The sequence below is a fragment of the Haemaphysalis longicornis genome, unplaced genomic scaffold (genome assembly GCF_048455015.1).
Source record: "Haemaphysalis longicornis isolate Haplotype H1 unplaced genomic scaffold, Haemaphysalis longicornis Haplotype H1 scaffold_9, whole genome shotgun sequence".
In the NCBI taxonomy this organism is placed as follows: Eukaryota; Metazoa; Arthropoda; class Arachnida; order Ixodida; family Ixodidae; genus Haemaphysalis; species Haemaphysalis longicornis.
Genome location: NW_027526460.1, coordinates 22,887,227 through 23,031,405, shown reverse-complemented (window position 1 = coordinate 23,031,405; position 144,179 = coordinate 22,887,227). Strand labels below are relative to the sequence as shown.

At 46.7% G+C, this 144,179-nt stretch overlaps 1 protein-coding gene and 1 long non-coding RNA gene across 3 annotated transcripts in view; both read left to right on the top strand.

Annotated features, from left to right (window-relative positions):
- Positions 1–70, top strand: part of LOC144152472 (solute carrier family 2, facilitated glucose transporter member 8-like) — a 285,436-nt gene extending 285,366 nt beyond the window's left edge. For both annotated transcript variants that reach the window (XM_077683742.1, XM_077683743.1), the window contains exon 6: positions 1–70. This exon is cut by the window's left edge and continues 383 nt beyond it. The gene's annotated coding sequence lies outside the window, so the exon portion shown is untranslated.
- Positions 71–43,709: 43,639 nt separating this feature from the next.
- LOC144152978 (uncharacterized) lies at positions 43,710–93,185 on the top strand. The gene is made up of 3 exons (XR_013319259.1): positions 43,710–44,035; positions 92,782–92,953; positions 93,118–93,185. It is a non-coding gene; the product is annotated as an uncharacterized LOC144152978 (long non-coding RNA).
- The last annotated feature ends 50,994 nt before the right edge of the window (positions 93,186–144,179 follow it).

Here is a 144,179-nt window from a genome sequence, read left to right as displayed (position 1 = left end):
ACGCACCTGAACTAATTCATTAGAGATTGAACAGTTTCACGCATTGACACATGCTAATAGAATGGGGATTTTCATCGGACTACTTATATTAAAACGTCATGTACGTGATAACTCTTCTCGACTTGCGGGTTAGTTTGTTACTGCACTACTACTGCATTCTGATTACTATTTTGGAATGAAACATAACCTCACAAAGGATGCCTAGTCAGGTATTGTGGGCTCCCCATCTCTCTCTCTCTCTCTCTCTCTCTCTCTCTCTCTCTCTCTCTCTCTCTCTCTCTCTCTCTCTCTCTCTCACTTTCTGCACGAAACTCTCGGAGGTCAAGTAACTTTCTACACGGTAAAACTTCACATTTCGAAACAATTTTTTTCAGCAATCGTGACAATGGAAGCATTTAAGAGTGCATGAAACCAGTACCCGTGACATGGCAACAATTATGATCCACCAAAATACACGACCTCACTAACATTTAATTTACGGAAGGTTTTATGGTGTAGTGTGTATACACCTTTCAGGCGGGCGGGCAACAAATCGGGCGCATGATTGAGAGCCGGAAATGGAGCTCCACATGTCTTTCCCTTTAACGTGGTACCCTCTATTGCAGATACGTGCTTCGACCACCGTGTTCGGAGTTTAGCCGCAGAGCGAATTTAAATCTAGCGATCGATGAGGTGGCTCCGGAGGCGACGGAAAGATTTTGCGAATGGTCTTCCAGTCCGTATACCGCAGCGTCGCGTCGAACTTTTTCGATGTTCTTTTATTTAATCTTCGTTGCCGTCCCAGCAGGTAAAAAATAAATGTGAGTACCGTGGGTGGTTTCCAATGGGATTTCGTCCCATTGTCGCCGCCGAGAACTCATCTGCAGCAAAGCAACAGACAGAATGCAACGGCACGATCTCACGACCGGGGATGTTCGCTTTGCCGTCGTTTTGCTTGATTGCGGGACCATCCAACCGCATTCCGAAATTTAGCAGCGCCGGAAGCGTCTCACTCTGATTTAGGGTGGTCGTTTGGATTGCTTCAAACTAATGGACGATGTGTTTTCACTGGAAGAGGATAGCAGTGTCGGCAGTTTCTTCTTGTGATTCTTCTAGTTTCTTTCAGTCATTGCAACAGTCATCTAGTTTCTTCTAGCCCTTGCAATTTCTCCTAGTCATATCTCGGAAACTGGACGCACAAAATGTTTGCATACCGATGCACAAAAATATTGCAAGCAGTGCCGGATAAGGAAACTTTGGGGCCCGGGGCTACTGCGTCGTTGGGGCCCTAATGATGATGATGATGATGACCATGACGTGATGCTCTCTGATCAGGGATAAATTATACATAATTTTACGCTTTTCGGAAAAAATAAAAAAGTTAGTATGGTTTGATTGCCGGTTCATCACAGATTCACAATTAATCGAAGCGCCCTGTCGGCCTGCACACGCCATGGTGCACAAGAGTATTTTCGTAAAAGAAGCATATTTTATTAAGCCTGTAAGGTTTTAGTTTTATTGTAAAGTTCTCGACTTGCACATATGGGAGGGGGGCTCAAAGTCCGCGCAGGCAGCTGTTACTCACAGACATCTGCCAAACAGTTAGCCGCCACGGCTTACGGGCAAAAATCCTGTAGGTTACCCGCGCAGACGAGAAAGCACGCGGCGGTTTGAACACGCGCCGCTCAGACGTGTCGCGCAATGCAACCTTCCTATCGCAGCACGATCAGCACAAAGAAGATAAGCAGAAAAATGTAGCTTTTTGGGCTGGGAAGCGGTCCGCTTTATGTGTGGGTGGTCTTGCTAGTCGGCAAGCCGTTACACATTAACGGGTCCCCTTTGGGTTGGAGAGCGACAGGTTAGCACGAGAGATGGCATCAGACAACAGTTTAATAAGGATAGAATGTCTCTGCTCACCCCCGCGTTGCTGCTCCCGTCGGTGCCGCGCAACAGTTCCAGCAGTCAGTAGTTCGTTGTCGATCGGTCTGGTCGTTGTTCGGTCTAACTGGCAGTAAAAACACGCTGAAGCTTCTCGTCTAGATACGGGGTCTACGACGGAAGGGAGTTTTGGTGGACTTTCTCGTTTTTGAGTCCTCAACACGTCTGCCGCCTCCACTGCTTTCCCGCGCTCCTTCGGGGGTTCCTCTCCTCCTGCCACCGCGCACAAGCTGGACCAGTTCTGCGGGCCGGCCTTTGGGCCGTGCCGTCCACCGGCTCATTCCAAAGCGAAAAGCACCCACGGGGACAAACAGCTTACCGTGCCTGAGTAGCGGCGGAGGTCCGTTTTCAAGACGACATCGAAGGGGCCGCACGCAGAATGCGTTTTTAAGTGGACACACCTTTCGTCATCCCGAAAGGAAACAGACGTTGTTGTTGCTTCGTTTGGCATCCACGCCTGAGCACTTCACACCACCTAGGCCTGCTGGTTCCCCAGCTCGAAGGGTGCCGCTAGGGTCGGGCTGGCCCGGCGGCCATTGCATCCACACGGAGTGGCGCCTAGAGAATTACGCTACGAATGGAGTCCCACAGACATGTAGCTTCCGCAACGCTTGTTGCTCAGGCAGCCTGCAGAGGCTACAGCACAAAGGCGCGGGCTGAAGCCGAACGACCCCGCGAGTGGCCTATACAACCTTTCAACATTTAAATGACCATATATACGCTGACCGTTCAGCGAGAAATATCGAGTTGATATCAATCACGCTTTTACGATTCAACTAATCCACTAGCTTTTTTGAACGGGTCGTCATCGCAATGAACTTTGATCCTTGTAAAGCGCTATACATTGAAATTTCTGGCAAGAACTGTATCAGCTCGTGGGCAGTGCTTAAGTTGTCATAATTACATATGACGTCCCTCAGGCTTAAACAATCTACAGTATATTTCGGAAATTATTTTATTATTCGCATGCCTGACCCTTTCTTATACCGAAACGTGCGTGCGCCGAAACGTCCGCCTACTTAGGTGTCCGTGTACCGAAAAAGACTATCGAAACGACATGTGCCGAAAAAGACCGCAGCCGAGCTCGGGCCTTTTTTATGTGGCTTATTAGGCCCGGTCAAGCTGTGTACCCACGACTTTTGGTCCAAGACGTATTCTCATAAACCTCGGGAAAACAAGGAGGAGGAGTAGGAATAACTAAATTAAATTGAAATGGACTCGAAGGTTGTCAACCATAACGTGAGGGGCCCCCCACCCCTCCCCACTAGTCACGAGTTAGTCAGCATTGGTGCGAAGGTGAGTTTGAAGTTCCTACCTTCAACTTTCAATGCGGGCATACAGCACACTCAAGATATTTTTTTAAATGCGAATGCATTTCTTAGTCGGGGGTTGTCGTGCGTTGGCCGGCGTGCGCCTAGCAACAGCTGTGGCGCGCCTAGCAACCGGAGCACCTGGTAGCTCGGGCGGGAGTAGCGGAGGGCAAGGGGGAGAGGAGGAGCGCGCTCGGCGTGTCAGGGCGCTCGCATCGCGGAGCTCGGGCGGAGTAGCGGAGAGTGAGTGGAGAGGAGGAGCGCGCTCGGGCGTGTGAGGGCGCTCGCATCGCGGAGCTCGGCGGAGAGAGCTCGCGCGCGGGGCGGGCGTGTTGCGCGATGCCGGCTCCGACACGTGCCCCACTACCATTCACGGGAGTTGCATTGATCTGGTCTTTACGCGAAACTGTGCCGCGCGTATGCTTCTCAAAGACCCTTTGACCGTGCACTTCAGCGACCACAAGGCGGTGATTGTGGCCGTCAGGTACAACGATAACACAAACAGGTGCTGATGAATGAATAAATGGTTACGTTCACACTCTCGTCTCTCTTCATTAAGTACGCCATTAATAATAATTACTCGCAGCGCACTCATCGGTGCACCCAATGCATTCGCATTTCCGCACTATCCCCTTCGGGGAGGTGGGGGGATTTTTTTAAGTGCGAATGCACTTTATAAGCGACCCTGAATTCCGGTGACCGCCGTCCGTCCACATAGCAACAGCTGCGGGTGCGCGCGCTCCTCGTCTTCCTTGGCAACGGGGGGAGATGGGCGCGCGCTGCCTGGCCGCTGACATGGCACATACCCACGTGGGGGATTGGCCAGGAATCGGGCGTGAGAAGGGCTAATGCACCCGCTTAAAGGAGTACTGGCAAGAAATTTCAAAGCTGAGATGCGCTCTAGCAATCAAGTACAACGACAACACAAATAGGTGTATGTGCATGGCACATACCCACGTGGGGGATTGGCCAGGAATCGGGCGTGAGAAGGGCTAATGCACCCGCTTAAAGGAGTACTGACACGAAATTTCAAAGCTGAGATCCGCTCTAGCAATCAAGTACAACGACAACACAAATAGGTGTCTGTGAATAAATGTTCTTTCTTTCTTTGTAGTTGTGTGTGTGTGTGTGTGTGTGTGTGTGTGTGTGTGTGTGTGTGTGTGTGTGTTCTCTCTTTCGCGAACAATACCGAACCGCGCAAATTAAACTCCTGCATTCGCACTTTCACATTCTTCCCCTCGGGGAAATGCGGGGAAATTTTTGTCTTTTTCTTATGATCGAGCGGGGCCCCTGACAGCTGGGGGCCCGAGGCTGCAGCCCCCATAGACCCCACCTTAATCCGGCACTGATTGCAAGCATAATTCAGCTACGATAATTCAGTGCTCCCTCCCTCCCTCCCTCCCTCCCTCCCTCCCTCCCTCCCTCCCTCTTTCTCTCTTTCTCTCTTTCTCTTTCTTTCTCTCTTTCTCCTTTTTTACGCCTTGTATCAGCAATCGGGCGGTGGTGTGGATATTGCTCACGCAGCTTCAACGCTGACGATTCCGGGTCGTCTTGAGCAAGTACAGGCGTCGTTTGCCTCATTTGTTTATGGGGGAGGGTTTTTTACATTGCATTCATTTGAATAATTACTGTTCTGGGCATTATTGTTTAGAATGTGGGTTGACTCGTTTCTTTTCATGTCATTTATTTCCTTTATTTCACTCTCAGGGCCGTTCAGGCGTTACCAAGGAGTGGCGTAGAAAACAAAGAAAAGTACATAGGAAACAATGGAGGGGTCAATAAAAATGATTGGCGAGTGCAGACCTAAACTGTTCAAGTTCAACTGTAAAAACGATGGCGACAGGGGAGCTGTTTCAGTCCACACTGGTTTTCGGACCCAATGAGACAAAATTAGGGTTGGGGTTGCTACTTGGCACTCCTACTGTAAGCGGTAGTCAAGACCAGGGGAAACGTATGCAGGGGGGAGGGGGCGGGCTGGAATGAGATTGTTTTAGAATATTGTTGCTGTAAAAAAAAATTGTGAGAGGGTCACAAGCCTGAAATGCGGCATCGAATAGTCAGAAATTGAAGAGTTAGATTTTTTTTTTTTTCATCAGTGATGCGCTAACCGTTCCAGCGTAACTGGACAAAATGAAACGTACAGAGCGATTGCATACAGCTTCGATGATTTACATTAATGAGGCAGTTTCTGGAACCCACCCGGAGCAGGCGTACCCTAATTTAGACCGAAACCGTTCTCTGTAAAGGAGCAGTTTTGGTGAGATGGGTGCAAGTAAAAAGGTCAGTTAAAGCAGCACGTGTCGTAAGTCGCCGTGTGTAAAGTGGTTTTTCCTTTGACAAAATTGAAATATATGCTCTGTATTACATTTCCACGATTGGCCCTCCATCTGGGCAAGAAAGTGGCGAACCTGGCTTTTTTAATTATGCTGCTTCCAGGTTTTTGTCCAGCTCACAGTTACCGGGTAATACTGACGCTCTTACATTTGTTGGGAAAACTTGATTGAAGCTCAGGGACAAATTAAGCAGCCGATCTAGAGACTAATAAGATACCTGGCTTCCCGTGACCTTGAAAGCCTTGTCAAGATAAATGATTTCACTCAATACGCCTCAATAAGCATCTGCTAAAACTGTGTCTTCAGTAGGAAATGTCTGCTCTTATGTTTCCCAAGCTTCTATCCTGGGTACAAACACGAGCCGTAAGATTTCTCGCCCACTATTGCGTAAATTACGAAGCCATATCGTCAACCTCTGCCACCGGCGAACGCCCTTCTGATCTCAATAACTGCCACTTGGAGATGAGCCATCGTAGCCACTAGTGCAAAATAGTGATGAAAATTTCTGCTCATCTGACAAACTTATCACGTGGTGATTTCTGCAGTGAAAAAGCCATTATATTACAAAAACTTAGGAATCCTTAACAACAAATTGCTCTCGGCAAATATGCGAATGTTGCGCTACCATAAACGCCCCATCGGCACGCTTGGCTGCATACATTCCCACTTTGTTTACTTGCCCTAATCTACATATGCTTCTATACAATACACCACTACGTTTTAGATTTTCGTGTTTTTTCCAGGACCCCATAAGAAAAGATCTCTGGAATGGAATACAATGTAGCATGGTGATTCTTTATTTCGACTATTCTCCAAATTGAAGGGTATCATTATTCAAGGTTACTCTGAACTCTGTAACATTCAATTGTGTAGAGAATTAGTCCTGTTGTGTCATTCCTACATAAAATTCATGACTGTTATCAAAAAACTAAGATGCGAATAAAGCATATATAAAGGCTAGTCTGGGGTGCATACAAAGCGTGCATGAGCCTTTACACTTTACGAGCGGATGTAAGACGTTAGCTGTCTTCATGTGTTCACCTTGACGTAAAGTTTATGCTCATATGCACCGTTGCTAAAAAGGAGAATTTTTCCACTAACCCTAACAGGTGTTTATAATTTATCTTGGGGCAATCATCGACGTAGACGCGGGGTCGCAGATTGGGGGTTGTACGAGTTCATTGTTTCACCCCCCGAAAGTATGGCCGGTGGGCATATAATATTGTTTTGGAATCAGCAGTGTTAAAAAATTCCCCGCATTTCCCCGAGGGGAAGAATGTGAAAGTGCGAATGCACGAGTTGAATTTGCGCGGTTCGGTAATGTTCGCGAAAGAGAGATCACACACACACACACACACAACTACAAAGAAAGAAAGATGCATTTATTCACAGACACCTATTTGTGTTGTCGTTGTACTTGATTGCTAGAGCGGATCTCAGCTTTGAAATTTTGTGTCAGTACTCCTTTAAGCGGGTGCATTAGCCCTTCTCACGCCCGATTCCTGGCCAATCCCCCACGTGGGTATGTGCCATGTCAGCGGCCAGGCAGCGCGCGCCCATCTCCCCCCGTTGCCAAGGAAGACGAGGAGATTCCTAGCCAATCCCCCACGTGGGTATGTGTCATGTCAGCGGCCAGGCAGCGCGCGCCCATCTCCCCCCGTTGCCAAGGAAGACGAGGAGCGCGCGCACCCGCAGCTGTTGCTATGCGGACGGCGGCGGACGATTCAGGCTCGCTTAAGAAGTGCATTCGCACTTAAAAACAAAATGAACAAGACAGCAAGGCCAGAACGTGTTTCGTTTTCTTTTGTCGTTCATCTTGATTGTTTAGGAGGTTTAACGCGCCGACGCAACTCAGGCGATGAGGCATGCCGTAGTGGGTGGCCTAGGATTAATTTTGACCACCTGGGGATCTTTAACGTGCGCCGAAATCTCGAACACACGGGCATTCTCGCTTTTCGCCTCCATCAGAAAAGCGGCCGCCGCTGCCCGGAATCGAACCCGCGTCCTCGGGCTCAGAGGTACAACGCCATAGCCACTGAGCCACCGTGGCGGGTTCAACCAATCAATCAATCGCTTTATTGCATTTTTTTACAGGAAAAAAAAAACAACTGAGGATGGCAAGAAAAACGTCATTAACGACTTAGCTTAGCTTAGCTTAGCTTGCTAATTCCAAATAAATATTATTTTTGGGGTAACTTTGTGTGCTAAGCAGCAAATTACTTGAAAGTGGCGTAGCCAGAAATATTTTTCGGTTGGCGTTATACGCTTTCGGTAAAAAATAAAAAAGAGAGAGGTCCTGCGCCCAAACAAAATTTTAGTCGTGTTTTGGCTTCAATAAACCGACACCGTTATTTTCTTTGCTTTTACCTTATAGCCCATACATTTACTGGGTGAATAGCATAGGCGAAACAAAGGGCGAAAGGGACTGGGAAAGAAGGATGCGGTGCTCAGAAAATTTCCAGGTTGTTTTGACACCGAAACACTCCAATCCTGGCTACGCCCCTTCACGCTGGTCTCAGTCATTGCTAAACCGATACACCTACCCATACGACTGCTACAGAGCAATATTTTGCCAATAGCCCGAATTTAAATTGTGCATTTATTATTGTCCTTGATTTGTATCTTTATATCTTAGCTTCTACTCCCCACAGGGCAAATTGAATCTCGAAAAATAAAATGAAGTCACGACATTTAACTGAGAGCTTAATGTGTGCCTTACGTTTTGCGTTATATTTAGCTGAGAGTGCGGGAATTAGTGCATATACCATGCTGTTGCCGGCGCTACTATAGCTCCTGGGGGCATTTACGAAATCTAACGGCAACAACAACAAAAGGTTCCAATAGATAGGCTTTCCGTTCCAATTGGTAGCGAAAAAAAAAAAAAAAAACACGCGTGTGTACGAGATTTCAGCGCACGTTAAAGATCCCCAGGTGGTTAAATTTAATCCGGAGCCCTCCACTACGGCGCGCCTCATTGCGTGCGTTGCGTCGGCGCGTTAAAGCCTACGATCCTGTTCCGCTTGGTACGCTTGTGGATAGGTCAACGTGGTTCTCTAAACGTTGTAGTAGGGCGCCTAGATTCAGGCGCGTCTCCGGCGTACAGCAGCACTGGCATCGAGGCACTCGACATGGAGCACTGGAACGCGGTAAATTTAAATCGACTTGAGCAAAACTCTTGCGTGTTATGCAGGGAGGAACACGACGAGAGAGGAGCAGCGCGAGAGGTGAGCGGTAAAGAGAAGGGAGGCATTCGTTTGGCAGGGGCGCCAGTCGACTATCGTCTTTCATCGACATTTGCAACGGAAGGAGCAGGTACGCGGCCGTTTTTTTTTTTTTTTTTTGCGAAATATTTTTTTCAGTATGTTTAAATGACGTAGTACGCAAGCTGGATGACATATATTCGTTTTCACTAAATGTTTGTTGTAATTTCCACCAGTGCAAGCCATGCATACGGGAGGCCAAAATTTATGCTGGGCATGGTTGTTACACAGCCGGAAAAGCAGTAGTCAGTGGTCCGCTGCTAACGATTTCTCCTAGCACGGCAATCAATACTCCAAGGCTTCCACACCGTCCTTGCGATGCAAGCATGGGCTGCGACGTGACGAGCGCTCTTAGTGGAGCCTTACTATGGGAATGAAACGGGGGTAAGACACAGCGGACACCTCGGATGAATATTTACTGCGTGTTTTGTATCATTTTACGGGCTAATATCACGTGACTTGGGCCGACCCGGAAGGAGGCGGAGAAGCGAGCGTCATTAACCGCTACGCTTCTCTTTGCTGCGTCTCCTCAACGGGCGAGCGACCCGTGCACGCCACGCTGCGAAGAAAGATGCAGTATAAAACTACAGCCGAAGGCATGAAACGGGCAAAGATGAATCAATCAGAGCGTGTCAAGCTTAATCTTTTCGTTTGTCCTCTTTGTACTCAGAGTTCTTGCAAACAGCGCAGGCAGAACTTATATAAAAAGTGGCGTCGGCAGCACAGCGCCGAGAAATGTCTTTCATGAGAAGAAGAATGTTGGACAAAAGCCAACCCCGTCCCTTGGAATTTCTCCTTCCGTCTGCGTACAACACTGCCTTGCCGATGCGGTTTTTTGAAAAGCGAGGCACACTCGGCAGAAGAGGAACAATGACACTACTGAGCCCGGACAGAAGATGAAAAGGAAGAGGAAGAGGTTCAGAATGCGAGCACTGTGCGGAAACAAGCGGGCTTGTTTTTTGGCTATTCTGCTGACTTGCTGGGTGTGAACTTGTCATAAATGAGCTTTCCTTTTCTCTACACTATGTGCGTGGGCAGGGGAACGATAGAAATTGTTCGCCAACTCGGCTTTTTGCACTGTGCATTGAGCGATATTCCACTCGAGCTCGCTTACAGTGAAAGTTTGAAAGGACCGAGGACAGAAATAAGAATCAGCTACGAAGGGTGAATTTACAAATGTTTGTGTTCATATACATATGTTGAAATAGAGGAGCCGCACTTTTTGGGAGATTAATCAAACCTCCCTCGACTCCCCTCATATTTGTGTGAATTGGGCGTAAAAAGGAAATTACACTCGGGGGACCCCCCTCCGTGCGCTTTGCAAGGGTGAAGTCTGATTAAAATCGTGCCCCTTACTTTTCTGTTGTGGGATATAGGGGTGTGAATCACGTAGTTTTTGTCGAGAACATCCGCCTTGGAAAATTTAACAGGCGATCTGGATGAATCAGAGCTTAGTTTTCTTTTTTGGTCATTCTCTTTATTATCAACTTTGTAAAATTGCGCTCACTTCTTAGTTATGTTGTTTTCTTTGGTGCGTGCCTTACTAGCTACGTTTTTTTTTGTTATCCTTCATCATGTACAGCGCAAGAAAGACGGAACACCATACCATATTTTACGCTGTGCAAGATGAACGTGTTCCGGCTAGCCCACATTTCCGCATTGGTTCTGTCTATCGTCTGCTTTCCAGTGAGCACCAACCTTACGCAATACCATTCTGATCGGCCTCTCTGTGTTACATCTTTTTGAGAATCACACTCACTCACTCACTCACTCACTCACTCACTCACTCACTCACTCACTCACTCACTCACTCACTCACTCACTCACTCACTCACTCACTCACTCACTCACTCAAATCAATCAATCAATCAATCAATCAATCAATCAATCAATCAATCAATCAATCAATCAATCAATCAATCAATCAATCAATCAATCAATCAATCCATTCCTTTTGATAGGATCCAGACACTTGAGGTCGCGAAACAAATCTGGCAAAGTGTCATTGCCCCAACACCACCTACAGTCCTAAATTCTCACTTACGTCAGACCCCAAAAACTCCGCCATATTTTGCCCATGGATGTTTGTGCGAACTAGAAATGTAACACTGACAACAGAGACGCGCCCACCGAAAGTGACACGTTCGTTGAAAGTAGCGTGGGCGGATGAAAGGGGGGAAGTACGAGGCCGTCTGCAGGAAAAGCACGTTATCCCATCCCACCCTGGCATTCCCCCCTGTCGGTTTCGTTCAATATTCATATGCCCCCAGGACGCGAATTAGGGAGCTCCATATATAGTGCTTGTCGCGCCGAACGTCGGCAATTCGGACGAATGCTTCTCCAGGGAAGTGAAGTGAAGTGAAAGAGACTTTAATGATCGCCGGCAACAGGCGTAATGTCTCCACTACGCCCGGACGTAGCCACTCGTCGATCCTGGTGGCATTCTGCTGAGCCACACTTTCGTTACTCACTGCGGGGGTGGACACCCTTGTCCCCGAAGGGAGGGCGTCGGCCCGTAGCTTTCTCTCCGGTGCTGCCGTTCGAGAGCCTTTAGGACCTGCTGGACGGCTGAGAGTTGAATGTCCTTGTCGTAACTGCGTATGAAGAAATATTGGGTTTAGGTGCTCCCATCTATACCAGCCATAGCCACCGGTCACGTCCGGTAATCGGTTGGAAAGCCTCACTAGACAGGCATGCGCCTTGTTTAGTATACAGCACAGGCGTGATTAAAACATGACTGCCTCACTCTGGCATGCCTGTAATATTATTGCGTAGCATTCTTTTCCGAGCACCCCCACAGCCAGGACCGTACAACGACTTGCATTTCCACAAAAATGCAGATTTCGCGGAAGTAACTACCTTCAATCGTTTATTAGCGTAAATGGAGATAACTTGTCAAAATTAACGAAGCTTAGGCAGCCCTCACGACATCGCAAAGGTTTAGGTCCGCAATTGCCGCCGATTCCCATTTTCTTCGCTGCCGCAACGACCTATACTCCATCGTCATTGCTATAAGTGTCAGCTTTTTTATTTTTCTGCAAGTGATAATCAATGGACATCACCTTGGAGGGGCGTACGCTATGACGTGTCTTTGCCGCTCCGAGGAAGTGTTACCACGATTACGGCGAATGCTGGAGTTTTTTTTTAAAATGCCAATCTTGGCCAATCTCCTTAAGTGGGTATGCTGGCTGACAAACTTGCACAGGGGACACTGGGTGTCGGAAAACGGCGACCCGTGTAAAGCCCTGCATTTCCATAATAAAGCAGATTTCATGGCGGTTCCATTTGTAATCGTAATAATAGCGTAGATGGAGACGATTGGTCGAACAAAATTTTTGAAAACTAAAAAAAAAAAGAAAAATAAGAAGCATACAAAGAAATAGCGAGAATGGCAAACTGCGTGACGCCCCGCGTTTCCCCAAAAATGCAGATTTGGAGGAAGTAAAACCTGCAATCGTTATAATAGCGTAAACGAAGACAATTGGTAAAACAGAATTTAGAAAAACCGCAAAAATTGGCTGTAAAGAATTCACACTTTAGACAAGCGGCATAACAATGCTACGCAATTTTTTTTATTAATGCGAAGCCTAAAGTGAAGTTTTCTGTGTTTCACATTGCCTCAAGGCACTGCAGGAAAGCGAACTTTCTCTGACAATGATGATGATCGTGGGTGAAGTGACAGATGTTTGAAACGCGAAGCTTTCTCTGGCCGAAAGCGAATGCCTTTATATTCCAAAGTCCAAATGGTTACGCCCAAAACGCACTGCAGGAAAACCAACGTGCACAATGGGTTTCCAGAAAGGCACATCAAGCGCAACAAGATAAAAAAAAAAAAACGGTTCCGTGGTCTGAATCGAGCCTGGGTCCCTCACGTTATAAGGCCAACGTCCATTCGATTGCGCCATTCCGACATTGTCGAAGCAGTTTCTGTTTTGTGCATTAAAGGAGCCATGAAGACGAAATACAAATTTGTTTTATTCGAAAGATTTCGTGTTTTATAGTGTCCCCAGCGCTTGTCTGGATGCAAACGGTGTTTTATTCCCTCAGAAATTATTCTATTTACGTTAAAATTTTGATTTCCCCGCTAAAACGTGTGTTTTTGAGGTCTGCAATGACATCACAGGAATCGACCACTCTGCATCCGAGTAGAAAGCCTTGTTTACAGTTAGTGAACCTAGATGGCGCCACCATACCGTGGTAAGCCGTTTTCTGCCTCTGGTTTGTTTTTGACCGTATTTGAACCTGGCTCGTTTTTGTTCAGGGAGAAAATAATCGTTTCGTGAAACAGAGTGCTCGCTCGACAATATGGTCACGTAAGACACTGTTGCTTGCGTCAATCGGCCAGTGTCGTCTAAAACTACCCCAAAGCCCCGCAGTCCCGTGCAACTAAACCAAGCATAGTTCGCGCAGTACCAATAGGAGTACGCATCGGTACGTCTATGTTTACGTGTGCTTTTGAAACTTCCAATGTCGGTCCTACCATTCTTACTGCTTTAAAAAGAATGTTGCCTAAAATTAAGCGCAAATAGCTCGTTCGGCAAGCTTATAAGCTCTGCCTAATTTGCGTTTGCTTTTGCCGGACTCTGCCAATCGCAGAGCTGGCTGGTATGACATCATAGGTTCTGTTGCTGGAAATGAGCAAGTGGGTCGCATGGCCTTTCCCCTTTTTTTCCTAATTATACAGCTTATTTGAGCGAAGTTTACGGTAAAAGTGGTGTCAATATGATTCTAACGAGGCAATATTTTGAATGAACCAAACTTGCATTTTGTCTTCATGGCTCCCTTTAAGTTCGGCTCGGGTTGCATAGAAGTTGCGCACGTGTTAAAGGTATCCGATTACGGCATGGCACAGTCCGTGTATGGCGCTGTGCCGTGCGGTTCGCCAAATGCGAACAAATAGATAAGCTTTATAGCCGCGACATAAAATCTCTCATGTCATGGAAATCATATTTTTTGCATCCTGGCAACGACATAAATTCGTTGCAGATGTAGTGGCTCCTCGCCAGTTTAGACTAGACTCTAGTGATGGTGCCACCCTTGTCTAATGTTCACCGAGCTAGCTGCGCCAGCACGCCTACGAAACCGTGTGCACACATAACCAACCAAGGCTTGCTATAACTAGGTGTAGAATCCCGTTTCACGAAAAACCGGTAGGTCACGTACACATGCAGCATTCGGTATAGTTATGGTCGTAGCCCCAGTCAACATGATTGATTGAGCCAGAGGATGTATATATATATATATATATATATATATATATATATATATATATATATATAGATTGCGAGAAGGGCTGTCATAGGTTGCCATAACAAATAGTACAAAATGGGTATAGCTTCTAACAAAACTGTTTATTGGTCGGCATCCGACCGAAACGTCGACCAATAAACAGTTTTGTTAGAAGCTACACCCATTTTTTTACTATATATGTATATATATATATATATATATATATATATATATATGTTTAAGATCCTAAATTGACTGAAAGCGAAACCAAAACAGTCTCTCAAAGCTGGAGTAGAGACTGGTGGTACAATGTGTCGGTGTTTCATGCAACTGTAGGTGCGAGACTGCGCTCATACTAATAAACAAAAATGGGGTTTTTCGTTCCGGAGATTTTCTATCGACGCCGCCGAAGTACATGCTTTTCATGTGTTTTAAAATGCTGTGATACCTTTGATTTTCGCTTTCCGAGCTCATGAAAGGCTACGGTATCATTCGCCACCGCTATGTTTGCCTTGACTGTTGTGTTTTCTTCATGATTTCACTCATTAATTCGATGTGCAACAGGTTGCACGTCAGGACAATATTGAACTCTTGTGACTACATTTGGCAGAACCCATTATTTTATTTTGCTCTTCCTTTCTATTGAACTTAGGGGTCTATAGGGGCGAAGCCACTTAGGGGCTGAGGCTGTAGGCGTCTCCTGTCATCGTTCATCGTTTCAATCGTCGTCTCATGTAGTCACCGTAATAAAACACCGGAAAACCCGTTGACGCCTCGCGCTAGCACCTAACGCGTACTAAAAAAAAAAAAACACCGGTGCACTCGTTTACGCCTCGCGCTGATGCGCTTCGTAACGTGTACTAAAAACCATCGGTACACGCGTTTTCGCCTCACGCTAGAGAGCTTCGTGCTTCAAACAGAATAGACTTTCACTGCAAAGCTGTATACCTCTACCTCCCAACAGTTTTACCTCCGTTGGCAAAAACGCCAAGGCGCCAAGAATACACGTATACACTGCATGCTTCACCCCTCCCCAGGTTTCACGTTAGTGGAGATAATCCGTGATTATTTATTGCAAATAAATAATAAACAATCTCTTGAGATGAGGCCAGTGCTTCTTCCCTCAAAATTATTTAGAGGATTGCGGTAAATAGGGAGAAGCAGCACCGATCACACGTTGTGTTTCTTTTGTGGGAGGCTTCCTTTCCCCTGAGAAATTTCAAAATCTAAGACAAGGCCTTAAGGGCTCACCAAAATAAAGTTCTTCAGGCCTGTCCGGTTGTATTTCCCAGAAACGAACAGCTTAACTGGACACTTACTGGTGAAGGGCATAATTCGCTCGTCAACGCAGATGTTTGGTGAGCACGGCAGAGTGAGGCAAGCGTTTCTAATAATCTCAAGAAGAGGGCGGAATTTCCATAACCGATCGGCTTCTTTATCTGCATCGGGAACAGCGAGGCATGCACACACATATGCACACGCACATGCAACACAACACACACAACACAACAAACACGACACAATACAAACGCACACAACAACACAACACAACACAACACAACAGAACACAACACAACACGTACAACAAACACACGACACACACGAAAGACATGCACAAAACACACACACAAACCAACGCACACACACAACGCGCAACACACACAACACAGACACACACACACATAGACACACACACATAGACACACACACACAACACATGCACACACACTATGACATCATGTTCCATGGTTATTTGACAACTTAGTCCCAGTGTGCAATATATTGCACATCGGATTACTTTTCAACAAGACGTCATAGCAAATAAAGAATGACATCTGTATAATAATCTCTCTACTCTAATAAATTCAACTATTTAGAAAAATGAACTGGTCTTTACTACGTCATGTCTCGGGTCTCAGGAGGATATATATATATATATATATATATATATATATATATATATATATATATATATATATATATATATATATATATATATATATATATATATATATATATATATATATATAGAAAGAGAGAGAGAAGGAGAGAGGGAAGCGTTTATTCGCTGGAGCTGCTGTACGTCCAGATGGTCGCTGGTCACCAGGTTCTCCCACAGCTCAGGGGTGGGTGGAGGGGATAGGAGGGGTCGAAGTTTGGGTTTGTGCCCACACTGTGTTATAATGTGAGGTAGAGTTCCGGGTTCTGAACAAAACTGGCATTCAGCAGAGTATTGAGTTAAGCCGTCGTCACTGCAGTCCTTTTCTAAAGAGGGATACCTTCCTTCTCTCTCTCTCTCTCTCTCTCTCTCTCTCTCTCTCTCTCTCTCTCTCTCTCTCTCTCTCTCTCGCTCTCTCTGTCTCGGTCTCTCCCTCTTTCTCTCTCTCTGTCGCGCTCTCATCTGAAAAGACGTAGGTGGAGCCGGAAGCTTTATGTGGTGGCCCCAGGTGCGGAGTCAAAATTACAAACCAGCTCCATTATGGTGCCAGGATCAGAGAAGGAAATTTTTAGAAGAATTGACGTCGTTGTTGTTCGTGAACCGAATGCCCTGTTAGCAAGCAATTGGTCAAAATGCTGAGTGCACACCAAATGCACTTTATATAAAAATATTTAAACAGAAATACCCTTTTCTAGGGAAAAGATTATGAAAAGCTGTCACTTTTTCTATTGTTTTGGAATCGTAGTACTTGTAAAAACACATCTCCTGAACATCTTCCGCATACACACACACTTATAACGTCGCAATAAACATGTCCCTATAACTACGTACACCTAGAAAAAAAAAAACACCGAAGCAACTTGCAAAAAGCAAATTTCGTAATGCTATACACTTAAAGCGCCTGCCTTGGCAACGCGCTAGTGTCTGCGGTCAATCGTCGCACGCTTTAACTGATCGTCACCCTAAATCTGTTTATAAAAAAACTTACGTGAAGTTTAGGAAAAAAAATATCCTCCTTAGCCAGGAAGAGCACCGAACGTTTTTTCATTTATACTTTTGGTGTCCATTAGGAGAAGCTGAAGGCCACGTTTTAGGCGGGTAAAAGCAAAATAGGAAGGGAACGGTGGTTGGAAGATGAAGAAGTTAGTGGAGCTCAATTTTACCTGTCGAGTGCAGCTCGAGGAAGTCGCGAGAACGGCAAGAGTGCCTCGGGTGCTACGTCTTCGGAAGGTGGATGGCTCCAAACAGCGCCAGTCAGACGACCAAGTCTCAGAGATAGGACAGAGGAAATAATGAATCCCGCCCACTAGTACAGCCCAACCCAGGCAGGAGAAGATAAAGGACAAGATGCGCTGGTTTAATGTTTTTAGAACAAAGTCTACAGGGGAATGTAGTGCCCAGTGACAAATTACTCTTTCCCGTTCCGGGCCGCTTCGCTCTGCCTCCGTGTCATCCAATTCTGCCGTGCCCTTCTGTTTTTTTTTGTTCGTGTAAGACAGGTAGATATATGCGGTTCGGATGCATTTACTTTCTCAAGCTGTTTCAGAAGAGGTTCTTCTGATGGAAGCTGCTTTCAAATACCAGAAAGGCTCGTCGAGACCTACCGACGTTACTGCATCATGTCTTTCTCTAATTTGTTTTTGGGGATGCAGTAATTCTGAATTTGGTTATGCAGGAAGCTACCTGCTGTCTTTTTTATGTGGGGTTTACTTATAACGATTTACAACGCCTACCCATTATTAGGAGCAGGAAATTCTTCTTCGAGCTGACTATAGAAGTTTGTATGAGTAAGACTTGTAATGCGGAGCATCCTTAAAGGAGCCATGAAGAGAAAACACAAGTTTGGTTCATTCAAAAGATTGTATCGTTAGAATCATACTGACACCACTTTTAACGTAAACTTCCTCAAATAAGCTACATAATTAGGAAAAACGGGAATGGTCATGCGACCCACCAGCTCATTTCCCGCAACAGAACCTATGATGTCACATGAGCTAAGCTCTGCGATTGGCGGAGGCTGGCAGAAGCAGACGCAAATTAGGTAGAGCTTACAAACTAGACGAACGAGCGATTTGCGCTTAAATTTAGGGCACATTTATTACAAAGCAATAAGAATGATGGGACAAACAGTGGAAGTTACGAAAGCACATGTAAACATAGAAGTACTGATGCGTTCTGCTGTTCGTACTGCGCACAGCATGCTTGGTTTAGCTGCACAGCACTACAGGGCTTGGGGTTGTCTCAGACGACACTGGCCGATTGACGCAAGCAACGGTGTCTTACGTGACCCCATTTGTCGAGCGAGCACTGTTTCAGGGAACGAATATATTTTCCCAGAACAAAAACAAGCCAGGTTTAAATGCGGGAAAAAACAAACCAAACGCTTGCCACGGTATGGTGGCGCCATCTAGGTTACGGAACGTAAAGAAACGCGGGAACAAACCAACACCGCTGTACAGGGTGGAGACAACCTTTGAACGGTCCCGTGCCGCCGCAATTGGGCCAACGGGCTCAACGCGTTATTCTCTTCGTTTCCCACGAGACCTAGAAACGCGAAACAGACAATATGATTCAAGCTTCTTCAGTAAACCGCGTTGCGGCGATAATTTTAGCGCGGTTTTGACACAATGACTTGCTTCGGCGGCGAGCGAGCAACCGAAAATGGCGGCGCCAGCGTATACGTGTCTCTACCCTATACGGCGGATGCGTGAATGAAGGTATTCTAGGCTGCAGAGCGGTCGGTTCCTGTGATGTCATTTGGGACCACGAAAACGCATGATTGAGCGGGAAAATCAAAATTTTAACCTAAATTGTTTAATTTCTCAGTGAATAAAGCACCGTTTGTATCCGGACAAGCGCTGGGGGCACTATAAAACACGAAATCTTTCGAATAAAACCAACTTGCATTTTCTCTTCATGGCTCCTTTAAGCGTCATCTATAGCGATACACCCTCTGGCGTAACGAAAGAAGAGAGAGAGAGAGAGAGAGAGAGAGAGAGAGAGAGAGAGAGAGAGAGAGAGAGAGAGAGAGAGAGAGAGATGAGGTTAGTAGCGAGTCCCAACGACATTACGTCCAAACCAGCAATATCCTGGTTCACAAAAACACCTTCATGACCAGGAGGATCGCCGCCGTCTTAGAATAGAAGCGCGCGACGGAAAACAGACCGATTATATCGCCACACAGTACCGCGATGACAAGGCAATTGTCGTCAGCCACTAATGAAGGCAAGATTAGCCGCACACACGCTTGCTTCGTTGGAAATGACGTCGACAGACGACAGCGTTCCTGCTTTTGCCAGATAACACCTCTAATCCTTAATTCGAGCGAAAAATAGCGGAAGGAAGGAGGGGAGCAGGAATAAAAGTAGGAAAGGGAGGTAGCGGGAAAAATAAAAACAAGTTTAGGAAGGTAGAAAGGAAGAACGTAAGATACGAATAAAAATAGAAATGAAAGATAGAAAGAAATAAATGAGCAAAAATTAAAACAAGATAGACGGGAAGGGAAAAAAAGACAGGAGTAAGAAACAAAACGCTCTGGTGATGAAAATATACAAAAACCAAACGCGAAAACATTTATCGATCCCATCCCCTTCGCCCTCCTCTCTCACATGTGAGCCAGCCAGCGGCGAGCTCTCATTCATCCCATCAATTTCCCTCTTTCCCAGGCTTTACTTTTTTGGGCTAAAAAAAGAACTAGGTTTTCACTTTCGGGATGAGAAAATCCTGAACAGCTGACCTATGAAAGTTTCACGTCGAGACAATGCTCCAGGCAGAAAACGCCGAAGCTGTGATAGACTACATGTATACAATGCGATCGGAGAGAATATATACCTCACCTCAAGACTGGCATCGAAGCGAATAAGTTCCTTGTTACGACTAGATGTAACAAATACTCGTGAATAGCTGCCATTTATTCAATCGCGAGCAACATCCCCTTCATCTCCCGAACTGTGTGCGCTCCTAATGTTTATGCAATTGTTTGTATCCTGGGTTACATGCCGCGCACGTCCAGCATATCCCCTGTACGTAAAGTCGTTGTGCAAGTGTGGCATAGGAGTGCCGGGTTTCCCCCTCCCGGACACCACCACCACATTGCAACCTGTAACATCTACTTCACCTTTTAACCTGCTTTGTTGGGCACAGTATAATATGCCGATAAATATCTGGGCATTCCGTTGTCACAGGGAACGTAAAAGCCGACCGTTAAGGCTTTCGTCAAAAAAACACCGACAGGAATTCTTCACAGAAAAGGATACTTCATCAATGGGGCACTGCTCCGACTAAATCAAAGGAAAGTATTTATGGAGTAACCAAAATTGTAACCGCAGTTTCTCGCATTGAATTTACGTAAAGTTTATCGAGACTTCAAAGACAGCTTCCTCATCACTTGGAAATTCAGGGTCACCCCCACAGGTCTGAACAAAGCTTAAGCAACCAGTTACTTCTTTCGCCGTTAACACCAAAACCTCACCGTGGAATCTGTTGTTTTATTGCAACGAGTCAACATACTATTCATTTTCTATGACCAGGGCTTGCTCTGTCGATCGAGCGCCAGGCAAATTTTAATTGTCTTAGATCTGGATGAAGTTTGCTGAACTTCGTCATTAAACAGTGTACAAAACTTTGGTCAGCCCCGTATTTGAATATGAATCAGTTGTTTGGACACCTCACCACACACACGACGCGGCTAAGTTGGAATGTCTTCAAAAAAGGCAATCAGGTTCATTTTTCGCCGCTATACGATCGCCAATTTTCACCCACTTCGCCTGGGAGCGTTTTATACTTGCAGACTCTCGAACATCGGCGCACTTGTAAGATTAGTGTCATCCTCCTGCATAAGATAGTTCACAGGGGCTCGGGTGTTCGTGCAGCCATATTTTTTTGTTGCAGCTTCTGCACGCGTGACTCGGCGGTCTCATCCCCTGTATATTGTGCCATTAGATCGACTCTTGATTGCTTTAAGTTTTCCTTTTTCCCAGGGACGGCGGATTTATGGAATGAACTTAACGGGTGCCTGAGGAGAATCGGCGCTGAGCAATTCTGAAAATAACTGTGTTATCATGTGCTTCGTTGAATTGTATTTGTTATTTGTGCTGAACATCAGTAGTACTCACTCCTGCTATGTCTCAGAAGCTCAGACATCAGTATTCCTAAATAAATGAATACATTGTTACATGCTTCCAGCAGACATTCGGCCCGAACACTTTTGTTGTTGTTTTTTCTTCTGCCCACACTGTCCAGGCGTATACCCTCTATTTACGCCACCGAGCAAAAAAAAAAAAAACACTTTTGTTGTTGTTTTTTCTTCTGCCCACACTGTCCAGGCGTATACCCTCTATTTACGCCACCGAGCAAAAAAAAAAAAAAAAAACAAGTCCAGAGAAGCTTGCACTCACGCGCAATGATTTAGTAGCGTAGCTCTTGTAGGTGAGCATTCACGGACACATAGTTAGTTTCAGTATCGTGCTTATTTACATAATGTGGTGCTAGTACTCGTTGTCATATACGATGAAGACGAAGACCTCTTCGATGTAATGGCTTCTTAATGCTCAATTGTTTCTAGAGAATGCGGGGGGCGTGGTGACCTTTCCCAAGCAGGGTGTCAGCGCATGCGCACGATGACACGAAGACGAACCAACGAGCGCCGTACGCTATGACGTGTCTTTCTTGTTTCGAGCTAGTGTTGCCCCGATTACAGCGAAGCGTGGAGTTTTTTTTTTTTTTTTTTAAAGTGCGAATGCACTTCTTAAGCGAGCCTGAATCGTCCACCGCCGTCGTCCGCATAGCAACAGCTGCGGGTGCGCGCGCTCCTCGTCTTCCCTAGCAACGGGGGGAGATGGGCGCGCGCTACTCTCCTCCTCCTCTCTCCGCTCAGTGACTGCGGGTGTTGGGCGCCTCCTCTCGTCTTCGGGCGGGAGAGCTCTCGCTCGCGTAGCGGGCGCTCCGCTATCCGACGCGTGAGGGCGCTCGTGTAGCGGCCGCGTGGCGCGGGAGGGTATTAGTCGAGCGCGCGCCGTCGTCGAGAGCGGTCGCCGGTCCTGCATCTCGATAACGATGATGGCGGACCGGGCAACGGTACCAGCAATAACGAGTGAAATATCTTTCTTTGTAGTTGTGTGCGTGTGTGTAATCTCTCGACTACTCATTAAGATCACGATATCCACCGTAATCGCGCAATCAACAACCGTGCATTCGCACTTACACACTCTCCCCCTCGGGAAAGTGCGAGGGAATTTTTTTCTAAAGCCAGTGCGCTTGCCGGGGACTCGGCAGTCGCCACGAGGCGCCCGCTCTTGAGCGCTCGGCATTTTCTCGCTACTCAGGGTTTTTTACCAGTTTTTTAGGAGCATTTCAGTAGCTCGGGCTGTCGGCGTCTTATGTTCTCAGGGTACTAAAACACCCGAAGACGGTTTTTCCAATACCTCTCGCTAGAACGTAACGCGTACTAAAAGAACACACCGGGACACTCGTTTTGCAACACCTCGCATTAGAACGTTTCATCTCCATGGGCAAAAACGCGTACTAAAAGAAGACACCAGGACACTCGTTTTCCAACGCTTCGCGCTAGAACGCTTCGTGCTTCAAAAACACGACACTTCTACAGCAAAGCTCCATACCTCTACCCCCAAACGGTTTTATGTCCGTAGGCAAAAGGGTCAAGGCGTCAAAATACACATAAAACACTACGTGCTTCGCCCCTCCCCAGGGTTCCCGTTAGTAGAGATGGCCCCCCCCTCTTTTTTTTTTTTTTCTGAAGACACTGAGCGTGCCTAGGACGCTCGGAGGTAGCCGCGGGGCACGCGCGCACGAGCGCTCGGCATTCTTTGGTATTATTTCCTGCAATGACGAACTTAGTGTTTGCAACACAGCTTCGCTGTTAAAAGCGTCTAGACGACTATAACGCCGGCTTGCTTTTTTTGTTCAATAAAGACCTTTCTGGTTCCATACATCACAAATCCCACCCCTTTAAAGGGCGAGAAGTACGCTACTACGCTCTTTATTTTCCCCTTGTGAGCATCCCAACGTGGATCGCATTTCTGGCGCTAGCTCTTGCACTTAACCCAACCGCTTCCAAGCAAACGATTTGCGAAAGTTCGCTCGCGTGATGTAGTAAAAAAGAATGGTGATCTCTCTAACGTTCCGAATTGTGCCAACGGATGGCGCTTTTTTGCTGTAATCGCTCCCCTCCAAAACACTGCGAAGACATATCCATGACCCACAATCTTCCCCATAAGAAGCAAAAAAAAAAAAAAAAAACTGAAAGGGAATGACAGCGAAGGGCGCCGAGCTGCGCTGAGGAAGGGCCAGGCGTGGACCATTCGTCGCTCTCCTATTCCTTTCGCCTTGTGTTCACTGGCGGGCGTCACCCCTTCGCTTACCTCCTCCTTGCTCCAGCGCTTCCCCATCTTCCTGCCTCTCGTGGTGCCGAGCTCCATCCGCTCCTCCTCGTCCCTCCCGTTCTCGCTGCGAGTACGCGCGCCCGGGCGTCGCAGGGCGCTCGCTCTACATGCTCTCGGTGCTCCACGCGGAGGGATTCTGAGCCCTCGGATACCGCTGCTCCCCTGCCCCACGGGATTTTCGGACCGCGCTCGCCGCCAGTGAAATTCGCAGGCTGCTGTTGTGCTGCACGTGCTTTCCAACACTGGACAGACCTGTGCGCGACGGTCGTCCATGCGGATTTGGTGGCCGCTGCACTTTAATCGACCGGGGGACAGCACCGGTAAGGCTGAAAAAAAAAAAGTTCTAGGGAAAATTGTGACCTCGGTCACACCTTTGACAACTCCACTCGGTGGTGGAAGACGCAATTAGCTGGCGAAACCATGGCGGCCATGGAGTATTGTACAACCAAAGATCGGCCACGCGCAGTGTGTTGGGTAAAAAGTCTGCACTCCGATTTCCCACCTGCTAAAGCGTTTGTCAAATGTAAAGTTCATACTTTGGAATAACAAGGGGAGTGAAAATAAGTACGGATCTATGTTTTGTAGCGATATTATGGTTTGTTACGTTATGCCGGGTTCAGACAGTTGTCGCAACTGTAAGTAATATCTTTAAAGAATGAAGTCATTTCACGTCTCAGCCAACCGAACTGCGTGGCACGCCGTTTTTTACGTCCATAGATCACAATATGGCCTTTGCGTCAGTAGTCTGAACATAGCCTTAGCAACTGCCCCATAACGGTGGCAGTAGGAGAGTGCAATGGTTTTTTAAAAAGGATGTTACAAAATTATTTCGAACAAGCGACCCCAGCGCTCTCGTAAAATTTGCTGCTGAAATGAATAGGAACACAATATTTGTCCTATTTGAATGCAAGAGAGCGAGCATTTTCTGCGAAAACTGTATAAGCGTGTTTTTTTTATGTGTGTGTGTTTTTTTTTTTGGGGGGGGGACGTCATTAGATTGGTCTGCGAGGAATTTCCGCAGCAACTGCTATGCCAGCTGCATTTTTTTGTTCACTGGAATACACTTGAGACAAGAAAGGTCATACATCAGTCGCTGCGTGCAAAATGGGACCGTAGACGTTGCACAAACACGATTCAGGAAGCTGCAACATCATGCCTTGTTAAGATATTTCCCCAAGCCTTCGCAGTTAAGAAGAAACATTTCACAGGCTGTAAATTCACACAACACATTTGTCATCAGGGCTGTGCGGGGAGCAACACGCAAATAGTTTTTTTCAGTCTACATCGAAGTAACCATTAATAAATAATAAAGTCCCAACCGTGATTACGATCAATTTAGATTAAACTTTGAAAAATACGATAAAAAATGTATTGTGCATTAGGACATGTTATGCGATATCGATCGAACCAACACTTAGATTTCCCTAAAGTAAGTCATTTTCCCGGAGTGATTTGACAAGATGATACCAATAAAACAAATGAAATATCCGGCGGCCACAATTATTGCCCTTTTCTTTTACTAAAGGCGGCACTAAACGGCACAGATATTTAGGAGTATGCGCCGGAATACTACAACGTTTAAAAATTTAAAAAGTCCCTTGTTGCAACCAAATAACGCTCATACAGAGATTACGGAAGACGTATTACGCCAGTTTCGAAAGCGTACATGAACAGCACCTACATCATACTCTAACTTTGGCTTAGTTCTTATTACGAAGCGTTTTTCCTCGCTGTTTTCTTTTCTTTTAGCATGAGATTCCTCCATAACCAGGGGGCGTGTCCGAGGTAATATAAAATCACAACAGGAATGCCGCGAAAATCTAACAGGAATTTCTGTCGTACGACAGAAAACTTTGTTGTGACAACAGAAGCCCTGTTGTTACGACAAACCCATCTGTCGTTACGACACACATTTCTGTCGTAAAGACAAAAGTCAATTTTCTCAACGACAAACATTCCTGTCGTTGCAACAGAACTGTCATTTACGCTACCCTTCACAACGGGCAATAACATTGAAAACATGTGCAACAACTGATGGAACATCAGAATCACGACAAGACACGAATTCGGCACGACGGAACATCAAAATCAGGAGAGGAATATAAATCCCGACATAACACCAGAGTCCCGACACGACAAGGCTACGACAAGACGACAGTACGACACGCGAAAATACGACAAAACTACAGGATTTTTTTCTGTCGTCTTTTTCGACTGGGAAGTTTTATGCAAGAAGAGGATAAAGTAGGACATATTTTTTGGCCGCTTTAACTTCGGGCGTTTTAATCTCCTTCGAGAGACCCACGCCACAAAAAGGCGAACAAAGAAGCTGTAGTAAGACTGGTCTCAAGAAATCTCAAGGAACAGAGATACATTAGAGCTCCGTAGGACTTCTCTATCCCCTATAGCAATTACCACAAAAGCGCACCGCTCACCCGACTGCGAGAAAAATATTCAAAGGCGACATGAAACAGTGAAACATCTTCGGCATCAAACAAATTACAGCGCGGTCCCAAAAAGAACCTTCATCATTATTTTCGTTTCTCTCTAGACCATCATTAACGCCGCTGGGATTAGACCCCCGGCTTCTTATGCGGTCCAATTCCAACTCGAGCGAGACTGATATCTTCGCCACGTGCAAGGAGCGCCGAGCCCGGCTCTATTATGCGAAGCCCCTCTGCGCCTCCTAGGGAGGAAGCTGTTCATGCAAATACGCCGACGCTTTTCGGCATACTAAATTGAACCCAAAGCAGGGTACGGCGAACCACGAGGCCCGCGTGGAGCTATAAAGCTGGCCGCATAGCATGCCTGTTCTGACCCGCGTAGCGTTATGCATTTCATTAAAACCACACGCCTCTGGGATTCGCGGCACATCTTTGCGCTTTGTTCTGCCAAACTCACACAGCTTAGTCGTGGCTCGCTCTGCTGGCCATCGGACCGCTGTATTAGAGCAGCGGCGGGAGCGTCATGACGGGCGTATAATCGCGCCTTTATTAATCTCCTCAACATGCGCCGCAGTGTGAGGGAGGAGGGGCGAGGTTGAAGGGTCGTCGCAAGGGGGAAGGATGGAAACTGAATTACGGGTACAGTTCGGCTCGTTATAATCTAATTTACGCGAATAACGCTGCGAAAATTTATCTTACTTGTCACGCAGCTGATAAAGATGGCCATGCGGCAACGGCAGACTTAAAGATAAAGATACTCTATTTTACGCAACCGTTAAGGCTTGAGCGAAAAGCCGCTGCTTTACTAATCTCTACATTAGAGAAAAACGGAAGAGCAACATTTAATGCGAAATAGCTATTAGCACACCTCAGCCAATATTGAGGGATCGGGTTGAACGTAAGTCGTGAAGCCTCTTTTGTGAAGGCTACCGTAACTTCCACTTCGAAACTGGCTTGCGCCAAGTTCAATAGGCGGCAGAGGGAAGAGTTGCGCAGGCATGTGAGAGCCCGACGTCATGTTTTGTATGCTAACCTCGTCAATCGGTCCCCGCATTTTGGCTTGCAATGACTTAGTAACGCGTGCTAAGGGAGTAGTTAGTTTATAATATTCCAGAAAATGTTAGTGCTGAACAAACAGAACACACGAGAGAAGGACGGGACTGAGGCCGAAAAAGCGGGAATAGCATTTCGCCAGTCAGTGCTGCTTCGAGTTGGCTTGCACTAAACAGCTGTGCTTTTGGCAGCATCAATTTTCTCACTAGATTATACCCAAGTGCTTGGGGACAAAAAAGAAGCAAACAAAGAGAGAAAAAAATGTGATCGTGCTACGAGCTTTTCGCTACGTATACACCCGGACCCCACAGTGTGAAGTCGTCGGAAAGGAAACCAGGAGACTTGTTTACAACCTGCCTGTCACGTGGCTTAAAAAGGGCACTCGCTTTATGAGCGCGCTTCGACTCACAGCAGCGTATCAGATCAACGTGGCTTGCCAGGTCCTGTGTCCGGAACCCCCAGCAACGCGAAAGTTTGGTGAAGTCGTGGAAATGACCAGAGCGAGTGAAATAGCACCACACTCAAGGGGAGACTGTCATCAGCCACGGTCACGAACACCGCTGAAGCCTTTCATGCGGAAACGGAGCTCGTAACTTCTCGGTCCAAATGGATGCACTGTCGGTTGAGAGCAAAGTGCTTGTACATCCAAGTATTTGTTTTTGAGGTTGCGTTGAATTTAAGTTTTTGTTGACCTTATCCCATTTTCACGTTCATTTCGTGTTTCTTTAGTTCTTATTTCTCCGGGAAAATATTCGTCGGCCTTGTGTTTGTTTGACAAGCCAGAATGTACAGTCCTGACACAGAGCGGACATTTTTTAAACTTGAAATGGGCTCAGGCTACACACAACACTTGCGTGGTAGGCGACAGGTCGTCCCCTGGGTAGAAATATTGTCAACCGGAGAGTAAACGAGGCTGGGTGAGGGGAAGGGAAGGGAAAAGAATGAAAAGGGTTCGCATTGCTGTTGACGCTGCAGCTGCTATGATGCCCTCCGTTCCTGGTATAACCGCGTAATGCGCTTGGGTGGAATGAGATTATACTAGAGTCGCAAGACGCGTGACGTCACAGAGGAACCGAAAGTTAACTGATCAAGAAAATTCGCGGTGAAGGAGAGATTCCGGCAGCGCAGGACAGGAGAGGTTTGAGGACAACGAAAGAGGCTTTCATCTTGTAGTAGGATTCAGAAAGCTGATAACGATAATGATGATGGCGATGATGCCGAAGCCGCATGTGCTATCTTGATTGGTCTGTGATATACACATTCAACGTACAAATTGCTCTGTAACAATATCCCTGAAAGCTTTAATTATATCCAGATTTGTAAAATATTGGCCGGGTGTAAGGCGGCAGCTGGCCGGAACCGGCATACCTGTTATTGTTGCAGGACTACACTACAAGAAAATAGAAAGGGGTTTCGATACACAGCGGAAAATCCACTAAGCACACCAGATTATGAAAGATTGGAGTTATACGAGACAGGAGCTACAGTGCTAATGAGCTACACAGAATTGGCTTTATACACGAGTTGCATAGAGCGGGTGCAGTACAAGAGCTACAGAGGATAGCCGTACAGGAGACCGCCATACGGAGCCCATATACGCGTACTTGTCTTTTGTAAAACTGGCTCCCCTGCGGTGCATTGGTGGTATGCGCAGTGGCTGCTTGTTTTGCGCGTGCCTTCTGCTAGGATGAGATGCAGTGTAGCTTTATGGGTGTTTACCTCGCCTGGTCGTCGAGCGATTGGAGAAGTTCACAACAGGAAAGAGGATAAAGTCGAGCCTCCAGGTTTGCGCCATACATCGTGCACAGGCATCACATTTTCGATTAGCGAGGTTAGACTGCTCGCCCGCTAGTCCTGTTCCTTTTTGAAAAAAAAAAAAAAATCATGTGCCCCTTCGTTTAACGACTACGATGGTTGGACGCGAAGCTTTCTCGTGATGGATTCTTTGGTAGGCCAGTCCCACACTGCGAGTATGCGCTGTTCTGGAGGTGCGAACCACTTTTGCTAGTATACCCGGAGTAACTCTCGGGGGTGAGCTCCTTAGGCCTAACATTTGGGTTTGGGGTGTACGGCGCGAATCGCTACCTGCTGCTCAGCATTCGCTTCAACCACGTCGAAATGGAGCAATCGGATAGACGCCGGGCTTCGTAACGTGAGGGACCCAGGTTCGATTCCGGCCACGGGAAGCGTTTTTTCTTTCACTTCACCCACGGTCATTCAACATTGTCGTCTGAGAAATTTGTCTTTACTGCGGGCCGTATTGGCGCACAACGGCATCAGTGAGGACACTTTAAAATGGGCGCCATCCCGCTCTGCGGAAGTGGATTCCCAGCGCAGCTGTTGTAAAACCCTACACATGCTGATGGGGGAAGGTGTAGGAAATGCTCTTCGTGGTGTCGGTAGGCTTGTCGCTTGCACTCGGCTTCTCTGGCGGCAAATGCTCGGTCTTGATGCATGCGCTCGGCGTTTTGGACGAGAACTGCCGGGTCCTGCCTAGCCTGACGCATGCGCAAGCCCTCGAATGACATCCCTCCCATTTTGAGAGCAGCTGCAAACGTAATCTTTACCAGAACATATGGGGGGGTCCTTATTGTTCACCGGCGCCTTCTCATCTATCATGCGGTTTTTTTTCAATGATTTTTTGTGGTTTGTTTCTTTACACGAGTACTGAGCTCAACGCAGCACGCCTGATTAGCCTAACGCACACGCTCGGCGTCTTGGGCGAGAACTGTTGGTTCCCACCTGGGTTTTTGTTTACCACTCGAAATTTGCCGGCGAGCGAGAGGCTAACTTCGCTGTAAAATGACTGTGATCGCAAAGCAACGCCATTAATTTCTTGTTGAGCCTAAGCATGCATCTGCTTCGCAAGAAAGGGCGCTAAACGACAAAGAGAAGAATGCAAGTCGACAAGAAGGGCACGGCGGCAGACATTTTCCCGTCATCTAGATCGTCGTTCGATTATGTGGAACGATTTGCGCTGCGCTAATTGCAGCCTTTCGAAGAAAACAACACGCTCTCCTCCAGTTAGCTTCGCTTTCGTTAATCGCAAATTCTCGCGTGCACTTAAACACACCGCTTGAAAAATGTGCCCTTTTCAAAGCGCTTGCACCTTGATTTATGTGAATGGTTGATAGTCTGAGTACGATCACACGCAAGACTAATAGTTCCGCGAGCATTATAAGTACGTGATCGAATGAATGATAGGGCTTGTTGGGGATTCATATTGGACAGAAGTGCACAAAAAAAAAAAAAAAACAGTGACAAAGGACAGGGGAGGGCGCAGGACAGGCGCTGACTGCAACTCAGAGTTGAAGTCAAGCCTGTTCTCCAGTGCCCTCTCTCGCCCGTTGTCCTTGTTATTTTTTTGGGTTGCGCACTTTATTCGAATAATAACACATCTTGCTTTCGTAAAGACGCAAACAGACAGACTTGTTAAACGTGTAAAAAAGACAGGGAAGATTTCGTAAAATTAGAAATAACCCTGGCTTCTCTTACAATTATTTATACTTTTTTGCATTTTATTTATTTTTCAGTGAAGTATAATACCTTGTCAAGCAAACACTTCCCGCTCGTTTGCTTGGGGTGCGGATTGATGTAGGGAATTTACGCCGACAATAAAATTTGCTATGTTTTGCCAGGTTATGCTAGGTTTTGCCAGCTTTTTTTAGACAAGTAACCGGCCTTGCTACGCGAGGCCTTCAGCTTAGCTCGGCCGAGTAATCACCCAGTCGTGTCAGGGTTCAACTACATTTATTTTTTCTGTACATCTATGTACATTTTCTCTTTAATTTCTTCTCGCATCTTTATGGCTCGCTGTGCCGCGTCCGCTCGGCTTTAGTCGATCGCATTCTCGCTTAGCAGCGCGACGCGATTCCCAGTAAGCGGCTCCCTCTTCGGGTGTGCATAGCTTCTTCGGTCTCCCCACCGCTACGTCTGGCAGGCAGGCGCTGTAAACGAGCTTTTATACCATGTGTTTCGCAGTGACTTCACGGCTTGACGGGCGCCGGTGAGGCTCGGCGGAGCCATGTCAAAGCTAGCGAAGCGAGAGCGAAACTATGCACAGCTGTGTCAGGGGTTGCTAGGCAACGCGTCGTGACGTCAGCGCTCCCCGAGGTTTTTTGGTGCGATGGACGGGCCGAGGAAACCACGAGACAGAACGACGCCGGCGCCCACCTTCACAGATTAAATCAGCGCTTCATTCTGGCGCATTCGTTCGTCGCTTTTCGTTAAAAAAAGTTTGCTCAATCATGATCGTCCCTTTAGCCCTTCTTCTAATCAAAGATTATTTCAGAAAATGACTTTGAGAATTGGTGTTGGCATTGCCACTGCCATTTTAAATTGATCGATCCCTTCAGACATCTTTTTGGAGGATGAAGGGGAGCGTAGACGCGGTCACTAAGCGGAAATGAGCTGGGCGGTGGAGTTCACTTACCTTAATGCGGGGCAGACCCCTTCGACATGCCTCGCCACTCCCATCCCATATCCGCACACGAGTAAAAGCTGTAATTCTTTCACTTGTCTTAACAGCTTTTGCAAAAAAGAAGTAGAGGATGCAGAACTCATTCTTGATGATGGTCTTTAAATGCGAAGGATTGTTAAGCCTAGAATAGACACGCACACACACACACAGTGTTGCGTCCAGGCCTCTGACGCAGTAAATGGCGGCATTATCCTTTTCACTTTCCCCTTCCCTACCAATCCCCTACCGACCCATATATCCATGGCAGCGCCCAAGCGCAATAAAATGGAATAAACGTGTCTTCAATCAATCAATTAATTAATTAATTAATTAATTAATTAATCACACACACACGCACACGCACACGCACATGCACATGCACATGCACATGCACGCACGCACGCACACACACACACACACACGCACGCACGCACGCACGCACGCACAGGACCGGGCAGCTGGACGGGTGGCGCCACCACTCGGCGCTCCCCTCGTCAGTGGAATGAGCCGGTGCATTGGACTACATAGCCCCCCGTTGTTGTTGTCGTGTTTGCTTCGGTTCTTTGTATGTTTTGGTGGCGTTGTGAGCAGACATGTGAGATGAAACGAAGTCTAAACAGATGTGTTGGGTTCTTAGATGCAGTGATGACTACGTAAACTTGTCGGACTCTTCTAAAGTTGGGTATCGGCTGCAACGGCATGAGCGCTTTTTGCAGCGATCTGCGCTTGGCTCCACCCGTTCTGAGTACGAATAAAACTACCATTAGTAGTATTATTTTCTTCTTAAATACACTAACGGCTACGCAAACTTATTGGATGCTTGTAAGGTTGGAGAAGGGCTACATTGACACGAGCGCTTTTTGCAGCGCTCTGCGCCTGGCTCCGCGCGATCTGAGTAGGAATAAAACTAATGCAATATTAGAATTCATTTCTACCACTTAAATTATCTTCACTGGTTTTAATGACTACGGTTTCCACGCCAGCCTTGGCGCTGGGATACCTCGATACGTGTGCTTTGAATAGAAAGGCACCTGCATACGAGATCGATTACCGTGTAGCCGTAGAAATGTTGCGGTAGTTTACGCTTTCTGTAACCGTGAGCTTTGTACATTCGGTTTTGGTGAGCGACACTGTGACAGCATGGGAGCCTGAAAGCCGAAGTGGAAATCCCACGTTTGTGGTGGTCATTTTATCAAGAGCCAAAGTTATTCACCAACTCAACAGCCCAAGGTACAAACCATCCCTCCTCCCCTTCCCGTTTTACCACCTGCGTAGAATTAAGGCTGGCGCCGACAGTTAAAAAATGTGGCAGTGTTACCGCCAGCTGGTGTTTTTTAATGCTTAAGTATTCTTTACAGAGTACCTAAAAATCGTGTAATGCCTGGTGAAGACACTAAAAACGCGTGATAAGTTGCCTCAAATATGGGTGCATGAGCCCGAGTCCTCCACCACAGACACATTTCCGACACGCTGGAAAAGTTTAGATTTGGAGAGGGGGCATGGAAGTTCAAAATTAAACAGCAAAATCATTTAGCCCTCCGTCTAATGATTATGATGGTTGAACACAAAGTTTTCTTCGTGCGAAATCGAATGGGAAATGGTCAAAGTCAAAGACGCTGCGATCAAAAGACCAAACTGCGCGCTGGTCAAATTCGACGCTTAATTAGTCAAAGTTTAAATCCAGAAGGCAACCAAGGAAACCCATACGATAGAGCTTTGCGATAAACCATCATCGTCGTTAGACGGAGGTGTGCCTGATTTTTCAAGCGTAGGTGGCAGCTTGTAAGCCGACCGCAGCATTCAGTTGTGAAGCTGAGTACTGGTTTCGGGCACCCTCCTGTCTTGCGTCCTTCAGCCACGCACGAATTGGTTTTTGAAAAACCATTTACCAACCAGCCAGCAACCACAATTCTTGTAAAGCAATGCTTCTCCACGACAAGCAATAACATTCTACTATCATGCGGTATTTATTCTATCAACGATTCCCGATGACTGTAGTAAGAGCATTTCTGTGAAATTAAACACGTTTCAGCCGTAGGTAATGAAGTTACGGAAGCGTCGTCCGTCACAATTTCTGTTTTGAGGTAAATCTTCGAAGACACCCTCCAACTTTGTATTCCGCTTGTGGACGACGTCGATGCCGTTTCGTCATCAACTGCCAAAGGCCAGCGCCGCAGCATTCCTAGATCGGTTGCACACACCGGCTTTGTGGGAGCATTTAGCGGCAATATACTCCTCGATTCGCGAAACTGCATGCAGGCATGAAAAAATTGCATGAAGCAACGAACTTTCACTTCCAGCTTTACTTCCAGCTTGGCGCATTTAGCGTCGTCTGCTATTTGTAAATACTGAGTATGGGTGTAAATAAGTAAATAACACACATGACATGCCTCGTAAACGTCACATCCACACTCAAGATTTACCGATCTGAAAAATGCACGTGGGGTTACGTACGCTTTGCAAGCCGCACCGCAGAAAAACGACAGAAAGACATGCACAACTACCCTGCGCTGACCGCCACCGGCATTCCACTGACGAGCGGTTCGCCACGGGCGGCGCTGTTCGCTGAAACGACGGTGGTGCCATACAACGGCCGCCCGGTCCCTATAGGAGGTCGCACGCGTAGGGTAATGACAGAAAAGAGTGAAGAGTTATGTGACTTGAGTATTACCAAGGCGCCCTGGAAGAGAATGTTCGGAAACGGAGCGATGAAGCGCCGTCTTTCCCCAGCAAAGCCGCAAAGTTATGCCTAGGCAAGGCCGCTGTCATGTTAAGAATGTTTTTGGTAGACTTCCAGTTACCTACGCAGAAGCTAAATTCGGTAGGCCTGGCAAACGCTACCACATTTAGAACCGCTACAGTAATTACAACGAAAGCCACGCAAGAAAAACCAGGGAAACAAACAGGGAATGACGCAGGGAAGCTATTGCACTTCCGGTTTGTAGCGACGACTCTTTATATACTCAACGCAGAGAATATTTTTTCGTAGAATTGTTGCCCTGCTGTTTTTTCAGTCCTACAGGAACGAAGACACCTTAAAGCAACTACCGGTATCCTGAAAGAAGATTGAACTCTCCGAGGCGCAGTAGCGCACTTTGGTTGAAGAGCGCTGTACACTTTCCAAGCGAGGATATTGCCCCAACAAACGAACTTCGTGGCACGCGAATCGCCCTCGAGTTGATCGATGATCGGCTGGATAAAATAAAATCTGGCGCCAACGGCGCTAGCCTCCTCGGCTTTTAGCGAGTCAAGAGAAGACGGCGAGGCGGCACCAGCCAGAAAGCCCCGGTTCAGCTGAAGTGGAGACGACGCCTAGGGAGCTGCCCGTCACGGTCGAAGGGACGGTGTAATAAACGCGGCCAGCTGCGCGGCACCGGACGCTCGGGAAAGGACGGGCGGATGGAAGGCGGAGAACGACGAGAACGATGTTGGATGTGAAAGAGATTGAAAGGAAGGAATGAAAGAAGAAAGGAAGGAAGAGGGAACAAACAAACAAACAAACAAACAAACAAACAAACAAACAAACAAACAAACAAACAAACAAACAAACAAACAAACAAACAAACAAACAAACAAACAAACAAATAAATAAATAAATGCCGACTGACTACCCTGACGGCACGGTCAGTGTCGTTACTCGATCTCCTGCGCTTGACGGTGACTCCTGTGTGCCCTGAGCCTATCGTAGCTTCATCTTGGGACTCCATCAGGGGTTCATATTCGACTGTGACTGCCTCAATGAACTGAATTGGCTGAAAAGCGCTGCCTCACTGGAGGATGCTGCGGCGCCAGCACCCGGCGACAACAAACCCTACGGTTGTTGGCGCGCTCCCGTCGAGCAAGCGAGGCGGGCTGTGCAACACCGGCCGCGATAGAAAGCTAGGCAGAAAGGGGTTCGCGTGCAAGTCGCGATCCCCACAAACCATACTCGTTCCGTAGATGGCCATGTATTGTAAGCACGCAGGAATTCTGTAACGTTTACACTTTGCTGTGAACTAACTAATTATCAGTCATCTTAGTGATTAATTGCCATGTATTTTGTTTCGGGGTACTTTCGATAACAGAAGAGTTAGAGCCGTTTTTTGTAATCATATTCCCTCCGCACATGACCGTGTTTCACTGTGCAAAAGGCAATGTGGGCGAGGCAGCTTACAAAAACCAAGATACCAATATTTTTAAAGCCGGCTTCGCCTCTTAACAAAAATGCATTACTGGGAAGACATTTTCTTTCAGAGGCACGATAAGCCGCCTTATAGGGAACCTGCGCTGGAGCTTTGACTGACAGGTAGCGCCGCCCTAGTGGGAGCGCCGTTTTATTTTTGGTAGTACCACCAGCAGACGCTGAAAACAAATGGCTGGTAACGCGAGCCGCGGGGGCGGGGGTCACGACGTTCCCTGCACAAAGCCTCGTAAAGTAAGGTATTGTTGTGTCTACCAGTACCACAATCGGGAAGGATTTGATGAGAATATTATGTTCTACTCCTCTCCGTCGAAACCGTTCGAGGTCGAGCGGCAATAGCGCTGGATTCAGGCGGTCCGACGGGCAAGGTAAACAATCACACTTCTCATTGCAGCGAATCTTGACGTTGCGAACTTTTGCGTGGCTAAGCGAGAGAAACAACGAGTTTACGAATATTTATTAAATCCACAGTCCAGAATGCACACCAGGGCGGCCCACATTGGACACCAGGATATGCAGTGCACTTTTGGAGGGCAACGCGAGGGGTAAAGGGGTGACCATATGCGGCGGCGAGCGACGCAAAAACCGTAACTCGTTGGGTACAGCCAATGAGCTTATACAACCTCATTGGGTACAGAGCAGGTGGTGTGCGTGACAGCGACGGACGAAAAAAATTATACGCCGGCCGCCGGGGCCGACAACATCGGCAGGCGACGGGCCGTCGCTGTCGCTCACTTTTTGCTGGCCAGCAGCGGCCCACAAGGGATTGGCAGTGACGAGCGTTGACGACGGAGAGCATTGGCGGCAGCGAATTTATTATTTTTTTTCGCTTGTCGCTTTTGCCCACACTATTTGTTTGTTGTACACATTGAGTTGCGCACGTTTTTCACGTCGCTTGTCACCGTCGCTGCATGTGGTTAAAAAAAATGCCCCATCCGGCGTACATAACATCGTCCCCCCCCCCCCCCCCCTTCCTTGATCATCGGTGGAGCGATTCGAGAGGTAAGCCCTTAGTGTGGTAAACGAAGTCGTTCTGTAAGAATCTACACGTCCTTTTTGTGGTAACCCCCCGATCCTCTTTTATTTTTCTGGTCGCCCCGTCGCGACTACAAAGTGCGGCGAGTGGCTGAAATATGGCGGTACCTGTGCGGAAGAATCAAAACAGGCCACGGCAGATGCCTTGGTCATTGATCGTCCAAATGGCAGTTATTGCGAAAATAAAGCTTCACATGCGGCAAAGGGGATGATAGCGTGTTGAAAAGTTGTGATAGGGATTGTCATTCGCAGTTGTACAGATAGCGGCGATCAAATATCTGCCACGATGCTAAGCCTAAAGTACCCAACAACCGAGCCGACCCGTGCCACGCAAGCTGGTTGCGGGTTGTTGGGGAAGCCCTATTAAACTCGCCGCGCGCAAGCGCGTTGCTTTTGGGTTCCCCTAATTTCTCGTATCGCCCCCAACGCCGGGTCACCTGTTCTAAAACTGCCGTTTAACGCTTTTAGTCGCTCATTTCGCCCGGTCAGGTGAAAAGATTACGCCCTCAAAAACATTCTCTAGTTTAATGTGCTTGGTACCATATTTGTTTTTTTCGGTTAGCTTTTTTTACGATTGAAGGAGCTCCTTCCTGTCTACTTGCACAGGTCGGCAACACGAGCTCGGAGCAGCGCAATCCCAGCGGAGCCTGATGCAGAAGGCACAGGCCTAATTGGGACAGCGAGGAGCGACAAGCCAGAAAAAGGCAGCCAAACAGTACAACAAAACCTGGGCCTAGAATTGTTTTTTCTCTTTGAAAACAACAACAAAAAAATAAAACACTATTTGGGTGCTCAGCTGTATAGTGACGTTGTAGGAAATGTCCTTCTCTTGCGAATAGCACTTGCCAGTCACACGGGAACCGTCGGGACCTTGCGGTTCCTCCACGTCGTACACGTAGCTTGCTGTACACAGCTTCCGCCCTTCATCCATGAAATGCTCTCGTAGAAAGCTTTCTGGTAGTGGTACCATCGCAGATCCATACCGCGAAATGACCGGCGGCATTCTCCCCTGGCAAACACGGCCCAAAATGTGTTCAAACAGCCCATGCGCCACCCGCGCTCAGGCCGATACACTCACGGACACGGGCGGATCGTCTGCTTCCGTACTACTAAACGTTTCTGCGCCGCTTCCCTGGGCGGCGCTTAGTGTACACTGTTCGGAACGCCTCCTACCCAGCGCAGGATCCCTATATCAAAATATGAAGGCCCTAGGACCTTTTTCATTTATTTATGATTTTTTCTATACTGGGAACCGGTTTTTGCCATCTGGATCCCAGCTGCGATCGCGACAGCAGACGACGGAGCGGTGGACAAGGCGGGTCCCTAAAAAGCTCCGCTGTTGAAAATTAAAAAAAAAAAAAGGACTACAAACCACGACAGAAAAAACAAAGAACGACGTGACAGACGCGCTTCTGTCTCATCTTTCTTCGTTTTTTTTTCTGTCGTGGTTTGTAGCGCTCTTTTTCTTGAAGCAGTATGCGCCAACTAGCCCATTAGCATATTTTGCTGATGTTGAAAATTCGTCCAAGCGGGGCGCAGAACGGCACAAATTCCGCAGGGAACTTGTAAAGCGTGCCCCACAGCATACATGGCCTTACTGCGGTGAAGCACATTGCTCCGAAAGCGTATTTTTGATATTCTTACCTGTTGTGGCCTGGGTTCCGGGCTGTCTGGCCTCGAAACAGTCCTCATGCATGTCGCTATAATTAGTCATATAAATACGCAGGTGGTGCGATACCTTGATCGATGATGTCCTAATCACGCGAGCAATGTCTGGAATGATGACAACACTCTCTCCCCCTAATAGCTTGGTTATTAAACGATCTTTCCTCCTCTCTACATGAAGGCAGAGAGGAGCTTTTCCGATTTGCGGCTCTACCTTGACATCCTCTCCGATATATACATTACATAGGCTCTCCAAGCACAATGGCGGACACGGAGGCGGGAACTCAAGAAACAACAATAGTTTATTTACCCCATTTAAACAGGGGAATGTGGAAGCAGGAGAAAAAGCCAAGAACGAGGAAGCAAGAGTATGCGAACTTTTTCCAAATGATTGAACCACAACCGTATCATTGAATGATAAGCAGAGACAAAGTTGCCAGTATAAATGGCGGCATGAATATATGTGTTAACGGATGTTTTCTACACAAGAACGAGGACAATTATATCTCGTTACACTCACATGCCGCATATGGCCTTTGGGTTGACTTTCTCGCATCGGCCCAGAGCGCGGCGGGGTCAACACAGGCGAGAGCAAACAGACAATCGCGCCTTCTCTTGTGTAATGGAAGCAATCGATAACGTTGGCGGAGGCGCTTCAGTGAAAGAAGGGAAGCAACTGGGCGTATTTTGTGTGAGGGATGACTGCCGCGGCGGCTCTGCAACGATCGGCCCAACCGCAAACAGCCGGAACAACGGAAAAAGCGCGGGTGGCTCAACAGTGCGGCAAACGACAAAACATGGCCCCTGTCAATTCACGAAATGTGCATGGTCCGAAAACAAATATTGCGGGCGTACGTACGTCACAGATTGAGGTGTCGTGACAGCACGGACGCCTGACCTGCATCTGCGTGGTCTTCGTTGTTCCCAAAGGAAAAAGCACACCGACAAAACTAAGCTTTGAAGAAACCTCAAAATCACACGACAAACCCCAAAGAACCAAACGTCTCAACTCCACCGCGATTGTCTCGTGAAACTCCCTACAATCGATGAGGAGGATTTCTTTGACTTTATAAAGTCATACGAGGAAGGATTTCTGTTACGACTGACGGCAACGCCACCCTTCATTCGGCATAGAGAGGACTCAGCGCTGTGTGTCAGATTTGTCGCTTTTCCTCCTGCCGAAGGGAGCATTCCATTTTCTGAAGTGCAATACCGACCGATCTCTCAGTTTTGTTTTTCGCGCGCTATAAAGCCGCGGGACATACACTTTGGTGCACAAATAAAATATCCTACTCCCCTGTAAACAAACATCAAGAAACACTGAAAAGATAAGCATGAAACGCCATACCGATGCTCCCAAGCTAAGGGATCACTTTTTTTCATCGTCCGGATTTTTATGTATTAGAGAATAGGCTGTCTATCTGTTTATTGCGAAGGTGTTTTCTTCTCTCATCTTTTTCTCCCCTCGTCTCATCTCTCATACAGCTGTTACTCGAAACCACCATCTTTGATCTCCTAGCTGTGCAGCGGGCGTGTTCTCCACCCGCCGGAATGAACCGGAAACAGATGCTAGGCGCGCTACAGGCCTTTCGGCAATTGCTTCGTCCCCGGGAAATTGGTTTCAACATGCAATGCGCATCGGCTTCCTAGGTGGTCGGAAAATTGTCGACTTCGGTGAAATTCGATCGGCATATTCGCCGCCGACACCCTACCAACGGGCTTCTCTTACTAAAACTACGGGCTTTAATTCTGTAGACCGATACGGCACACTTACGTCTTGTACGTATTTGGTAGAAGTGCGTGACGCGACACAAGTTTATTCCTAAACCCGCATTCGTGAGGCGGGCATCAAAAAGAGAGATTTAAAGCAAACAATTGTACGGTATGTAAAAAATAGTATAGAGTTTGCCACCAAATCTATCCGGAATATAGACATAAAGAAGATGAAAATACATATCAAAAGAGAGATGCATTATGCACGCTCTTAAAGGCTAGTAATTGCGTGTGGTATAAGGGAGCTTTGAGGCAGCGTTGTTAAAGGGACACTAAAATTTAAAGGGCCGTTAATACAAAATGCAAGTTTGTTTCTATAAAAAGACTACTTTGTGCAGTAAAAATGATGCCAATCTTATTGCGAAGATGAAACAAAGTATCTAAATAATTAATAAAACAGATGCAGCAGTGGCGGCTCACCAGCCATTTTCTGGCAATGTCTCAATGACGTCACAGGATCTTGTTTCCGCTATTGGCGGCGGCCAACCAAGGCCACCACCAAGAAACATCTTTGCGATTGTAGTGGGACCTCTACAATTCGTTAAATTTGAATGCTAACTTGCAATCATGTGGAGAATAATGCATTCCTTGATGTTGGGAAAAACAACTCCGACGACGCCACAATTGCAGCAGATGAATTGACACGTCACCCACCCGGATCAACTTGCAACGGCGGGGGTCGAAGGTGGGGCGCCACTCCCTCGTCTTCGCCCAAACATCGTGTCACCGTCGCGTCAAGCGGCGACACCGTCTAATTGTCCCATGATCCACCGACGCATTTCATGATCCACCGAAGCAAGCATCGACACGACAAAGCCAGGGTGGAAGGAAGGGTGGAACTCACAGACACGGCCAAGGTACCGCCGACACCATCGTGGCTGAGCACGTGTTGCTTCCGTAAGTTGAACAAATCGCTCCGAGAGGCGGGACGAAGGAGGACCAGAGGAAAGAATCCTCCTGGGCGGGACCCGAGGGGGAGTTGTCACTTGTGGAACAGGCGATGGGCAGAAGGCTATAGGGCAGCAGGGGCAGAGCCCGTGGTCCAGCCGTCAACCATTTTCAGCCATTCAAACTGATCTTGAAAGAAACCCAGCCAGACTGATACCTGGCGGGTGGAATCGAAGAGCCTGTAATACGTTCGCGACAGCCTTTGAACGCACTAGGCTGACTGTTAACTGCGGTGAAAAAAGCTTTAGGCAATGTGTGCATTTCTTGTACTGTCACGAGAACCTCTGTTTATTTTAAGGCCCATTATTTTATGCACGACAAAAGAGTCACGCTCTCTGATATTTCTCGTTTTACCTCGATTTCCTTACTCTTCACTTACCTGTAACTTTTACAAAACTTTACCTGTTTCCAACATGTTCTATTTATAAAATACCGTTGTTATCTGCTTATATAACCATGAAAGACACTAACTCTGAGAGTGTCCTTTAATAGTACTAGAAATAAGTACATTTGTGTAAAACCTATGTGTGTGTCGGATATGAGCAGCACCTATCGGCAATCCGCCTACCGCGAAGGGAAGCTGCTCCTTCGTGCGTGGCAGAACAATTGCTCCGAAGAATGCTCAACATTTCATCGAATCAGCTGGCATGCCATTCCAGGGCCGCAGCCTGCCTTCATCACACCAATCCAGCAGAGTTCCCTTCATCAGCATGCCCTCTATGCGGGGAGCACGCCTCACTAAGTCATTCCGCATGGGAATGGCCCCAGGTCTCCTTCCCTCTAATCACCAGCAGCTAGAAGTGGAGGGAGGCGTTGGGTAGCTCTGACTGGTCAATACAACAAGCCCTGGGGAAAAGAGCCCCGAAGTCACCACCAGTTTTCGGCCGGTAGCCACCGCGCTTCCCTGAACACTTGCGTAAATAAAGTCTCTCTCTCTCTCTCTCTCTCTCTCTCTCTCTCTCTCTCTCTCTCTCTCTCTCTCTCTCTCTCTCTCTCTCTCTCTCTCTCTCTCTCTCTCTCTCTCTCTCTCTCTTTGTCCGTCACGCACATGCAGAATTGGTGGAGCCAGACATGCCTCGAGTGATGTGATCAGAATAATAAAAGAAGGAGGAGAAAAGCGAACGGAACGGCAGGCAGGGCGACAGGGAAGGGGTGTTTAGGAAATGAGAACGAGGGCAGGCGAAAAGAAGGGGAAAGGAGCGCACCCGCGCACACGATCTGGAATATTTTTGGAAACTAAGTGTCGTTCAGCAAAAAATTGAAGGACTTTTGTCGCATTCTGCGAAGTGGATACTAGGGATCGACGTCTTAAGATGGTCTGCACAATGAACGGTTGATTGTTCAGTGCTCGGTGGCGAGCACACGTCTTTCTGAAGAATATTAAGGGAAGCGAAAGAGCACAAACTCGATTGTCTCTTCAACTACGCAGACTTAGCAATGGGCGCTACTGGGCATCCCGATGAGGAAGGAGTAGGTTTACGTTAAGGCCACTCCCAACCGAATTCTAGAAAATAAAGTAGAGTGTGATCGATACAGCCCACACGGAAGACGGCGCTGGAGAAGGGGGTCCTGATTGTAGAGGCGTGGCTGCACAAAGTCAGGTGTATTTCATTGACTAATGGTAGCCCTACGCGCGAAATGACGAAGCATCCTAGCGGCATCGGTCCTTGTGAGGGGAAGCAAGATGGTGCTGTTACTGTCGTAGCCTGCCCAGGCAGCTGAATCAAACAAAACATTGCCGGTGATTCCCCAGTGACTTCGCAGCCAGTAAAATAAATATTATGGCGCTTTGTGACGGCCTGATGAAATTACTATCGTATTTCTGTCCCCAGTTGGTGGAAGGAACCGTAGAGCAGGGCTGCTCGCATTCTTTGAAGGTCGCTTTTAGTATAAAAAACAACGAGCCACTTTCGGGGAGCAGCTTCAATAGAGAGTTTTAGCTGACCGTTTCTGACGGTCCGCTCCGCTCCGATAGCAAGCGGGAGCGCCATTTCGCATGCGTGGAACGCTAGTGCGCTACCGGCGATACCGGAGCGGGGCCCCGCTCCACTAACCGGGGCCTCTTAGCGGACCGTCGCGGCAGCTTACGCTACCGGGCGGAATTTTAACATGGCTGCCCCCGCAATGCGAGCGCGCTCCGGCGAACTTCGTTTCTTCAGTTGAAACACGACCGACGAAGCTGCGAAAGCGCTTCCGAATAGGCAGTGGTGCCACACACCTCAAAGATCTTTAGAACGGAAGCGAAAAACGTCGACCGAAGTGCGGGGCTGCTTCTATGCAGCGCGAGAAAGACAGCCTTGGCTTGGCTATTCCAAAGTTTATCGGCTTGTTTACTGATATTTAGAAAAAATATACCATGTCAGTGACTACATAATACAAAAAAAAAGGTTACATGAGGGCAAGAAACACGTTTATTTTGCTTTGTTTGGGTGACCAAATACAAATTCTTATGTTTCCTTTAGGTTCAAGTTTTGGTTTACAGGCGCACGCGAAACGACCAGTCACGCGAATCATTCCCCGTCGAGGGAGATACGGTTATCGCTTAGCTAAAAGCCTTTCGGCTGCTGACGCTCCGGTTGTGCTGAGCGGGACGTCGGGAGCATCGCGGAGCGTCAAAAACGGTCAGCTAAAACTCTCTAATAGCGAGTTTTAGCTGACCGTTTTTCGCGGTCCGCTCCGCTGTGATTGCAAGCGGGAGCGCCATTGCGCATGCGTGGCGCGCTTGGCCGCGAACGGCATTGGCTCCGGTTGCGCTGAGCGTGCCACCGATACCGGAGCGGACCGTCGAAAACGGTTTGCTAAGTCTCTAATAACGTGTTCACGACTCGAGCCCCGCGGATGGCTGCAAGTTCAGTAGGCATGGGAAGCACGGAATGGGATCGAATTGTGGTTAATTCTGATAGTATAACCGCCGCACCTGCCGAGCCCGAGAGCACTACAGAACCATCTTCGTACATAGGTCTCCGGTCATTGTGCCGCTCATGCAGCAACTTCACGGAAAGCTTTTCACGGCCAGTGGCTGCAAGTCGGCCTTCTTCCCGATTCCCGGAACCTGAAGACGAATCTTGCGGGATGCCAGTCACCACAACGGTGAGCACGGTGTTATCGCAGGCGTGCACTACGTCGTTACTTCAGCCCTGTTCTCTGCGTGGTCGACTTCGGCGGTGCTGCGCAAATTGGTGACATGGTAGCCTCGTGAGGAGCCTGATGTGCAGGCGTAGCGTCTCAGTGGCCACATAGTGTCTATAGGGTGGTCTTGAGCAATACAAATCGTTTCCACTGTTGACGAACACCGCGGCAAACCAGGATTTGGGCCGAGAGCCTACGCTTGAATTCTGTAGATAATAATAGAAATACAGTTCTGAGTTAAAAAGAGGGTAGTAAAAAATGGTCGTGCATATTTCCAACTTCGCGAAAACCAGAACATGTAAAATCGCATTCTAAAAATGACCGGGCCACCAACGCACAAGAAGGGCCTGAAAGACACGGAAAGAAGGAAAGAAGGATGTAGAAGAAAGGCAGGAAAGTTAACCTGGCTAGAGCCCAGTTTGTTATCCTGCACGTGGGAAAGGGAACATAGGCAAAAAAGAGAAAGGAAAAAATGAAGAAAAATTGTAGCAGACAGGTACGCCCAGCGCTGAAGCACTAAACGTTCAAGTTCAGTGATTGCCACTGGAGGCTTTCAGTCTATAATGTAGAGTTTAAACACAAGAACATAAAAAGTATCCTGCTCTTAAAGACGAACCATAGCAGGCAAACCTACTGCTCTCACTCGAAGCAGTTGCTTGCCCCTTGAACTCGCGGGGCCCCGCAGTTTGAATGAATAGGAGGCTGCTTTGCATACAGTCCCGCCAGTCAGTCGCAGGGCCCGAAGACACGACAAAGGAGTGTTCAGCATATGCGCGTGATGACAGCTTGGACATTAGGCTTTGTTCTGCCGTTCACTCCTAATGAGATACCCAAACACGGAGAAAGGGTGCAAGAATGAAATGACGCTGGAGCTGAGTATAGTGATTCAGTATAGCGGATGAAGAACGGTGGCGTTCCTAACTAAATGTTCGCGGGGGTTGCAAGTTATATACACAGATTTTGCCTCAAATGTACCTGCAGTTTTCTTTGCGCTAAACAATGGGAAGATGCATGACAAGCGACAGCGGCTCAGGAGTTTCGTACGCCCATGTCTATATAAACCACTTGGTTTTCAAAGCCTCTGAGCGACGCCGTTACGGTACGCTGTCAAGCTCTACTTGGGCCCGTGATCTCGCTGCGCCGCCTGATTCCGGCAGTCACTTGACGTCGAAGCGTCACAGCGAGTGAGCTACGACGATAAGGCGAGCCCATAAAGTGCTCTTCACATAAAACATATTTAAGTTTAAATGAGAATTTAATCTAGCACTCCAGAGTGCGAGTCCAGCGCCCAACAAGAATCAAACAGCGCTCGTGCTCAGGTGGCCCTTTTTATGATCGACGCGTAAAAACAAGAATACTGGCGTGTGGATATTTTGGTGCACCCCATGGTAGTTCAAATTAGTACGTAACCCTAGACTACAGTGCACTTCGGAGCACGCCTGTTGCTTCGGAACGCGAAATTCCAGTTTGATTTCAGACTCAAAATGAAGCTACAGGGTTAAGTAAACTAAAGAGAAGAAAAACTTAGCAGTGGCTTAGCTCGGCAATGCCAGGATATACGTAGCGTTAGCTAAGGTTCAACTGGTTATTTTTAGCTTCCCTGGCTGTCTAGGATTAGCGTGATTATCATGCTTACTGCTGCTTCAGTGACACCCACCCGGTATACGCATTATGTATATTTATCCGGCCAGGGCTTCTTGCCTCTCTCTCATTAAAGCCAATCAATCAGTCAATCAAGCGGCTCCGACGCAGCGTCACCAATCGCCCCAGAGCTAAGCTGGTTCCACAGGCGCACTCCGGTGTTGCTGCGACGCACGAGCCATCGGTTCCACACCCGGCCATCCCTCGCGTGACCATCAAGTGGACCGAGCGGAACGGAGTGCGGAACGGAGGTCGGCGAAGACGCTGGGCGCGTGGGTTCTGTGTGAGAGACGCCGGGCAACGAGCAACGTTCTGTGCGCCGTGTGACGACATCGCTCCTCGCGCATGCTGAGCACGGCTCTCCAGGAGCCACGCGAAACTGCTCAACCTCGGCCAGTGTAGCTCACGCGCTACAAAATCTTTTCGAACATAGTTGCACAGGACGCGTCCTCGGAAGAGCCTTCGGATAATGCTGCTCAAAAAAACATCCCAACGCAGGCCGCTTGCAGGTGTTGACAACCGGCAGCGTACGCGCTCACGCAGCGTCGGCGATAGGGCAGCGCGCTTTCCTCTCAGCACTTTTAAATTCCGATAATGCATGTTGCCGTCACTGTTTTGTGATTAGCTTTCCCGGCGAAAAACCGTGCCTGCAGTGGTGCGGCCATCGAGCGAGACTCCTTAAGCTTCTCGAGATGCCCTGCGCATCCCGCAGCGTCCTGCACTAGCCCGAGCACGTGTCCTGTCGCCTTAACTGGGTCTTAAGGGCGGACGCAGCCTGATCGGTGCGCGCAATTACGGGCCAGGTTTATACACGGCTTTCACGCCGTCGAAAACAAAGAACGCTGCGAGGCCTTGCGCAGTTCCTAATGGTTTAGGGGGACGCGACAAAGACAAAACCCTGTGCTTAGCTAATTTATAATCTAAAAGCTGGCTGAGTGATTAAGAAGGTTTACACGGTTTGTGTTTCTCAGCATTTTATAGGTGCGCTTAACATGGGGTGGATGCGTAATTACTGCGTGGTCTACGCTGACTAATATACACGAAAAAGAAAAGGGGAAAGCCGCACGTCGTATAACAGAAATGCAAGCTTCGGCTGCTGTGTTTCAGTTGCACTGCTATTGTCTTGTTTTGGTATTGCGGAGGCCTCGGAGGCCTCTAGCAATCTAAGGTATTGCGGAGGCCTCTAACAATCTAACAAACAGCGCTGTGATGCCCGAGACTTAAGGGTAGTGTGGACGTGACGTAGCGCTTTAGCTGGGATGATTGGACGAGACAGTGTGCAAACACAGCAAGGAAGACCATTAAAGAAACAGAACAGACCAAACACTACCAACAACTAAATATAAATAAAAGAAAAATTAAGCTTGGTAATAATAATGAGAATCGTCAACGAGGATGCGGAGCTCACTGACGGAGGGCATTAGCGGTGGCATGTGCATATTCAATTATTGACTCCAGTTACTTCGCTTACTTTGATTGTTTTCGAGATTTAGTTTGCCGAAATCAATGGTAAACACTTTGCGAACGAAACCACTAAGCACCTACAACAGAGAGAGAGAGAGAGAGAGAGAGAGAGAGAGAGAGAGAGAGAGAGAGAGAGAGAGAGAGAGAGAGAGAGAGAGAGAGAGAGAGAGAGAGAGAGAGAGAGAGAGAGAGGAGAGAGAGAGAGAGAGAGAGAGAGAGAGAGAGAGAGAGAGAGAGAGAGTAATAAATTTTCATTTGTCGAGCCGAGGCTCATGCCACGGGCCTCATCTCATGAAGGCATCCCTAGTCCAGGATATCTTTACTTCGACTGGCTTTGGCTTTGGATTCCTTGGCATTGACTGGCTTGGCTTTGACTTTGCAAGAGAGTACTTTGAGGAGTTTTGATTACATTGTGTTTGTATGTTCGTATGCCGGCGGGGTGGCAGGTGCGGTCCCGCAGGAACGCGGAGACGAATTGGTAAGCGCGGTGTCCGCAAAAAAACAAAAAAAGGTTATCGAGGATGGCTTGGTGCGTAACGTTGTCGAAGGCCCCTTTGGCATCGAGGGTGAGGAGTGTTTTGGGGGTGTCACGGGTGAAGTGGCCGAGAAGCTGTTCTTTTATTTGTATAAGGACGTCTTGGGTGGAGAGATGTTGGCGGAAACCGAACATGGTAAAGGGGTACAGGTTACGGTCTTCCAGGTAGGTGGCGAGGCGCTGGTGAACTAGGGGTTCATAGATCTTGCCGAGGCAGGAGGTGAGGGCGATGGGTCGGAGGGTGGTGGCGGAGACGGGTTTGTTGGGCTCGGGTCTGAGTGGCGCCACTGTGAGGGGCACGTGCCGGCTTCCCAGTGGCTGTTGTAATAAGTGAGGAGGTCTTCAAGGGTGTCGCCCTGGAGGTTGCGGACAGTTCTATAGGTAATGTGGTCTCTGCCGGGGGTGGTGTTGCGGGTGAGGCGGGTAAGCATGTCGTGGAATTCGGTCATGGTGAAGGGGAGGTCCATGTCGGCGTTGAAGGGGGTGGGGGGGGGGGGGGGGGGGGGTCCGGTGTATTGAAGGTTCGGGACAGGGGGATGGGAGACCGGATCACCAAAGAGATGCAGTATTGGCAAGTATTGGCAAAAAACAGAACAGGGCGCAGCAAACATTGAAGACGGTGAGACTATCAACTGTTCCGTTCAGAAGGTTGACTAACATTAGAGGGGAAAGGGGGCGGGGAGGTGGATGAACCCACCACTCCTGGATGACAGGAGCAGGCTGGACATGACAGCGCTGTGATTTTGGCATGACAGCGCTGAAGCTGTTTAGAAAATCGTAATTCGTTTGTCTGCAGCTAAAAATACAAAAAAAATGTATAGTGCCCTTGAGAACGTGCCTCACAATGACCGACGGGCAGTTAAGGAAACCAAGAGAATGCCGAGCGCTCGTGTGTGCGTGCCACGCGGCGACCTCCGAGCGTCCCCGGCGCACGTTTTTCAAGCCAAGCACACCCCCTTAGGGAGCTTAGCCCAGATTGGTCAAAAGAGAAACTCCAACGTTCTACGTAATCATGGCAACACTTGCTCGGAACGAGAAAGACTTTACGGTAGCTCACACTTATAGCAACAATTATGGAATAATGGTCGGAGCGGCACCGAAGAAGAAGCAAACTGGCTGCAATCATGGACTTAAACCGTCGTGATGGTCGTGAAGGTTGCGCACAGCTTCGCCACCTTCAAGTCTTACGCGTTAGTGTGAGCTTCCCAGCATTTTTGTCCGTACCGCTGGTGTTTGCGGCTAACCGAGAGAGGGGAGAGCCGGAATATCCTATCGCAAGCTACATTACAATCATTTAGCCCTGAAGCAGTGGTCGAATCGCTTCAATTACGGGAAAAATGCAGTCCGGTGAAAGTAACCGGCAAATAGGGGCTGAAATTGAGAGGGAAGAAACCCGTGATGCTGAAACGCATTGTAAGCGCTCGCTGCGGGGTTGACGCTTAATTTGTCACCTTTCGGTAAAATGACGTATCACAGCAGGGGGAGGCTGTTTTACTTCCGGAAGGTCAGTCCTGGGCAAAGCCTTAAGTTTGGACGCGCCATCTCTGGCTAGAAAGTTCCTTTGCATAAGCTTCAGTGAAGATCGTTTCCCCGAAGTCCGGTGTCGATCAGGAATCCAATCGCCCGGGCTCCGGTTGATTTGGCAGGAGGCTGGCTGGGTGATGGTGTTGAAGTTCTTGGAGGCGGCGGTCCAATTGACGAACTCAAGGCGTTGGGGTTGATTAAATGAGACGAATGGTTTATATGCAGCTATTTACAGTGGGAAAACTGGGTACATGAATAATAAAGGAAAAACTGCAAACTTCAGCTAGACGCTAGCTCCGAGTGCGCACAAATCACTCGAGCTCCTCAACTTCGCCTAACTCTTCCTATTCTCGGAGCGTACACAAACCGCTCGAGAAACGACGGCCGAGACTCTGTCTCGCCGCAAGATCCGTCTAGTTGCCCGGTGCGGCGCTGCACCCTGAACCTCCGACGCGATCTTAACCTCGACTAGGGGGCTCCCAAATCCCAACCTAGCGTTAACGGTCGAGACTCCTTGTCTCGCCGGGAACTGCCAGCTCAGCGCTCAGACGAGAACGATTTCCAACGGCCAAGTTGGGTCTTATATAACCTCGAGATCACACTCTCTCGGGAACGCCCCTGTAGCGTTCGTACACGCGTATGGGCGTGCCCAAATACACGTAGACAGCTGTCACTCAGCACGCCACGGAATATTCATTGAGGCGCCGCCACCTTCGGGTCAACGGCACGCTCGTAGACAGCAAGTTCGAGCGACCCCGCGGGGCGAAAACGAAAGACGGCGACAGTGCGTCATGCTGACCCGGGCGCGACAACAATAGAGACACGCCGGTAATCCCAGCGAGTCCGGCAGGCGTTCCTGGAATCCGGCGCCGCCGTCTGCCCTCTCAATGGGGGATTATCCTTGAGGAATGCGAAGGGCCAGACAATCCGTCTCCCGCGCACGCCGCGACGAATTAGCGGTGGCTGCAGCGCAGTGTCGACAGTGCTACGTCGCCAGACAGAGCGGCGCGTTCTCACGCGCAGCCCGGGCACCTGGCCGCTACTCATAAGTGGACCTTACAACTCCCCCCTTTAAGAGGGTTACTGGGCCTCTTGGTTCAGTCAATCCGAAAAGAATTTAAAAGGGCCACTCGTTTCAACTCTCCTTCCGCAATAACAGCGGGATAAACAAACAAACAAACAAAAAACACGTGGAAGGAGCTAGGTATAACCACAAATGAGCCCCCTTCTATTTCTCCAGCTGATCCAACTCCCTCTAGCCTAAACTACAGACGCAACCTATTCACTAGCCGTCAACAGGGGCAGAATACTCTAGCAAACCGGAAACACACACACAAAAAAAAAAATGCTAACAACACTAAGTGCGAGTAAAAAGAAATTGGGTCGTGTCTCCGGAGCGCGTAAACGCCACCAACAACGGGACAACTCAAGCTATAACACTGATGCGCGCTATAACCGCAAACGCGCACAATCATTCCGGCACTCGAAAACAAGAACAAAAGGAATAAGAACTGGTAAAGAACGCGGGCAACTTTGCAGTCAACAAAAATAAAACGTTAAGAAAGTTTGCATTGCCACTATGCGCACGCGCGCCAATGTTCTCCGTGACGGCGTAGCATGATAACGTTCCTTCAAGAATGTCCAGCTGTGCTTTCGCTCACTTGCGGTGCACAGAAAGTTCAGTTCGGTGCGCGGATCGATCAATTCGGTGCACGGATCGAGCACCCGAGGCATTTCGTCGCGCACAACCACGGCACACACACACACACACCACCAACGAAAAAGGACGGGTGAACGGGAACGTTCACGTCCGTCGTGGCGGTGTTAAGGCTCGGAGGCAATTCAATACTAGCCTCCCCAAACAACAATCTGAAAGCAGGGGAGTGCATTCGCGTACTTCCCGCCCCCTCTGCAGATGATCCAGACCGCGTAGCGTTGCAATGTCAACGCAAGTCTCGACAATTTAGCCCCATGAGGCGAACACAACTTCGGGGAAGACGGAGTGGTATCGCAAAATGCGACTTCGCTTCCTGTCCCATAGGCCAAGTGGCCATGCCTCTCCAATGCCCCAACGTAAGGCAATACTGCGCGCTGGCCGCGTGAGCGCAGGGTTGATGCTGGAGCGTAATGGCGGCCCGCGAACGCGACGACCTTCTCGGGATCATTCTTTCCCTTACGCACAGACTGGCCCACAACAACAACCTCACAAGCACCTGTCACTACCAAAAACCGCTCGTGCACGCTAGGTGCATTCTGAGCAGCGGCCTGACAAAGACAGTTTTTCGGCTGCCCCAGCACGCACTCATCCTGGCACAACTCAGAACTAGGGCCTGTGACACACTGCCAGGTCGCAGAGCTTAGTGCGTCAACCCATCCAGCGCGGCTCCCGACTAAATCTCGGTAATGGCCGCAACCACCACCAAAGCTACGAAGCTCTATCTCAGACACCGGTTTCGCGAGATCACCGATTGCGCCTCGTTCCTCTGTTTCAACTGTAGCTGCCTCCTCACATGGTTTTTCCCTCTCCTTCACAACCTCCTCGGGAGCTCTCATTCTTAGTTTCGCAGTCTCCACGCCTGCGTTTTCATGTTCTCCATCGGCCTCCTCGGTTACACTCTCACCCTCTAGACTACCAAACCCACGCGACATCTCCGTATCGTTCCTACCCTCGTCAAACGCCCCGAGCTCCTCATTCTCCGTCTTCTCGCGTTCTCTCTCACTTCCTCTTCCGTTTGCTACATGTGCAACCCAGCCTACCTTCTCAAGTCCCTTATCCGCCTTCTTTTCCTCAGCCCGATCGTCAGCTCCGTCTCTTTTTCGCTCCGTCTCATCACATGCTTGCTCGTCTTCTCTATCCCTTCTCCTCTGGGCGAGCGCCTGAACGCCCGACACGGCGTTCACTTTCTCGTGAAACTTTCGAGCGGAATTTAGAGCGCGGCGGGCCCCGAGACTTTCCTGCGCGACTCCAGTCTCCTCCGGTCCACTGATTAGAGTTTGGGTACTGCCCGTGCCAGCAAGTTCCGCATGCATTAGCGCAGTGTCCGGCGCAAAAGCAGCTGGCGGCTCTACACTCGCAACAACGGGGCTACCCCTTGACTCTGCTCCTATACCGGACGCGCTCGTCTTCTTTTCCATGCAGCTGTTCACGGCGAAGCCGCTCGCTTCCCGTGCGCAGCCACGGCCGCTTATCTCGTCCTCGCGCGGCTTCAAATTGAAAAACGGGCTGCACCCATCCAACTTTGCTGTCAGCGCGTAACTGGGCCTGTTCGAAGGGTTCTGTCTCATGCGCTGCAGCTCCATTCCCAAACTTTGCCTGCGAGGCTGCTCGTCATGTTCGAGCATCACTTCATTACACCGCTCTACGGTATCACTGGCCGCGCCTACCTCGTCGCTCCTCATCCCAATGTCCATCTCCGCGCGTTCGACATCGGCGGAAATGCTAGCCTCGTGTAGGGAGTCACGGCTGCTTGTTTTGTCATCGCAATGTACAACCTCCAAACACTGGCCTGAACCATTCAACTTCGCTGTTGCTATACAACTAGCTGGGTCTGTGCCCCATTGTTTCTGCTCGCGGGTGTCCGAGCGCAAGGGCGTCTGCCTTCTCCGCTCCAGCTCCAACTCATACCTTCGCAACCGCTCTTCAGATTCGAGCTTCAGCTTTTCCATGCGCTCTTTAAATTCTTGCGCGGCTTTTCTCTTTCGTTCTTCGAATTCACGCGCTCTTTTCTCTTCTCGCTCTGCCGCTTCGCGCTCTGCTTTCTCCTTTCGCTCTTGAAACTCCAATTCCATTCGCCTAATAATCATTATTTCGGACTCCACTTGGACCACCCCTCCTGCCGCCATGTTCGCCAGCATGCTCCGCGTGACTACCATGCAACTCAAGACAGCCTACACCGCCACAACGAAGCGCAAGAAATCCCACTCACCCGCACCTTCGGTGGTCGGCTGCCGCGTCGCCGGCTCCGTGCGCTGGCTTGGCTCTGCCGCTCCACTCCGCGCGGAGCTCGGCTGGTGCCGATGAAGACGGGCTTGCGTCCGCTTGCTGCCCTTGGCTGTGGCCTGGTGTTCTCTTCTGCCAAATCCTGTCGGCTGCGCCAGTGAAGATCGTTTCCCCGAAGTCCGGTGTCGATCAGGAATCCAATCGCCCGGGCTCCGGTTGATTTGGCAGGAGGCTGGCTGGGTGATGATGTTGAAGTTCTTGGAGGCGGCGGTCCAATTGACGAACTCAAGGCGTTGGGGTTGATTAAATGAGACGAATGGTTTATATGCAGCTATTTACAGTGGGAAAACTGGGTACATGAATAATAAAGGAAAAACTGCAAACTTCAGCTAGACGCTAGCTCCGAGTGCGCACAAATCACTCGAGCTCCTCAACTTCGCCTAACTCTTCCTATTCTCGGAGCGTACACAAACCGCTCGAGAAACGACGGCCGAGACTCTGTCTCGCCGCAAGATCCGTCTAGTTGCCCGGTGCGGCGCTGCACCCTGAACCTCCGACGCGATCTTAACCTCGACTAGGGGGCTCCTAAATCCCAACCTAGCGTTAACGGTCGAGACTCCTTGTCTCGCCGGGAACTGCCAGCTCAGCGCTCAGACGAGAACGATTTCCAACGGCCAAGTTGGGTCTTATATAACCTCGAGATCACACTCTCTCGGGAACGCCCCTGTAGCGTTCGTACACGCGTATGGGCGTGCCCAAATACACGTAGACAGCTGTCACTCAGCACGCCACGGAATATTCATTGAGGCGCCGCCACCTTCGGGTCAACGGCACGCTCGTAGACAGCAAGTTCGAGCGACCCCGCGGGGCGAAAACGAAAGACGGCGACAGTGCGTCATGCTGACCCGGGCGCGACAACAATAGAGACACGCCGGTAATCCCAGCGAGTCCGGCAGGCGTTCCTGGAATCCGGCGCCGCCGTCTGCCCTCTCAATGGGGGATTATCCTTGAGGAATGCGAAGGGCCAGACAATCCGTCTCCCGCGCACGCCGCGACGAATTAGCGGTGGCTGCAGCGCAGTGTCGACAGTGCTACGTCGCCAGACAGAGCGGCGCGTTCTCACGCGCAGCCCGGGCACCTGGCCGCTACTCATAAGTGGACCTTACAAGCTTCATTGAGCTAAAAGGAAAAGGTGGAAGAGTGGCTAAACGCTGCGAGCGGCAATGATGGTTCGCTGCCAATATGCTTCCGGAAACCGTCGGTTAGATGGGCGTGATAGAGGTGCCTAACCAGAACGAGGGCGTCCAAAGCATATTCCGGCGTTGGCATTCGGTGGAGTGTTCTCGCAGAAAGTGGTCATTTCAAAGACACTTCATTACTTTTCTTTTAGAAATTCAGAAGGCGGTCATGTCTCGGGTGGAATTGGTATGGCAATTCTGTTGCATATGCGTTGCAATACCGGTTTCATTAGCGTATCGTAGGAGGAAGCAACAAAAACGCTCTGATAATCTCGCCCATGACTGGAGTGTGTCAGAGACATTATTAATGTAATTATTTGTAATATTTTATTCTTTCTGTGCGCCGTAACACCCTTTTCAAGTTGCGTTACCAGCGAGTACATTTCGCCATCCTGCTGAGTTATGCAACTGGCTTGAGCGGAAACGTGAATACCGATTAAATGACAGACTTGTTGCGAAAGTAAGGCTGCACGCCAAGAAACTCTGATATGCGCGGTTTTTCATATATAACGCCGCGACTGAGAAGTAATCGCAGCTCTTTTAAAAGCACCCTGGCGACACGAACGTCGATGTTGCCGCCATCAAGACGCAAAATGGGAAGGAAGTTTGTACGTCTAGCGCTGCTGTTGCGCAATATAGACGCAATCTTTGGTGCTATCACTGACCTTTCTCAGTTATTTGTAATAGTTATTCGGCAGATACCAGAAGAATATAAGAAAAAAAACGAGATATGCTAGCGTTTACGGTAAGGCAAAAAGAGTTTTTGAAAGAACAGCCCTGTCCTGGGGCGTTTGTTTGGCACGAGTTGCGCCAATATTCGAGTGAATGGGCTTTGAATTTGAGCCCTCTCATCTCTAAACATGCACTTTTTTCTGGCCCAGAAGTGTTGCAATACTTTTGGCACAAATAGAGGGGATTTTATCGTTATCGCTTTTCGCGGGCGGCTATTCTTTTACGCTGCCTCAAGTGTACATGGCTTCTCGCTGAGGCTGGAGCGTGGAGGCGTGTGTTCGCGGTTCGCCGATTTGCCCAGACAAATGGTTTGTCTCGAAGGAAAATGCATGCTCTTTGGGTTTGAGAAACATTGGTGGCAGAATCAGCAGGAGTTTGTTGATACTTCTTTTTTGCTTAACTCTGCCCTACACAACTCGATTACTTATTCTTTGGGCAAAAAATTAAAAAAAATAAGAGACGTCGTCAGACGAAGCCATGCTATTTTGGTTTCGAAATCTAAGAAACTTTTATGCATTTCAGTTTTTCTTTTGATTCCAATATTCTTCCCGCTTTTTATCCCTATATCTCATTTCCGTTGGACCCTCCCCAAACAGCACAGTATCTTGCCCAGCCTTCACTCTCTCTCACCCCCCCCCCCCCCCCCTGGCACTTCCTTGTCATTTCTAGCATTGTAAGTCTTTTACACGAATGGCATATGTTGTTTTAACCTTGGGCTGTGCTTTCTTTGAGTGCTCGAACTCCGATATCCCCAGCGCATGCGCGTAGTGCGCTCTGGTCATTTCCCCCCCCCCCCCCCCCACCGCCTTAAGCCGTCCCATCGGCGCCTGTGAACTATCGCGTGCAAAGTCAAATGCTTCGCCGGCGCTCCAAGACTAATGTGCGCTTGCAGTGAGACGACCGATAAAGTCGTAAGTGGGCGCCTGCGCGCTGGTGCTTCGTAAGAAGCCGGGTTACAACAGCGCCTCGTCAAGCTTGGATAAGCAAACAACTTCTTTCGTTTCTTTTGGCTCCAAGAAAGCAGCGTCCGAAAATCCCAACAAACACTGAGGTACTCGGGATGTCTACAGTAATTCACACTATCGACATCAGAACGTGCCAAAGTTCGTGCGGCATGCTTTTAGGCACATTCATTGAAATTGTCGTAAGCCTTTTAAAGAGACCTGAAATAGGGTGGTGAAGGCTATAAGGTATGGAGCTTTCCCTCTTTCCTTGTGCCTCAAAGCGCTGTTGGATTGTACGAGCTGATAAGCCCGAGAAAAACAACCCAGAGACACTTGTCAGGGCGGCGACGAGTTTTGGCTGCTGCGGTGTGTGCCAATTCGAGCGAGGTCCATGTCCACGCCGACGAGCGAGGTCCACGCCGACTTTTTGGGAATTCTCATTGGCAGTGTCCACGCCATAGAGAGGCGACAGCGGTGTTAACGGCATATATGTACCGTGTACCGCGGAAAGTATATTCGCATGCAAGCTAAGTACTGGAGACTGTTTATATATGATATATGCGCATTTGGAGAACACTGACAGAAAGCATGAATGAGATAGGAAGCCGACCGCCGACGGCTCCAAGATAAAAATAAATCAAGATAATATGACGCGATAGCGGCCGACCACGCCGACTTTATGAGAATTCTCATTGGCAGTGTCCACGCCATAGAGAAGCGACGGCGGTGTTAACGGCATATATGTACCGCGGAAAGTATATTCACATGCAAGCTAAGTACTGGAGACTGTTTATATATGATATATGCGCATCTGGATAACACTGACAGAAAGCATGAATGAGATAGAAAGCCGATCGCCGACGGCTCCAAGATAAAAATAAATCAAGATAATATGACGAGTGAAAAGTCTTTATTAATGACGATCAAGACGCAATACAAACATTGCGAAATAAAATCGAGACAAAACATCAACCAATTATTCGACATGAGTTTCTGTCAAATTGCATCGGGGTGCCGTGATAGCCCCCATCTTCTTTTTTTCTGATTCCCGTCTAACAGGAAGGAGATTTCGTCACAAGGACCTAATGGGAGAGCTTTCTTGCATTACACATGGGTGCACAGTGATGCGCGCTTGGGGGTTTCGGCAGCCGGCAATCTTCATTGCGGCTAGCTTCAATCAGCTGGCTATCTTCATTGCTGGGCGGTTACAGCGATTTCGCGTGCGGCTTGTCCACCACAAGGCGGCTGATAACCAGTGGAAAGGGGTTGTGTCGTAGTTGCGGGAAAAGCCTAGAAGACGGCGGATGCACCAGCGGAATCGTTCTGCGCGTGCGCTGTACTCTCACTCGTTCCGCAGCTGCCTACCGTGATGAGGTGCTGACCCATCCACCGGACGGCGCTCCCGCGATGTTAGTAAAAAATTCGGCGGCTGTACATGAGGCGCCGATCAAGAAAATATCTCGAAAATCTTCCGGGGCCTAGAAACAGCTCATCATAACGTGGCCGGCGTATCGCCAAATGTTGCACCTAGGATTGCCGATACGCACATATCTATCTCGCGTCCAAAGGCAAGGCACATGCGGGCGAAAAAATAATAAGACGCAGTTAACAGCACAATTAGAAAGTCTGGCGTAAATCGTCGTCCTGGCTCTCAAGGCAAAACTACAACAATAAAAAAATCCCCGGCCATCTCCACTAACGTGAAACCTGTGGAGAGGTGAAGCACGCAGTGTAAAAGTGTATTCTTGGCACCTTGGCGTTTTTGTCACCGAAAATGAAACCGTTGGAGGTAGAAGTATACGGCTTTGCTGTAAAAGTCTTGTGTCTTTGAAGCACGAAGCATTATAGCGCGAGGCGTAAACGAGTGTACCGGTGTTTTTTTAGTACGCGTTACTTTCTAGCGCGGGGAGGAAACGTGTGTCCTGGTGTTTAAGTACCGTGGCTACATGAGACGATGGTTACGACGACTACATGAGCCGCCAACAGCCCTAGCCCCTAAAGGACTTCGCCCCTAATATTTATTCCGCTATTCAGCAACGTAAACGGCCAGCGGTGATTGCAGTATACTGGTATGAATATTTGGAACGAACTTCCTTCTGCAGTTCGTTTGTCTTTAAATCAAAGTACTTGCAATATTACGGCCTTTCTAAAAGTGTATTCTTTGTCTTCCTTGTTCTGAAATAACACTTGTTTACGTGGTACAGCTCGCTGATCATATTTATATATTACGGCGCAAGCGATAGGAAATATTATTTCATGAATTTCCTTGTTTTGGTTCTTGGCTAGTCAAAGATATTGATCGAGAGCTTTCACATCATCAAGTTTTAACTCGTGATGCCTAATATTCCTGGTTCAATTTCTTGCCATATTTTTTGTGCTGTGCTGCTCAGGCTACCTTTACATTTGCATGTTTTTTCCATGAATTTTTGTATGTGTACCTATATTCCCCTGTCAATTTCTGTGTTTTGAATGGATCGATAACTAGCCAAAAGTTAAGGATGCTGACGTGGTTGTTTGCATTTTGTGCCTGTGAAAGCTGCACAATGAACCATTTCAAGTACAATTTCCGCAATTGAAAAAATGCACACCTTTTACAACCGTTCAAGACATGCACACTTCGAGCTGCAGTTTCATAGCAAAAGAGTAAGCGATTGGCCGGCTTGCTCAAGCAGGAGCTTCAGAAGCACGAAAGACTCGAAGAGGATTTGAGGGGACCTGCCTCTTTTGGATGCCCGGCAGTCAAGGCATGCCCTAAGTCGTTCAAAGTACAGTCACCAGGCAGAACAGCGCTCAAAGTGCTTAACGCTAATATGAAGCCCAAAGGCATTTAAACATGCCCATCGGTGGGAGAAAAAAAAAAGAAAAAAACGCCGCTTTCACAAGTCACCTGGCGCAAATTTTGAAATGCCCACATGCAAGCGCAGCTTTACTTCGTGTGCTTTTTGTTGCATCGCAGGATTCATGTGTAAATACTTCGTTGGCAATACATTGGGCTTCTTGCTTGTATTTGTCATTTTTATTCGCACAGAAAAAAGCTGAGTCTTCGCTTATAAAACGGTTCAGTTTTAAGGTACAGGAGCAATTCCGGGAGGTCAGCTATTTATTGGGGTATAAGGTGCAAGCTTTGGGAATGGTTTTTACTATGTATATGCTTTCTTCTGACATTTTTTTCTCGACTAGTTGTAGTAATTTTTACGGGTAATTTGTGCTTGCTCTCCGTTGCTGTTGGAAATAGCGGGAGGTGAAGCACGCGGAATGTTATGCAAGTTTGTAGCGAGACTATTCTGGTGCGCCTAATTTCCAAATGTGAGTTCTGCGCATTAAAACACGCCTAGCAACACGGATGTATTATGTCGCGATTGCTCCAACCGCAGCAGACAGCTCGGGTAGTGCGGAAAAAGCGTGACTGCTGCGCATCTAGTGCTAGTGGCAGCCACAGTCATTGAATTTCTTACAATATACACTAGAGAGGAATCTGGCGCTAGCGTCTATACGGCTCACATCAAGGCCGTCTGTGTCATCATGGGCCGCCATTACATCATGCACTCGCCTTAGTTTCATCATTGACTTGGATTGAAACGGTTAGTGACGGCAAATCTAAACAAAGTGCCTAAAAAATGCGAATAATAGTGTGCGCCTTGACCTTGACCTACTTGACCTGCTACCACCTTGACCTGCTATTCTGCATCTTCAGGCCAAGGTGGTAGTTACGAACAATGTTAATATTGGGGGGGGGGGGGGGGGTAGGGGGACTCATTAGATTAGAGAATCCTATTTTATTAATTTTACGATTGTTTTAAATAATACGTTGTTTGAACAGTTTGGAAAGTTTTTAGAGCGTGCTTATGAAAACGTCTCATTCGCGGTGAACTGGTGCACCGACCGTCAGCTACAGTTTAACAAGAAAAAAGAAAACGTGGTGTTAAACAGTTGTGGGCGGTGACAAGATAGGACGTATACAGGCGCCCGCATCTGTCGTATCTGGTCTTCGTCGAAGTACGTTTTGTTGATTTTTTTCGTCAGCTACAAATTTCGCGGTGGCATACGCCTCATACGCCTTTCAACTGCGGCATGACCAACGTCAGGTACCATCACGCACTGCCTGCTGCTTAACAGAACACGGCTACCACAGAACAGGGAGGATTTCGGCTTCCTTGTAGCACTTGTAGCTCGTATACGTGTTAATGCATAGTGAAGAAAGCAAATCCTCAAAACCGCATAAGAATCTAATTGTCATGCCAAGCCCAAGCCAAAGCTGCGTGTTTTGCCATAAACCCCCTCGACGACATGGATTACCAGGCGCAGTTTCCTCTCTAGTATACTTACTAAGAACCTCTATTGTCACAGTACCTGCAGCGGAGTGTGGTAGAGTACAAGAAACTGTGGAACTGACTTAGTTAAAGTATCTTTGAACGTGCGGTGCACTTCATAATTTGGGCTTCACTGCGCCTTTCTGACAGGTCCCATGAACGTATGCCACATTTCATAAGGATTGTCAAGAACACAATTTTTAAGGTTACCCACTGCTCATATGTTGCATCGCCTCTTTGCCACCCCCACTGTTCCTTCTCAAGCACCTCAAACTTGGCATTCATAAGTAGCAGGTTTCCAATAGTCGTAGAGATGCTGGAAGAAGGGGGGCTCAATCTAGGGTATCCCTTACTTGGCGGATCAGCCCTGGGGCGGCATGGAACGAACCAAACGGGGCGCAAGCGTGCAACCATTTAGAGGGAAAACGGCCGCTCTCCCTTCCCTCACTCATCTGGCGCTATTCTACTCCGCGTTCGGCATCCATTCCCGCAACGAGGCGACATGAGCAGCGGACGCAGTGTGCAAACTATTCGTGCCCCGAGGGTGCATGCCTGGGTGTGGGTGCGGCGAGCATGGAAGTTTAATCTGGAACGTTTCCGCCCCCGAGTGTCGGAAAAGCCCCGCTTTCTTAGTGAACAATGTGCGCTCGTTAGCTCGCTTTAGAGCTCCGGGCTGCTCATGCCTCGCCTAAATAGTCGGCAGCGAGTAGTTTTCTCAGGCGTCTCTCGCCGGCACGGTGCCATTGGCCATTCACGCCAAGTGTATGCAAAGAACAGAGACGCCAGAAGACTGAGTCCCAATGTACTGTCTATTTATCAAAGCAACGTCTTTTCATTTAGAATGCCATGCCGAAATAGGCATTCGAAATCGAAATAGGCATGAGGGTAGCGAAATTAAATGGATAGGGCTTTCGCATGCGCGGTTCAAAAAAAAAAAAAAAAAAAAAAAAAAAAAAAACTTTTAGAGCACACTCTCTTAATCGCAAGCTACACAAAAATTATAGAAAACATAACAGCTTAAGAGCTATATATGAACGGTTTAGCTGATATATAGGCTCTCTAAAAAATATTTCAATGTTCTGTCTAGTGGCAGTCAATTGCCTGTTCGGAGGTACAAAAAACCCTTTTAACATGGCGTGGCGCCTAGGGGCGCCCAGCCGTTAAACAAAAAAAAAAAACATTGAAACGGTGCCACAATTTTCTGCAATGATATAGGGTGATAAAGTGCGAGAACCTAAGCGGTTCTTCTTTTTCTAGTTTTGTTGTACTTGTTATGCAGGAGCTTTTTTTTGTTTTTTTTTTTTTTTCAAGCGGCGAAAGTAAAGCATCCAGGACAGAACTCCGCCAAACTTTACTGAAGTTTGATTCTGGGGTTTAACGCGCCGACGCAACGCAGGCGATGAGGTGCGCCGTAGTGGAGGGCTCCGGATTAATTTTGACCACCTGGGGATCTTTATCGTGCGCCGAAATCTCGTACACACGGGCGTTTTTGCTTTTCGCCTCCATCAGAAAAGCGGCCGCCGCGGCCGGGAATCGAACCCGCGACCTCGTGCTCAGCAGCGCAACGCCTTAGCCACTGAGCCACCGCGGCGGGTAACTTTACTGAAGTTACAATTGAACCCACGGAAAGAAATTTTATTACGGTTGAGGAACGCCTTCCTTAAATTTGCTATAGAAGAGCTTAATTTCGTTGGCAAAGCTCAAGAAAGGGAATATTCGAAATTCGGAGCACATTCATCAATATATACTACACTTCTTGGGGACTGATATTACAGATGCAAAAGCACAATGACATAAACATACGTCAATAATAATGATGATCTTTTTTCTCGATGAACTGGATACATCTGCGGCCCAGTCCAAGACAAAAAAAGGCTTGTGGGGGCATGATAGGCAGTTACTTGTATCGCTACGGCCGTACACCATGGACGTAGCGATACAAACATGTTCGTTTATAAAGGAAAAGAAAAAAAAAATAAAAGGAGAAAGAAAAAGTGATCACGTCTCCACCTTAACTCCATTTGTATTTTTACATGACTTAATAATATGCCCTTAAGGGTTAGAAAACTTTGTTTCCTCATCTCGAAGCTGGTGTTAGCCCCGGAGAGCGCTGTCTTGTGAGAGCTTTTGCGGCAACCAGTGTATTGCCGCGACTAGAAACGTTTGCGACAAATGAAGAAGAGTGTGATAGGAGAAAGCTTTTCGGAAGCCAAATAGAAAAAGCCACCAGGCCAGCTTTGGCTTTTTCCTAAGAGACCAATCGAACTCATAGCGCTGGAAATGCGTGCCAGCCACAAATACAGGTCAGAAACAACGCACAAACAAGTAATCGTCGCCGATAGCCAACCACGTCTGCGTGTTTGCTGCCAGGAAGTAATCGGTGGTCCAATTAGGTCCGCCAGGAGATGGCAGATGATTCGGATAAAGTAAGAAAACATAATCAATGGAGGGAAAGCAGATCTAGAAAAAGGAATGGAATTAGTGCACGACAGCACGTCCCTCCTGTGTCTGCACTCCACGTTTTCTGGTCTTACTGTCAACGAGAAAGAAGCAGCACGACACAGGTCAGAGCTAGGCGACGAGGAAGTAGAAGAAATAGAGGAGAAGAAGAGTAATAAACGCACACGGCGTAACTCATTTCCGAAACAATTTCCCGACTACTCAGCCTGGTCTCTCAGCAGAGCAACGGCTAACAAAATTACCCCGGATGGCATCCACCAGCCGGCAGCGTCATCAACGGCCACTTGGCGGACGCGCCCGGGCACTTCACCTGAGCCCTTTCACGAGTCCGCTAACGGCGAGCACAGACTGGCCTTACAACTCGTCGTGGAAGCAGCATTAGCGTGCTTTCTAAAGGTGGCGAGGATCAGAAATAGTTTGCAAGGGAAGACACGGGCCGGCACTGATAGCTGCGAGCAACGCTCATTGCTATACGCGATTACCTGCTGGATCGTCTTCTGTTGCTGCTGCTGCTGTTGCCGTTGTCGTTGCTGTTACTGATGAGAATGATCGTGATGATGGTGTGGTTCTTGTTAAGTCGTACGGGAACAGTTGCTGTAGCCAGACAAAATTTACAAATGCCTTCTTGTGCAATTAGTTATGTGCGGGTACTTTGAGCAATAAAAATGTCCGTATGTATACATGTCCCGTGCAGTGAAGACACGCGGGACACGCCCGATTTCGACACGCCCGATGCGTACGTTGCCCTGACGTAGTTTCCCTCCACCTAATCCGCACAGTTCAGGAGCGTCTAAGAATACACCGGAGAACGTTTCTGACGCTTTCGTTTTTGTGTAAGCTTTCATATTTAAATACGGAAGGACAATGGCACGTTCTTCCTGCATGAACGCATTTGAGCCTCAAATATTTCCCCTGCCGCTTCTGCTATGGGCCACCTTTCAGCAGCGGAAACCAGCCGCTTGCTTCCACTAATTCACAACAGACATCGTTAAACTTTCTTTTAGTGAAATGGAGTTCCTTCCGTGTGCTGTGCCTGAGAGCCAAAACTGATACTTCTTCATTTTTCAGGCGTCCGATCACTTTTTGGAACGGGCTAAAGCAGAAGAAATAGCAAAAGTCTCGTAAAAACCTTGTGTTGTAGGTTTTTTCCGTTCGTATTGCGATAGGGCCTCTGTAAGGTGGGAAGGGGAAGCTCCTTGTCTATTTCTGAATGATGCGTGGGGTGTAAACTGCACTTGCTCAGAGTCTTATAATAAGTAGTTCTTCGGGTTTTCTGCGTGGAGGAATGTCAGTGATACAGTCAGACGGTGGGAGTAATTGTTAATAATAGTTCTTACTTCCTTGTTGGAAACGTTAGTGTTGCAGCACACGCACTGAACTCGATTCGTTTTTTTTCCCTTCCTATACAAGCTTATGCCCTCTGTTCTTTCAGCGGGCTACCCAATGTCGATCGCATTGTTATGCACTGTTTTAACTACCAGAAATGAAAGCATTGCTTCTATATTTGCCTCTTGAAATGTGAGCGAGGAGATCCTCAACCCTGTACGTCTCAGTGAATTGACATTACGTTACTTGTACACAAGTTATGGGGATTCATAGGGGAGAGCCGCCGTCAGCGCAAGAAAACGCAGCAGGCCTCATGGGTAAGGGCCACTCGGCAGGGGCGGCGCGGCGGCTTGAATTGTGGCAACAGGTAGCCGCAATTCAGCCTTGCGTTTCTTTAGGCGAGGCTTTAACATTTCGCCGTATACAAGAGAAGCTGTGTGTGAACAGCGAAGCTTTTGTACAAGCCGTAAGTTCGCCGTTGCAGGAAAAATACCAAGAACATGCCGAGCGCTCGTGAGCGGGTGCCTCGCGGCCATGGCTGAGCGTCCTCGGCTCATGCAGCGGCTATAGCAAAAAAAAAAAAAAGAGAACCCCAGCGCTTTCGTCCAGCGCTGCCAACCGCGCATGCAAAAAAAAAAAAAAAAAGAAAGCTCCAGTGCTAACATAAAAGTCGAAAAGCACCCTGCTAGGGAGAGGTCACCGCGGCCGCCGCCCTCTCCAAAAGCCATTATGGATACTGGCATGGCTACGAGTCTGCGAATCCTTTCCCAGACGACTTGGAGACCCCGCCACCGCCGCCTCGAGTCGATAGCGAAGAGCTGGTGGAAGTCTACAACGATGAGGATGACTTTGCACCCACCACTCGCCGCGAAGAAGACGACTACGACCTCTTCGATGCATATGACGACGCTTACTAGCATCGCAGCTGGCCAAATAAACAATGATACTGAAACTTAATTATGTGTGCGGCAACGCTCACCTACAACAACTTCGCCATTCAAGTCTTGCTCGTGAGTGCAAGCTTCTCTGAATTTTTGCTCTGGGTCATTGGTTCTGAACTACGAGGCAAGGATGCAGGTTTGAAATGAGAGTGCTGTAGCTTTAGGTGCGGTGGCTAAAACGCCCAGCGGTATTCTGCAAAAAGGACGATAGTACAACGAAAGAATGACGAAACAACAAGCGGACACTTGTTGTTTCCGCTTGTTGGGTTGCGACACCGTAGGGAAATCCTTGATTGCGCTGCATCCTAGAACCCCGTGGGCTGATGGAGTATGCGTGCCGGCGCTAACAACAACTGTCAACAAAGAGGAATCATACGAAAAGAGTGGACGAGAGACGTACGGCAGGACGACAAGCGTCTTTCGATGGAGGATGCTTTGGTGGTTTTGTCCCAGTTCTAGCGCGCGCTGTATGTGAGCCAATGTGATTTGGGAAGGTAGCCGCCTGAGTTAGCCATGCCGGGCCGAGAGGGATGGGTAATATTGTCAGAGGGGGAAGGTAGAAGATACAATTGAATGGTCGGATATTTCCACAGTACATGAATCTCACTGCTATGACAAGTGGGGGAGGGTCTGTAGAGACGGAATTCAGGGATGGGCTTTTGCTGGTGTCAATAAGGTTTTTCTTTGGGCGTGCCGGGGAATAATGAGGGATAGAGTAAAAATGAAGCACGGGCGCTGTACTGTGTTAGGTCTACGTTCAGTGGACCGCTCATGGTTAACTGCTACCGTAAATAATTTAGTTTCATCGTCTCACGCTTCTGCAAAACGAACTTTACGGAACAGCTATGCAACACAGATTTAAAAAGAAAATGAGCACACAAACGCAATATCGTTTGTCATTAGCCCCATCCCCCGCCACTTCCCTCTCAGAGCTGTAATTATGACCGTTGCTGTATATGAGCAACGTTATGTCTCAGTGTGAGCTTGCTCCTTGACGGCGTAGCGCTATGACTGCGCAACAGTCTACGACGATCCTCCAATTTCTGGCTGAATTATAAGGCGCCATGCAAATTTCCACTTGTTTCGCGGCACTTTCAATTTACTTAATTTTCCTGGTTCCAGATAAACGGAAACGCAGAAGTCCACCCAACACATGTGGGCTCTTCTGGAAATAAGTGCCTCCCCCCCCCACTTCCCTTCAGAGCTTTAAAGAGTCCTACGCAAAGCACTTTTCTGTTTAGCAAAATGTTTATGCCCATTTCTTCCCTGTCCTCATTTTTGTCTTGACCTGTTGGTTCTTTTTCTAAGCAGCAGGATTAAACCACGGCGACGGACAATTGTTTCCCTGTGAAAGAATTGAATTGCCTTTGGGGCAGAGTACCGTTCTGTTTTTTTTTGTGTGTGTGTCCTTCGCTGCCTTCTGTTATTTACCGGAACCAGGACATTACGTCGCCCATGGTCATTGTGAGATTGGATTGCCGATACACGGAGCTTTTCTTCACCTCATTTTGTCAGGAAGAGAGTTATAAAAAAAGATTGTCATCAACCCTGATATGAGGTCTTTTAGGGTACCCCACACGGTAATTCGTTCAAAAGAAAACGACAAGTATAAAAAATGGGAAAAAATCATGTGACAGGAAACAGCAAAAAGGGGCTCTACCACAACTTAGCGTCGTTCTTGCCGCAGACAATAGCCGCCTCCGCAACCTACAATGGGTGATACTTAAAGCGGGACCTGCAGTGCAGCAGGTTCCGCTTACACGACAAAATTTAGGAAACGGGGAAAGTCCTTCGTCAGCAAAAACGTTTTGCGGTCCAAAACAGGGGTCTTAGGATGTGGTTTTTACGGATGCAATTTTATCTTTCATATTTTTTCCAAGAAACTAGGAGTATCTCCAAATTGTGTTCCAAAAGTGTTTTGTCAGCAGCGATAAATACCATCTTGCGCAACATCTTTCCACGCGAACTTCTCCGCGCCAAAGGAGAGCTTCATTTTTAAGAAACGACTGTCATTTATATTATTCAACAACTGTTTTGAATATATTAAAAAAAAACTCGGGGACTTCCTTCAAAAACGAACTAAAAAATTATGACGTCTTAGGACACGTATGATGTTCCACACAGAAACATAGATACGTCAGTTGCTAGTTACAATGAGTGGACCTAGTTTATTTGTTTAAATTTGCTTATTTCATTATCAGATCCCTCTGAATTAGTAAGAACAGCTGCCTTATAATGAGGAAACAAATAATCAAAACGCATGATAAAGGACTTCAGAGAGTATACTAAACACCAATCAAAGTATGGTCGGGAGAGAGAGTGAGAGAAAGAGCGAATAGTCTTTACTACGATATAAAAAGTGGGGTGAAGTTATCAGTTCAGGATTCCATTAGAGACTCCTGCTGCAACGGCCCTTTCTACCAGCCGAAGCAGGGAGCAGTTAGGACTGGTGCTGGACAGCTCCTCCTCCTACGGCTCAAAGGACGGGTTCAGGGTTCTAGTAATCTTAGCGTTTGCCGAACGCTGCCATGCCATGGGGCCGGGGTGGCGCATAATATACACCGAAAGTGTGAAGGCAACAGTAGTCATGACAAAACACGATTACAGATACAAGCAGAAACAAATAAAAGCAAAAAAAAAACATGAATAAATCCCGAACTAAACAGTCCATCCAAGATAAAAAGTAGTATACATGCACACATAATGGGATAGAGGCACATTCATAATTATAGGATGATCACGATGATACATGATAATCTATGGACCTGACGAATGTACACATGATTGCATATACTGAAACAAAAAGTGCAAAGATCGGGGAGAAAAAATTATGAGTGGTCAATGGCATTTATGCGAGACTAAAGCTACAACATTCGCTTTCCTCCGTCTTACCTTTTGTTCGTGCTTCCCTTATGCGCGGAGTGATGAGACAGACACTGAAAGATAGGTTTGAAAGGAATCCCTCCGCAAAGGTGTCGTCAAACGACAATGCCTTTTGTCATTCATTTCGGCTGCACGTATTCTTGGCACAGTCTCAGCGTTTTTTCTTCGAAATTCTTGCACAGGGTGCCTCGCGGGCACACGACGTCTATCAATACTTCTAACTACACAGCTACAGGACGCTAATGCAACCACACAAGCGGCTATCATATCGTGCGATCGCGTTTCCAGTTGACTTCGGGCGATGTGAAACCGCTGACTTTCTCAATATTCACCAAGTGGTGTCAATGAACCATGATATCGGTGCGCTGAGTAGTCCTTACGCAATGCCATCGGGCGGTCCGAAGGTGTCATGGACGTCTCGACTAGCTGACCAGAGCTCATCCCCTGGGTTATTCATTTAAAAGGCAGACAACCCAATTTTGTGGAGTATATGCTTCTTATCTTCCAACATTAGGTAGGCTGCCAAAAGAAGTGCTGGCAACCATGCCAGTTGGGTGCGTGGCAACAGGCTTTCTACTGTACGTGAGGTAACCAGTGGCATTTAAAAACTTGTCCCCAAGTAAAAGAAAAGAAATCAAAACCCCTTCATCTAACGACAAAAAATGTTGAAACGTGAAGCTTTCTTCTGCCACAAATCGAGTCGACACAAGTCGAATCTCGTGAGGGATTCGTTCGTTGTCGTCTGCTCTTGACAGCAGCCGGCGATGCACTGACCGGTGGTCGCGATACAACGGCTAAAAGACCTGCGTCTAGAAGAAGAAGAAGAAGAAGAAGAAGAAGAAGAAGAAGAAGAAGAAGAAGAAGAAGAAGAAAAGAAAAAGGAGAAGAAAAAGGAAAAAAAGGAAAAGAAAAAGAAAATGAGAAAGAGAAAGACAAAGGAAAAGAAAAAGCAAAAGAAAAAGAAAAAGAAAAGGAAACGAAAAAGGAAAAGGAAAAGAAGAAGAAGAAGAAGAAGAAGAAGAAGAAGAAGAAGAAGAAGAAGAAGAAGAAGAAGAAGAAGAAGAAGAAGAAGAAGGAAAAAAGAACAAGAAAAAGAAGAAGAAGAAGAAGAAGAAGAAGAAGAAGAAGAAGAAGAAGAAAAAAAAGAACAAGAAAAAGAAGCAGAAGAAAAAGAAGAAGGAAAAGAAAAATAAGAAGGAAAAGAAGAAGAAGAAGAAGAAGAAGAAGAAGAAGAAGAAGGAGGAGGAGGAGGAGGAGGAGGAGGAGGAGGAGGAGGAGGAAGGCGGAGGAAGGAAAAAGAAGAAATAAGAACATGATGATGGCCTTGAAGTGTTTGCCACGTACCCTTTCGGGGGGATTGGCTTTCGGATTTCGGATTTCGAAGGCACTGGCTTTCGGCAAGAGAAGGCTTCGCATTTCAACCTTCTTTCACTTCACCCGTGATCATCATCATTGTTAGAAAAAAATGGCTATCTCGCAGTGCATTTCGGTGTCAACGGTCGCCATTAAAGAGGTACAGAAAGTTTCGCTTTACAATACAAACTGTTTTGACCGTGTCAGAATGGCGCAATCGTATAGACCCCGGCTTCATAACGCGAGGATTCAGGGTTCGATTCCGCACGCGGGAAGCGTTTTTTTTTTTCTTGTGGGGCTTGTGTAAAGTTGTCATTTCCGCAGCGCGTTATGCCGTGTGCCGGACGCCGACAGTCAGGTATAGAAGGCATCGCTTTAATAATAAAACGGAGTCTTTCCTTTTCTTTTATGCGGTTTTAGTGTCACGTTTAGAAACTACCGCCACGTTTGAGATTTCAAAAAGTTTAGTGCCACATGAAAATTATTTCCACCAATTTATTTGGAAATACTTTGTGGTTACCTCACTATATAAAAAGCTGGCGTTCATATGAGCTAGAGGGCATGCACGCCACAACGATCGCTGGTCTGTCCCTTTAAAGGCGTTGTTTTAACAGCGAGGCTGTTAGGAAATCGTATTTTTTCGCGTCCGCAGTTAGAAATGCCAAAAAATTGCCCAACTGGCGCACGTGAGCGCGGACCTTGCGGCGACCGCCCGGCAACTAACAAAACCAAGATAATGCCCAGCGCTCGTGTGTGCGTGCCTCGCTACGACCGCCCAGCATCCCAGGCGCATGTTTGCAAGCCAAGCATCCCCACTTAGGAAGATTGACTAGGATTCGCAAAAAAAAAAAAAAAAACGGAAAAACTTCATCGTTCACCCTAATTGTTGCAACACTTGCTCGGAAGGACAAAGACACATCATAGCGTACGCGTCTCCAAGGTGACGTCCAATGATTATCACTTCCAAAAAAAATAAAGGAACGTCACACTTACAGTAACAAAGATGCAGCAAAGGTCGTTGCGGCAACTAAGAAGAAACAAATAGTCTGCAATCGTGGACTTAAACCGTCGTGATTATCCGGAAGGTTGCGTAAAGCTTCGCTCCCTTCAAGTATTGCGCTTTACTGTGAGCTTCCTTTTTTTCTATCTGGTACTCGTCGCGAGCAAAGAAAGGCGACACAACGTTCAAACAATAACGTCCTGAAGGGAGTGATCACGTTTCGCACATGCCGCGGGCAACGTTGAATGCGCTCTTAGACGCGCTTGAGAAATCCCCCGGCTAGCGAGTGCGCTTCTGGAGAGAAGCACCCATTAATGAACGCTTATTCGGTTGGAGAGCGGAAACAGTGGCATCGCATTATCCTGCTAGTTTAGGACACGCTTGACTCTCAAAGGTTGATGGCATTTTTAAAGACGATAGTCTTTCTTGGGCTACTTAAACCCATAAATTTTGGTCTGTCTGTATGTCTGTCTGTCCGTCTGTGACTCGATTCAGCCACCCGGCCAAAGCAAAACAATACCTGCGCAATAGTCTTATATAGTCACAGCTAAATCTACCCATCTAAGCCCGGTGTAATGTTCATACTTGTCAACATTGTTGAAGAAGAACAAGACATTACGCCAATATAAGACAACAGATTAATACAGAAGTGATATTTGCACTAATCCTTTATAAAAAATCGTACATGCTTGATTTTCGCAAAATTAAATACTTCATCAATTGCAGAAAAAAAATTCACTCCGCCGTCGCCTGCTGTCGACCGCGCCACTATAGCTACTGGCGCCATTTAAAAAAAAATCAACCGGCAACAGTTACGAAAGGTTCCACTAGATAGGTTCCGCGTTCTTCTTGCAACGCACGTGGAGTAGGGAAACGCGGTTCTATAAACGTTGAAGTAGGGCGCCTCGATTAACGCGCGTCTTCGCCGTACGGCAGCGTTCGCATCGAGACACCCGGTTTGGAGCAGTGGAACGCGGGAAATTTAAAATGATTTAAGCAAACTTTTGACGTCTTCACCTTGGGAGGAGCGCGACGCAAAAGGAACAACACGAGAGGTGAGCGGGAAAGCGAAGGGAGGCATTTACTTCGCAAAAGCCGAAAAAGACTATCGTCTTTTGACGACATTTGCAACGAAAGGAGCAGATACGCGGCTTTTTTGTGCTTGTTTACTCTTCGATGCACCGGGAGTGTTTCCCGTGCCTAGACTCGCATGAGACCATCATTTTCGCAGTTTAATGACATATTACAAAACTAGCAAGATTAATTCACTCGTATTGTTACGCAGTCTACTCACTATTCTTAAGATAAAGTGACCTGGTGAATTGCAGAACGAATGTAGCTGGTGATGCATGAAACATCTAGGTAACGTAGAGGAAGAACATGTTGCTTTTTCGCGGCTGCAGTCGGCCATACTGAGCGTCCGCATTTCACTTGATAATGAACCGTAGTTCCCCGACGTCGTTCCTTGCAATAAACTAGCGCAGCTAGACCACAAAGGTGTCATTAGCCATCGTACTTTCTCGTTCGACGTAGCACATCCCCCGCACCCCCTCCCTCCAACCGCTGAAATAGTCGTCATGTAGAGTCCGATTCCCACGATGAAGAAAATTTTCTTTTCGGGTCCACGAAATCCGCCTGAGTCAGCAGTTTTGAGCTCTATCCTTCGGCGCAACAAGACCACGGATGCTCTATACACGCAAGGTCGTCGTCGTATTTTTTTTTTTTTTTTGCGAAGACTTGCCAGGATTTTGGTCCGCGACTTGCGGGTTGGCAAGGTTCTAGTAGTGCAGTGCGGTGACCAGCTGCGGTGCGACGATGGTATCAGGATTACCCGCGCTCCATATGCGTCTTCGTCTGCTACTTTTACACGAGAGATGATGAAATGCACACCAGCAAAATTTACGCATAACAAAGGATGTATAAACTACGAGAGGACTACAGGTGGTGTTCTGTTTTGCGCCTGATGATGGCAGCTTGTGCATTGAGAAGGTTGAATAGTATGCGGGCTTACGTCAGGAGCAAAATAACGCTTACGAAATGACATGAAATAACGCTTAAGACGTACCTGCTGACCATAACTGTAATTTGAACGTCAAGTTAGCTCAGTGACGAATATATGGGGCTATCGATAGGAATGGTCGACAATCCCCCTCTCTTTTCTGGCAAAGCCTAAGGGTATCCACTCTCCTTCCCACTAGACTAGGCAATCTCTTCGGATGATCCCCTGGGTGGGATCAAAAACAACAGCACCACAAAACGTTCTTCACGAAGGCGTTCACAACATAATCCATGTTTACACGTTGTACAGGTTACAACGTGTACACGCTGTTGACAGGTTGCAACCGTTCTGCATCTGAGTATAGCTTGTAGCCCTTCGAACACCGCTTCCGAGAAGGGCGCAAAGGATCGGCAGGGCAATAAAGCTTGGCCCGAAAGAAATTGCCGCAGCTCTCAGGAGGGCTCAGGCGTGTCCGAGTGGACAGGCGCCAGTCAAGATCAGTGTTCAAGCAGCAGAAAACAATGGTGACCAGCCGAGGCCCACGCGAGGCAAAACATCAACCGTCGTCTCCCAAGAGAAAATGCAAACAGACAGGACGCGCAATCCCCTGCAAAAAGGCGATGTCCCTTGCCGGCCAGGCTGTTTGCCTGAACCCTAAGTATTGACAGGCTGTTATAGTGTCTCGTCCAAGCTGCTTTCCCGGAGTGTCTAGCCTTGCTTCAATTGCTTTCGGTCTGTTACTTTATCCTACAATACCTTAGTGTCGTGCACCGGTTGACGTCCCGCCACAATATTAGGCATACTGAAACAATTTTTAGAGAGCAGTCCGGGCAAGGTGCTAGTTGTGCCGATTTTGAACTTTCAGGCGAATGGCACAGCCAGAGCACGGCATCGACTTTTCTCCGGGATTGCACGCGTTTTCCTATGCGGGTTTCTAACAATCCTTACTTATCGAAATGATATTCAAAATTATTATTTACCGTCGTCACTCAAGTAACACGTGCGAAGAAAAATGAAAATGCGGTGACCCCAGCTAGATGCTTGAAGACGTGGCTTAATGAGCATTTCATGCTGGTTTTATGACCTTCTCTGATTTATTGTCGGAATCCCCTCTTACACTTATCCTCCAATGAGGAACCTGGGGGGCGGGAATGTTCCCATTCGTAAAGGTTAGTAAAGGAATGAAATGGCTTCTAACGAAACCTTGCCTCGACCCTTTTTAAATAACGTTTTTCAAGCGGGTTTAGAAGCGGGTATTTATTACGGGAAGTATTTTGCAAGCACATCTAGGCAGCAATGACAGGCCCAATACAAAGAAATCAATTTATTTATTTCACGTACTTAAAAATGCCAAGGCATTGCACACGGGAGTGGGATAACAATGCAAGGGAGTTGAAATGTCACGGAAAAGCGAAAGAAACAATTCTGGCTGTGAGATAAAAAACAAAGCGAAGTCGCAAAATAAAAAAAAAACATTTTCAACGCAGATATATAGAGATCTGTTCGTAAATACACAATAATCATTCAAGAATACAACGCTTAACTATAAGATAAGGCCAGCATGGACATCTGTTTTATTTTTGTCCCTTTGTACTTGACGGATGGGAAACCAGCGAAAAAAGGTCGCAAAAAGCACGCAGAACTAAGAAAACACAATGCTTGATTACTTACCCGTAATTACTCGCCCGTGATTAATTACCTGTGAAATTACTTACCCGTAATTTTGGATAATTTCGATGAACCGAAGCGCCTAAGATGAATATTAAATTCGCATTAAAAATCACGCACCTTGCCAAACTTATCACGATTCAATTTTTAAGGATGTCACCTTTTTTGCAGTTGCAGAGCTTTAGTGCAATAGCTATGCTCCTCTTGCTACGGCTGTGTCGAAACGAATGCCGCGGCTCTATCCACAAACTCATCGGCTACTGTGGGGTCGCTGCAAGCAGTTTCAATGTCTCACTTCCCCGCATCGGCCGTCCATCACCATCTAAACGACCCCCGTTCCCTCTATACGGGTGGATTAACGCGACGACGTGTACATCCCGTTCAGTGTTCTGCGGGTCCGCCTACGGTACGTCGTCCAACCAACCGAAGCCTCCGTTCAACTTGTTAATCACAGGGGAGATCTTCGAAGATCCCGTCGCTCGCCAAAATCTCCCGATAGCCTTGTACAGGAGGGGAAGTTCCTTCACCGGAAAATCTGCGGGTAGCCATCATGTGTAGTACACCAGCGGATGCCCATGTCTAATAATCTTATGATCCCCCACCCATTTTTTTTCGGCCTCAGTTAAGGGCCCAGGATATCCGCAAACACCTTGCTTTGCCTTTCGTTACCTTGTTTTGGCTCCTCTTAATTTACACTCATGGCAATTTCCAACATTAATGGAGACTCCCGCACCAGTGCCCTACAAATAGTGCATAGGCCTGGGAACCCAGGGTCCTTCACACTTTTTTTCGGGTGTCTGCGGCGCGTGCATGTATCGAGCTTGTCTTCAAATTTTACGCCGCGGAGAAAACGTCTTCTGTAAAAATTAGTATATAGCACCTTTTGTTAACTTTACACGCTCATTTTCAGCTCCAATATGCATCAAAAGCCATTAGGCGCTAGTCTGGGTCGCATTATCGCTGGTATATTGCATTATGTGATACCAACCCTACAATACCAGGTCTCCTGGACAACACTTCTTGAAGAAAGAGGCAGAAAGACAGCGGTAGAAAAAAACATTTAGTTATGAAGCAATGGGGAGTTATTTCTTGAACTTCGCGAAGCCATTCATCAACGCTCGGGAAAATTCCGGTGTTACTCGTTTTGAGTAGTTTTGTAAACAATAGCCACGTCAAACACGAAACATCTTACAGTCGTTGTTAAAAATTCATTGTGGCCACGAGAGAGCCAGCGTCGCAGTAACACATTTGTTTCGTTTATTAGTTATAACACTGTTTCAAGTTCACGTTAAAAATCCCCAGGTGGTCAAAATTAATCCGGAGTCCTCCACTACGACGCGCCTCACCGCTTGTGTAGCATCGGCGCGAAAACCCCCACAATCAGTCAACACTGCTCCTACAAATGGCTTAATGGCTATAAACGCTCTTTAGCGTACATGTGTGATATTGTAAATTGAAATTGCATGCACTGCAACTTCAGTTACCACAATATTACCCAACGGCCCAACAATATTACCCAACAATATTACCCCCTCCCCCCAATTTATAGACGCCCGTGTATTTGAATTCGTCATTCGCGCTGTTATTTTGGGACCCATCAATTTCGCTCTAAACTAACTCTTACTCATTATTAGAAAATACTCTCAGTGATTATTATGCATGTGTATTAGCGGTCAGATGTGGCAGATTTTCGCCTAAGGACACGTGGACGAAAACGGAATATACAGCTTTTTTCGAGACCGTACTTGTGCTTACTTAAAATCAGAAAGCCCACGAAAACATTTTCACTACTCGAAAGTTGGGACGCTTCGGAGCATCATAGAGACTTTATGAGCAAAATGAGGTATATTTCTCTTCAAATATTACATAAACGAAGGTGGCTTCGAAAAATCGGCTTCACAGAACAAAAAAGTCACACAGGCCGAGGGGTGGGGTTCGAAATATCTAGGTCCAATGTAAACAAAAACACATGTCGGCAAGATGTTTTTCTCTTTCTCCGTTACTGTTGGGAGTTGTTAATCTGAGCGCTGCCAAGGAGTGTGCAATTTACGTTTGTTCTGTTCATTTTTTTGTATGAGGCCCTCTACGTTTGTAATACTCGATCACCACACTCGTCACTACAGAAAAGTGCTGCAGATATTTACCTTTCTGGCAATACATTACGGCTCTCGAAACCTTGGTAAAGGCGTCCCTTTATCCGGACACCATGTCAAGATACCAGAAAAAACGCGAACCATTGACCGAAACATGTCGTAAACCCGCAAGAAGTGGAAGTGGACTTAAGGATATCGACAATATGTGACGTCTAGGGAAGGCCATCGTTATCACTGCAGCTCCCTCCAATCGTACCACCCAGTACAGGATGAATAAAAGTACAGAACTGCTGCGGAGCAATTTGGGAGAAAAGATAGAAATCACGCAGGGAAAGTGCGCCGCGAAGTAAGGAGAGACGTTTTGTGTTTACAATTTTTTTGCGCTCGTCAGACAAGCTTGACAGCGGCGGTTTCAGGCAAGCGTTCTATACGAAGGTTTTCAGGGCACTCGTCGTCAATTTTGCCCCGTCACGGATGATGTTATCGTTTTTGTCCTTTCTTGATAATGCTGCCCCACCTACAAAGTGAAGCAATGAAGCTGGACGGCTCTTATTTCTCCTGTTTTGTACGGGAATGTGCCCAAATTGTTACTCTTAGTTTCCGCAATCGTCCGCGTTCGCCTAAATTCATCACCTGAAGATTGTCTCTAACTTATTTGGAGAGGTCATTTCTCAAAACGGTTCAATTTTTTGTAATTCATTGCATAACCCACCTCCTAACCACTCCCTCCCTCCCTCCCTCCCTCCCTCCCTCACTCACTAACTCACTCACTAAAAGCAATCACTAATGTTAGCGCACTTCCTGTCGTCCTGTAAAGGGTACTTTACCTTATAATGAGTGTACATGTGGCAAAGCATGCATAGCTTACAAGCGAGCACCATAGGCGTCGAACGTGCGCCACGAAACCTGCGAATTTTCGCAAACTGAAGCTCGTCTATCCCAGAGCTGCAGCTTATGCCTCGCTGTTTGAGATGCCCATGTAACTCGTTCATAATGGACAAAATGGTGGTGATGGTGCCCTTGATGTGTGGGTACAAGTGGCGGTCGTCCTGTATCTTAAATCACAAAGGCCTTTTCTATTCACCTAGATTAGCTCTTGTCCAGCCCTGCCCGAGTCTATTCTTTACCCCCGATTTTTCTTAAATAGTCCATCCATTGGATTAACGGACTTCCCCTACTCCTAGTCCAGTCTCGCAGTAGTCACTCGGTTGCCCTGGCGGTCCTGCGGTGTTCGTTTCGGCTTATTTTTTGAAGTTTACGATGATATCGGTGTCATCGTCACCATGAGAAGAAAGTTTTTTTAATGAACGAAACTTGCAATTTGTGTTCAGCCCCTTTAAGTAAACAAAACGACGGATATAGTACGTTGAGATAAATTATTTCACGGCGACAGCCCAGTGTAACAGGGTAACTTAAAAACACGAAACGAAAGCTCCCAACCCTGTCGTAGTGAGTTTATTTCAGTTGTTGCCCCCCCCCCCCCCTCCCCGTCTTTTTTTCTGCTTTGGAGAAGAAGGGTAAGTATATCCTTGATATTGGAAGTCAGCGTCTATATGCGCATTCCTAAAAAGTAACGCTTTTTTAGCAGTCATCTGTCCGCATATATTTGTTTTCGGGTATGGTGCCAGTAGGTGGAAAATAAAGAAAATGTTTTGGGAATAAACATTCACTTACACATATTTCTTTCGCATGTTTGCTGAAACTGGAGAGCAAACTGAATCGAAGTTATTCTGCAATTGTTGTACTCTTCGTATTCGCATGATGTCGCATCTTATTTTCGGAGAAACCAGTACCAACTTATTCGCGTTCAATACGCCTGTTTACACCGACCTAAGGAGCATCACATCTATTCCATTCAGATATTTTTTTCCTGGGATAAAAACAACGTTCTTCGGGTATAAACAACCACGCCGATACGGTCCCGTGTGAACATAACTTGAAAACCTAAAAAAATGGAGAACCGAAAGAGAGAACAACGTGAACAAGTTTAACAAAATTTTCTCTCGCGTTTTGTTTGCGTATTCCAACTGGAACTGGAAAATGTATTTGTGATGTGCACCGATGCTGCTGACTTAGGTTAGGTTCTCTGAACGAAGTGTGCAAAGGCGATAAGCGTGCCTCACCCACAAGCTTGCATTCAGAGAAGAAATATTCAGAACAAACAAAAAAAAATATGTATAGTTTAAGTATGCCATAGCTATAGCGCCATACCCTAAGGAAGCGGGAGCTACTCAGAAAAGGATAGGAAGAGAGAACACGGCTCTTTGAAGATTGAGGGCACCGCCTTCCACTAACCACTTTTAAGAGGTGATCTTCGCGGGATGAGGATGCCAAGTGCAGCGCGAAATCACTAAATTGGATTTGGCTCAAAACTCATATGAAGTGGCACGCACACATGCCGTACTTCAAGACGGATGGGAGCTTGGTCCGTGTGTCTGTGCGTATACTCGACCGCTCATTCGTGTGTGTGCGCGCCCGCTTCCGAGAGCTTTAACTAAGCCATCATGAAGGATCGACCGACATGGGAGATGCTGTACTTTGTTGTTCTTTATCTTAATTTCTTTATAAGCACCCAAGATAGCGTTGGTTGTGCTTACGATGGAATTAGAGGAAAATGTTTGCCCTACAGTGCGTACCTACGGACGAAGGATAATCTAAATTAAGTCAATAATTTCTGTAAAGTATGTGCTCGTTGGAGAAAGCAAGTGTTGTAGTTTGGAAAAGGCGGGGATGCTTTCAGAAGATGGCGGTGGCGGATTGGGGTGTCGCTGAAATACGACAAAAGCGACAGGAATTTTCGGTTGAGGCACTGATGATTGTGCAGCTCGCGACTCGCTCGCTACTCCTTCATCTAAATATTGCGTTTTTCGTATCTGCAAGTTCGTAACTCGATCTCCTTTAACTAAAAGATGGGATGTCGTAACATCTTTGTCAGCAGTAGGTATAGGCGGAATGTGACGCGCAGCAAAGGTAAACGTGGTAATACCGCAAATATCGTGATTGAAACCTACTCCTTCTAAAAAGGGATAATATACTTACAAACAAAACGCATTCAATCAAGCATTGAGATTAACTAACCATGAATCTTATAAGATTTAACAGAGGATAGCTCCGCATGGCGGTGCGACTGCTACGCCTAAGTACCAATGCCGTGAAGGTCCCCTTCCCCCCAAAGCACGGTGAAAGAACACTGTTCCCCAAAACTATTGTCACGAAGACAAGGACGAAGCAGTTGTCTTGAATGAGAAATACGTTTATTGGAGCGAACTTGTGCTCCCCTAACAACTCAAAAGAATACAGAGGCGGCGAAGCAGCGGTCAACAAAGTGACTTGCACAGGCGAGTGTCGTCGAATCGAATGCCCCGGCGTCCGCACTGCAGGCTTTTTATCTTTCGGCGCGCGTGGTTCTCGAAACGTCGATTCGCATCGAGAACATAGTAGATCCAAGAAGATTATTCTGGGCTGTTCACGTTAGATCGGAATGCTCTCCCTATCACAACAGATAACACATGCGGCACAGAAAGAAAGAATGGAACACGCGCTTCCCTTGGCGCAGAGATAACGCAGACCGGCGCAGCCGGGCGGTAAAAGCAAAACACAAATAAACAAACCCAATGTATGGTTCGCGGCACTATTCAGTGATGCTGGTTACCCCCCTGAACGAAAGATATCCTTACGTAAAAGTACATTAGAAATCGTAAGGGAATGCAGCCACTTTTTAAGCTACACTGGTCAAGCATCGAACGTGTTATTCCAAGGTTCTGGGCTCTGATCACGCCGACAGCACAAATTTGTAAATCCCTTTTCCCCCACCGTTTAGAAATTTTAATATTTGTACAAAAAGACACGGAATAATTTTACAATACTGTCCATAGTGCTCTTTAACGTTCGCTTTTCTTTCCCTATTTATACAACAAGCCCTGATCCCCTGTTTTGATAAGCTACATGTAACTAAATACGCCCCCCGACACAGATGAAATGTTATCGACCCGTCTGTAGGCCTGTCCCGTTGAATAGAAACTCCTGATCCCGACTTTGGATAGCTATTCGGACCCAAAAAGAATAAATAATGACGTGTCCTTGCGTCACGCCGCAGCCTCCCGAATTCCACAGAAATGAAAAAAAGTGTGGGCCTCAGAGGTTCCGTGTGCTCCGAAAGTGCAGTATTGTCCGCTTTTCGTTTCCCGTCTCCTCATTTTAAATGCGGGGTCCGCAAGCACAGCACAAAAGGTAAGTGAACCTCCAGGTAAAGCGCCACATTGCACCGGAACTTTTCAGGCTATCGCGCGAAAATTCGAGTCTTTTCCTTTCACGACGGCCTACCACAGGAATAAAATTCGCCGTGCATAAAAAGCAAGGCCGAACTGTTCTCTTATCAGTTACAATGCGGAAAAAATGTGCAGCTTGTTGTGGCTGCTCTTCTTTACTTTGAACAGGACGCTCGAGAAGAATGAGCACTGAAAAAGAGCTAATGCGTTGCGAGGTTCAGCACGCTAGTGCCAACCTACATCGCGTTTTCTGGCGCAACGCCGCGTATTTTAAGGCAAGGCTTTAACGGTCCCGTGGCGCAAAAATCCGGCGTCGCCGGCGGCGTTGACCATGTGCTAAAATTCCTCTAGCGCCACCATGTGCCGCTCACTGAATCCCTGGGATCGCAATGCACTGTCCCAACAGGGGGCATTATAGCAAGGACGGAAAGTTTTCACTGCTCTTACCCATTCAGTGATCCATGTCCACGCTTTTCCCAGGTGCCGTACACTGAGATGCCACACAGGCTATTTTCGACATGACTGCGCACGTCACAGCTATAATTTGCCACATTCTTTTGGCAAACGTTTACGTATCTCGAGAACTATTGAAGATGTTTCCTGATATGCAGAATTCCCAGGAGGTGGCAGCATGTTCGTGGCTTTCAAGAATGTGACAGCACCTTTGTGTCGGTTGCCAAGTGGTCGCATAGCAGAGACAATGTTGACATTGTTTTTTTTTTATTTTTCAGACAGCCTTTATAGAAGATCTGAAAGTGAATTCAAAGCCACACGATTCACAAGTAATAACTTCTGTAAAGGAGGCCCCACAGCGGGTGTGTTAGTTGAGAATTGGCCAAGGTTTCTGGGATTACGAGAACACCAAGGACAAAAAAATGAAACGTCGAAAAAATCGCGATAACTGTGATCCTGTTTTCTCTAAGGGGTACATCGTGCAGTGGGTCGTCCCAGTGCTGCTCGACATTGCCTAATTTCGTGGCACGTGTTGAAACAGTAGGGCCCATGTGCGCCACACTTGGTGTGTTGGTGTCCAAAGAACTGGTATTGACACCGTGTTTTCATCCATAGTTTATAACATCCCCTAAAAAGGCTACATTTATAGCTCTTCGAGCTCAAAATTACTGTAACCCAAGCGCCGCGTGGACAGTCCCCTCCCCCCTTCCCCTTCTTTCAAAAGAAAAAAAAAAGAAAGAAGCCGCCACACAGTTTCAGGAAGAAGCCAGGAAAGGTGCCACCTTAAACACGGAGTTTGATTAGGAGCCAGAAAAATAGCTTTATTTTGGCGAAGCAATGTTACCAACTACATTTTGATGGTTCTCGTAAGAAAAAAAAAAGAAGCGAGCCGCAGCTGACTGCATGAAAACTTTTGATCAGTTTCTCCTGGGGCGGGAGCGGAACATTCCTCATTACTGACGATAAATAAAGCTAAAGATAAACATTGTCTTGCGAAGTGCTCACAAAATACAAACGATCATGGAAACCGAGCTGCACCCCGTTTTAACCCCATATCGTTTGCCTTCTTGCGTTCTCGCGCAAATTATAAGGCGTAATGCACGCGTTCCGACTGTGCACGCAACCTCAAGCGTCCCTAAACTGCCTAAGCATCAAACTGGAATGGCCGGTGCAGTTTTAACGACATCAGGCAGTAAATATATATATAAAAAAAACAAGTTTTTTTCTGGTGCAGCAGGCACTAAAAAGTGAGGTTTTTTTTGCTGTGTTTCGAGGGACGCTGATTCCTTAAGCCCTAATTTCAAGTTTGCTAATCACCGCTGTTTTCGTGAAAGCCTGTTACAGTTGGCTTTCAGTCTCATCCAGAAAGGTGATTGCAATTCGAGAGGATGTCCTGGAACCATCACAGGGCGAAACTTAATTTCCGGATCGTAAGATGTTAAAAAGGCCCGAAAATTTAGGGCTTTTCAGGGACGACTTTAGTAATTTAAGCAAATAGGCTTTCGGAGGTAAAATTGTTTTCCTTGCGCGAAGTGATCAGGGTCCGTAGCGGACGCAATAAAACAAGTTCCAATTGGTATTTAGGGCAACAATTAACTAGTATTGGTTTGTTAACTTTTTTAATTATTGCAGTTGCGTGTGTGATTGTAATGTGGAAATTGTAGAGGATCATCAGTCAACACGATATCCAGCGTTAGATTTGCGAAAATGTGATTGCCCGCACAAATATGGGTTGAGTGCTTCAGTTCTCCAAACGCGCCGGTATAAAAGCGCGGCGTACGAGTGATGTGTGCAGCTCTGAGTGACGTCAACCCATGGACGTGGCTTTGCGGCGCCTTGCAGCCGACGCCATCCACATGCGCCTATTCGGATGACTGAAGTACACAACCCATATTTGTGCGGGCAATTACATTTTCGCAAATCTAATGTTGGATAGCTTGTTATGATGCTCTACAATTTCCATATTACAATCACACACACAACTGCAATAAATAAAAAGTTAATAAAGAACTACTGCTTAATTGTTGCCCTAAATACCAACTGTAACTTGTTTTATTGAGTCCGCCACGACCGCTGACCACATGCCGAAAGAAAAACAATTTTACCCTCGAAAGCCTATTTTTTAAAATTACTTGACTGCTTCCCTGAAACACTCTATTTCAAAATCACCGGTACCAAAAGGAGCAGTAACGTAGCCAAATCTTCACACTGAAAATTTGGACCCACAATCCTCTAAAAAGCCTTCTTTACGAAAACTTGTCTTATATAGTAGTAGAGAGTGCCTGAATGCGGTGTAATTCCGGTTCCTACCAACGTGAGGGCGGTTCGTACCGACGTGAGATTACCTACCAACGTGAGGGCGGTTGAGTGCTCCTACAAACGTGACCGTTCCTACCAACGTGAGGGTGGTTCCTACCTTTAAATGTCCGGTTCGTACCAACGTGAGACAAATCCATACAATATTTATAGGTTGGTAGTAGTAAAGTACAAACTGATTTTATGTCCGCCAAGAGGGCTCGTATAATTCTCGGAAGGGGGCATTGGATGGCACGGAAAAAAACGCAGAATATTCTTTAAGCCTAAAAAATTACGGAAGTGCGGAACTGACACACTAAATTAATAGTTTTAGAGAAAAAAGACCAACCACCTGATAACCATTCCACATGACAGTTAGCACTAGTCATGACAGCAGTTATTTCTCCAAATGATGTCATACACATGGGCTCTATACCCTAGCGGACACATTCAGTCGACGTCATGCCCCGTAAATTCAGTATATTTTTTTTACTCGTTCGAAAAGCACCCACCTACGCAAAAGCGCGCGAAAGTATGCGAAGTGGCCCCTCCACTTCTTCCCTAAAGAGCTGAAGCCAAGCGTAGTGATGCGATTATCCTTTCGGGCGAATTCGAATCCGCGGCTTGCAATAGCGCTTCCCAGTAACCGCGCGCACTCGTACGTAATTCGCTTAACCACTGGAGCGTGGCGGCTACATCACGAGCCTCGGCGGTTGCAGAGCTCGTCAACCGATGCCCTGGATTCCGATACACGCGGCTCTTATCTGGCTGTGGCGGTTCCACGAGAGTGGAGCGGGGAATCGGAAGAAGGGAAGACAGGCGGGAACTTCCCAGGCACGCTCAGAATGAAGCCCAGCGTGTTACGCTTTGGCTTCAGCTGCAGATAATCCGCTGGGGTTGAAATGTAGCGCTAGCGGTGCAGCCACTGGAAAGTCTGGTTTTAAGCAGGCGTTCGTCTGGACTATGTGACGTATCTGTCGCAGTCTATATGGGAAAGTCTAAATTTCATTGCGACACTCCTGAATGGTGGCCAAGTGGTCTTCTTGGCACCTACTTTTTTTACCTGTTTCGTCAAATACAAGAGCTAAATAGCGAAGAAAAGCCAAGGGTCTAATTGACAGGGAATGTTATTCAAATATTCCGAAAGGCTGCAAATTCGGGTGGCCAACCCTCCGGCATCTCAAAAATGCTCTGGTAATCCACCCCCGGATGTACTAGTAACCTTTATCGCAGTAGTGTTTATCAGGTAGCATGCATAAAGTTTCATGCCGAAAGTTTCGTAAGTCATTCGGTTTTGGTCAAGGTGTGTAGCTACGAGTTCAAAGATGTTGTGGCGAAGCGGTCTCGTGGTAAATGTACCGAATAGTTTCTAAAGATCGCGATTCAAGTAATGGTTATATGAAGTAATAGATCAGCCATATCCGACGGCCCTTGTGCAAACACAGAAACGCGGAAATTTCACCCAGGTAGTTAGCGTGGTTTCTGTTACATTTCAGCAGTCCTGCCCTCTTCACGGAACACTGCGCGTTCGCACCACCACAACCACGCTACGGCTGTACCGCGAGAATTACCAAAGGATGCGACATCCATCACGCGCGCACAGGTGCCGCCACCATACTGTTAATCAACTCGTCAAACCTAAGTGATTGTTTGTAGGGTTTAAGGCGCCGACGTAACGCAGGCGATGAGGGGCGCCGTAGGGGAGGGCTGCGAATTAATTTTTACTACCTGAGGGTCTTTAGCGTGCGCCGAAATCTCGTACATACGGGTGTTTTTGCTTTTCGCCTCCATCAGAAAAGTGGACATCGCGACCGGGAGACGAACACGCGACCTGCTGCTCAGCAGCACAACGACTTAGCCACTGAGCTACCGCGACGAGTTAACTCGTTAAACCTAAAGCTGTGAGTTGGCTTGCTCATGGTCAGGCCAGTCAGGACCCCGGCCAGCGCACCACAACCTTTACAGTGCTGCAAATTGAACAGTGTAGAAGAGAAGAAGTGAATGTGTGCTCTTTTGATGTTTTGCAACGCCGTTATGACATCAGTTTTTTTTTTTTTTTTTTTGCCGAAGGATATAACTTACTCTGCGATCTGCGACACCCGACGTGGTCCATAGCATCGGCAAAGGGTTTCTCATTACTGCTTTTGTTAAAATCTTTGATAACACGTGGATTATTTCAAACAACATACCTAAGGCGGAATAAAGGTATGGGGAATTGAAATTGTAACCTGCATCTGGCTGCAGGCGATTACGTACAAACCAGGCCATTTAGATACTCTTCTAAAAGGTATAAAACCGACATCATAGGTCTTCGGAGCTTCTGTGACATTCAAAAGTTATGAATCATTGAGCACCCTTACATTTTCAAACACCCCATGCATTTGTAACACTGTATATGCCTCACCAACGAGTGGCCATAAAATTTAATGCATATTTTTTTCCAACAAGCAAAGATGTATGGTGCCTTTTTAGTAAACCCTCAAGGTCATTTTATTTGTAGAGAGGAACGCATTTCAGCTGTACAAAAAATGAACACAAGGAGGAGGAGGAGGCAAAACGTTTATTGAGAAAAAAAAAAGAAAAAAAAAACGGTGGGTGGCGTCCTCAGTTCAGGAGGCCGCGCGCCGCCGCTGCTCGCGTGGCCCGCTGGATCAGGCTGAGGTGCTCCTGCAGGTCCGAGCTGGTCAACGCGCATTCCCACTGCTCGGGGGTAGGGGAAGGGAGAGGAACAGGGTGTTGAGGGCACAGGAAGACGAGGTGGGCAGTGGTGGCTGGAACTTGACAGTCCGGGCAGTTGTACTCGAAGCGTGAGGGGGAGATGTGGGAGAGGATGGTGGAGTTATAGTATGTGCCAGTTTGTAGTCTGCGCCAGATTCGTGATTCTTCGACGGACAGGGTAGGGTAGGGCGGAGGATATTTTCGGCGAGCGTGGCGGTAGTGGGATAAGATGTCGGTGAAGCAAGGTGGAAGAGGATGGATAGTGGCCGTCGTAGAGTCCGAGCCGCCTGGCCCTGTAGGGAACGCCCGGAAGTGAAGCTCGCGGGCTGCAGCATGTGCTGCTTCATTCCCAGGGAGTGAGGCGTGTCCCGGGGTCCACACGATTGTTATTGTAGGTAGGTCGCGAATGGCTTTCAGGAGCTTGAGCGCCGCCGGGGGTACTCTTCCCTGGAGGTAATATCGGCAGGCTTGTTGAGAGTGTGATTATGGTTAGGTGGGTGGTGGGTGTGTGGGTGGCCGCCGCGAGGGCAATGGCGGTGGCTTCAGCAGCGTTCGAAGAAAGATGAAAGAAGGTAGCGGCGTTGAGAACGGTGCCCTCGTTGTCCGTGACTGCTAGGGTCGAGCGGGGGTGTGATAAAATTTAACTGCCCAGAAATCGAACTTGACTTTTTGCTCCCGAGAGGAATAACCAACGCAGGGGAAGAAAATGCTTGATGTTCCGGACTTTCAAGCCCGACGTGCGGACGTAGTAGAAAGAAATTCGATTTGTTGGTTCTCAAATTAATTCCTGAGATCAGCAAAGAAAATTAAAATATGGGGTGATATGAATTGGTTTCTGTCTTCGCCACACGCGCATCAGTCTCGTAGGTCTTCGTACTTTCCGTCGGGGTTTTCAGCGCTCTTTTCCTTCAAGCGATATGCACCAGCTAGCAGCCCAAGAGCGTATTTTATAAAAAAGAGCCTTGTTTAACCGCTCAAAGGAAGAAAACCTGCTGTTAATAATTTTTGTTAAATGGCCTTAATAATAAACAAGTATGCAACTTTAAGCGCACATTATGATGGACGTGCAGCCTACTTCCCCAGATTTGAACCCGGTTTTTATTTCGCCCTCGGTGTAAGAGAAAACGCGTGTGTAGCGCTTCGCTTATAGTCTTGCTAATCTATACAACGTATGCTATATGTACGCAATTTGTTTGTAAAAAATATTGGCTAATTGATTGACTGATTGTGGTGTTTAACAAAGCTTCACCTGGGCTATGCGGTGCGCAGTAGTGGAAGGCTCCGGATTAATCACGATTTCCTGGGGATCTTTAACGAGCGCTGAAATATCGACACATGCGCGTTTGCGCTTTTGCGTCAAATCAGGAAAGTGGCCACGTCAGAGTGGTCAGAAAAGTGGTCCTGTGTGTTGGCGTGTGAGGACTGCTGTTTATTTGATTTTGTCAACTGCGGTGTATCACGCCCCTTTATATAATTTTACGAGTACCATATGTCATAATCACAAGTATAATGTTATTACAAAGTGAGCGCGTTCTAGAATTATCGTTTTCTCTTGTTTTATTCTCATCGCTGATTTGTTTACGTTGATTCAGCAACACACTCGCAAGCTAGTGCATTTAAGAGGGAGCATTTAACGAGCACGGTTCTCTTTCAAGAAAAAAAAGCGGCCAGAAAGGAACGCAAAGTTCAAGGTGGCCTCTAAACAAAACGAGAACACCAAGACCTCGTCCTGCACTTTTATCAGCAGAGGTACTGAGCTGCTTGATGTCACAGCGAAATGACGTTACATCATCGTAAGGGGGGCCTGGTATTTGCTCTTCCTTGGTTCCAGCCCTGTCATTTGTTGTGTCGCGTCTTGAAAGAGCATAATTCAAGAGAAATAGCTGACACCTTTCGGTTTGTTTATGTGTGACCCTGCGATTTTATTCCCTGTATTTTTATGCAAACAATGCAAAGAAAAGAAGCCTCATGGTGCAGCTAGGCAGTCTGTCTGAGCTGGTACGTTATCAACATGAAAGAGGAACGCTGTTCCCAAGGAAGTGCACGGAGCAATAACAGAAACCACGATACGCCGATTTGGTGAGACAAATATGCAGGCAAAGGAATAGGGGAGAAAGAGACCTTCAAGAGATGGGAAGCCAAGTACAATGAAAGCAGGTAAGACAACTTTCCAAAATCAATGGCTCGCAAATCACTCACAATCCGAAGGAACTGCCTTCATGCCGACAAGTCTCCAGTAGTCGCCAGAGCTGCCGTCGTGCCGGGCGCTCTGACGACTTCTGGGACTCGTAAACCACCGTCAGTCGAAGGAGGAAGCTGACCCCCGTGCTCATACACCGCTAGAAGCAGTTGTTCGTATTCTTTTTTTTTTTTTTGCTGCGTTAGCAACAGTAGTATCATTCCGCAAAAAAAAAAAAAAATGCGACCTTGTGCTTTGTTCGCGTCTTGAAGTCTGTGTCGAAGCGGACAGGTCAGAGTGGAGAATAAGGTGGAGGGACGGATAAGAGGAAAGGGAGGTTGGGGAAGTGAACTCAGTTCGTGAATACAAATCTGTCACAGAACCCAAATCGCACTGCTTGGGCAGACCTTACTCCGTAAATAGGAATAATCTATCATTGCCTTTTCTTTTACATGTATCCTTTCACGGAACATTACAATGGTTTTCTCCCCATTTTATTATTTTCCGACACCATATATTGTGTTCTGAAATGTCCATGAGCATTCCTTGAAATTCAAGCACCCCCGAACAGCGCTATCGGCCATTTCACCTCTTCTGCGCTTTCAATTTTTCTTGTGAGCTTCTTAAAATGTCTTAGCCTGCGTAAGTTGTGACCCCACCTACTTCCTAAGAACTAATCTTTACAAAAAATAATATTGCCGTCAAAGTTTGACGCTGAGAATAAAACTCAACACAACTTAAAAAAAATCATGACTTCGATATCATTCCATTTCATTCTTTTCCCCACCTTCAGTGCATCGCTCAGACAAGGTAAACTGTAGCCTCCTTTTACAAGAAACAGCTTCTTCTATTTGGCACGGCCCGAAGGTCGTCCGCTCTGTAAAGCCATGAATGAAAAGATGGTTTTGTCTACGGATCTCGTCTACTAAACCAGTAAAGAACGAACCCGTCATTGCGCACATGATCACAGTAGTGGCGCAGCAACCACGTCAGCTTATGCTGGTCAGGTGGGAAAGAATGACAGAATGTTTTTTTTCTCTCAAAGCAACAGCAAAATTGAGAACGGGCCGTGCGAAACCTACTTATGCTTAAACTGGTTTCATTTGACAAGTGTTGACGAAAACGACAAGTGTTGACGAAAACTCTTCACACCAGTGCAAGGGAACCAAGTTCCCTTCCAAGGTTTTTCTCTAAATTACTTCTGGACAAGCCAGTAGAAGGATCAAGTGCAAACAGGTTTATAACAGACCAGCGTGTTACGCAGTGTAGATTGTCTTGCTGACATGACGAGAGGGGTGAAATATGTGATGTCACCTCCGGGATGACCACATTCCAGTGACCACATCACAACTCACACGTTTAATGAAACTCTGAAACTATCTAGGTACCTGAGTGAGATACGTAGCTGCGCGACGACATCGAGACCAAAGCTACGCTTTAGACTCCTTATTTCGCCAAACATACGGCCCAGAATTTTTCTTGATTCTTTCCACTTGGGCAAGTTTTAACAACGCCGCTGTTGCACATGCCGTAAGTTCGGTGTTGCAGAAAAAAATAGCAAGAAAATGCGAATCGCTCTGAGCGCGTGCTTCACGGCGACGCCGAGCCTTCCAGGCGCGCGCAGTTTCAAGTTTCAAGTTTTACAGTTTATTCCGGAAATACAGTGAAGTGTGATTACATAATGTAGGTATACAAGAGGAGGTTCCAAGGACACAAACCATCGGCGGGAGCAAAAGAAAAAAAAAACTGGCAAAAACTACGAGAAGCGAAAAAATGCCAAACGCTCGTAAGCACGTGTCTTGTGCCGACCTCTGAGTCTCCGCTTCTAGCAAAGGCTTCAGAAAAAAAAAGAAGAAAAGAAAGAAAAAAACTCAGAGTTTTCTTCAAGCGTTACCGCGCCTGCAACGCTTGGCATGAGGAAAACAATGATATCGATGCATATTACCATTACCACAACTAGCACAGCGCAAAGCAATGAAGAAACATGGAAATAAACAATTTCAAACTCGCACAAATGCGCGGTGATATGTCCTTCAGTGCTCACGTATAAAAAAATCCTGCAGCTTCGCTATGGTCAAAGCCTTGCGCGGTTTAGTGGAACCTTCGCCACTTGAGCTGTTGGAAGTCTACAACGATGAGGGTGACTTTGCATCCAACACTCGCCGCGAAGAAGACGACGACTTCTTTGATGCATATGGCAACGACTACTAACCTCGAAACTATGCAAATGAACAATGATACTGAAGCTTAACTATGTGTCCGGCAATGTCCACTTATAACAGTAACAGCTTCGCCATTCAAGCCTTAATTGTGCGTGAGTGCAAGCTTCTCTGAATTTTTTTATCATCCCGAGATTATTGTGCGGCCATTTTGTGCACTATTTCTCAAAATCAAAGTACTTTTGTTCCGAAAAACGGTGTTAATACGGGCTTTTTGGTACATACTTGGTTTTGATAACAGCGCTAGGACAGGACACAGAGGACGCGACACAAGACTGGGCGTTGTAGTTTTGATAACAGCGCTAGGACAGCACACATAGGAGGCGACACGGGACTGGGAGCTGTGACGAGACAGCATCCAGTCTCACGTCGCCTCCTCTGTGTTCTGTCCTAGCTCTGTTATCAAAACTGAATACCTTTGCACTGTTTAGGTTCGCACCTGCAGATGATGCAGGTCAATCATTAGGTTTAGTTCTGCGCCAAACCCTTTCAGTGCTTTCAGCGTTCCGCGAGCAGGAGAGACGCGTCTTCCAGTTAACTTCTTACCAGCGTATGAGAGTTCTACGTAAAGTCATGCAGTCGTGCAGTAAATTTTCATGAGCAATCAAGCCGAGATGCTTAGAGGTTGGAGTTGGTACCAATCCCAGTATCCCAGTATGAGCTACCCAACAATATTATTTATAACATGGGCGGTGAGTATTTCCATTCACGGACATACTCATACACACGAAAAAATATGGCCGTGTCTAGCGTGCCGTCCGACGGTATTATAAGCACTCCACTATACCGACGTCCACCGGCGTTTTGTGGCGAAATTGCCACGTCCGGCAGTACATCTCTCTAGATAACGTAAAGCTAGGCAACCTAACCTAAACATAACATAAGATAAGCTAACGCACACAAAGAAATCATTTAAAACACCAAAACTAATTTAAGGCATAAAAATTACGCTTCAATTAAATAACGAAAAAAAAAAAGACAAGGCAAGAGCCGGTCTCGAACCACCGGCTTTGATGTCAAGAAGCTAAGACGGATTCTCTACACTACAACGACAGAATCTTTTGCCGCTGCTATCCTAGTGATAAATATTCGAATGTCGTCGGACGGCACTCTAGCCATGCCTGCAACGATCAGCTAGAGTGCCGTCGGACGGCACTCTAGACACTGCGAAAAAATATTTCAAGATGCGTTAGGTTCCGCTGAAGCGCTCAGTATTTAAGGGAGTGAGGTGTAAACGGCGTATCTTCCCCGCGCAAAACCCAGAGCCGCTGCATTATTCCTTTCTACTTTAGGATCCCCGGTGCTCAGAAAGAACGTAATTTCTATTCAGGTGCGCCAGATCGCCGTTTTCCCACGGGCTAACGCAGTTACGGATTGCATTATGCGGCTTCAACAACTCCGGCGCATAAATTGCCGTGTTCTCCGTACACAAGCACGAGCAGCAACCCAGCCAGGGATTCGAGAAACAGGCCGCGAAACGATATGCGTAGACACCATAAATTCAGCTTCCGTACTGATACTTCCCCTACTATTTACAGATCGACTGCAACCGAGTCGAGATCTACGCGCCGTCGTTCGCGTTCCTCCAGTTCTTTTCTATCCTTTGATCTTCTTGCAAGTGACTCGCGAAGAAAAGGTTTCAAATATCTACCTGCGGGAGAGCACTGCAGCAAACGGGCCGTAAAAATTGAGCCACTTGCCTTACCCTCGTCTACGGTGTTTTCGAAGTTTCTCTTGTGTCTCCTGATTTGCATGAACTCAAACTACCGAACTCAAAGCGTCACACACCGAAGGAAGACCTGAGGCGAAAGATTTCCCCATTTCGAGCGAATTTTTGTGTGCTCGCAGCATAACAGAGCTAGGACATAAATGTGTGTGGCGCGCGATTGTGGGGCCATTTCGGTGAATTGGTGCATATTTAGCGCTTCTACTGTAAAGTAATGTTCATAAATAAATCCTCTTTCAATAGATATATAAAAGGCGACCTACTGCGTATAAACGTTTTTACTTCGCCATACCCCCGCGCAGAGTAAGTTCATTAATACGTGCCTTTTAAACTAGATATGCTTGAATTGCATGCTCGTCTGAACGGTCGGCAACCCGGCTGGCTGAGCAGGCGAGGCGTTCGGGGCGCGGTGCATTGTCTACACGTTCCGGGGGATGAAAATGGTCCGAAAAATGAAAAGAAAAGTCTTGCTTATATTGGTATCCGCAAATATTCAATTTAACGTTCGGAATTATTAGAGGCAAACTTCGGTTGGACCGTGTCCATCGGAGTTCGGTAGTACAGCCGCGATCGCGATGACGGTTTTCACCATGTGATTGCTCGCACTCGCCGGCGTGGTGCGCGACTATACGCACTTCTTCGAGCCCCTACGCCAGGGTAGAGGGGCGCGGGAGTACGTATTGGATGGCGAATTCGTTGGCTTGCTCCTTACGCGCTAGTACGTCGTAAATTGGCAGGCATTGGCAGCGGCGGCGGTGGCTAGAAGACGCCCCTACATTTTCGTTATTCATTTCCCAGGACAAGACATGCCTCACCAGCTGCCACTGGACTTGCGCGAGCATTGAACTCGCAACGCTGTTGTCGAGTTATTTTAATGTACTCCTGGCGGTGGAACGACTAACGAGGCACATTGGCAGCGGCGACGGTGGCGAGAAGACGCCCCCTAAAATTTTACTTTGTCATTTCCCAGGTTGGTAGCAATTCTCGCGTTTTTTTGTCGCCTTTTTGTTGCACTTGCTACCACCGTTGCTGCCACAGTGTCGTGCTGCTTTACTACTGCTATTTTCTATGTTCCCACCATCCCCTATTATGCATTTTGTGCTTAATTAAATGACGTGTACCTTCCCGTTAAAGGACGAACGGTGCCACTCCTGTGACTAGAAGCTACCATCGGACGGCCACCTAATCAGGTGCGCCGAATGTGAGTACGTCTATCATTTGGGAGACTGTTCGGGATGCCCAGAATACATGTATAAAAGCAAACGTGAAGCGGGCCGAAAGAGCTGGCGATGCCCGGCATGCCGCAATTTTAAGATGTAAAGCAGAAGGAAAGGGCAGCATGACCCGGAACTTGTTTCTTTCCTCGCAGACATAACGAAGGGACTCGATGCACTCGCTGCCTTGCGCACGTAGCTGAGATAAAGCAAACAATCGAAATGATGTCTAAAAAATACGATGAAATACAGAGTAAGCAAGCCCATCACGATAAGGAAATATGTAGCCGAAAGAAGCGCGTTCTTGAACTGGAGACTAAATCGCGTGACTCTGACGACTTACGACCAGTGAAAACTTCACTTAATGACATTGAGTGGCGCAGCAGAAAGTACAGTCGGCTAAAGGCTTGTCTATAACGCTCGAACGCCGTGCCCCAGACTGCGCGTGAGAGACCTAGTGATAACGCCTGGTTTGAGATAGGTAGATAGTGAGCGTGCACGGCCTGTATCAGCGTGACGGTTGTGTCCCTCCTCGCTGTGCCCGTCGCCTTGGCTAATACACCTTTTTTAACCGTAATAAGCGCTGCATGCCTGCGCTGCCGGGCCGGGAAACAAAAGCGGAGATTACCCGCCTTAGCGCGCGCTGTGCGAGTTTTTCGTCTGCATTAGCTTTGGCGCACAGCTGTTCATTGCGTTATCCTTCTGGCAATAGCTGCAAACCACTATCCGGTTTCTGGGCTAGGCTTTGCACGCCACTGCTAACGCGCTAACGCTACAATACTTAATGCACTGTGCAAGCAATCACGGACCGATATCTCGTCACTCTAAAATACTGGCAGCGATGCGTTTTCGGCGGTTGTTGTTCGTTGTCTTGCATACAGAAAAAAAAAAAAAAAAACTCCTGTCTAAATTGCGTAGGGCGCCGCAAAAATTAAGCGTTGCATTTAGTTAAACGCCGCCAACGCTGTACTACTATTCGCTATTCTCCACTACTGTTTCCCGCCCCGGCAGCGCAGGCAGCGCTTCTCACGGCGAAATAAGGTACGGAGGGCAAGGCGATGGGCACAGGGACATGGAAAACAGCCATCGCGCTGATGCGGGTCACGCATGCTCACATTCTACCGGTCTCAAACCAGGCGTTTTCACTAGATGTCTCCTGCGCAGTCCAGAGCACGCCGCTCTCGCGTTATAGACAAGCCGTTTGCCGACTGTAAAGCATCGAAGTTCACGGAATCGTTGTGTCTGAAGACGAGAACTTGTTAAATAAGCTGAACTGGGAATCTACCAGAATTGGTTGATGATATTGAGGCTGTTCACCGGCTTCCTTACAAGGTTGGTAAAACGCCAGGAATCATTGTCCGGTTCGCAAGGCTGGCACTTCATGACAAATGGCTAGAAGCACGGAAAGCCCTCAAGAATGCGAAATCACCAGTATTGATCACTGAAAACATGACTAGACACAACAGGGACTTGCTTCTCTTCATCCGTGAATAGGCAATAGCAAACTGCTACAGGTTTTCTTGGTGTGCTAATGGCAAGGTATTTGTCCCAAGATCGGAGGGTGACCCTGCCATTGTCACTCGTTGTCAGATCTCTCCCAACTCTTTGCCAGCTGAAAATTTTCTACGCTCTAATTTGCTTATTGTTTCTTTCTTTTCCATGGATTCATTTTTGCATATGCAAACAGTTAAGATGGCGATAGCAAATTGTGTCTGTCGTGATTCCGTTTTTTTTTTGTCTGCGCATTGTTTCCTACATTTCCCCTCAGCATTTTTCTTTGTGTGAAAATGAAACGTTCACTTTCGCTGAGGCAATACTCTGCCCGCCAGTTGCATCTTGATTTGACTTATTTGTTGCCAATTGTTATCTATTTATATACCACATGCACATTTCTGTGTGTACGTTGTTCCAAGTCTGTAACGATGCTCCACATAGCGTCTGATAAGTATCCAGCAATCTGGGATCGTCACTGGTGTTTAGCGCGTGGCTTTACGCTGGTTCTTACAGGGATACTTCGCGCTATTCATGCGCTGCGCTGTGCAACTACGTTTTCGTCGTTTTGTCAAGGCAAGACTTTTCGAACGAGTATCCACACGTCAATACCTTACATTTCCTAATGCATAAACGGCTCAATAAGCCCAATCCGCAGGTGATTCTTGATGCTTTAAGTCACCGTAAAGAACTACACTTTGATGTTCATTCGACCCAAAAGAAATTTCCCTGGTAAGTGCACGTTTTCATTTTTTTAGAAAAGTGTGTAATAGTACAGAGATTGGTAAAGTCGAATGGTTCCTTTCTGCCCCCAAACTGAAGGCTGCGCAATGGTTAGTTGATGTTAGTAATTTCCCGAATTTTTAGAATTGGTAGAAAACATGGCAGCCTATGTTGATCTGATCTCCCCTACTAAATTTATGCGCTTCATAGGACCCGAGCAGGTCTGACCAACTAAAATATGTCATTGAAACTGTCGATCAATTAAAAATAAGGGTGACGACATTGAAACGCTCTTCAGCACTGTTGATCGTGAGTTCGACTTAACCATGTTGCAGGAGACTGGTACGATAACTCAGGGCCTTGGTGCCCATTAAACTATCAATGTTTCATTGCATCACGTACCAGTTGTCGAGGTGGGGGAACATCGCTGCTATTTTAGTATAGCATCTTAGCTGATCGCATTGATCAATTTTGCTCTATAACTGATGATTTCAAAGTATTAACCGTACTTTGTACCAGGACTATAATCAGTTTTCCACCAGCCACCAAATGTAAGCATGGTATCTTTTTTTTTTTTGCTTCCTTGATAACCCATTTGGTGATAGATTATCAGTACCAGGTCATTTCTGGAGGGGATTTTACATTCACAGGTTTACAACCACTTGTGCCATAGGAATTTTATTTTTCTGAAATGTTGTTGATGATGATGATGATTTCTATTGGTTTCCCCTTTGTATCGGGGTGATGACATGTCATCTGACCAAAAAGGACTAATATAACTATGTTTTACACTTTTGGTTCAATACTAGCGCTGCTTAGGGCATGCACAAAAAGCTTATTAGGCACAAAATACTTTTTTTTTTCCTGTTACAGGTGGTAACTGTCCTAGGCAATATTCCCCTCTCTGCTTTTCGTCCACCAGCATTCTAATCTTCTTTTCGTCCCCTCGACAGCCTTGAAGTTAACTTCCTCTGTGATACCCTTAAATCCTAGCGCTTCTGGAAGCAGAATATTTCCTTGTACGCACGGCTTTTCTAATATTTTTTTTTTTACTCCAACGCAAACAAGGAGTTCTACATCGACGTGCATTGATTTATTTCTTACTAACTTTAATCTTTCTTATATTGAAAGCGGCATTTTCTTCCATGGTGTAAGTGACCATATTCCTATATTTCTTAGCCTAAATCGTAAAATCGATAAGGTAATCACATGTACCAGGACAGGTCAATGTATAACGAAAAACCGACATCAGAATTTTCGTGATCACTTATGTCGACTTGACTGGAGCGACGTTTACTGCGCTAGAGGTTGAAACACAGCTTACGACCTATGACGCGCACTTTCCTTTGCTTACCCCTCAGGCTGATACACGTAATATACGACAGCCCCGGATCACGAGGGGATTACTTGATAAAATCAAAACCAAGTATAACTTATATCGAAAATTTCTGAATTCACGTGATCCGGATGATTTTGAAGCATTTAAGTCTTTCCGTAAGCAACTTACAAAACATCTGCGTAAAGCCATAGCAAACTATTATCATGTCTCCTTTGATTCTTTAATGAATGATACGACGAAAGTTTGGAATAACCTGAAGTCAATTCTGAATCGTAACCCTGACGTACAGTCGAAAGCTTTGACAGAAAGAGGGCTCTGGTGGGAGGCTTGCGCGTCTTCGCAGTTTGTGCGGTTGCCGGGCGCACTCCCTGAAAGGGCTTTATCGCGCGGCTGCCGGCTCCATTAGTTATTTCACCGAGGATAACACATTTTTTGTAGGGAAAGCTACCTCGGGCAGTCTTCGCGGGGTGACCAGTTTTGACCTTGAGAGCTAGAGGACGAACCACACCCCCTTCCCCAAGCGCCAGGTTCGAAGCATCACCCGATGGCGGGGAGAGATAGGCGAGGAGGGAACGGAGAAGCGCGCGGGACCAGTGCCGCCACCTGGCGGAGGAAGGCGTGGACGCCGCCGCCGCAGGGATTAAGAGCGCGCGACGAAGGAAGGCGACGTGCGCGCTGCGATGGAGTAGGACGAACATCCAGCTGTGGTTGCTCGTACAGTGGCTACGCTTAACCAACGCCGCGAGGCGAAAGAGAGAAAACACGCTACTGTTGCGTCCAGCTTCGCTACCTTCAAGTTTTACGCGTTAGTGTGAGCTTCCTTCAATTTGTTATTACCCAATAGGGCAGCGAAAAGCAAACGATTTAATGCGTTCGCTCCGTTTCGCACTTGATAAAAAGCCCCTCATAGGCATATATATTACCTGGAATAGTTTCTAATATCTAATGTAGCTACCACATTAGACAACAGCCCAATCAACCATTGTCAGGGAATGGATCTGCCAAATGTACGGACTACGACAATTCCCATCGCTAGACCGCTCTGCATGTACTGAGCGACACGCGCTCCCGCGTATACAGTCATAAAGCTTTCGATTGTACCACATACTGTGCAAATCAGTAAAGTTAGACCTGACATTGCCGAACAATTAGTGCCTAATACTTTAAACGAGCATTTCAACAGCATAGGTAGCAGTAAATGCGTTCTCAACGCTTGCCATTTTATCCCGACTAACTCTGTTGACACTACCTTTCTGTATCTTAGCATTGAGTCAGAGGTAATTCGTATATTCCCGGAGAATAACAATCGTAGTACCTGTGATACCGAAGGCCTGCAACTTAAACCCGCCAAGTTTGTCATTAGTGTTATTGCACCAGAATTAATTTATGTTCATAATTTATGCCTGTCGCCTCGAACCTTTACTCAAACAAATGCGAGTGGCGAAGGTTTTTGCATTGTTCAAAAAAGCAAATAGAGCATCGGTATATAACTACAGCCGAGTTCAATACTTACTATCTTTTCTAAAGCTTTGGAAAAAAATTATCTTCAAACGCCTATCCAACTTTCTAGAAAAGAACTCAATGTTATCAAATTACCAGTATGCTTTCAGAAAACGGAGGTCGACACACCTAGCGTTACTTGAGCAAAAATAATTCATTCTGAAAAAACATTGAAAAACTACAACTTATATTTGGAGTTCTAATTTATAGCAAAGCATTCGACAGTATAAATCGTAAACTACTGCTTGAAAAAATGTATTGCTATGGTATCCACGGGCATAGCTCTGGAACTTATAACATAATACAGTGGAACTCCGCTGGTACGTCCCCCAGACTTACGACGACCCGCTTCTTACGACGGATTACCGCGGTTCCGGCAGACTGCCCATAGAAACAATGCATTAAAAACCCCGATGATATGACGCTCGGATGCACGCGGTCCGCTTCATACGACGGACACTGGCGCAGGTAAACCGGCGTTTTCCCCATATTTTACACCGCTTCATCGCTTCGTCCCGACCTTTCGTTACCCTGAACCCCCGTCTGATGCTGCTTGGTGTGCAAAGGTCCGCATGCAGGCGAGACAACTTGCTGAACAGACGCAAGCAAGCAGACGGGTACTCGTAAGCGGTATTTAACCTTCGACGGCTTCACAATGCAGCAGTAGGCCAACGCACAAACGCGAAAAGTCGAATTTCAGGTGGCAGGCGGACCGTGAATTTGAAGCTACCATCGAGCCACCGACGAATGCCGACCCATACGACGCAACCCCACGGCGATGACTGAACACCCACTTTCCCCGGCCGCTCGATCCCAGTTTCTTCCTTTCACAACGCTCTCTCTCCCTACATCTCTGATCTCTGCTTATCGGTGCATTTCAAAGCCGCGTTGTCACTCTGCTCCTTTCTTTGCTAGGGCAAAGCGATAAACGCATGTCCGCCGCAAGCATTGAGGAAAGAAAAGTATTTTCCGTCCCCCATGGCCGCAAGGGTGGAGACACGTATACGTTCGCGCCGCTATTTTGGGTCACTCGCTGCCGCCGCAGCAAGTCACTGTAGGAAGACCGAGCTATAATTTTCAACGCAACACGGTATACTCGTGAAGTTTACACATCTTATCCATTTCGCGTTGCTGGGCATTGTGGGCAACGCAAACAGCTGCGTGTTGAGCCCTTTGACCCAATAGTGACAACACGGATACGTTCGAAGGGCGTCTCGTCCTGTACGGGAATGCTGAGTTTTTTTCATTTCCACCCTGTACTATCGTGCGTTTCCCTTAGCCTTGGCAGTTTCACACTGGCTTTTCTCCTATCAATTTGCTCGACCACATCGGCCTTATCTCGCTCGCTCAAGGAGGAGGGCTGGTGGGCTATAAATAGCGCTGGACGGCACGGGTATTGCGTTGCGCGGGGGGCTTGTTTGGAGGGCTTGCACAAACGCCGTGGAGGGGAGGGGGGCAAAACATAGGCGTTTTTTTTAACTGAGTATTTTAGCTAAAGGTTCGCAAATATAGTAGTTTAAATAGGTTCTTAGCCCACCTGTCGCATGAGATGGTCTACTAGGCCGGCATCTACCCGCACCCCGGTCGTACGACATCCCGATCATACGACCTTTTCTCACGGTTCTTGAAGGTCGTATTATTGGGGTTCCACTGTACTTAGGTCACAGAAACCGCTTCGTTCAGCTAAACAACATCCGCTCTAAAATTAGACAACTACACTTAGGCGTACCCCAATGAGGTATTTTAGGGCCCCTTGTCTTCAACAACTACTTGTGAGCGTCGACACTGATACAAAGTACATAATTTACGCTGACGATGTAACTCTCCTTGTTTCATCTCGCGATGCCACGCAGTTGGTACAAACCGCTAATGAAGTGCTTGAAAAAATACACAGGTGGTCAGCGGGCAACAGCTTAAGAATTACCGCGGATAAAACGGAAGCGATGCTTTTTCACTCCAGAAACAGAAATATTTTTTTCACCGGCTATTATCTCGTGGACCAACTCTAAAATTAAACTGGTAATGTATGCAAAAACGCTAGGTGTTTTTTTTTCAAGACATGTCTTAGAATACACACATAAATTTTCTAGCGGGGCAACTTGCGCGCAGTTGGAATGATACATTATGTGAGTGATCTTGGGGTAACGTCAAGTTACTGTCGTCGATTCACTATTTTTAAGTAATTTCAACTATTGTTGTTTCATATGGAGCACAACTTCTGCAACTAATATTATTCGGTTATTTCTTGCTACAAAAAATTATTCTAGTTCTACGTTATGCACCTTACTATGCGTCTACTGCCCTTTTGTTTGGTAAACTTTGTCTACCTAAGATTCAAGGCCTCCTTAAGTACCGCATAGCCTACACGTATACTCTAGAACGCAAACACAACTTTAAGTGCATTTCGTTGATAGCCAATCCCCAAATTAATCAAACGCCCTATGTGACTGGACTGTCTGAGCATTGACACGTTCCTCGCCCACGTATAAACTACATTTTGCAGATGATTGGCTATACCTTTCTGAAGTTGTTGAATGGGTTTGTATTGATTGGTTGTAATAATAACTCGTGTATTACATTTTAGCTGTATAACTTGTTTGTTCGGAAAGATGATGTTTGTGATTTGCTGTTCCTTGCTGTTTTTAGCGGTTTGTTGCATATATTTTATTTTTAATGACTACTGCTTTTCACGTCGTTATGAGCCCTGATTGATGCGCTATTTATTGTGTACTCTGGAATATATTGTATGTCGGTTCTAGGAGTTTTAATTGACACCCACAAGGTGTGTCTATGTATTCCGTTTTCTTGAATCCACACCGCTGTTATTTTGCCGCTGTGAAGAATGTAGGGCATGGTCAAGTTGCTGAGTGCAACATTTTACCCTATTTTCCGCCATGACGTGTATACGCTTATCGAAACAAACAAAAATTAGCAGCGGCTTAGCTCGGATGCCAGGATATACGTAGCGTGAGCTAAGGTTCAGCTGGTTATTCTTAGCTTTTCCGGTTATTTAGGATTAGCTTATGATCATGCCTACTGCTGCTAAAACGATTTCCAATCCAATCCAATCCAATCCAATACAGTCCAGTCCAGTCACTGCTCCTCGCGCATGCGCAGCCCGGCTCTCCAGGAGCCACGCGGAACGGACATCAAGCGGCTCCGGCGCAGCATCAGACTTGGCTACTGCGCAACGGAGGCGCACAGCTGGGCACGAGCCTGCGCCAGGGCATCTGCCGTTACTATGACGTCACTCCTCTGGAGTGCGCAGACCGGCGAATGTGCAGACCCAATTCTCTGCACACCCCTACTCCAAAAGCAATATAATTCAATTTAATCCAATCCAAATCTAATCCAATCCAAATCCAATCCAATACAATCTAATGCTCCTCGCGCTTACGCAGCACGGCCCCTCAAGGTCCATGTGAAACTGCTCAACCTCGGCCAGTGTAGCTTACGCTACAATAAACAATTACGCGCGCATGCGGTTGGGCCGTTACACCGAAAGGTTACTACTGACTCGCCTGTAAAGGGTGCACCACCGCAGAAAACGGTGTTACAGAGGTGAAACACACGTTAGTAGAGAGTGCAGAGAATCGTTCCTGCTACAACTCCCGGCGCGAGGTCGGCGCAACCGCAAACGCCCACAACCGGTTTGCCGACTCAGCGCACGCACAGTGGCATCGGTCGGCTACCACCTACCATGCCGGGACAGCTTCTTTGTTCTGATATAACTCTGTAGTATCACTGCGAGGCGTTCTTCCACGACTAGTATCCTCACTACAGGATTTGGTTTATTTGAGGGTCCAATGATCTTATTTTCGGGGCAAATGTGGTTTAGTAATGAGTATGGACCCAAAGAATGCTTTCTGATTAAAAATAATAGGAATATAATTATGTATTAAAATTTCAGAAGGCTGTCGCCATTTGTGGTGTCAGGTATCCTTTTATATTGCCACAAAGCAAGCGATTCCAGCGATAACAGAAGAAACGAAGCTTACAACTCACACATACTGACGCCATGCACGTTTTGGATATCTCTGATTATTATTGTGCAAGTCTATCGGCGCACTCTTAATTCATGTCATTATTATCGGCCCACAGTCACTAATTTTCGTGAGGATCACGACAATGGTGTTTTAATTTTACCTGCGATGAATTATTATTTCTATGATTCGGTGTCTGCAGACGGTAGTAATTCTCCATGGCCACGCGAGGTCAAGAGACCTTGTTATGTAGTAAATACATCCCTGGACGGAAATGCGTAATTATAATCCTTGGTACAGGAACCAGGCTCAGCGCGAAATAAAGCCGATTTTAAATACGCACCGCTACGACGTAGTGTTCGGCCCAGGAGGGGTATTTTTAAGTATCCCAAATTACTTATTACTGAAAAGTAAAGTCAAACGGTCTTCACCAATTGCTTTTATTGTAATTTTTCACTCAGGGAAAGTTCAATAAACTCACATAAAAGTGATCGGACACCCTCAACTTGTACAGCGAGCGAACTATAGTATCGCGACGCCAGCCAGAGCCACAATCAACCGGTTTGCGTGTATCTAAATACCGGCCTTAGCGCCACAAGAGGAAGGTTGCCGGACCTAAGCTTCGTGCATATCTTCGAAAAGTCATTATCTCTCTGTGCCTTCGTGCAGCCACGTTTCTTAAACGACGCAACTTCGATCGGCGAAGTTTCGCGACGCGCTTTTCCCTAATGGTGCTGCCTGAAAGTTCCAACTTGCTTGAAAAAGTGGCGGGGAGCTCAGAATAATGGCCATTAGACAATGAAACGCCTGTGGCAATCCTGGCTGAGATTCCGCTCGTTGTTAACTAGATAAGCTTCGCTATGATAAAGTGCGGATACGACCTTTTTGAAAGCGACGGCTTTGCAGTAACACGAAATCGTTAAAGGATCACCTTGGCCACGCTGCTTCTTCTAAGCGTCTTTAATAAAACAAGTAGTCGTCCAATTATAGCCGAATCAATGTGACCCGTGCGAATGTTTTAGCGAAACTAATAGTTGTCGGGGTGTCCTCAAAATGTCGTTGCTGTACGGATTACAGTTAGTGGTATTTGTTTTCAAAATATCTGTTGCGGTTATGCTATAGGATCTACATGATTGGGACATTTTTCACACATTATGACTTCCTTTAACGTGCTGGCGTACGAATTCAAAACTTAACTGGGTTCATGCTTGAACGAATTCGAGATTTACAGCGAGGTATGCACGTAAACGACTAAAAGGCATGATGAAGTGCATGACACACGAGAAAGTGTCCCGTCCAGGTAATCTTATGTTTTGGTCATTCTCAAGAAGTAGCATCTTAAACACAAGACCCCTGGCAGATGCGTTTAGACAGGGGTTCATCTGGACATCATTTGAGCGGGGTAGCTGGGTAACCGCAGCACGTATCAATTGTTTCAAATTATCAACAGCTAGTATGAAAAAAATGTCTGCTTAAAGCGGTCGGGAAACTGATGCGTGTTGCACTGTATTTCTATCATAGCTCCCCTGCTAAAACCATGAAGGAAGAATGAAAAGAGACGAGTTCTGAAAACATCGATTCATGAACCTTTCGCGACTACCTTAAACAAAACGCCAATACCACCGACCGTCCCACACCCAATAAAAGGTGTAAAAACGCTGTTCTATACTCGGCCCTGAATGGAACAACGGAGGCGAGAGAGCTTGATATATGGGGGCTTAGCTCTAGGCCGCGGGTTTTCCCACTCTATCTTACCCTGCCGTACGAAAAAGTGCGCGTTCGGATAACGTGTTATTTTAACTCGCACTGCTTTTGTTGCTGTTTTCCCCTCTTTTCAGCAAAAACTTCACCTGGAGGGAATCAGCAGCGAAATATAAAGAAAAGTAGATTCTGTGAACAAGAGGTGTTTGCGCTTATCGCGTAGAAAAAGTAACAGCTTAAAATACCAATAGGGACCCTCCCGACGGAAATACCGCTTCAGTCTTGTGACCCAGCAAGTGCAGCAATTTGCTTTGACAACGCAATTTTATCACTGCATAGTAACCAATGGGACCTATCGAGACATTGCAAAATGTCAGGGAGGTATGCCATTCTAGGCGTAGTTTGGGGGTAGATCTTTACGCTTGTAGATCATTCTGGTGGATCATAGATGGAGCCTTAGTATGCAATTAGTTTTCTAAATAACGTTTCACGTTATTTATGTCCATATTGGGCCGCTTAACGTGCACTTGTGTCCAAATATACATTACAATATTGGTTGTAACCTTTTAGATTATTTCGAGTATAAGCTACATTCGATCCCCTTGATGTTCAACGCAATTTCAGTTTTCTGTTTGCCGTGCACGTGTACCCGATAACCTCACCGGATCCAATGTTCGCAGAGCAGCGGTGATGACAAAACTTATTTCTGCGTCTCGGTATTTGCAGACTAACTTTTTTGCGTTGAAACTTGCAGCTTACTGTTATTGTTCGTCCTCCGTTTTTATGTACGCACTACACCAAACCGGACACACCTGCTCTCACCGCGAGTCGTTTGTGCATTTCCTTCCCGCGTGCAAGTTTTAATACCCAGAAAATCACGTAAGTTCAGTCCAACGGTAATGTAGGCTATATTTTAAACACGTTCCTGGCAGGCAAAAAGCTTTTTCGACATCGAATGATAAAACAACTTAGCGTTTTTAGCACGAAAGTGTTTTATGCCGGGTACACCAAGATCTGACTGGCGTCATGTCTGTCGCGGAAATGAAAACGTCACCAGAAAAAGTTCTCTTCACGCGGCTGCGCCCGGATTCGAACCACGAGCTCTTTCGCCACAACTGGAGGTATATAGCGATCTGCCCACTGCGCTACGAATTCAAGCGCAAGTAGGTTTACGAACGCGCCTTATATCTTTCCCACTACTTTCTTCATTCAGGTGCCGTCTAGGAGATGCTGCCTTCTAGGAGAAGTGAAGCGGAGTAGTTCATCGTGACACTAATGAGCGCCGACAATTGGCGCCTCGATGGCAGCGTCTTCGTGTACGCGGGACGCGGGTGAATTGAGGCACCCTCCGCCACCTACTGCTTTCGGTTTCGGTGTCGGTTCAGTTTCATTCGCATGGTTTTCAAGGGGCCGTGGTTTCAGTCGGATTTACGCAATGTTTTGACGCGTGCAGTCCAGTGCCTAACGTTGATGCGTGTAACGGTGCCGTACCAAAGAAATATAAATAGCGATTTGCAAGTTCATATGGATGCACAATAAATGCTCCTGTGAAGGCACATTTCCCTTTCGTGCTTTACCGATTTCTATGAAACAGGCATCAACCACATTTTTTATAGCTGTAGATGGAGTCGTCGTGGTACGGCAAACTCTTGCCTGTCTTCTACTCCACCCTCCTTAGTTCTGCTCATCCAATGCAAAATCGCGTTCTGGCTAATCTGGTGTTCATTCACATAACACGGGCTTTGTTCCAGCCATACACCCTTGCTTGCAACAAGTTAAAAGCACTCGCTGTGTTCGAAGAATCGATGATGTTGTTGTCTGCTGGGCATGAGACCCCCCTACTTTTTAAGCCTTACTTCTCTCCAGGGGTTCCGTTGCCAGTGTCAATTACCACAGAAGCCTCGATCAGTAAAACTGCGCACCAATGTTATCTCCGAGAAAAATATGAACCGCTACTTTTTTAGTTCAACAGCTCGTAGAGCTCCCGTTTAAAAGGCGTGATTCAATAATGCTCAAAGCAGTTCATTGTAAAAAGCATGGCCGTGCCGGTAAAATCAAGGTATGAGGTACTAATTCCCATAGCGTGGTATTCCACTATGAAAAAAGAAGGCTGCTCTTTCCCTCTGCATGATAAGTAATCATGCTTGAAAGTTGGGTAAGTTCACCTGCTCTTCTACCCTATAATCCCTGTGTTAGTCTTGCACGTGCGCGCATTAACGGAGCCTAAATCACCACACACCACACACCACTCCCGTCCTTGCTAGAAACTTCTCTCACTCCCACAGACACCCTCCTTCTCTGCTCGCACTAAAACCCCGAAGTAGGAAGGCGGATACATTAAGGCCTCTGTAAGATATTACAAGGCGAATCAAACCTGACAGGGTCCTTATGGCGCGACACGAAGCACCTCTGGGAGCCCTTACAGCATCCCCAAGTGCTTAAATTTTGTATGATATTCTGCACACTGTTGAGTAACGTAGTACTGCTGCAGGTAAAGGACTGTAAGTAGTCGAAATATTCTAAAAGTCAAACTGCTGTCTAGAAGTTCTCTATTTATTCCCTCTCGCAAAACTACCCGCTAATCTCCTGATTATACAATTCGTTAGGAGTTAACGTGACAATCCTTAGTTAACGTGACAATGCGGTAATGTAAGCTTAGACGACAAAAAAGTCTGCTTCCTGTGAGAAAGTTTCTGAGCTGAATAGTACTTTCGTGACTATATATTCGTCACGCAATGGCACCAAGTTTTATTTCTTAAAAAAAATTACGCCTAGGGAGATTTCTCTAAATCATTCAACCAGCAGCAGCGCGTTATTTGGGTTTGTTGGTTCACAATTGCCCAAGAAGAGGTCAGAAAAACAGTCAAGCGAAAAGTTCGCGTAGGGGTGGATGCCTGGTTTAACTTTAGGACGGGAGAAATTTTTTCAGCAGCGGTGCTTGCGGAAATGTAGGTTTGATTGTGACAGTAGTGTTTCATGTTAACTGGGTTATCTTATTTTCTTCTTCACACCTCGTCCGTGTTTTTTCACAAGAGGGCGCCCAGCAAGCTCAAAGCTGTCTAGCTAGCTCAAGCAACTGCCTTCGTCTTTCTGCGTCATCTATATAAGCTGAACGCACAACACAACATCTCTCGTGGATACCACGGCATAGCAAAAGTCGAGCCTCAGAAAAGAACACGTGACACAGGCTTTTGCGCTTGAGTCGCACTTGATGCCGCAGTGCTGCGTCGCACTTGCACTTGATGCCGCAGTGCTGCGGTCCTTACCCCACAAGAACCTGCCTTGTAATCGATTGTTATCATTTAAGAAAAAAAAATGACAAATTTTGGACCAGTCAAAATGATCAACAGAAATGATCAAAGTTTATTAACTTGCTGTCTAACCCGGCGTTTTAAGCCGGGAGTTCTAGAACACACGGTGGTGCAAACTTTGCGGTGGTACCCATTTGTAGCTGAGGCAGCGCAGAGAACATTGCATTAGGCTCAGAAAAGCCTGAAACTATGCCTTTCGGGAGACCATGACAGCACTGCTGTTGCTACACTTAACAGGAATAACGGACAACTACCAAAGGCTGAAGCAAGGGAGTTAGCATACACTCCTAATATTTTGTGAAACCCTTCGAGCACGGGCCGCCAATCAGTGCGAAAAAGCTGCGCAATAAAGCCGCAGCCTCGCTCAGTGAGAAAAAAGACGTTAAAAAAAATGAGCCATAACGACTGCGCTAATTACGAATTAATACTTACTATTGTGAAACAGGGCAACCTCAAATATGCTTCTGGCGGTAATTAGTTTGAGAGGTACTGCGGAAAGTCGTGAAGAATTTTCTGGCTTTGCTCAGACTGACGTAATTGAATTTTTGAAGGTTTTAGTTTGCATTCTGGATACAGGAGCCATGAAGAGAAAACACAAGTTTGGTTCATTCAAAAGATTGTCTCGTTAGAATCATACTGACACCACTTTTAACGTAAACTTCGCTCAAATAAGCTACATAATTAGGAAAAACGAGAATGGTCATGCGACCCACCAGCTCATTTCCCGCAACAGAACCTGTGATGTCACATGGGCTAAGCTCTGCGATTGGCGGAGGCTGGCAGAAGCAGACGCAAATTAGGTAGAGCTTACAAAGTAGACGAACGAGCGATTTGCGCTTAAATTTAGGGCACATTCTTTACAAAGCAATAAGAATGATGGGACAAACAGTGGAAGTTACGAAAACACATGTAAACATAGAAGTACTGATGCGTTCTGCTGTTCGTACTGCGCACAGCATGCTTTGGTTTAGCTGCACAGCACTACGGGGCTTGGGGTTGTCTCAGACGACACTGGCCGATTGACTCAAGCAACGGTGTCTTACGTGACCCCATTTGTCGAGCGAGCAGTGTTTTAGGGAACGAATATTTTCTCCCAGAACAAAAACAAGCCAGGTTTAAATGCGGGCAAAAACAAACCAAACGCTTGCCACGGTATGGTGGCGCCATCTAGGTTACGGAACGTAAAGAAACGCGGGAACAAACCAACACCGCTGTACAGGGTGGAGACAACCTTTGAACGGTCCCGTGCCGCCGCAATTGGGCCAACGGGCTCAACGCGTTATTCTTTTCGTTTCCCACGAGACCTAGCAACGCGAAACAGACAATATGATTCAAACTTCTTCAGTAAACCGCGTTGCGGCGATAATTTTAGCGCGGTTTTGACACAATGACTTGCTTCGGCGGCGAGCGAGCAACCGAACATGGCGCCGCCAGCGTTACGTGTCTCTACCCTGTACGGCGGATGCGTGAATGAAGGTATTCTAGGCTGCAGAGCGGTCGGTTCCCGTGATGTCACTTGGGACCACGAAAACGCACGATTGAGCGGGAAAATCAAAATTTTAACCTAAATTGTTTAATTTCTCAGTGAATAAAGCACCGTTTGTATCCGGACAAGCGCTGGGGGCACTATAAAACACGAAATCTTTCGAATAAAACCAACTTGCATTTTCTCTTCATGGCTCCTTTAAGGACCCCCCGTTGCATTTCTTGCGGTATATCATATTTTTCGGGGCTGAACGCGTTATGAGGGATGATTGCCTCGTGCAGAACGTGTTTTTTCTGCAACTGTCGGCATTTCTGCACAACTAAATTTTTTTACCCATTTAACTTTGGTTTTGAACGTTTCATTGTTTGCGAATCGTATATTCAGGGTTCGTGTAGTCCATCGTTTTGTGTTTTGCACACTTTTACCTATTTGTTTAAATGTTCGGGTTTCCCTTCCCTAAAAACGCTAGCTTATATCGCTACCATTCTGCTAGCTTATGAAATTAGCTTTAAGCTGCGTAATGTTCAAGCATAACGCAGCGTCCTTCAAACATTCTTTCAAACATCATGAAACGCATTATATTTTAAATATCAACATCATACGTTAAAAGCAATTGAACACGATGATGCTGCTTCAACAGGAGTAGTTAATTTTCGCAGGTAACAAGTGAAGTAATTATTCAAGCGGTAAATCAGCGAAGTAGTTTCATATCAGGGTTTGAATCTCGGCACCTGTAACTCGTATTTTAAAGAATTCGTTCTAAAATGTTTCATGCACGCCTGCGGGCACAAATAAAGGAAGATGCAGTCTGTTCTCCGGAACACATTTCATGCTCCCGGGAGAAGACTGCCAGTTTCATCTATATGCGTCATGATACCGAAGAGGGTTAGAGACGTCCCACGTGTTCGCACTTTGCATCAGCTTTGAAATATTTGGTGCTTCACTTCAGCGGCTGAACGTTTTTCAGCTCCAGTATTTTGGCTACCAAATGGGTCCCATGTCTTTGTAATATTTTCAGAAATGTTGCCCCTTAATCAATTGGCGCCCAAAAGTTTTGGAAATTTGTTTCGTAAAAAGGGTGCAGAATAACATCGATATTTTTTCAAGCTGCGCTGGCGTTTCCAGGATCGCGCCAGCCACCAGTCTAACTTTTCTCAAAAACAGACGTTACCACTCGCCGTGAAGAAAAATCATAAGCTATTTCCTTCGCCTTGTGTCCCCGTAAGAAGAGAATTTGATTACACTGTGACAGTTTTTGTAAGCCATGTCCACGAAGATAGGCGACACCCCCCCCCCCCCCCTTTCAGAACTGCAAAATAACGGAGTGGAACAAAACGCCAGGCCCCATATCTTAATGCAATATAGTTAATACGTAACACAGCTCACAGAAATTGAAATCTAAGCACGCCTCAAAAGTCATTCATGCCCTTTTGCATTGCTTTCGGAGTAAATAGCAAAAGGGTACCGAAACAACTGAGATTTTGTTTCTTGTTTCTGATGGAGGCGAAAAGCAAAAACGCCCGTGTTTACGAGATTTCGGAGCACATTAAAGATCCCCAGGTGGTCAAAATTAATCCGGAGCCCTCCACTACGGCGCGGCTCATCGCCTGCGTTGCATCGGCGCGTTAAACCCTACAATCAACAATCAAACAACATTTTGTTTCTTCCTCCCTTTTTTCTGTGGTACTGTTGCTTCAACGCTTTTTTTTCCTTTTGTCAAGCCTCTGGAAAAATGGTAATTTATTTCAGCGGGGTCGTTAAGTTCTTTGTCGATAGCATAAAAGGACCTTCCATATCGTTGACTGTGCTGCCGGGCGCCGGTGTTATGCTCTTTTGCACTACAGAGGTGCACCAGGGCACGAAGTGAGGGCTAGACCTATCATATTGGCTCGTTTAACCTGGAACAATACAATGACTGAGCCCTCAGTGCGAATATTCCTTGCGGAAAGCATATGCCACCCATTGCAAATAACTTAAAAGACACAAAAAACAGCGCTCAAGACGGGACAAAAGGAAGGAGGCTACACACACAGCGCTGTGTGTGTAGCCTCCTTCCTTCTGTCCCGTCTTGAGCGCTGTTTTTTGTGTGAAGTATGAACCAACTGGCCCAAACACTTCCATTGCTTAACTTAAAAGAGCCACGAAGAGAAAATACAACTTCTTATAATTTCAAAGAACTAGGATTCCGTATCTCACTCAGCTCCATTACAGCCACAAAAGATATTTTTTTAACGAAAAAAAAAAGCAAGAAGTATTTAAAAACTTTCAAATTTTGCGCCACGGTGACGTGTTATGAGCAAGAATGACGTCATACTGGCCAAAAATAAAACATACTTTTCAGTGCGTTAACTGCACGTTAGCATTCAAGCGATGCGGTCAAATGGAACTAGAGGCCCCATTACAGACGTTCAGTCATGTGTCATCGCGACAGGTCAGTTAGGCGGCCGCTAATCGCACAAACAAGGTTCCGTGACGTCATAGAAAAGTTGCGGGAAATTGGCTAGGGGGTCGCGACTGCTTCACACGTTATCTTTAATATCTCCGTTATTTGTTCGAAGATTGCGATGATATTGGTATCATTGTTATCGGGACTAAGCAGTCTTTCTAATAAACCCAACTTGTATTTTGTCTTCATGGCTCCTTGAAGTGCAAAGTACATATTAGATTCATGCCGGTAGCCGTACAGAAAAAGGCGTAGAAGGGCCTAGGCATTACAGTTCCAAAAATATATTTCGCAGTGGTTTGGGGAAATCCGGTGCCGCACCGCAAAGGGATAAAGTTGGAGCTGGGAAATATGGGCAAGGACATTAGAATGAACCAAGCATGCGCGGCTCTAAAATATACAGAAAAGACCAAGTTGTTGCGGATCCGCGTGGGCTCCCGCTTCCTTCCACCTCTTTTCCTTCTTGAAAGGTGGCTATCGATCGGGAGCGTTAATTGCCATTTGTTTTTGCTTCCTCTGCTTTTCAATTGAATCGCTACCGATCCCTAGGAGGGCTTGAGGCTTATTTCAAGGGCTCATTCAGCAGTGTCTTTCAAAGTGCGGTCAAAGCTTCCTCCATGGCTTCACGCTCGAAGGGTTGTTCAAAGCTGCGCCGCCTTTATTACCACGTTTTATGTTCATCCTCTTTGTAAAGAAAGTGACCGTTTTATTGTGCGAAATAAATCGTACCCCTTGAGAGTAGTGATTTGGCATCTTGGAATCCCTTCAGTTAAAAAGAAGCAATTCTGGAGGTTCTTGAAAACGCCAAAATTTCATCTTGACGCTGAAAAGGTGTAATTTTTGAAAGGAATATCGAGACTGACTTTGAACTGAAGAAGGTCAGGGAGGGTTACCGTACGTTGACGGCATGCGTACCCTGATTGTGGTTGCGGTAGATGGGTAGGTAGTAGCACTTTTTTTTCAGTTGGTTCAGGGTAGGGGGGTTGTGGAGGACCAAAGGGCCCCTGCGACATCCGTCCAGGGCTCCGGTCATGATCGTCTCTTGTGTAGCCCGGTCTTTTGTAGCCCAGAGCTTCCTCCCAGTTCTGCTTTCTCTCGATCTCTCGTTCCATCAGTTTCAACTACCTGAAAAAAAAAACAAAAAACGCCGAAGGCACGCCAATGTTCTGCACTGCCCTAAAGTTTTACCCATGCAAGCTTGTTTTTTGAGGTGGAAATTGCAGCCTTGCTCGCAAAAGTAGCATTTAATCCATGGGTTTAAAGTAGTGCAGAGCTGCATAATTACTTGAACCACCCAATGAAACTTTGACCGAACGGCAAGGCTTGCAAATAGCTCGTACGGCATGGCAGTTGGTTGATGGCCAGATATAGTGATGAAGTTCTTCCTTTTCTATCGGCATAGGCCGATAAGCACCCACACTGGAGAAAATACGCAAGCGTTTAACTCTAGAGGTTTTTACGGCGTTATAGTACAGTATATTTTTCTTTTGAGTATACACAGTATATTCTCCCTTTGAGTAATAGAGGTAGTTTACTTTTCATTATTCGGGAGTGCTTGCCGAGACAATGCCTATTTCTTGCCAAAATCTTTCACGTCCAACTACGCGCACATCACCCGTTGCCGGTTTTTACGTGCACGAGTGCGGGGTGGAAGGAAGGGGGGGAGGTTACACGCAGCTCGGCTTCACGCCCTCACCGTTGACATGTCTGTTGTTCTGGTGGGAGATTTAAACGTGGACATCTTAGGCCCACGTCGAACTGGCTGCTGTCCGCCGTGGTCGGGGTGCATGGGTTTGTGTGCTACACCGACTTTAAGATGCCTCCGACGCCGGAGGGAAACGGACAGGACATGCGTTTTCCCTAGAATAAAGCTCTAGCCTTTCCAAGTTCCATTCAGCTGATTGGCTAGATGGCACGCGCACCCGGAAGCACACTGAATTTTTTGTGCTTCTGAATTTTTTAAACAGATGCACACGAGGCCGCCATACCTTCGCGTCTTCAACGGAGATTGCAGCAGGGGCCACTTGTACTCACAGTAGAGAAAAGATGACGTTGTGCAGTGATTTGGCAACAAAAAGAGAAAGTGCATTCACCAGGCTGTAAAACGCAGCTGCTTTAGCACGAGGAGACTAACAAGAAGAGAATGCTTGCTGAGACCCAGGGCGGCCATGCCACGATACCACTTCATCATTAGCGCGCATCTTGCGAGTACTGAATGAACCGCACGTCCATCCATTTTATTGTCATCTTGTTGTTAAAGTCAGCCTTTCAATTTCAAAGACCCGTATGACAACGTCGTTTCTTTAACCCTTTTCCCCTGTCCGCCATTCATAGACGGGTACTATTAGTCAGGCTCGGGCAAGCGGGAAGGCATTACGTGCCTGACTTTGGAAGTGGCGCCTTTTATCGCATCATAAAGACGTGGGGCAAGTTCTGGGCTTTGAGGAACACAGATTTTGTAACAAATGACTGCCGAGTAGTGCTGGTGGCACCCGTTTTGAGGGCTTGTCGCCTCGGACGCTTTGAAAGTATGCCCGTCGGCTTTTGTAATTACGTCCGCCGGAGCATTTTTTTCTTTGACTCATGGTTTTATCCATTGCGAAATGTTGTATACATATTTTCACTGCAGCTTCACACTCGGCTTTTCCCGCAATATTTATCAGATTCGCATAGCATCACTTCGGTTATTTAAACCCACATGATGTGTCGGTCAAACCCTATTAGTGGTAACTTCCCCACTTTGAGTGGTCTTTAGACAGGTATAAAAACAACAAGAAAAAAACATAGATATTGTGCTGCCCTTGGGAGTACCAAAGAAATCTCCAAATTTTTGCGGCCGCGTGCATGGGGACGTGCCTGACCGCTTTTTGCTGTGGTTAAAAAAATGAAGCTCACTTGCGGGCATTGGAGGTTCTAACCGCAGTATCTACAATTCTACATGCCTCATGTCGGAAACTGAAACCACTCGGTTTTCAGACCTTTTTTTATATACATAGGCGAAATGCCTGCTTTATGTGCTCATTTGGACCGTAGAGAGAATCGGAATAAGTTGTGTAGAAAGAAAGGGTAAGGTATTGCGTTTCCTACCTACTTACGTAGTATTCTTTTCTGCCGTTTCCTTAAACCTCCGTTTAAGGAAACTGCTTACTTTTTATTGTTAGAACCCAAATTTTCCGAGCACAAAAGGGTGAGTCGCCAAGCGAGCCACAAAGACTTGTCACGTGCTGTCACTGTTTTGGGAAAACTAGGATTCACAATACTCATCAAAATTACGCGTTCCCAACGATGCCACGTCGTCTTCTAAAGCTATAGACGCTTTAGAAACGTGATCGCTATCTGCATGCGATACATTTTTTGTTGCGTCTATCGCCATGAACAATGAGCCAGGCTCGCCGAGGCGACCAACCTGAAAAGCTACTGTCTTGTGGTGGACTACTCTCAATTACGAGTGGCTGATAACGTTATTGGAAGCATTGCTCTTGCCAGTATTCAGCGTCGTATGTCAGTTCTGCGTCTAGACTTATTCGTCCCCTTCCACAACGGTAGAATTAAAGTACATGTGTTTATTGATCGCGTAATTGCCCGATTCGAACTTTTTCTCTTGCGTTGGCTTGCTTTCGTCTGAATTATCGTTCTTGTGGTTGACACCACAACCGACCCCTTTCTTATCTCTTATGTCTTATCTTATCATCTTACGTCACATGTGCAACGAGAGTTGTCTACAGCATTCCTTTACCCTGTGGCCAAACTTATATATGTTGGACAAATTGGCCGCTGTATCAACGTGCGTTTGAGAGAACATGAATTGTCATCTAAAGACCCTGTATCATCCCATCTTTCTTCGCATTGTGCTAAGTGCAGCCAATGCAAACCTAATTTTCCTGCCACTAACATTTCATTTAGGCACCGTGATCAAACAACAACCTGCGAAATCATGGAGGCATTGCGCATAGCAGAACGAGGTTATAAGTGTGGAAGCCAAACAAGCGTGTGTAAGCGTGTGTCTCCATCCTGAAGACATTGCATATCTGCGTGTGCCATGACTGTAACATGTGTATATCGAGTTGTGGTATCACCGTCACATTTGTAAACTTGTTTCGACCATGCGCACGGTCTTTTTATTACTTTATTGTTTGTGTTGAGTATTTATATTCCCCCTTCCTGATATTAAAATTTAGTTGTTAGACCAGCGGCTGTCCTTGTGTTGCACTTCCTTCGTCTTTATCTGAGTTCGCGCTGGTTTTACGCGAGTCTTTCCAACTATCCCAGCTTGCAGCGCTCCTGAAGCGTTAATGACTTAAATAGCCTGTGCATGACTATTACCCTCATGAACTTTAAAATCGTTATCTAACCTGGGTCGAGTCCACGTGCTACACAGGCTGCATAATAATAATGACCTCTTGTTCAGTGGCTAATGCTTTGTTTGTTACCGGGAATTGTCATTTGGGAAAAGGAAACAAAAGTTAAGTTGATAACCGCGTTTGCTTGATGGAGGCCTTTCCCATTGTGCTGTCAACCTAGGCACCTCTGAAGGTTCACTTGCGTAAAAGACACGACGCAAACAGATTAAGTACACGACACTGGTCTTACACTGCGATGTAGTCGCAGCTTCTAGGCTTTAGGCAATACAGTAGCATTACATCCTCACGGCTTCCCTCAGACTTTCCACAGAATCCGGTGTAAGAAATCCCCTTTGCCACACAAACCGGGAATGTGCTCAAATCAGCCACGCTGAATGAAGCCATTCGGGCGCCGGGATACATTACGGGTTCCGATGTGTCGTTGTGATTGCCGCGGTAATCACGAGATCACGAGCCGTACAGGCGGTGGCCGTTTTTATCCGCTGTGGCACCCGGGTATTTCGCGGTGCACGCTCGTAAAAGTAATGCAGGAGTCTTCCGGCATAACCGGGCTTCTGCAGACAGCCAAAGCTAACTCGTGAGGGTAGGGATATCCTTGCGGATTTAGCGCCTTATAATGAAAACAATACACCTAAATATAGCTTTTTCGCGAATATTTTCTTCTGTTGTCCTATTTTTTCTCTCCCTCTCTCATTCGCCTGCACTCCGATCCTAAAGGCTATCCGAGTAGGAAGCCCTACAACCAGGATGCCTGACCACTCGAGATTTATGAAATATTTTTCCTTCTGTTCCTGCACCTTCCGGTCCCTTTATGTGGCCATATCCTAACATACACAGCACACTGAAGCCGTTGCAAGGGTCGAAGGTATAAGATGCGCCCACGAACTGCGACAGAAGATGAAAATTTATGGTCAAGCAGCCTTAATACTACCAGAGGGGTGCCTAGAGAAGTCATTTTAAATTGGCGTAAAATTCTGTGGATAAATAAAAGCACGATGTAGACACTCCTTCTGGACATCAAAAACTTTTTGTCGTCTAGGCTCTTCCGGAAGGTATGCAGTGAAATTATGTTCTCTTCTACGTAGAATGATTCACGGCCTAAATTTTTGATGTTGCATTGCTTATTTTTCTGGAAAAGCGCAGTATATCAACGACAATCACTTCAAAGTTTTTTATCCCGTGGTGCTCCCCATTGGAACTACAATCTGTAGAATTGACAGCGAGATGTATCCTGGACGTCAACATATATTTTATGACCAAGAAGTAATTTATGAGACTGAGTAAATGTGCTTAACATTGCATTTAGTGTCAGTTAAGACCAGACCTTCAACTTCACCCTTCACCTAACATAAAGAAACACTTAAAGGGTCGTAAAAAAGAATCTTAAGCTGATGATGTTATATGGTGTTTGCATGAAAGCCTCCATTAATTTTTTTACTTTAACTTCTTTTTGTTTCGTCTACTTGAGCGGCACACCAAAGAAAAATAACATGAAAGGCAAGCAGCTTTGTGATTGCTTGTGATTGTAAGCAACTTCTCTTTTTCTTTCGTCCATCAGGGCTAAATTTCTCCGTTTCCAGTAATGTTGCTTTGTGTAGAAGCATCGTCAGCTGCATTTAGTGACCGCGACGTCGTTAAAAGTAGACTATCATTTTTCAGGGTACAGCGTACGTAGGTATATCTGTTCTGCCGTGGTCATGTTATAATTATAGTAGTAGATACACAATGCGCTCGCCACGGAGGAAATATGGTTCTGTGATGATGATAGCCGCTACCGATTTATCATCCCCTCATATGTCATTTTTCGACTCCTTCCTTTTTTACCTATTTCTAGACAAATTCAGTCTGATTCGGTTAAGTATTCTTTGCAGTAATAATTGTGCTTTATTGTCCTAACCACTCGAAGTCCTTTAAAGGTAAACTTAAAAAGAAAGCCCAAATAAATGTTTGCTCACGGAAAATGTTGATTGCACGCGGTCGTGTTTTAAGCCGGTAACTAGTTCTTCGTAATCAGTGCGCGTGGCTTCTTCGACAGCGCGTTGTTTTCAGCCGCTGTTGAGTGGCCTGACACGATGCCGCTCGTTGGAATAATTTGCAATGGGCGTGGATGCAGCTCTGGCCCCAAGACTGCGGTGATTAGTGAAAGCAGCCAGCACTGCAAATTCGCTGCATCGATTTGTTTGTCGCTTGCCTCTCATTTCGCCATGAACTCTAGGAATGCTGGCGTGTGCTTTTTAAGCGTGGTAAGAGGCTCAAGCAAAGAGAAAAAAAAAAGGACAGAAATGCCTCCTCAGCCGACAAGATAATGAAGATAATGAAATAGACTGCGCTGGCGTTGGCGATGATGTGTTTACAATGAACAGTATCAGCTGCTGATTTCGCGAACCTTCGTTGGAAGTTCACAAACTCTCGTTTTTACTTTAGCTCCGAACAGGCTAAGCATCACCGTGGTTCGTTTGGACGTTCTGGACGCTGTTTAATCTTTCTGCCGTTGTCGTTGCGAAGTCAAGTCACTGGAGGCGGAGGCTGTCTGGTTGGCCTTACATTTTTTATCACCGCACACCTATCCCCGTTGTCCACAATCACTTGGATTTACCCATAATGCCTGATGCCATGATGAAAATCTGCTGGGGTGAGTACACCCAGGGAGGGAGTTGAGATAAATGCTGATTTTGATGCGACGGTGACAGAAGGTTGGCATCTGCAAGGTGGAGCACGAAATCAGAGAAAGCCCAGGCACCGAGACTAAGTAGCATAAGTTTTGTGGTATTGCATCGTACTCTTTGAGTTCTCCCTATTGCAAGCGGTGTGGAGTGGACGAAGTGCTGGTGGTGGAATATTTTCCTGGAGTATTTCAACAAATATTCCCAAAAACAGTTCACGACTGAGTTACTGATTTGTGGACGTCCTTTAGAGCACAAGACAAACGTAGCCCTGAGTGCGTACAGATTGTCGATAATTGTCCCCCGAAGTTCTGCAGCCGCCAGCTCGAACCTTGCCGAGCCTTCAGCAATTCTTGGGAGCATTAGTACTGTTTCTTTGATCTCGCAGAATTCAGTCTTAGTCGTTCATCATTGTCAGCTACAGCTTCTAGATGCTAGTGTTACGAATGATCTTGCTTCTTCCCTTCTTCTCGAAGTGCAGATTTCTTTTTGCATAAGGCCTTGTAATTACGATATAGCCGTCCACAATCGCACTCATCAGGCACATTGCGCCTTTTACGGTGGTCCCGCAAATCGGCCGCTTTCCAATTCTGCTTTGACGCACCGGCGCCAGTGTGAGCACAGCTGAGTGCTGCCATGCCTCTGTGCAGAACAAGACACAAAATGGTCTTGCCATCACCTGACACATCGCACTCACACCAGCTATTTTCTTTCGCCAATATTGACTAGAAGGGACTGTTTACCGCGAAACAGACGTCTGCCCTTTGCCCTCTCACCCACTGTTTCACACCATTTCCGGCAACCCGAGGCGATCGGCCTCTCTTTATCAATTCATTCATTCATACATTGTCTTGGTAGGATTAACCGGAGATTAACATCGGATTGATTTAAGCACTAACTGCGGCGCTGCAAAAACTTCCGCATAAAAGTGATTCTTTATACACCTTTAGGTGCGAAGGGTGCTGTCAAGCAGAGAAAAATGCGTTTGCTATGCTCTGTGTGCTCCCCATTTGTGCCTACTGACAGACTGTTTGCCAGATGAGTAACCTTTTACATCTTCAAGAAAGTTCTGGAGCATTCCACTAACGGTAATCATTTCATCGAAAGTTCCAGCGTACTGAGCCGCAAAACGTTCACGGAATGGTTACTTCCTATAAATAAAGCTCCTTAGAAGCGAAACGTGCTTGTTGAGCCGTAAAAATATGGCTCAACTTACCTGCACAGCTGTCCCAGAAGCAATTTTTGATGTTTCAATGGCGTCTGGGAACTATACTTGGATTAAAATTTTTGCGGTTTAACTTAGGCATCTGTAGCGATGACTTAACTCTTTCACGGAACTGCTCACCGCGCTGTCATTCTGGGCAAAAATCTTGTGCAGCGTCAGTAGGCACCGACAATTTCCTCTTCCGCTACGGAAGCCGTCCGTGAGAACAGCCGAGCGGCGGTCGCCTTCTTTGGAAAGTAGCGTTCACTGAACGTGAAGGTGACGAAGGGCGCCCAAAACAAAAACAGGCGGGTCTCATCCGTAGAAGAAAGTGCTCGAATGGCCAGTCAGCGTTTTGTTGCTTTGTGGCTGTGGCTCCTGATATTTCTTTTATTATAACAGAGCAAAAAGCTGAACCACGCGTTCTATTTTTTTTTTTTTGCATTGCAAGCGAGGAGAAACAAAAATGAGTTTTAGAAAGCGCGGCTCAACTCTTGTCACCCCGAGGCGCCGAGAAACACAAGTCTCGCTGCTTCGGCTTCATTGACGTCGGCGTTGTTCTGTGTCGTTATCCCCTCACTTCCTGCGCCGTTGTCCATTTTTCCTGAATTTTTACTTCGAGCTTTCCTTTTTCACGACAATTGTTCCATGCTAAGCCCCGAGGCTGCGCCAGATTTCGCCTTCAGGGCTGAAGAGGCCCCACATATATAAGTATTGTATTCATCACGCTTGAACAGCACTATTTTCCGGAAGGGCAAACTCGTTTCCTTCGATCAAATGCCAAACATAAAGCAGCCTTTTTAGTTCTTCAAGAAAATCAAACAACACTGCACCTTTTCTCGCCTCCTTATCGTTACTGCTCGTTCATTCAACCCGTAAAAGGCTGACCATAGAGTGTCTCGCAATTGTGTGCACTGAGTTGTTGCCAGCCATTCACGTGTAGGTGAACAGCCGAAAATGAGGCACAGTGGCTATTCGCTCCTTCTACGACAAATGATCCCATTTTTCGTCCGGTACTCTCAGGGACATATCAATATGCTTGAAGGGGCTTTGACAATACTTGCAGCGCTCAAACCAAACAGAAACATTTTACTGCCAAACAACCCCCCTCTTCCCTTCTGCTATCCGCTACCAAGCTGCATGTATGTTACTATGCATCAGTCTTTGCGACGCGGTATCTGCATGGCACGCGATCCTTTCAGCTCGTAAATAAACACGAGTGATGGGTTTGAAAGCTCCAAATGTTGCCATCATGGCATTTACAAAAATATTTCATAGTGTAAACAGTCCTCGTAAAGTTTACGCAGTTGCTTAGGTAAGCATAAAAATGGGTTAATTAATTTTGTGATGATATAGAAGCTTTTTCCGTTTTAAACTATGTTAATCGCACTAGTTTTTAAAATTCGCTTTTATGAATGTCTCCATACACGGAAAGCATTTTTTTTGCAGTGTTAGCCTGTCAGGAAGAAATGAAATCAAACTCCTTGCATTCTATCGCTTGTCGCTATCCGTCGGATACCAAAGTATTTGAGTAATGTATACGCAACTGGAACGAGACGAAGGAGTTCGCTCATTTTAAAAATAAATAAATAAATAAATAAATAAATAAATAAATAAATAAATAAATAAATAAATAAATAAATAAATAAATAAATAAATAAATAAATAAATAAATAAATAAATAAATAAATAAAAACAGAGAGTAAGTGCACCAGATCAATCCAACCTTTGTTTTACCTGCAGTTTTGCTCCTGTGTGCCTCAAATTTACACGCCTGTTTCTCATTTTTGTAGTTAGCATTTTTGCAATGAGCGAACTCCTCCGTCTCGTTTTGGTTACATACACATCCGTTAAATACTTTGGTATCAGATCGATATAGCGACAAGCGAAATAATGCAAGAGGTTTGCATTTCATGGCTTCCTGACAGGCTAAGACTGCAACAAAAAGGCTTTCCGCGCACGGAGACATTCGCAAAGCAAATTAAAAAGAAATAGTGCGCTTAACGTAATTAAAAACAGAAAAAGTTTTTATATCATCAAAAAAACGCAGAGGCATAAAAGTGGTGATCAACATCTAAGCACGGCAACTCCGTTCCGCTTCGAGTCGCTTCCGAAAGGTACAGGAAGGAAGCAAAGGTTTCATGCGATGAAGCAAGCTAATTAAGTTGGGAAAGAGTTCCGATTGTTACACAATCTCTGGCTTCGCAGCTGTAATTTTCGCTTCGAATCGGCAAACCGCTGAGCAAAGTTCCACGGGGAACTGTGCGCGGCTTTGCCTGTGCGTGCTTTCCATGCAAATAGTCATGTCCAGGTCTTCGGGCACAGAAAGTGCCTGAACGCGAGTCCTCGGTAAGTGTTCCGGCATTTAATTTCTGCAGTCACTTTACGGCTTCGGATTTTAACCGCGGAGCTGTTTAAGCTTTTAGTACCGCCGTGGGGCGTTACCGGAAAACTCAGCCCAGCTGTGCGACCCCTCGCATCGCCTAGCAACCACCTGCTATAGCTGCGCCTACCCCAACCAAGCTCAGATACCTCTTACGTGATAACGTAACATTACGTAATCCTAGTCACGTGACCTAAATCACGTAACTGTGCCCGCCTCGCGTAACTTTTATACCACATGTATGACCACGTAACATCCTGTACGTCACGTGAACAAAATCATGCAACATTGCGTAAAGCTAGTCACGTGACAAAGACCCACCAAGATCATGTAACATCACGTACAGCTAGCACGTGACATCTTCCCGCCAAAAACCCGTAAAGCTAGTTACGGGACACGTTCCCGGTAGAACCACGTAAAGTTCATGTTACGTGTTCCCGGCAAAACCGCGTACCGTCACGTAACAACTGGTCACGTGACATGTTCCCGCCAAAAGCGCGTAAGGCCAGCCACATGACTTTGCATGGCAACAGCGCTTCCTCGCTAACCGCCTGCGACAGCACCGAGCCACATAACCTCCTCGCACCCCACGCGCGAAGAATGGAGTCCGCGGCATGTGTGCGCTCCGCTCTCCTCTCTCCGAGCCACGGGCGTCAAGAGTGAAGGCGGTGCTTGTCACAGGCGAGTAAAAGCTCGGAACAGCCGGCGGGGCGACGGACCGGTCGCCTCCTCTACTCCGTGTGTATGTGGTGCTGCTATGAAGAAAGCCATGAGGGTTTTATGGGGCTACCATGTTCAAAGACCGAAGAAAATCCGTACGCCAGAAGAAGCGGCTTACCAGGAATAGCGCACAAGCTCCGCTGTTGACTCGAGCTGTGCAAATTTTTTAAAGCGACGCTTTTTACCTCTACCCCCCGAGGGTTCTCCGTTCCTGTCAACAGAAAACTCCCGCGAACAAATAAAATAAGTTACTGGCACCGCCAAGAATCGAACCTGGAACGAATAGAGAAACGAAGTGAGAGCCCGTTGTGTTACCTATTTATCTACGAGCCCACGCGGGAGACGGGGGAGCCAGACGGTGCCCTCAACGAGCACATCTGCGGGTTTACCCCCGGCGTTCTCGCTGAATGCCACGTGATAGCTTTCACGTGCCACGCTGAATGCCACGTGATAGCACAAGGCACGTGTAGCGGCCGTGTGCGCGCCTTGCGCACGCGCTAGGAGTTATACAAATTCGAGGAAGCTCATACCAACGCATGACATCTCACTTCTCGTCGCCTCCGTCGGCGGCGGCAGAGACGGAGGAGAATGAAGGTCTTCTAACATTGGGTGTAAGCTTCCTTTCATTTTATATATATAAAAAAAATTCCGCTCATGTGCTTTCACAATACAAGTCAACCAGCCACCGTTCATGAATCATGCATTGATTTAACCTGAGCAAACGATGTCTCTTTGAAGTAATAAACGGTGTGGTTAAGTGCATTACACTTGTCTCTAGCTGGTTTCACTCTTCGTAGAGCCACGTGTGGGAATTCAAGTGACGTCGCATGGCTAATCGTTGTGGATGTCGTTTACAGCTTCGCCGTCCAACCACTTTCACATGTTGGATTGACGTGCATCGTTTTGATTGCGTCACTATTTTCACCGAACTTAAGTTCAAGGAGACTGAAACACCATAAACATACTTCTGTGCACAGAGGCAAAAAAACTTTCTCGAAGTCTAGCAAGGGCGAAACTCATGCATGTCGAAATATTTTACAGAAACGGAAACTTTGGCACCTTAAAAAATAAAACAGGGCGTTAACTGGAGTAATTAGTGTGTTTTTTTTAAATTAAGAATACACGTTGGGACGGCTTTAACGTACACGAAATAAAATCCCCTCATCTAGGTTAAACAAAAAGGTATCGCAAAGAGGCGATTGCCTCCCTGCCCACACAAAAAAGGTCGAGTGAATCGCCGCCCGCCAACTGTGCATGTAACGTGAAACAAAAGCAGCAGACCAATCACGAAAGCACATCTGCCTTAAGCCTTTGGTAACTTCCGATTTCCCTGTCCGATTTCCGATTTCCATCAACGCAAATTCCTTCGCATTCCATCCGAGCAAATAACGAGCTGATCCGTAGGTATGCGCTGTGTCCAGGAACCGTGCCATGCACAGCCCCGATTCCCCGTCACCTCTTAACCCTGCAACACTCTTTGAGCAGTGCGAATAAGTTTGCGCGACGTTTACATTACACTGTCAGAAATACCTGAGCCAAATATTACCCGTCGACGTGAAGCGGTAAGCTCGCAAATAACTGTGGAAGACGTGGAAAAACCAACCGCGCTCTTCAATTTTCGTCATTATGCAACACTGTAATTACGTCATTACAGCGATGGCTGTCCTATTTGCTGTTGCTGCACAACTTCCCGGTTTATTTCTCGCATTTTCTGTCACAATACACCGCCGTAGGCGCTGTGCACCAGCCTCTTCTATGCCAGAACCCGGTACGAACAGTTTTGAGGGGGACGATTACGCACGATTTTTCATCTCGCTTAGCTTCGGTGATAGTCAACGGATTTTTATCATTCTTGTGGGAGGACATTTCTGGGACAATAAGCTTTGCCGCAAAACACATTACGAGTAGTGGGTAATAAGTGCTGCAGGCCCGTTTAACAAAGGAGATTACCACCGCCACTCCCATTTAATCTCAAATAACGTAGAACATTCATCGTTCGGTGCGTCTTAGAAGCTTGTTCATAACCTTTTTTTCGGGCATGGAACCTGTCATGCGATCCTTTTTGTAGCTTCGTGATGAGGTGGCACTTTCCCTTTGAACGGCGAAGGCGTCTCTGGGGGGGGGGGGGGGGGGGGGAGTAATTGTGCTGTGCTCTACGTGCAGAAATGCCTATACCCAGACATAGCAAAAGAAACAAAAAGCTCACATAATGATTCAGACCATGAAATGCTGTTTCAATTTGAAGGCAGCCCTCTGCTCTGCGTGCAGGGATTCTTTTCCCCATGCTCGGCTCCAGCCACGTATAACGCTGTCGTGGAAATTTCTAAGACATGAACCAACTATAGTTGTAGAGCTACTGAGAACTGTTCGGTTTTTGCACGTTACTTATTTTTGTATTGTATTTTCAAAACAGAGAGTGGAATGAGATTGTTCTTTCTCCATTCCTTTCTATTTCTCTGTCCCTCTCTCCACCTGTCTTCCTGACTGCTGCTTGACTGCATCGATGAACCTAGCATGTAAGTATACCTTTACTTATTGTGTACCTCCTCCTTGATATCCTCCCCACTGCATTTTGCGTAATCAGAGCAGCTGCATTTTGGTAAATACTTGTCGCTTCTTATGGCATCAACAGCGCATCCCAGCTCACGGGAGCAGCCTGATGTCTGTCGTGGCTCGAGAGCGGCGTGGTCTGCGAGAAAGAAGCAAGCTTCCTAACAGTGAACAATATTTCAGGCATCAGTCAAGGTAAAGCGCTGTACAAGTAGTTGGTTCTGTGCAGCAACCCGCATAGCATGGAAGCTCATAGCCATTTAATCAAATAGCCTTTTTTAACTTCTGACGGCGCTCCCAAGTAAAATAATACAGGGTAAGAAGAAACCACGTATAGCAGGGGGACCAGGACTCCGAAGAGAAAGGAGGATGGCTGTAAGGGTCGCTGTCGAGGCACTCAGAAGTTTTTAATCCCCGCAAGAGCGAATCTAGAAAAAAATAATACAGGCCACTCTTTCAAGCACACGGTACGTGAAACCCTACAGAGTAAGTGGCCGAGTGTTACTTCTGGAAATTCCGGGGGATCTTGGCGATCGTTGTAAGATCGAATTCTACGCAAGTGCAACCACCCCCTAAACAGCCCAATTTTTTTTCCCGTGGGAAAAAAGATAAAACCATTGCATTTCGTTTATGACGGGGACTTCCCCTGTTGTGTTGGCACTATCTTCTTTATGAGATAGCCCCAACAATTTTCGGCCTCCACGGGGTCTGACCAAACGAGAAAACGGCCGGCTACACTGATTACGCCTCAGCGTGATCTACACGTTCGCCCGCATGAATACTGAAGGTGGGGTATAATATTTTCCATTTCATCCGGTGTGCTCTGCCAACGACGACATTTGAGCTTCCGATTTGGGATTTTTATCACCGGTGGCAAGCCAACGGGCAACAGCGTTGGGAGCCGTCAGGAGGGGTGCAGGAACGGTGCAGGCGTGATTAGGGGATGACAGGGTTCTAAAGATCCTTTCGAATTTTTCACTGCCTGCAGTGGCCGCCCTCGACGGGCCCGATTCAGACACTGAACTTCGCGACTCACTGGCGCGGGGCTCACGAGCCCTCATGGAGTTTAAGGTAGAACAGCAAAGGAGATGGGACTTGATCTGAGGGTCGGAAGCGGGACAGCACCATGGGCCACTTCTGCCCACTAACGACTTCTACGCCCAACCCCTCGTCCCTATTACATTACCGTATACTGTAAACAAATGACACCATCGCCCATTTGTAAGTGTGTCTAATAGGAACCACGCCAGCACTGGTGGCTTTGCTGGCACTGTCTACGAATAGTTTCCACTTCCCTGGCGAAACACGCTGAATCTTGTCTTGGCTTGTTCAGTTCCCGAACGCGATTATTTGTCTGTGTGAGCAAAGGATGTTGCACTGTTCTCTGAAACCTCTGTAACCACTTCATCTGGCCCTGTATGTATATTTGTAAATAAAGTTACTGTTACAAAAAAAAAAAAAAAAAAAAGGTTTTGTAGCCGTGTGGTCTAACGCGTCGCTCTGGAGAAAAGACTTTGAGTTTTGAAGTACATGGGTTCGAAACCGCGTTCCGACGTTTCTTTTTATTTTTTATCACAACTTCTGCGTGTTCAATTCTAAATCTTATTTCGTTCCCAGTAACTTAAACACTACGGGCATGCGGAAATGAACTGCACGTATGGGTTCATTGGATGCATACCGTGCTCATTTTTGCTGGACGCCATTTCTTCAACGCTGCCTCAAAGAGTAAACAAAAAACGGCGTTCAAGGTTGCGCGGAGAGTGAAAACCTGATACGAAAGCGACAAACATAAAATACAAACTCGCACATTTCGATCGTTTGTCCGGCAACACGGACGTTTTTTGTTAAGCTGATGATAAATATTTATGCTTTAAGATTGCCGGCGAAGCATTTATTGTTTCTGGCTGACCGCAAGCAACCCACTACTTTTGGTCGCGGAAGCACACAGCGCAAACAAGAGCGCTAGCTTTGACAGCGTTGCACTTGATGTATGAAACGGAGTATAGAACCTTACAAAAGCGCGTTCGTTCGTTTATGCTAGTGGCAGAAAGACGCTGTAAAAGTGAAGGGTTTTTAGAAATCAATCCTTTTACGAATCGCGTGAGTGACAGGTAGAACCCCTGTCTTCGTAAAACAAAAAAAGAAAAGTACTGAGACCTACTGCCGCTGCTGACGGGGCGGAATTGAATTTAGGCGGGCTTGTCTCAATTCTGCGCGCGAGCTGGCCGCAACATGATTGCTACTGGCGCATGACTTTTCGAAGAAACGCAGGTAAACTGTGCCTGCGTACATTACAAAATACTGCGGAGAATGCCACAACGAATTATCAGAGTTCCTATATTCAGAAATCACCATACTTTTTTATTCCTGTATGCGTGACATGTAGTGAATTCGATCTTTTCAGGTGAATACTTAAAGAAAACATCTATTTTGTGTATAAACAAACTACGCGTGTGTCGATAGCAAGAATAGGTTTCAAATATATTGTTTTTTGATCGATCGTAGCCATTGACCACAAGTTTTTTTTTTTTTTTTTCTGTCGTCTTGACTTGACCAGAACGCTGTAATGCCGTTTCTGTGATGTTCCAGACCATGTCCTTGGTACTCACTGAAAACATACGCCGGGAAAAAATGTAGGAGCGTAGCCAGTGCTTATATAAACCTTTCTTCTGGGCTACTGGGTTCATAGTATTCGAAATAGAAGTTAGCGGAGGAGAAACAGCAGAAGAGAGACAGCCCGAGAGTCAATAGGGACAGTACCGTCTGTCTCTCCTGTGTTGTCTGTTCTGCGTCAATGCTAATGTATCCGTAGTTACGCAGGATGGCAACAAGCTATTGCCGAACGGCTGTGACAGCTAAGGTTTCTAAAAACAAATTGAAGTGTACATGCATCAGTATGATACGTCAAGAGGACAAGTGGGATAAGTGCGACCAGTGCGATGTGTTCTCGATTCCCGTATTCCGGTTTCCTCGCCTCCGATTGAGAATATTTGAAAGTAATTTTCGCATGTAAATGCATTGCAGTATCCTTCCCTCAGCCGAGTCAAGGAAACATTTGGAGAGGAGGATAGACTGAGAATACTGCCAAGAATCTGTTCTATCTTCCCTGCTCAAGGGAAACAAATTTTAATTGGTGAGGCGCTTCAACGACCACGAGACGATCTGGTCGACAAATTGGGCTTTTTAAAAACGATAGTATTTCGGGCTTCTTAAACGCTAAAATGTTGGTCTGCCTGTATGTCTGTCTGTCTGTCTGTCCCCCGATTCAGCCGCCTGGCCAAAAGGTATTACAATTCTTGAGCGAACATTTATATAGGCGAAACATTCCCAATATACTTAGTGTGGTGGCAGTGTTCATGGTTTTCAACATTGTTGAGCAAAAAAAAAAAGAAACATGAGGCATACTTGGAGCAAAACATCAAAACATAAGGGATATTTAAAGTGTCCTTTAAATTATGGGTGCTTAATTTTTGCGATAGCAAATAAGAAATGTCGCGTGCAAAAAATGTTTTCACCCAAAAATACAAAAAGCTCTCGCGGCTCCCTATCGGGGCAGCATCCCGAAAAGTTCAAATGTAACAAAAGGTTTCAGTAGACGACACACGAGCAGTGGGACGCGGCAAAACTGAACTGACTTGAGAGTGGAGGGAGAAAGCTTGAGAGGTGGGCGAGATAGAAAAGAGAGACACTTACATGGCATGGGGGGTAGAAGAGTATCGCCTTTCGACGATATTTGTAGCGAAGGGAGCAGATACGCAGGCAATTTTTAATGCGTCCCTTCTCAAAGAAAAAATCACGCCATATCCACGGAATGAATGATGATAAGTGGGGCGAAGCTCGAGAGGGGGAGATCATCGGTAACCGTAACTCTCCCGTGAAAGTTCGCCCATTACGTCATTGAGAAAGACGTAAGACTGTGTGTGTACATTGTACAAATCAACTTTTATTTTCGGAGTCAATGCTCCCAGGCCCAGACCTGGTGAAAGACCCCGCGCCATCGAGGACTACCCCGCACCCCCACCACAATTTGTCACGTAGGATGGGACACAACGGTAAAGAAAGAACTTTTATTTAGGGCGAACTTGTGCCCGAACAAGACGAGAGGAAACGAGCAAAGGTCCTTGCGTCTCGTTCGATCTCCGAGAACGACTGCCTGCGCATGCCTGCGTTCGTGGCGTGATCTCTTGCGTGATCTCCCCCTCGCAGTGCACGTGCGCTCGCGCCTCCGTTGGCGAAGACAGACAAGCTCGCGCTCCCGGTGCCGAGTTTGCGCTGCCGGTTGCAGCCGGTTCTTGCGCGTGCAACGCGGCCCACTTTGCGACATCTCCGAAAGCATGCGGCGGTCACGTACCACGAGACACAAGGGATGGACAGACCCATGGCTTTAGAAGCTTCGCCCCTAAAAGAAAGAAAGTCGCTGTGTAGATACCGCCACTGCCAGCCACATGATTGGAAACAACCAATAAGCAGCTTCCCTGCTACCACAGAACCATACATCGCATTCCGTTCCACGGTCTGCCAAGATTGCATTGTATTGAAGCTGGGTAGCCGACCAAGGCACGCATAAGAAAAGGGGGGAGGGGTGGCTACAAGGCATAAAACTTGAAATTATAACAAAATAAGGTTGAGCCAAATAAGCTGGAATGCCCGACTGCCACTTTTTCATCATACGGTAATAAAATAATGCCAGGACTATTACAAACAGCAGCACCAAAACATTGATACGGCTGTGGAGACAGGAGTGTGCGCGTAGTTATGGCAAACATTTAAATAGCGATAAAAAGAGACATCGGGCGAATTTATGATGTAAAATAAATACAAAAACTACAATAACAGAGAAGTGTAGAGTAGGTGTGGCCTACTAAAGCAAAACCTGCCGCTAATGAAATGAATCGCGCTCTGTTCCTCTGGTAGGGTTCGGGAGGTCTGTCCTTCGGTTAGCTGGACGTCCCAGCAGTTCTTTGCGCGGACAACATAATCTACAATCTCGCCCCGGGGCACAATGACTGACACGATCAATAATAGCGACAGCGAAGCCGGAGCCAAGGAAGTGCAATTAACAGTTCTGGCAAAATGCGTCGGGTGTGAGGAAGGAGCTAGACCGCAGTCGACGAACTCCAATCGTCGTTCGAATTGGACGGAAGCAAATAAAAGGCAGAAGCCTCTAATGAGGACGCGTTCCGCCAGAGCGGCAAGTGATCGATGCCGATGGCTGTTTATGACGGTATTGATTGCTTATGTCACGCCGGCTTTTATTCGGTAGCTGATATTTCACGGTGACATCGTTAAATATTTCCGCATAATTTAAGTTATACCAGCAAGAACTCGGAGTAAAAGCACGGCCGAATGAATTGTACATCATAAGACTTTTACTGTATTATATAAAGAGGAGGTAAATTACCAAAAGCACAGCTTGCGAAAAATGAAGGTGAAGTGGTTGTGCATTTCTTTAGACGCTTAAAAACAGCTTTGCCCGTGCAAAGCACGACAAAGGTAATCTGTGAAGCGGTGAAATCGAGGAAGGAGTACACAGAAACCACCCTACTGTAGTTTCTGATAACTTATGAGCGCTTCGAAACTACCCGCATGCCACGTAAGCCTTTTTCTTCGTGTCTTTAGTTGGCAAAATCCCAATTCAAAGCATCAATACCAAAAGGAAAAAAGAAATTCCATTCCCGAGGGATATAAAAGGTGAAAGGAACGCACCTTGCATAAATAATTTTAAAGGAGCAAAACACACCACGTGGTAAACACACCACACCCCGTGAGGAGTGGTGTGTTTACCGAAAAGCGTATAAAGACCTGCACAAAACCCTGCCTTCGTAAAAAAATTAATAAACGAGAGAGCAGTGAAAGAGAAGAGCGGGCTCAGGGGCCGTGAGCCTGAATAGTTCGTTGAAAGTTCGGAGGCAAAACCAAGGAATGAGGCATGCGGTGCATCTGACGCGTGAACGCCCAGAAATAAAATGGGGCCCAGGGGGGAAGCGAGCGCGGGTACGCACCCGAGCCGCAAGCAGTTTCCACTGTTTCTAATCTATATTCTCCGGCTTTCCTCAGTCTTACCCGCTTTGTTCATAAAAGCACAGCTTAATTTCGAGCTATAGTTCACTTGTTGCTTTTGTGTAAGCACTTGACACATTCCCGTGGGTTATACCACGTTCAATTACCCTTTTATCTCTTTCTCTTTCCTTCGCATTGTTTGACGCCAGGTTACATTGAGGTAATTAAAACAAGTATGTTAGGTCACGTAAATGCGTTATAAATATGAGCGCTCAAGCGCTTATGTAAGAAAGCTATTCTAAAAAATTTCCCCTGAATGTAAGAAAGGGCAAAATCACTGTAAAGCGTCGGCCCAAGCGAGTAACTGCTCTCACCGTAGACCTCACTTTAGCACCAGGTTCTACCTCAAAGTTGATCGTCGAATGGAAACCCTGAACTTTACACAGGCTCACTTTATGACAACCTCACTTCTGAAAACCCTCGTATGTTGACAAGGGTATACGTCGATTTGAAGATGAAATCGACCTTAGCAGGTCCAAGACCACAAGGTTTGCCATTTCTGCTCACAAGTATCTTCCTCGGAGATAATTAGGGCTACACTGCAGCCGGTAAAAATACGAGTGCTTATAATTCCCATTCCTCTTTCTCACACAAGTTTAACAATTTTTTCCTTCGGGAACGCAGCCACTCCGGTAACAAAGCTCCTTTCTTACGCAATCGGCTGACAACAAAGCACTCTTGCAGGGAATGTTTCTTTTCCAGCTAAAGCGAGAAAGGAAACAAATTTGTTGTCGAAGTTTCCGGCGGCTGTTGGAAAGAAAACAGTCGTGTCAAAAGTTCCGATTTCAACGTAGGGCTCCTTCTGCTTGAATGATCATACGGCTGTCGAGATCTTGAATTTCAGAACATTAGCTTTATATTTGGGAAACCGGGCGCCTACGTTCTGCGAGCAAACTTGATAGGAGGGATATATAAGGCCACCCAGCTTTCTCCGCGCTGGCAAGTTATAGATGGCGACGTGTGCTTGCTGGCGGAGAAAAAAAATGAAGTAGTAATCAAATTATCCTATCGATTGCCGTGACGGGTCCTCTCCCGGGGAACGTCGGGAACGCCGTTTAGAGCAAGGTGATTTATGGCCTACTATTTTTAGTGCGATAGGCTGACCCCGTTCCCAACATTTCGATCTCAAGAGTGCTTGTCGGCATGCTGAAATTAAAGAAAGTAATAATTAGATAGACAAAAAAAATGCATAAACCTGAGACCAGAAGTGCTGTCTTAAAACTTGGAATTCTTTGCATGGGAGCAGTGCTCCCGGGAGTGAGGCCTTTTTATTTCCCCTCATGTGCAAACAAGCACGTTGGCTGCTGCAGAAGTGCGGAGTAATGTAGAACAAGTTGAAGGTTTTAGCTATTGCTTTTGTGTCTTCTTGTCTCCTAGAAATGAATATCAAAAGTAATATTTTAATTCGGGCTGAAGCAATAGCTGAGAGATTAAGCTATGACCTCCGAAACCTTAACTTGAGGTGTCAAAAAAAATTAAAAATTTATCCGGCGAAAACTCAATTTATGATATTCGGCTCACAAGTCCATCACACTGATATTATCATGGCTATGGTTAACTCGCACGCCACAATAAGTACTGCTCAGAGCTCTTTCCTTGGTGTTCAACTTGATAGGAATTTTAAATTTTATTTGCATAATTCACTTTTAGTAAACAAACATCCTTTGAAATTCGTGTACTGGTGAAAGCTCGGCGTTATTTCAGGTTATCCACGCTAATTATTCTTTGCAATGCTTTCATCTATAGTTCCATAAATTACTGCATCACATCTTGGGGGAACACTTACCCGTCTCACCTTGCGTCACTGCAGCATATTTGAAACCAAGCGGCCCGAATAATCCCCTTTAACCCGAGACAAACCCGTGTAAACCATCTTTTGCGCTCTCTCAACCTTCCCCCAATCAGTGAGCTCGTTTTGTACAACTTAGGAATTACCACAAACAACTTGCTCAGCCACTCTCACCTTCTTTATGTTATAGGACGAACAAATCTTACCAACAACAACAACAACACGGGATTTTTAATGCGAAATAATTTGTTGCTTCCTCCAGTCCGTACGAACTACGGAAAACAGTCGGTTAAATTCAATATAAGATTGTGGAACAACTTGCCCCTCCCCCTGAAAAGTCAAAAGCCATTATCATCTTTTAAGAGATCACTCAAACATTTCTTCTTGAATAATCCTTCCTTCACTCTCACCCTATAAATCCAAGAAAAACGTATAAAAACCGGGAAGCTGTACGCCTCCAATTGACCACCGTTGCTTTGTGGGTTGGGATTTTATTTTTTCTTGATCCATCCCCGTGCAAGCACGTTGCTTGATTGATCCCCGTTATGCGTTTGTGTAATATGAATTTACAATAATACTGTTTTCGTGTATGTTCTGTTTGCTTTATGAAAGATTAACAAATAGGCCTAGGCTATTTTGCCGCTATTAAACTCTTTTTGTTGCACATTTTGATATTGATATCAAATGGCGCGTCTTGTTTTTTTAACCACCACTCTGTATTCTTGGCTTAATTAGTAATAAACGATCATCATCACACTGTGTTCACTTTTTCATGTCTAATTGGTTTGTGTATAAATCTACTTCATATTTCTGCCTATTTATTCTGACTGCTCATGTTTTACCTGTTTTTATGTACCTTTTAACAAGAGCTCCCCCCACAGTGATAAACTATGGAACCACTTTCTCTACTCCCTGCCAATTTATCTACTGTATTATTTGCAAACTTACTAATAAACTTTAACTTTAACTTCAAACCCATAGCATCTGCGGGAATGCATCAAACGAGGACCTATAAGGGACGTGGACTGGAAAAACTTGATTTACTTCTTCGAACTCCGGCTGCTGCACTGTGATAGGGCGTGTTCTATTTTTCCAGCACTGCATAATAGCAACAACAAATTGTCGGCAAGAGCGGCAAAAAAAAAAAAAAAAACGTAGTGACCGTACCAGTCGCAGAGACCAAATCTGCAGAATCAGCTGGCAGCACAAACTTAGGAAGGCCATGTTCCCTGTAGCGTGCCAAAGAGAAAATCGAATGAACCGTAGTGTTTCCTGCTTACTCTGTGCAGGCGGTCTCTAAATAAGTGAACCGATAACGTTAGCAGGCCGGAGAAACATGCAGGTCAATCGGAACGAACGAATCAGTGTTGGCAGCAGTCGGCCGAGTCTGTAAGTTTGTTCCCAGCCACCGTTTCCCGACCACATTAAGTCTGCTGCATAGGCCAATGACCGCGGAGGAAGAACGACGAATGATCGAACAAAAACAAGAAATAAAAAATGCGAGCCGCACTACTAAAAAAAAAAAAAGAGACTACGTCGTAGAACAATAGACGCATGCCCGGGATCACGCCTTCGCCGTTCTTGGCTTTTACTTGTGTATACATATATGTACGATGCAGAAAAAAATCTTAGCGGACCAGCAAAAAGGTAAGGGAAAATCTAAAAGCACGAAAGTAGAAAAATTTGGTTTGTGGCAATATTTTCCTGGAACTGTTTGTGAATTTGCACTGCCGCCGTGAAGCTTGCGTAAATTGCCTTTTATGTTTCCTTTCATAGAGTTCCGGTTCCCACATTAAACATGTGCAGACCCCAAGTTTGACATTTATTGATTTTTAATAGGACTAATTCTAAGCTGTATACGTTTGTGTGGTTATCGTATTTTAACATATATGCCTCTATAAATTTTTTTGTCTAGTCACAAGAGGTACTAATTCTAGTGCAATAGGTCAGCTAACATTGCATCACTGTTAAACGCTTTCTCTCTCTCTCTCTCTCTCTCTCTCCTGCTATTGTATTCATAGCTTGCATTAAACCATGAATTCCTGAACGGTATTGGAGACGGCGATGGTGTTTCTTTTCGCTATACTACAAAAAATCGGGCCATCTCCACTAACGTAAAACCTGGGGAGGGGCGAAGCATGCAGTGTACGAGTGTATTCTTGGTGACTTGGGGCTTTTGCCCACGGGGGTGAAACTGTTGGGGGTAGAGGTATATAGCTTTGCTGTTAAGACTCGTTTGTTTGAAGTACGAAGCGTTCTAGCGCGAGGCGTTGGAAAGTGAGCGTCACGGTGTTTTAGTGCCATGACCACATGACACTACGACGGCGACAGGAGACGCCGATAGCCCGAGCCACTAAAGACTTCGCGCCTAAACAAAGAAAACTTGCGAAACACCGCATCCTGTTGGAGTAACTAAACACGAATCGCTAGCATTGGGATGTCATTGCGCATCTACCTCCCCCCTGGGCAGATTTGCAATAATGTATCTACAGCTATCAACGGCCTCTGAGCTGTCTATCCGGGCATCACATGACTGCCTCTTGGCTGTCTATCCGGGCGCCCGGATGTCTATCCGGGCACCACTACCACCTCCAGAAAACGCTTCAACGAAATTGGTTTAGGTGGATTCATCAAGCAAGCGAAGGGAACTGACGGGACTGACTCCCCCTTGTCACTGACTCTCGTCACTGACTCCCCCTGCCCCTCGTCCCTGACGACACTAAGCCCCCTCGCGCACCGCCCCAGGCGCACGTAGCGACTCGTTGCCACCCCGCCTGGTCTGGAACCTTTGGCGTTGCCAACAGAATCCAGCAACATTGCCAGCGGGAGTGGTTGATACAAGTAACAACAAGAAAGGAAGGCCAGGCGGCATCTCCCACTACTGACACCACGGAGGAGTCTCCTCCTCTCGAAACACCGTCGTTGGTCGCAGCCGTTTGCTTTCGTACGGCTAAATGCCAGTCATAGTCGCTCGAGACACTCTGCAAGGCGCTCCTGGGTGCCATTACAGGTCTTCCAGGACACGTCATGGAGCTCAACTGGTACGTCGGTCTCCCCGCGCTGGAAGAAACGACCCAGGTCCGGATCGGAGGCATCGAACACCGGCTCGAGCTCCCAGTACAGAGATGAGAGCTCATAACTGCCGATAGCCACAGTGTGCCGCCCAACAATACAAAGGCTTATTGTACCATGTGAGCACAGGAGTGTTACGGGCAACAATTGACTTCACTAAGACGCAGAGCCAGCGCCAAGCAACGCGACGCACTTCGCAGGCAAGTACTGAGTCCATTAGCTTAAAAAATTATCAAACAGGGCGCACCGTGGTGACTTGATGGCACCGGTGGTGGTGGAAATTCAGTGCGGAGATCACCCTATTCAGATAATTCCACTGGTCGGGTACACCGATGCCGCAAACCTAGAGCTCCATGCAATACGACAGCGAAAACGACTGACACAAAGCGTTAGCACTGACCTGCCCGAACAGTGTTGCAACCTATTTGCGACCTATGGAAACAGGAGGTCGAGGCATTTCGTGCAAATTTGGCTTTTACGCGTGGCAGCTACATCAGGGGCATGTGGCGCGCGGTATTTATTGTCTGTTTCTGACCGCATGATGGTCTTGACGTGAGTTGATATATTGTACACGGACGTGTTTTTGTGTTTGGCCTCCTTACATAGAATTTACAAACTCTTCATTGTCGAGAATTGAACATGGGACTGTGTTATCAGATTTGCGAGAACGTACGCACGAAGTCATCACACTGAGTTTCAACGAATCTAAGCAACCGGAGACGCGGAAACGGGGATGGCCATAAGCAAGTAAAAATGCAAATACAATGAGCTCGTTAGTGCTGAAAGAGAGCTCTGAAATTATTAAGGTGTCTACGTAATACCAATATAAAGGCACGGATCAAAGGGTTTTCCGTTGTGCACTTGTAGTTCCCTCACGTTCTTGCCCAACGTTTTATAAGAGCTGTCATAGCAGCTGAACTTGTCTTGTGTGGGCAGTTCATTGGCTTCTTATTAAAATTTGGAAGCTACGCCAGAACGTACTTATTCCCCCTTCCTCAAATCTCTAGACAATCATATGTCATGGATCGCTTATGGTTTGTATATGTGAGTGTTCAATTCACGGTGACTCCCCGATATCCTGAATACGGCCGACGAGAATGAAAGTGGAAAAGAGGAAGCAGGGGCGTGGACTCATTAACGCGCCGATTCGGGATGAACCTGATTTCCCCGGTGGCAGCCGGCATAATGCGGCATTGGCGGTACCCTATTAATTATCTTCCGGGGCGATTGCGCCAAGTATCGATCATAGCGCGTGTTCCACTGCGCCTCAGTATTCAGAACTTTTATCTGCGGAATATTGGCTGAGGGAGCATCGCAATCTTGCGAATTGATTATACAAAAAAAAACCTTAAAAAGAACATAATTTGTGCCTGTGTTAGGTGCACCAGGCGAAAGTGGCGTGTCAGATTGCGTACGAGGGAAGGAGGAGAAAATCTAAAAGTTACAATTGCGATTTCAAGCACCGAAGGTACCGCTAGACTTCGCACTGTTTCTTTTCCACCGAACATCACGACCGTCTAGTAGTGGGCCGCACCGCATACCACGAGCCAGTTTCCCTCTGTGACCTTTTGCAAGTACCACGGAAATAGAAAACACGGTGTAGATACTCCCATTTTCTTTACACGCTTTTGCAACTCTGACATCAGCTTGCGTCACCATTCTTTAAATAAACTAATAAAAAATTACATCTATTGAAATCTCGACCACACATGGGCGTTTTGGCGTTTCGCCTTCATGAGAAAAACAGCCACCACAACCGCAATCTATGCACACAATTTCTTGTTCTTTGGCCTCAGCCACAGAGCTCTGACATCGGGCGATTTGGCTGAGTCCGACATCACAAGTTCACAAACGATCGTATTACTTTCCATTGCAATCAAGTGAGCGGGTGGATTGTGGGTGTTTGGGACGTATCTACCACGTAAAGGACGCGAGCAAACAGCCCAAACGACATTACAACGTGGGCCCCTGAACCGAAAACTGAAAGGTTCTACGCACACGGGACCGCACCGAAGAGGTGTTGTTTTCTTAATGATGGCGCGACAAAAAAAAAAAAAAAATGCTGATGCCCAGCCGGTGCACGTGTTTACTCCCCGACAGGAAACCCTCCGAGCAATCCAGAGCTTAGGGCTTGCTGAAGCCACTTTCAGTATGTTCGTTCTGACGAACAAAGAAGCGTAGCTGGACTGAAATCTGCAAACCAGAATTCTTAAATAAACTTTGACCACAAGCGCTCGCTCTGCAGACGATTTTTTCTGCTACAGGATTCGCAAACATCAATACTAAATCAAATGCTGAGAAAACAAGCTTCTGAAGATTGCACTCGTGAATTTCACGGCTCCCCAGGAGAGCCTCAGCCATCTTTGGTTGTTCTTTATGCAAAGTGACCCCGTAAATGCACACTTTGCTGACAACAGCCTGTTTTTTTTTTTTTTTTTTGCTTGAGCTAGAATGCTGTTTTGCCGTCCGGCAATAAATAAAAGCAGAAATGAATTGATGACCCTCCTGCCGGACATTTTGGCAACCGCACTGTCGCACAGGCAAGATCAGCTGTGTAATAGCGGCGTACTAGTATAGTCATGATTCACAATTGAAGGAAAATCAGAGCACCTTTCGTAAGAGAAAGATGATCAAAACACGAAGCTTTCTCCCGTAAAACTAGAGCCAATGTCAAAGTCCTAAACGGCTTCAACCGTTTCAGGATAGCGCGATCGCGAGGGACCCCGATGGCAAAAAAAAAAAATGGTATCTGCGCTGTTGTAACAAGAGATACTATTGTTTTGCTCTAATAGCGTGTTGCGCCTCGCTATTCACCGAATTTGCACATGTTGTCATGATTATTAGGAATCCTGGAATGTTGTGGTGAAGCCCACCGGTGGAAATTTTTAAGAGTGTAACGATGAACGGCACCAGTAAGGCATAGATAGCTTCGCCTAAAAGCAGTACCTGAGTGTGCTTCCAAATATATCGGTAATATTTATGCAATCTCTCACTGAAAACTCTCCTTCACGCCACCACATAGAAATATTCGAGGTTGATTTGGGTTTTGATTAGGGAAATTGTTAAAAATGGTAGTTGTCTGTCTGACAATCCTCCAGCGATTCAATTTATTTTCCTCAGGCTGCTGCTCTCGCTGAAGTGTACCGATTATTTGCTGTCGATGTATACGCACGAGACAGGTGGTCGTAAATGCATGATGGTGGAGTAATGAAGGCGGGCGTTGCAACTTCCCTCGAAAAGTGAAGTTACAAATACAAGTACAGCATCCATCTGTGGTGGTTGTTATGACAAAGCCTGAAAAGTTAACCCTCAGCGCAACCAACTATGCGGGCACCAGCCTAAGAAGGCACGTCTTAGTGATAGAGGGAGAATTTGAAATTCGCGGGAAGCCACAAGTGATGCCAAAAGTCCGATCTGTAACACTCAATGGCCAGTCGAATCCCACATGTCTTACCGCCTCGCCATAATCCCAAGTAGACTCGGATTGGGGAATTGATGGGCGCGAAGTCACAAGCTCAAAGGTAATTGGTCAGCATGAAAACTTGGCGTAAAAGAATCGCTCCTAGTTCGACATCCTCCAAATAAAGGACACAAACACTTGCAAAGGGATTAATGCACCAGTTTGCCAAACGAAGTGTGACACTTGCCGCAATGTTCAACGCAGGCAGCTCAGAACTGTCCAGAAATGTGCCATTTTTTATCTTGTGGAGTCATCAGTGTGGCCCTTTATATTTAGGCAACCATGATGCAAGAGCTTTGACGTTTACTCCCAATTTATCGTTGCAACCTTGCGCAACGAACGAATCTGAGCAAGTAAGCGCTGCAGTTGGCAATCGCATCCGATTATACGTCTCTCTCTCTCTCTCTCTTCTCTCAGTGCCGTAATTTTTTATGGAAAACCATCTATACCACCCCTTAAATATTTTAAAATACGACTTCGATTTCTGTCAAACCGTCACTGGCTGTTATTGTTGACGGGCGCCAGAACGAAGGCCCAGCAAGAACTGCGAGAAGTATTTTGGGTTTGAAAGTGCTAAAAGATCATTTTGCATGTACAGTAAAGCCCGCTTATATCGAACAGCGCGAGGATTGTAAAATAGTTCGATAAAGCAAAAATTCGATATAGAAAGTGAAGCAGAAAAAAGTTTATATGAGAGCAATCTTGCCGACGGAGTCACGAGCTAACGCGGAGCTCTAACCACCCTGCAGTTCACTATTGATACGACACTTTCTCGGAAAGAAAACAATAATCTATTCGGGCGGAAGAACTGCGTGAGTGTAGCCTGCTTCTTATAGCGCAATGCGTTGCTGGTGACTGCTTGCTCCACGGTATCTAAACAGTCGACAAGCACAAGACCACTGCCCGCAATGGCGCTGCAGTATCGCCGTAGCAGGGCCGTGGCAGCGGCAGCTTCGCTCGTGCTCGGAAGCGGTACAGAGTCCTCGGCGTCTTCGACAGAGCGGAGACAAGCATGGATACAAGCGAATAACAGCGAATCCAGGGAACCGTGCAAGTGCGCGCAGCGAGTAGCGCGGACTTGAAGTTCGGTGACACCGCAGCCCGCAGCGCCCAATGTGGCGCTTTCGGCTCCAACGGCATAAGGCCCCTATTTTAGGGACCTTACAACGGCATGCATGCGTGGAACTGGTCCACTCTGCCACGGCCGGTTTGGACGCACCCGAGCTCGCGCGGGGGTCGCAAGTGACACCCGCGCCACCGCTCCGCGCCGATGTATTGCGGGAAAGCCCGCCGCATGCCTGAGGAGAGCGAAAAATCCCGCGCGGGAGAGTTTGATATATCCATCGTGAGCATAATCGCGTTCAATATAGAAAGTTTTAAATGCATATAATTGTTACCACAATTATTCAAGGGTTCGATATAAGCAATAATTCCATATATTGGTGTTAGATATAAGCGGGCTTTACTGTATTTAATTCTTTACAGAGTCGTTCTTAGTGAATGTTTTTAATAGACACAGTAGGTGACCCTTTAAACATCACTCCACATGGGGCGGCGGCTTTTTGATACGCAAAGCATCGCAAGCACTGACAAGTGTACCTTGTCAGGCTCTCCAAAGAAAACGTGAATATAGTTCTCCGCGGGCCGTCTTCGCGCCGCTCCGTTCAACCGTTCCCGGTGCAGAGTTATCCGCCTAGATTTACCCGGTCGTCTTCTTTTGTTCTTTGGCTGCTTTGAGTGTACTATAAACAAAAGGACTTGCGCACAATAGCAGAAACGCGTCTTCGCTGTCCTGACGAAATTTCTTAATACCAGTCAGCACCTTCAGGGCTTGTTTCGCTTTTCTTCCCTATCACCCGCTCCGCCCAAGGCTCCTTGTTGAAAGACGTCTTTCGACAGGCCCACCGATGCGTACTGTACTCTTCTTAGCCTCTGCAAAGAAAGTTACAGATGAAGGGGCCGAAGGCTGTGTAAGAGAAAATGGCCGGAGAGAGCGAGGCTAAGGCGCTTCTGTGGCTGGAGTGGCTATTGATCTCAGTCTGCTGCCCACCGTTGCCATGACCCAAGAGCTCGATGGGGGGTAATTTCTCATTCGCGTCTTGAGAGCCTGCAGATAGGGGGAGAAGTTTAGGATATTTCAATACCGGCCTTATCTTGTTGAGTCAGCTGTCTTGGGTGAGCGATGACCCGTTCTAATAGCCACGTTCGCACTGCGGTGCCACTGTTTCCGTTGAATGTAAAAGGCAAACTCATGAGGTGTCGGACTATGGGGGTCTATTTCTTATTCCAGGAGGTATTCGGACAACGCAGTAAGGCACGACAGAGCCTAATAACAGGCCTATACATACGCGTACACGAAAGAACACCGGGTACGTACAAATTTGGGACTACTGGTGAATAAAGGTCGATCCACTAATGGCATCGAAACATGAAAACCAGACAGACAGGAACGGGGACACCTGGTGCTAACACAAAAAGCGCGTAATTGTTAAGGCACAAATGTGGCATTAGGGCCAGCTCTTCGAATGGGAAGTGAACCGCCATTGAGCGGAGAGAGTTGACGCATAGAGCCCGAACGGCAGACTCCTTTCAAAAAGGGCTCAACAGAATCTCGCGCGCAGTCACATCACACATGTCACTGCGCGCGGGATTCTGTGCGTCTGTGCGCGAGCTGTCTTGTGCTACCCCCTTCAAGCACGAACTCACAAGAACTGTTTTCTTGGTATTCTTTGCGAGCGCCACGCCGAAGCCTTGGTGCCGCAGGGCGCTCCACGTCAAACGCGTGGTCCCAAAAGAGGTACACAGCGGGAGTAACTATGATCCAGGGCTTTTTGATGACGCCGCACACCACACACATTATGGCCAGCAACAAAAGAACCTTTGTCAAAAGGAAAGAGAAGTCTACCTAACACGGGAGCGGATTGCCCCCAGGCCAAAATTTTCGGGTTGCTGTTTTTCAGGAAACCCATCGCTTTTACAACGTCCGACTCGTGTTCTTGCGAGAAAAGCACGCCCCATGCTCCACCAGCCGCCAAGTCATCGTCTCCAGGTACCTGCATCTGACTGATGGATTTTAGGGTTTAACGCGCCGACGCAACGCAGGCGATGAGGCGCGCCGTAGTGGAGGGCTCCGGATTAATTTTGACCACCTGGGGATCTTTAACGTGCGCCGAAATCTCGTACACACGGGCGTTTTTGCTTTTCGCCTCCATCAGAAAAGCGGCCGCCGCGGCCGGGAATCGAACCCGCGACCTTGTGCTCAGCAGCGCAACGCTTAGCCACTGAGCCACCGCGGCGGGTAAGGTACCTGCATCTGTATCCGAACAAATAGTTCGCGGGCGCCGTATAAACATGCATGCCGTAGCACAGGATGCTGATCTTCTCACAGGAAATTGTGGAGCCCCGGTGTCGTTTACGTACCCGAAGCAGGCCGTGTTCCTGTCCCAAAGCAATGCACGCGTCAACACTACAAGCAATGCTGACAAAAAGAAAATGCTTGGATAAAGATTGTTCATTTTTACGTGCGTGTATTGCCGGAGAATACTGCTAGGCCTGTTAAAATATAATGTAGGGGTAAACTATGCTAAAGGGAAGAAATAAGTGCCCAGTGGCTAGAAAACTGCACATAAATGATGCTCGTCAAAACTGCTGTCGCAAGCCAGGTAATAGGCTGCCAGCACTGGCAGCAAATAGGCGGTCGCGTATAGAGATGAATAACAAAAAGGCGGATTGTGCGAGCTGGCACAAAAGATTGCTTGAGATGATGAAACTGGTTTGATAGAGTTCTTTGTGTGGAGGCAACTTACGTTTGTCGAAGATATTTTTTATATTTCGGTTCCGTTATCAAGATATCATGAAAAAAAGGGTGCAGAAGCGTGTGTACTCCCATTCCGATTCAAATATGTAAAATGAGCATCTCTTTCTGCGCCACCCATTTGTTATGTGATTTGTCCACATAAATGTGGTTATTTGCTCTGTAAATTGTAATATTTCTTCTCGCATGTTGAAAAACAAAAAAATTTCTTCCACGAGAACTGCTTTTTCAGAAAGGGATGGACAAGCGTATTGCCATTTGTAAGTACGTAGGCTTAAATATATGCACAAGGAAATTCCTAGTACGTATGCTATTTGTGCTTAAAATAATAATAATATTCCGGGAAATATAAAGTTTGTGTTCATAAACCAACAGTCGCCACAATGCTTATAACGTTTAAAACAGGAGTCAGGCCAACCAATTTCTAGTACAGATTTAACTTGGGCAAAAGTAATTATTGCTCGTTTTCTTCCGGTTTCATCGACGAGGAAAATATCGCGGTTGAAATATCTCTCCCGGGATGATAAAACTGTCTTCAAAGAAGATCATCTTGCATATTTACAGGAGCAGGTAATATTTTGATGTTGTATATATGCTGCCCAAAATGTACGCAGACACCGATGACCACAGATCAAGACAATAAGGGAGTTCGCACCTTCATTCAAAATTATGTCACCTCAGCTTCAGTAGCAATCATCTTCATAGACAAAAATAATTAATGGTTTTTTAAATTTGGTTATGGTTGTACGCTGACGCAGGAGCATCCTTTTCCTAGCAGCTACGCTTTGGAAGCACGCGACATAATAGACAAACAGAAAAAAAAAAAAAAAACTCCCGGGCCATTTCCTCTAACGTGAAATCTGCGGAAGGGCGAAGCCTGCAGTGTACAAGTGTATTCTTGGCGCCTTGGGGTTTTTGCCAATGGAGAT